This window comes from Falco rusticolus, chromosome 8, assembly GCF_015220075.1.
Source record: "Falco rusticolus isolate bFalRus1 chromosome 8, bFalRus1.pri, whole genome shotgun sequence".
In the NCBI taxonomy this organism is placed as follows: domain Eukaryota; kingdom Metazoa; phylum Chordata; class Aves; order Falconiformes; family Falconidae; genus Falco; species Falco rusticolus.
Window position 1 is genome coordinate 13,977,277 of NC_051194.1, and position 144,179 is coordinate 14,121,455.

The following is a 144,179-nucleotide window of genomic DNA, read 5'->3' on the forward strand; positions in this document are numbered from 1 at the left end:
TTGTTTTCTTTTATCCTGACAGTTCAAGTGAATCATATTCTAATAAATAGCACTGAAACAATGCTTAAGTGATACTTTTTCAGTTAAATAATAAAATACATCTGGAGTCTTACTTTGCCAATCTAGAATATCCATATTCTACACAAGGATATGCAATTTCTCTGATTCTTTCATCCAGTATTTACCAGGGTAAAGGAGCAGAGAGATTCAATATTAAGTAAGTATTTTTTAGTTATATAGCAACAAATAAATAGATTCAAATTACATTTGCCAAAATAGAGAGATCTGTATTTGGATACACTATGCGTTATAGTTTTGAGTTCATCTACTTAGTACTGATATGAATGTACAAATTTGTGCAGTTACAATAATCAGACTTGATAAAAAACCCCTAGATTTCATGTCCCTTGAGAAGTCAATAATCATCTCTGAACTACAATTTCGGTCTAGCATTAAAGAGTGTATTTTCTATTCAGTCCACCTCCATACCACTCCTTTACAACATGTATGTATTTTGAGCACATATATTAAAAGAGGAATGTAGAGGAATGAAGCTGGGCTAATTAACACTGATAATATACAGCTGTGGGTTGGCTTCAGGGGCAGCGGTTTGGCCGATGTAGATAAGGTGCAGCTGTGGCTGGTTCTGTTACGTGGTTGAGAGCCACAGCGGAGAGGCAGCCGAGGGAGAAGCAGAGAGAGGAAGAAGCAAGAGAAGAGCATGAGGAGTGTGTTGGTATGAGATGGTAAAAGACCTTGTCGCAGCTTGATAGGTTGGAGAGTGCTGCGACAGAGGACTAGACCTCTAGGTCTTCTAAATGAAATGTCTACCCACAGTCCCTTGACTTGGCCTTAAATAGTCAGACCTGAGAGTTCCTGCTTTAGTCCAGAATTTTCTTGATCGGTGAGATAATAAACTAATAAGCTAATAGGAAAACACACACCCCCTCTCATACACAACTACAATCACATTCATACATTAATAGACATATAAAAACATGAGCTACCTTTCTTATAGGCATTTTTCAAGATTCATTTTTACTTGTTTCCACTTTTTAATATACGTTTATACCCCTACTTATAAGCAGAAAGTGTATTAGAATCTAGCCCATGGGAAAAGTGAGAGATGGTATCAAATCCTAGAATTCCAGTGAAGAAATGTGTTATATCGGATGCTATTTTCCTCAGGAATTCAGTATTAATATACATCCCCAGGCCTAGAATACACTAGAAGAATGTTGGGGGACAAAAATGTTATCAATGTTATGACTACTGCCATAAAATATGTATCTGTATATCGCTTTTTAAAAGCCATTTTAAAAAATATGTGGATTCATGCAGTTAAAAAGGCTTTTCTATATAACTATGATAATTATAACTACAATAAAAATAATTTGAAACTTTTAATGTATTTTTCTAAGTATCAAAACATTGCTTGATATTTAATTTATAGTCTCCTAAATCATCAGTAGACACTTTAACCACCTAGATGTTTCCTTCTTTTGCCTTTAAGCAACCATCCTTACCATGACCCATACAAACCAGTTACTTCTTACCCAGACCTTACGCTATTTGAGAGATAGTGAAATTAGCGTTTTAATTTTGGGGGGTTGTCTAAAGCAATGCAAGAAATTACAAGCTGAAACAGAAAGAACTTCCAGATATAAAAATGTGATAAAAACCCAAACTAATCTTTTGTGGATTACTTGTCAACATGTTAACATTAATAATATATTTTTTTAATGTATTTATCTTTTCAATATTTATTTATTTATTTTTGCATTTACTTTTTCACAGATATATATTTTGCCTTCTTTATTAATGTATAATGTAATATTTTAAATGCAGGAAAGAATAATTTTCGAGTTTGGAAGAGCCATGGTTTATTATACAGATACAGACACCTACAGAAATAAATGACAACTGAGAACTTCCTTGTAAATGGACAAGCTGTCTGCCAAAGTATAGTAAGATAGTCTTAAGAACATTATTCTGGTCTGATACAGAATGCATGTTTTTGGAACAATCACTTCTGTGTTTAATTATTCTTCATAAGACACATTTCATTAAAAAACATTAAGTCATTTGTTGTAAAGATACCACATTCGTGCTCAGGGGCAAATTACTATGTGGGATTGGTTTATTACACAAAAGGTGTCAGGAAAACATTTCACACTAGGCAGTGTCCTCATGTGAATTTGGTCCTTTGTGATCATTTATTATGATGGAATTCTAAAACATCACTGTCTGATCTGAGCTCGTGGGCACAAAAACCAGAACCCTGAGTTTCAAAGACAACATGTGTTTAAATAGAAACCAACCTATTACATTGTTGTTTTCTGTAGCAGTTTTATCTGCTACAGGTAAACATATTTTTTTCCCAGCAAAGCTTATCCTTACAACCAGAGATTTTGTTATTGTAATAACATACATATATGTAAATAATAACGTAAAATTGAAATGCATTAAGTATAAATTCTGGGTTTGCTTTCACTTCCTCCAGGCCAAGGCTGCAAAGAACTGCAAGGACAATTTTTGCATTTTTAATTAGTTACAGCCAAAATTGCTATTGCTTGATTATTGGTGGATAAGTATTATGTATCATGGTCAGTATTTCTATATTTAAATGTTGTTAGCTCTGGTATCTACTATTGGCCTTTGTGTGGTCCACTGACTATCAAAGGCTGAATACCCTAATTTCCACTACCTAAGTTGGTGTCTAAATCTCAAAATAAAATTAAAGTAGATGCATGTGGGATGAAAATTTAATCATAAAATTAAAGTTTTACTATGCAGAACAATCTACACAATTATCAGTGTATGCTTGTCCATCGAAAACCATTGATGTCCAGTTAACAATGTAAATAGAAGGTACACCTAATAAAATACCTCCAGGAATGATATTATCAATGGGTTATGTCTCTGTACCTCTTAATGACCTCTGAGAAGTCAAGGATTAGTATTACACTATCTGACTCCTTGAGAAATATCCTCTATGTGGTGGGAAGCCTGGAAATAAACTCTCAAGATTTGACACCAGCATATTTTTCTTCTATTGCAAACCCCTTGCCTCTCTCAGCAAGCATAATAAGCTGAACCTTTACAGTGAAATTACATATGAATTTTATAGGACGTCCATGAACTATTTTCAGACAAGAAAGATGTGAAACATTTTGCTATGGGACAGATTTCAGATAATAAAGTGCAGTATAAAACCGATATTCACTGTGTTAGAGCAGACATAGTACTGTAACTAAGACAACAATTTGCACAGTTCAAATTATTAGCTATCAACAATTTTGATTCCCTCATTAAAACATACACAGCGTTGTTAACCCTCAAAGGAATGTTTTGATAAGTGATGAGAGAGATTACAGAGATAAAATCACAGAAGTGTCATGTTCACAGGTAACAAAGTGAACCACAAGCATATATTGATATTTGAATATGCATATATATACATATACACTAAGAGAGAGATGGGAAGAGCATCTGGAATATTTTATAACTTTTTATCTCTGAAGTTGGTGAAATGACTTAAATAAGAATAGGACCTTTGACTGGAAATATTAAGAACCAGGTTCATAACTTGTAACTTTGGAAGCACTGATAAAAATACAGTTTAGTTTAGTTATGAATTATCACAGTTAGTTAGAGTTATCACAGAACTATCCAGGGGCCAAGGCATATTTCTTTTAGCTAAAGTCAAAGGTATTGTGTTTGGAAACAAAAAAATTAGCCTGACGGTTGAAGGCTGGATCTGTAGTTTTTTAGAATCTGGGACAGCAACTATTGTAACTATTTATTTTTGATGGATAAATTTCATTCTGTATTTGGACATTGGGAATTACCAGATTGGCCTTGGTATTGGCAGGTTTGAGTAAGATCCAGGTGTCAAATTTAGTTCAGACTAGATTCAGTCTAGAGGGAAAATTTGCTGCTTTTATTCTATCAGGAGCATTTCCCTTTCTGTCCATTTAACTCTTAGAAGAATAATTTCTTTATTTTTCCCTTAGGTTTTACAAAGTTGGGATTTGAACTGAAACAGTGTCAGGTCACATCTCCCGGTTCCTGATGATTATGTTTGGACATCAGTTTCCCAGTTTATAAAAGCACTGGGGAGACTTGATTATCTCTATGTTTGCTTTGGTTTTAGACAGAAAAAATTGGGATGATAAAAGTTTTGTTATTGTAAGTCATGGTCCAAGTACATATTTTAGACTGAGGTGCTATAACTTTGGGAAATAATGAGATTCCCTGAAATTTTTACTTTACTAGTAGCTGCTAAATTGCACTATTGGACAATCAAACTTGGGATTCTGTTTCCAAAATTTGGCAAGGTTAAGCTTTTATAGTGATCTAGCATTTCCCCTCTGGCCAGGAAGCATTTCCTGTGTCTGTGTAGACTGGTTTTATTAGGGGGAGGGGAGATAAAAACCTTGCATATTCCCCCTAATCCTATCACATACTAAATCACCTCATCCACCAATGCTGCTTTCCCCATTTCCTGAGTTACTTAGCAACAACCATCCCTCCCTTTTCCACTCCCCCATCCATCCTTTCATTTTTTTCCCCTTTGCAATCATGATTTCCGGGCTGTTTAGAAAAATGAGGATGCTCAGCAGCATAGGGCAAGCTTTTCCTTCCAACCTTCCTTTTTATGCCTGCCAAATCCTTCTTGCCTCCAAAATGAAAATCCAGGCTGCCTGCATATGTGTAATCAAAGGTTAAAAAGCACCCCGGCTGACACCACGCATGTGTTAATCTGTGCTGCAGCAGAGTGCATCATTTCCACTTTGACCTCAGAGTTAATCTGCATTCAGGCAGAAGCTCCATTGCTTTATTCTTTCTTTTCCTTTTTTTTTTTTTTTTCCATCTCATTTGCTCTTTCTATTGCTTTAACAGATTTTGTTGCATGTGTGTGAGTGGTTCTGTAAATGTGTGCATGTTTATGTGTTTCTTCTTTCCTTGACTGTTTTTAGACTGTGAATGTCTGTGGTTTGGTTTTTCAGTTTTTTTTTTTCTTTTCTCCCAATTATATTATTCCCGTAGATTTGGAAGCTGCTGCCTGCTGCCTGAGCTGACGTTTTCTGATTATATCTGCAAAGGGCTTGTGCAGATCTAATTTCTGTCCCCCTGCATATTAATTCCCGCAGCTGGGCGCAATGTATCATCCCACTGACGGGACTTGGTAGGGAGGGGGGAGAACCACTACCAAAAAAAATTAAAGAAGGGGACGGATCCATCTTCAACCAAGAGGAAAGGGGAAAAAAACTGGGGGGGGGGGGGGGAGGGGGGGGAGAAAAAGAGATGATTCCTCCAAATCCAACAAGCCTGGGGAGCACTGCATTCTTGAATCCTGCATTTTCTCTCAAAATGATGGTGTGGGGACTTCTGTTCCTCTCTCTCATCCAGTGGTAAGATGTGCTTTCTGATTCTGTTGGGGGGGGGGGGGGGGGCGGCGGGAGGGAGGGCTGGGGGGTGAAGAATCCGTTGGCAAATTTGCAGAGCTGTGGTGAGAATGCCGGAGGTTTGGACAGTGTATTGCATTCATCTGTCTTCTAGCAGCTGAGATCTTACAATGTTTTATTTCTCTTACAATTGTGGCTCTGCAATGGACAGGGAGGGTAAGCAGCGGCTGTGTGCGATGGTGGTACGTGCCGGGGGTTCCGCAGAATTCCATGCCGTATTAACGAAACCTTTTACCTCCGAATTAGTGTTTGCTACAGTGCATGGAGTTCTAATGCAGCTGTGTTTTGGGGACAGAATGTCAGTGCGTTCCTGCTTGTTTTCACCCCAGCAGCCACATCATGGCTGTGCCCGAGCTGCGGGCGCTGGAGCGCCGGGGCTTGGCTCCAGCCGGGAGGCGCCGGTGCCGGGCGATGGAACCAAGGACGGGGCTGCAGCGCCCGGCACAGCCCTCCCGGGGCACCCAGCGAGGTGCCGCCCGCATCTCCCGGCTGCTGAAATGCCTTTAATGCTGAGGGAACAAGCAGTGGGATGCGATAGTGCTCGCCGATCGTACGAGAGGAATGTTTACAATAGCATTTCCCCCCGCCCTACCGACACACGTACTGGGTGAAGACAACCTGTGCATGCTGCGTATGTGTATTGTATACAGAAATGTAAAGAGGTAAAAATCTTAACAGCAGAGCAAGAAGGAGTTTATATGTGGATGAGTAGAAAGTGGAGGGGGGGAGTGAGTGCTGCTGCAGTGCCAAGCATTGTGCTGAACCAGACATTCTCACCAAAAAAAATGTGGAATGTGCATTTAAGGAGTGAGATGGGAAGGTAGCACAGCACTGCAAAGTACCTGGCCTTCCAAGTGGTACCACACTCGTCCTCACAGCTGCACAAGCCATGTTTTGTCATTGCTACAGCAGAGAAGTTAGTGCCCACTTCTTCCCTACTGCCAACGCCGTATTCATACAGGCTCCTCACTCATATTTACCTTCTTTCTTCTCCCCTCCTTTTACCCGGACACTACCAAACAAAAAGTGGCTTCTTTCTGTTTGCTTTTCTGATTGTTTAAGAAAAAAATCAGACTTTGTAGCTGCAGTGTTAGCATTTTAATTCTAAGCAAAATAAAAGGCCAAAATTGCTGGCCAGGAAAATCAAAAGTTGCTGGGTTTTGGAGTAACTTTCTTCACACAAAAAGAACGTTGTGAAGAATTCCTGTGAAAAGAAACTAAAATTTGGAAAATGGAGTAGAAAGTGAAATAAAACTTGGTGAGCCTACCACAAGGGATACTTTGTTACAATGAGTAAGGCAGGTGTAAGGTATCTTTGATTCTTGGAGAATCGTTAATGATTACTATGTGAATACAACGCTGGAAAATGAGCTTTTACACGATTTCCTGAACACTGGATTATTTTGACATAAAACTTCCACTAAAATAATTCCAGACATTTATTTTAACACACTTCCTTCTTTTCACTCATCTTTCAGAATAATATTGTTATTATTCTGAATTCCCAGGCATATATATGATGTCTGAGAAGAATTTTGCCAAAATTATTTCATAAGCTTTAAAAGAAACTCTTCCTAATGTGAATTAAAGATTTGTCTCAGCAAAAGGTTCTGTTTTCTGTTCATAGCCATCTGATAGCCAAGGTGGTTTCCTCTGACACCTTCCTGACCTCATAATCTTAAAGAATAAATAATAGGCAGAGAAAAAAAATTAAAAAGCTACAAGGGGAAAATTATGCTTAGTGCTTTATGAAAATATTTTAAACAAGTCAACACGTAAATATGATTTTAATTCTAATAATCAGGAGAAAACTTTTTTCCTTCTGTTGTGGAAGAAATCTTACTATTAGTTTTGGAAACTCATGGGCCAAGCCAAAGTTAACAAAGGTTTAACTTAGATACTGTTTATTTATAGCTAAGATGAAAGTTATTCTTTGTTAAAAACTCATTACACACTTCAGGAAGAGGGGAATATCATTGTGTTATGTGTTGCTTGTCTTGGATGCTGAAATTCTGAACAGCCAATGCAACTGAACACTGATGTATGTGCTCCATGTTATGCACGTCAATAAATGTGTTGACACCAATCAGAATGCACACAGAGTTTTAAGTATTTGAAGAATCTGATTGAAAAAATTGAACATAACAATTGATCACCAATATTGTGCAAAAGTTTTTCCCCTATTAATACAAAAAATAAGTATATAGAGAAATTAATTGTTGCACAATTGTTGATATTTAGAAGATTAGAGAAAGAAGAGGAAAGTCAAGGTATCATTCAGGCAGCAATGGAAGCAGCTAAAATTTTGGCACTAACTTCTGCAAACCATGATTTGAACAAATTCAGAATGAATGTCATACTACAGCACTGCAGTATTTTACCTTTACAACAATTTTCTGTATTAGTTTTATTACATGCACACAGTACATCCTTACAATTGTGCACACTAAAGTTTTAGGAGGAGCCTTCTTCCCATTCGCTTCTTGACATTCATAACTGTACTTCAAACTTCTTGAGTAAAGTTCCCCCATCACCTTATCACTTAGACCAGTGTCACAGCATTGTGCAGTCCATCACGTTGACAGAAGCTGTGTTTCAGCGAAAATGAGTCAAACCAAACTCCACAATTCTGGGAATTGTGCATCAAAATCTTGGCTTTTAGAAACACTTTAAAATGTAAATAAAATAATTTAATATTTGCACACTCAATATGGGGTTTAATTGGAATGAATTATGTGTCTACACTTATTGAACATATAATAGTAATCAACATGTTACATGTATAAAGATCACCCAGCAGCAAAGTTTTAAATAGATTTAAAGCTATATTCTACACACTATTTATATATAGGTTTAATTAGTTATTTTTTTCATGCTCCTTAGCTTTAATAAATTGTCAGCAAAAATCACATGAACACAGTGCAAAGTAATGTCCAGATGTGAAATGCTGAACACTAGCTACTTTTATTTTTCCCTGATTAGTGCCCAAGTAGTGTCATGGCAATGTTTTTATGCTACAGATAGATACGTAACCTGAAAACTGTCAAAGATGATCAGAAAAAAACATGAATAAAGCACTAAAATAGTTTATATATGGACCATATAAAATACATCTATTTTTACTAGTAAATGACTGAACATAGGAGTAAATACAATTGTTTTGTTCTTGCAAAGCACTAGCAGTGTCAGTTGGGTTGTCGCACTGTGTGGTAAGTGATATAATAACAGTGATTAGAAGGGGCATGAATATCTCTGAGCTGAACAGTCATGTAGAATTACTGTAAAGGTAGCTAACATCAGTTTGTTATTAATTCTGCAGCTATAGTTATTCATACACTATCTTCCAATACTTTCACACAGTGTATAGCTCTCATATTCAGTTAGGGGTCCCACTGAAGTCACTTGGAGCATTATTGGAATAACATGTTGCTCAGCAAGAGACAATCTCTCAACTAACAAGGAATGTCCCTTTTAAAGAAGTGTCATCACAGAAGATGTGAAACTAGGTGTTGTTAAATGATGACTAAATCCTTGTCTATGATAGTATGAAATTGAATATTTAATGGTGACTGGCCTACGTACTACAGTGTTTGTTTCAGCAGAGCTGAGGCTGTATGGACACAGGACCTAGCTGAACATTTCAGGGGTAGCAAGGAGGATTAGACTGCCTTTGAGTTTTACACAGCAATGCTGCATTCCTGACTGCTATCAGCTGTAATGCTGCGATACAAACTTGGAACAACTATTACTGTAATAAAAAGACTACCAAAACCACTTATCTGAAGGAGATTTGAACAATTACCTAAAATTCTCACTATCTCATTATTAACAACTTGGTGGGGCAAAAAAGATTACAGACACTGTTTCCCTACTTGCAAGTATATAATGATGTGAAGATGTGGATTAAGTCCTTTAACTAACTTCTGCTTTAGTGACTGTACCACCTAGCCGTAACCTCCATGCCAAAACTCAAGTATTCCAAAATACAGTAATGAATATGCAAAGTGATGTTAGAAAGTCTTTCAAAAAGTTTGGTTCTTTGAAAATCTGAGAAGTGAAACTTTTAATTAAAAGCTATAGAAACTAACTAAAAACAGCTTAGGAAATTAATCTACTGTTTTAATGTACTATTTCCCATATGATTAATATTATACATCTTCTTCATGGCCACCCAAACCATACTTTCGGGCTTCAGTTAAAACTGTTCTTGATTAGTGCTGGTCTGGAAAAAAAAAATCTTGTCAATTTGGATTGTGGTCTCTTTGTTTTCCTCTTTATGCTACATTTGCTCTGTTGACATATGTCAAGAAATTCTGTAACAGTTGCACAAAAATGTAAAAGGGAGAAGACTGATAGGAGTGAACAGATGAAGGGAAAAGAAGCAGGAAACTCATTCCAAGTCTCAGTCCCTGTACAATTAAGTTCTCATATACTTAAGTAATGACCACCACTTTCTCCAACAAAGAACTGAATTGTGAATTGAAAGCATGAATTATTAAATTATTAGATAAAGCATTAGACACAAGTGAGAAATAACAAACGGACATGCTTACAGGAAGGTTGATTATTTTTTTTCATATCTGCCTCTTATGCCTGCTTAGAGTACATCTGTACTGCTCAGTACAGTACCTTGTGGAGATCCATTCAAGTAAGCTCAAAAGCAGAGGCAGTTTTAAGGTCAATACCTCTGACTGGCACTGTCCTGCAATGTGGTGATGAGCTAGTTCATTTGAAGCTAGCTCAGTACCCTTTCTCTTACTCTCTCCCTTGTTATGTTCAGCCCCTCTAGCTACAGAAGTTCTATATATTCCTAGATAAAAAGATTCTATAAGGGTGATAATTTGATATTTTTTTTTAAACATTCGACAGAATAACTCGAGTGTACTGTGTTTCTTTGCTTCATTGGTACAGTCTGGACTGCTACTTTTCAAACTGTTTTATCTGCAGCCCCACTCACAGTCTCATACGGAAAAGGAGGTCGATTATGTGAGAACGGCAGTGAAGGATACAATACTAGCTGGGGGCCTGCTTGGTGTGAATTTGGGCTTAGAAAATATAGACATAAAGAAATGATTGACATAGGGATGTTAGAACTGAAGGGTGTTTTTTTTTCGTTTTCATGCTTCATAGCCTGTCTGCTGTTGTACTTTTTTTATGGACGTTTATTGCAATATAAATTCCCTTTAACACAGATGGTAAGGTTTGATTGTCCATTTTCCCGGTTATGTCTGCTAAGAAATCAACACCCTATCCTATACGTAATGCTAATACCTAAATCTCAGCAGTTTTAGGAATCTCCTCACATGACGGGCCTCGTTTTATCCTCTCAGTAATCCCTGAGCCCCTGAAGTCAGTCTGTTGCTAAGAGAAAAGCCAGGACCTATACACTATAAATTCTTACAGGTAGTTAAATGTTCGTAAGTAAGAACTGGGAAATAACCCAAAGATAAATTATAACTCAGTATGAATCTTCAAGAACTGTATCTTGCACTGCATAATGCTTTTACTTTTTGCAGAGAGCTCTCAACCTATATTCCAGCTGATTTACAATACCTCTAAACACTTTTTTCTTCATTTCTTCTTTTTCATTCTGTATAGAAGATCAGCTTAAACTTTACATTCCACTTCAGTCCACAGACTGTAACGTAAATTGATCTTAAGTGGCGCACAGGTCTTGTCCTGGCCCTCTGGACATAATATAATTCATCCATTCAAGGACAGAGGTGGTTTCCTGTGAATGGGAGTTCTGAACAAGAACTAGGGAGACTTTGTGGCAGTAAAAGAGAAAGAGACATGTTTGTTTATGTCTTCTTAGAAAAAAAATTGACAACTGAAGATAGAAATAGATGTACAGGTAACTTCACTGTAAGTAGAGCTATGCTTCTGTGCTCAAAGGTGGAGGCTGTTTACTTAGAACAAGATACATTCATTATATGATGAATAAAAAGATGACCGAAAGTATCAGAGAAGAACCATAAATCGCAGGGAAAAAAAGTCCATCACCATAGTCAGGTAACTATAATTACTATTAGGTAAAGAAGAACTTATTTCATAGAATGAGACTAGAAACAACTTGTTGAGCACTAATGAAATTTGGGACCATAATTGCCCCTAGTGAATATATCCAAAGCACCAAAAACAGGCTGAAGAGCTGTTTTAGTTGAAGGAGAGATGAGAAAGGAACAGCATAAAGTGTCCACTCTAAATGTACTGATTATTTTTAGACTTTAGACTCAATATGATGAGTGACTTCTGATGACCTAACATTCATTGCATGCCTCCTTTGATACTGGGTTATGGCCCAAATTGTCTTGATGCTAATGAAAAGCATATCATGACAGTCTGAATTCACCCAGAGTGTACACCAGTAGAGGTGTATTGCCTTTACTGGCATTTTATTTAGGTGAGCTCCTGGCTCAGAAGAGCTCCAGTGAAGTACAAGCTTTGCCACTGTTTGAATTGGGTCCAGTTTTGTATTTGTGATGTCCAAAAGTAACCTGCTTTTTTGATTCTTCCAATTAAAAAGAAATTCAGCTTTGCACTAAACCAGGTGGAGAAAAAAACTTTAAATTTTATCTTTGGAAACAAGAAAATAATATTACTTGCTTTTAAACTTGTCATATGAAGTGGTTAGATATTCATTTATATCAGAATGTGTAACCATCTACTTCAATGTGAGAAATTTACAAAAAACTATCTTTTTTTTCCCCCCATCCATATGAAAAAAGAGTGGGAAGAGGGAGATAGTGGGTACATGTTTTCACAAGTCCCAGCACCTGCCAACTGTCTGAGACAAATTGAGGTAGAAGAGGGGAGAAAGTGATAGGTTGAAGAAAGCATTGAGAGAACAGTGAGGATTACATCTAGTGTGATTCTGGGGTATTTGTATAGTTGTGACAGGAAACTAATATGTGAGTCTTGTCAGACTGAATATTGGATATTCAGTCTGACACACAGTGATATCCTTTTATTTATATAACTGGGTAATATTTTACCACAACTACTGTCCAAAAAGGGAGGATTTAATGCTTTGAAAACCACCAGTGACTGCATAAGCAGAAGAGAAATGCAGCAAACACCTTCTTGTGTAAATGACTACCTCAGCTGCATAATGGTTTTTTTTTTGTGATGCCCTAAGCAAATGGAAAAAGTTGACTGCAGAAGCATTATTGTTGTCTTCTATATATAGGATAGAGCACCCAATGAAATTATCATTGGCTGCCTCAAAACTCGTGAAAATAGTTCTCTTTCTAATCAGTGAAGTAACACAGAACTCAAAGATTCAAAAAAAAAAGAAAAAAAAAAAAAGAAAATACTTCAAAATCCATTAAACTCAGTGGTAACATTTCATTACAGGAAATCTCAACCTGAACTTCTCTGAAAGTGGAGACATTTTACCAGAGAAGCATTGCTGTGTTTTCCTCCTGATTTCTTGCTCTTAGCTTCCACTATTAGCATGTGCCAGATGCAAAATACATGGCACAATACCTAGCTGATGTGACCCAAAATAATCATTCCAATTACTGTAAAGTGATAACAGGTAATAGAACTTCAGTAATTTATACAAGAATCTCAATGCAACAAATGATTATCATCAAGGAAGAATATCACTAATATGTAAGTCAGATTTTCTTACGTACAGAATCAGTTCTATTTTTTCAGATTTAGTGGAAAGACATTTTCACATATATTCAGTAAAGTACAACACAATGTGTAGGCCTAGCTGTGAAATCTGGCCATTGTGTATGAAACTAAATATTACTCTTAAAAGACAGAACTTTCATCTGTTTACAGCCAGCCAGCAAAATATTAAAGAAATAGAATTTTTACAAATCCTAACCCAGATTATTACCAGAAATAAAACAACATCAATACATGGAAAAAAAAAAATTAAAAGAAATGAAGGATCGTAATGAGCATTTGGAAGGAATGGAAGGAGAAGAATTTATCTACTTTTTTATGCTTGCATTAGCTCTTTCCAAATGATGCAGGTAATCATGTATGAAATTGTATTTTATACTGAATGTCATCTTGGACTTTGGTGTGAACCCTTGAGATGAAAGGCTAGCTATTCTTCTAAGCTATTTATCATCTTAAGCTTTTTGAATGCTCCATATTCTACAGAAAAAACCCTATGGTTCTATACATTGGTGAGAAATGCATCTTAAAGAGGATCTCATGCATACCCAAAATAACCTTCTGATAGAGTTCCCTGAAAAACAGTGGGTGATACGAGAAAATGAATGTTTTCCTTCAATAGTGATTCAATGTTGTATTGTGTAACACAAATAATATTTTCTGGTCATATGAAGGTTTTGTTAATCTGTAGTAAGATATCTTCAGATCTAAACAGAAATCTGCCTGCTGCAACAGACTGAGGATTATCTACTGAATTCCACTTTCATTTAATCCCCCTAGATTATTTTTCAAGAGAGAGAAAAAAAGATGGAATGTGAAAGAATGAGAAAGAAAACAATTAAGAGAAATTAATGGTAATGAGAAAATGCTACAAAGCCTTACTAAACTAATCAATGTATTATTCAATATACTGTTAAGTGATAATGTACTTCTGGAACCTACTGATCTGTGCATATGTTTGATAAAGCTGGAGAAAGTGAGTCACCAAACCAGAATGAATTATACTCATAATGGTCATATAAAGTAATCAGTCATCTCTTAGCCATTTTTTGTACATCCTATGAAAGGGTGGTATAGGATGTATGCTGCTTTTCCTCTCCATAAACTGATGAAGACACAAAATTCTTCACACTGTAGATTAACACTAAAAAAACTTAAATCAGGTGTACAGCAGAGACTGATGCAGGCAAGGGAGAAGAGTTCATTAAGGAGTCTACAAACGTCTTTCCCTTTCTGCTATCCCAAACGTCTCTGGTGCTTATTTTGATAGGCCTAAGAGCCATTCTTCCAAAATTCAGGCGAATGCCTCTGTGTGCCAAAAAGTAATCACTTGACCCAAAAAAATCCATAATATAATTCTATATGCACATCATTAGCTCATGTTTATTTGTGGTAATGGCCAATATTTTCAAAACAACTGTGAAACCATTGCCCTAATAAGATACCACACCAAAGGCAAACAATCACAAAAACGCCAGTGAATGAAGAATGCCACCAAATAATTGATACATAATTAAAATCACAGTCAGCTTGACCTTCTATAAATGCATCACTGCTAGCTCTTAGAGTTACTTAGTACAGAGAGTAAGGACTTTAGCTATGAGCCCAGAAACGCTGCACAGTTAGTGTGAATAGAAGGCAGAACTGAAGGAGATATGGAAGTGAATTATGAAGGCTGGAATTATACAACTTTTTAACATAGTGACAACAAGCTTGTTACTACTTCAAATAGAAAATCAGCACAGGGATTCAGAAAGATGAGTTAGTTATTAATGATCAAATGAACAAAGATGATAAATGAAAGGCAACCTTTTGCATAAAATGAAGATAGCCTGTGTGCATGTTTTGGAAGTTAGAGGCCAGGGAAATGCCACACTCAAATAAGAACACAAGTGAGAAAGCGGGTAGTAGTTCTTAGTTATGCAGTAACGGGAGAGAAGCAGAGAAAGTAGCTGCCTTACTACAATAAGTAACTTTGGTTGCAGGAGTGGTCATGCTTTAAGATGGCTTGGAAGAGAAGATGAGGTGTGTGATCCATGTAATATTATCAACACTGACAAGAAATGTCTTAGTAGCTGTACTTGAAGACTGAAAAGATACCTTCTGGCTTCTATATACGTAACTGAAATGATGCATTCTGCTTCTACAGACTGTGAGGGCTGTGAACCCAAATACATTTCAGTATCACAATTTTGTTTTGTAAAGTAGTAAAGGAATCACTGTTTTCTTGCAAAGTAAGGATTTGGAAGAGGGGAACCTTACCAATGGTAAAACACTTGGGAGAACCTTAGAATACAACCACAAATATTGCTGCTCTTTTATTGGACCAAAATAATTAACTAGCATCAAAGACTGCATTGCATTGAATAAACTTATCAGATATTTGTAAGCTCTTTGGGGCAAAGACAATCATCGTTACATTAAGAATGTGGGGTTTTTTCATTTTATTTCCCTGGCTTCTAATGGAAATGCTAAAAAACCTCACTAAGCCACTTTAAAGACTTAAATCATGCATTTAAAATAACTTAAAACCTTAATAAAGCTCTAATGCAGCCCATGAGATTAGAGCCACCACAAATTTTTAGGGGCAAATTCTTAACTTCCAAGGCTCTGATCATATTTAAGAGGCAATGGTGACCAACATGAAAATATTCTTCTCTGCCACTAGTTATTGTGAAACAAATCTACAACTCCGCTTCCTTGATGTCAAAAGTTTGTAAAACTAAGATACCTTTATTTTGCCCAGGTGAGGACAGTGTTTCCTCTCACAACATGCCACCATTGACTTTAGAGAGAGCAATTTCTCAGAAATTAAATCAAGCAATTCCAAATTATTTTCTATTAATATCCAACCATTTTTAACGACTTTTATACCTCCTTACTACACTTTAACCATTTAATATCCAATCACTGTTACTCTGGATATACTTCTTAATAAGGATTATTTCTATAAAGAGTTCCAGAATTTACTATTCAGTCATCTAGGGAAAACAAACCCTATATAGATTTGATTTTAAAAGGGAATAGGAATAATTTTAGCCTTACAGATTTCAAAAAGTGGATTTTATTTTAAGCTTTGAAATAAAATTAATCTTTGGCCAGTAACCAAGAACTTTAGCTCACATGGTAACTTTGAAAAAGTTCTGAGTATGTGAAGGCTCTTGGAGAGTACTAGAAGATAAAATCGTTTGCAGCTTTAATTATACAATTTGTTAAGAAAAAAAAATAAAAAAAGAGGAAACATACTATATCTGTATTATTAATTCTTCTGTTATGGTCCCCAAAGCACTATCTCTTTTCATGTGTCTATCTATAGCAGAGAAGCAGCAAAGGTGATTAAATTCCATGCAATATATATTCATAATAAAAATTGAGAAACATTTATTATCTGCTATTGTTACCTGCATATGTAATGTCCTGAGCTCCTCAATAAAATAGCGATTAAAATGACTTAATGAAAAAAGCCAGAAGCTTAATAGTCAAATTGTGTCCAATCATAAACAGTACATATTTTAAATAGGACTTCTCATTTTAATTTACCTGCAAGAATTCCGAACAGTATGTGAAGAATTTATTTTTTTAACAGAGATGTGCAATGACACCTTGGGAAACTGGCTGAGGCAGCTGAACCGCAGTTCAACTCTGCAAGGCTTTAAACATTCAAGCATTGATCCAGGAAAGCATTTTCACTTGTGTTTAAATGTTTACCAACATGGCTTTCTGCACGAGGATCAGAATACTGAGCAGTTGGCAGTATGAAAAGCGTAATTCTGGAAAATCTGACAGATATAAGCTAAAATTGCCAACATTGCCAGCAAGCATATTCCAATTATGTCCTCTCTTCTAAATTATTTCACTGGTAATGTCACCTAGAAAACTGTACTGCCTGGAATAGCACCTGTTCTTTATTTAAAAAAGTATTTTAAGGTAGGTTTCCCAAATTCCCCAGGGATCCAGGAGGATAAATTGTACGTAGAACTTTTGCTTCAGTGGCTTACAGTGGAATTTCTTCTCATCAATACTCTGTCAGTTTTTCTGCATAAGTCTGTAACTGATAAAAAGCTGCTGGAGCTGTAGCAAGGGAAACTGAAGATTAATTTATCCATGTGGGAGATATGCTATGATTAGTAAAATATCCTTCCTTAGCTTCTGGTCATGTTCCATGAATTTCAGGGGTTTGCCCACTTTCCAGGTTTTGAGGTCTCCATCCTCACCTGATGATCCCATCTGGCATCTTCTCGAGTCACGAAAAGACTTTTCTTTTTCTTAATAAGTTCCTGATAGCGCAGTTGGGATAAGGTCCACAAAGGACCAGCAAAATGTCTGAGGCATCATGGTACCTTCTCTGTACCCATAGAAAATGGGGTCCGAAACCATCTGTATTTTGCCAGTTAGTTTATTCTTAGTTGCCATGATGCTTTGTGTGACCCCTAAATATCTTCATGGATCTTGCTTCAGTCCTCACAAAGAGTAAAATCTCCACAAATGACACCACATGTAGCTGGCGCTGGTAGCAGCTGCCTATCACTGCTTGGTCTTGTGTTGATTCACCTTTAAAGCTTCTTGCTGTCATAACATGGTGGATGCTCTGCAGAGCTGTGAGAAGGGGCCAAGGAAACCTGCTGGGGATCTGGACATTTTGGTCTGAATATGTTGAAGGTTTGGTTTACATCTGAAACTGTGTCTGCGACATATTTAGTGGATCTTTGGTTTAGCCACAGCATAGAGCTGCAGTGAAGGCGAGGAGAAAAAAACCATATCCTCTTATATAATCTTCTGTACCAAAGGAAGTATTCCACCTCTGTATGTCTTTCTGTGCTCTGTATCATTCTCTGTAGAATCTTATTTTTATTCCATTGCTAAACGTATTTTGAAACTTCAGTTACATGAGTCTACATCTCCCAGACCTTAATGTGGTTTCTCCCTTCCAGGAATTTCAGAAATAAATTGGTAATAGTTGTACCTTATAAACTTGGTTCCCAATGCAGTTTTCCAAAATAAAGTTTTTGTAATATGTTTATGGCTACATCTACTGCTATTTCTGACCCTTGTAGTCAGTTCCACACATTAATCAAACCCACTCTTAGCTTCTGCTTGTACTCAGTTATTGTTCTGAGTCTTGCCCTTATTTTTGAGTTATGAGGGATCCACCTTTCTCTGTCCCTGAATACTATCTACATATACAATAAGTTTCTAATAGCTTTCTCTTTAAAAGTTCCTTTTTTCTTACAAAAGCAAACTTCTCTGATCATAATCAGAACAATGATAATTTACAAAATAAAATTCTACTCTCTATATATATGTGTGTGAGAGAGAGGCAGAAAACGTATACCAAAATATTTCTGGAGGAAAAAGAAAAGTCTGAGAGATATGTGTTTGTATGTGTGTGAAATAGAAATTGCTCCTATTTTCCTGGTGTTTTGACTAGCTATTATAGTCACATTTAAATATAAGAGATGGGAAGATAGGCTTTGCAGTGATCATTATGCCTAGCCCACTCAAATGTCAAAAATTTCAGAGCTAGGTAGAATTTGCATGTTATGTGCCTTACATTTTTACTTATTAGAAACTGATAGAAAGGCCAAAAAGAGAGAGAAACGAGACACTGAGTTAACCCATAAACAATTTCTTCTCACTAAAATAAAGTTGCATATTTATCACATTATTTATTACTTAGAACCATTAAAATGATTTACCATTTTTCAGAAAAGAATTTTGAAGTTCTTGCATAAAAAGCTGAATATACTTAATAGTGAGATTTTCTTTCTGTGCAATGAATATCCAAACTATGTGTTTTACATCTTTTTCTGTACCCAGGCATTTCTTTTTGAAATTGTATTCCAAAACATTTATTATAGTGGGGCATGAACAGGAAAGGAAGATGTAGCAGCTTTGCATCAGTATTTATCTTGGAAGGAACACTTGTGAACTGTGGCCTGTAGCCCTGCAACACAACATCGGCATTGCTAATGGCAGGCCATAATATTTGCACTGAACTTGCTAGGCCTCAGGACAGAGGTGGTCAGGCCTGCTGGGTCTGAACTTCTCTCGACCTGCCCAGAGCTTTGTTTTACTTAATTTCTTCAGTTGCCACAGCAATTTCTGTAATTGGCCAGGTATCCATGGCTAATCTGTGTGACTTTTTGCGTGGTACAACCATAGTTTTATACACACAATAGCAACAAGCAGTGACTCCATGAAGAATGGCTTATTTACATAGCTATGTAGTGTGGAGAAATACAACCTTAGTATGACAGCAGAAGCCTTGAGAAGTGGACATTGGACACGGAGGGGCATAGGCACGGGGTGATATTGCCATTGAATTACTTTGCCCGGGTGCATGTTACAGCAGAGGTGCTGACGATCCTTATCTAGAAGCTAGGATGTTAATGTGCCCTGCAGAGTTAAGGAGTCCCTCACATGAAACCATCCTGGTAGTACCAACCACCGAGGAAAGTCCATCAGAATTTCACAAGAAAACCAACACAGGCCATTTCATCAAAATAAATAAATTCTGTAGGGGAAATTCAGGCACACTTGTTGACAGTTTTTCTACTCAGCTGACACAGAGACATTAGCTTGCCACTTACATTCTTAATGTATCACACATCTACCCTGTTATCAGAGCTAAATTCCACATCCACCCCTGCACAGTCTGTTTTATGAGCATGAGTGCAAACAGTGTCTTGCATGATTTAACTTGGTTTATGTGGGAACACATGGGTTACTATTGGTTACCATGCATTAAAAATGAAGTTAAAACAGAAGCATTGTTTTTAAAAAAAAACAGCAAAAAATAGTTTAATTTCTACCATTTGCTTACACTCATTTTGTGAATGAGTTAGCTTCATGATGAGTTAATTAAAGACATGCATATCAAGCAACTATTTGCTGTTCATTCAGCTTCAAGACACATTTCTATGTAATAAACATTTCAGTAATGGTATTTCCATGATCTAAAAGAATCAAGAATTAAGAATATACTTAGAAAAAACCGCTACTGGTTTAAAAATTATTTTTGACTGACTCCCTAGTTATTCAGGGTTTAACTGACCCATTTTGTTTACCAGAGATACAGGTTATAACATTGCTGGTAAGTGCGATGGAAGTGTGATTCCCAGCAATGCAACATCATTTCCTAAGGCATGGTTATTGATCGTTTCTTTCTCCATAATTAGATGGTTTACAAGACACAGATAATAAGGCACATTTATGTGCCTATTTATGTTGTAAAAATGGTTTACACTTACATGCAGAGATGATATAATTTGGCTTGGCATAGCAAGTAGGACACTAGGCCTTTAACTGTGGTAGGCATTCAATGTTCCTGATTCCCAGCCCAACACTGGGAACACCACCTGATAATGTTTTGCTGTGTACTAAGACATAGAAGATGAGAATGAAAACATTTCCTGACAGATTTCATTCTAATGAGGATTTATATTGAGCTCAACTCGAATTTTAAAGCTCACACCTGTAGACCAAAAAAATCTATTCTAAACCTCAAAAATATGTTCAGGAGGGTTACTCAATAAACAAAATGCTAACATTTCTAGCACCTCACTTGTTTGTTTATAAACATTGACAGATAGTGATGTGAAGTTGACTATATCATGAATGATCGGTTCCAGAAGTGACTTCCTTCTGGGTGAAATTGCCATGCTGGCAAAACATAGAAAAAGGTTGTGCAAGTATTCTGAAAAGCCATGAATATGAGTGCTTCATAGGGTATTACAGAACAAGAATCTTTATGCTTTCATTTTTCAAATCTAATGGAGCAATAGGATTGGTTTTTTAGAGCTAATGTTGTTTAAATAGAAGGCTGGAGGGCATCCATGTTTCCCTAATCTTACTCACTGAGAACAGAATTAAGCTTTTTGCTCCTCTTGTTAATTTATAGTGAGATTTTAGAGCAATCTTTTCTAAAAGCGATGTACGTTATTGGGGAAGAGAGATTACATATAGTGTTAACAGATGACAATTACATGCAATAAAATACAGCCAGAAAAAATGAAGAGAGTTCACACTAAAAAAGACCTAGTCGGATTGCATTTCAGTAATGGCCATTAACTTAACTCCATCTCTTGAGCTCTCCCAGCTATAGCAGAAAGTTGCAGGAGCTGAATAACAGCAACAGGCAAAAATGATTCCCCAAGTGCCTTAGATTTCACACGCAGAGATGCATAGAACAGTTTTAAAAGAAATGAAAGAAAGAGGAGAAAAGCAGATGGAAGGGGAGAGGAAGGTAAACCAAAAAATAAAACTGAAGTTCACCTAATTTCGTTATACCTTTTTACAACTAGATATAGCTAGATAATTTAAAATAAAGTAGAAAATTAACTCTAACTAACCCCATGATGCAGAAGAATATCTGAATCTATTTCTCTCTTTTATTTCTAATCCTTTCCTTCTCTTGCCACTAAAATGAATAGCCATAACATTAGTAAAAAGAGATACGTAATTATATAACTTCCAGTAAACAAAATGTAAGAAAACATATTTATACAAAGTTCCAGCTCAAAAAAAAAAAAAAAAAAAAAGAAAAAAAAAATTGAAATAATCATCTTAAGTTATGGAGGCTTATCTGAATCATCTGATCACATTTTAGACTCCTCCAGAGTTCTCAGAAGTATAAATGCTTCACTTCAAGCTCAGGCTGTTCAAAGTGAATGATGTGTGCTTGTTGCTATAATTACCTCTCTTGTTCCATACTGGCTATACAAGTTTGTTTCATCCCTCTACATTTTCCTGTCCTCCCTGGGGGTAGCATAGATTTCCTCTCTCTGCCCACAAGTTTTATACTGTGGTATAACACAGTTTTTGTCAACTGCATTGGTCTTTTCTCATAGATCTGAAGATGGAAATCCTTTATTTAACCAACGTGCCTGAACTTTCTGCTGGAGAAACAGATTCTAGACTAGGTGCAACATTTCAGCTTTTGGTTCTTTGCCAGGACTGCTAACGCTGGTCCCTGTTTGTGGTAAATTTGGTGACAATTGGCCATGAGCCCATTTTATTGTTCCTGGAAATATTTAAAAAGGGACAATAATCCTCATGCTCACTCATGACTTGAAACCAATCAATTGTGCAATGCAAAATCTGCACTGCGATTTTTCAGTACAGTGAACTAGAAAACACAGTAAATACTATAAACTGGTTTTATTGAAAACACTCTCAATAAATGCACTCCAAAGGGCTTTTTTAAAAAGAGTTTTCACAAACTTACAGAAAGGAAATAAAAAACAAGTTAAATTTTTAATTTTCAACCTTTCTGTGTAAACACTTGCTGTAGCCACATTCATCTGAATCTGCAAGTATGGAAAATAGATGCTCTAACTATAACTACAAAGGGCTAAAATTTATGAAGTAATAATGTGCAGCCACTGTGAGTGCACGTCTTGGGGAAGGTGTAGAATGGCTGTAGGATAAACCAGTTTGCTATGATTGAAAGTTTTATGGCGACAAATACAAAAAAATAATTGCCATGTAATATTTTAGAAGGCTGTGAAGAGGTTTAAGAATTGGAATGCTTTACTCAAAATGGCTGACAAGTACCAGCGAGGAGACTGAGAGCTGCTCAATGACTAGCAGAAGGCTTGTAAAATCCACAGCATGATACTTAGCTGCTGTGTTGCTGCGTATCATCCTGTTCAGTGGAAAACAGCGTAAATATTCACAGGAATCTAGCCAGTCTTTAAATCTCATTGTAGGCATTGTTTTCAGAAATGACTGTTTGATTACTGCCAATCTAGGACTTTCATGTGCTATAATGACTGAAAAGTAATCAGCTGGGAGTACTCGTTTGTGCTACTCTAGTAATTTCTGGGTTTAGAATACCCATTTTGAGACTTGTGTGCTCAGTCCCTATGCCATCTTAGTGTTTCGGCTGATTTTTTTGACAAATAAACTTAAGTGTTTAATTAGGGTTAAACTAATTAGTTGTTGGCTATTCAGTGCCGCTACAGGTCTTTTTCTTCAGGCACTTTGTGGCTACTCAGATTCTGCTTATAAACAGCAATGTAATAACAAGCAGATTCCAGGAGGGTTAATGGACTTTTGTGTGAAGTTTCTTAATAGAACACATGGAAATAGTTAAAAATAATTCTCTACGTAGAAAAGTTAAAGGACTGAGCCACAGCAAGTACAAAATGGTATATCTTATTTAAAATCATAGGAATTATAGAGATTTTGACCAGCTAAATATATGACCTCACATTTGAATGTTGAAAGACTGAGCAGTCCTGGTAGATTTTTGCATCAAAGAGTATAATTTCCCTTCTACTACTTGTAAAAAGTTGTGAAAATCATGTCCCTGTGGATTACAAAATTTTTGAAAGAGATATCCTATGTGAGTTATTGCTCACTAATGAAATAAGATGTGCACAATCTGTCCCTCAGCTTAGACTGAAAAATTTTTGCTGCTGTCCGTGATTTTAAATAATGTACAGTGTATCTTTAACAACATATGGTAGTGTCTTTGCAAGAAATGTGATGTATGATTCTTCTGGAAATTACATTAGAGTGTCTCTGATATAGATCTCACAGAACAGCAGAGATCATCAAAACTTATAATGCTGACTTTCTGTTAAAAATTAACAAACACAGTAGTTTGAAATGGATAATCCATGCTTTATTTAAACAAAATTTAAACAAAAGGACTTGAAAGGATACTAATGTAAGACAGCTAAATAACATTAATATAATTATTTGTTAAATGTTACTAAAGTTACGGTTATTTTTACATAGGTATCAATCTTACTTTCATGGAAGCCAAAACAAAAAAGAAATTATAAATCACACTGAATCTATTAAAAACAGGAATGGATTCCCAAACTGTAATGTGGACTTCCATGGTTTTGGACTGCTAAGAGAATAGTGCATTGCTACATTAATGAAACCTGTAACTAATGGGCTTTGCTGTGTCTTCTGGACAAGGTTCAGAAAAAAAATTATTTTCCTAACACATCAATGATTCCTCAGCAGAGATATCCTCTTGGCCTGATTGAACTAATCTTCTGCTGTTTCAATATGTTTCAACATATTTCTAGAATAGAAATAACGCCTTTACATTAGGGAGTCTGTAAAAGAGGCTATGCCAATGAAATAGGGTATCTTTCATTAGTACTTCATCCTTTGCTTGAACCCAGTTTAACCTGTAGGCTTAACTACTTTACTTAACTACTAAAAAGTAGGCACCTTTGCCCACAGAAGTTACCCTTGCTCCGTCAATGATTATATGTTGCCCAGATGGTATTGCAAAAAACTTAATGGATGATGCACCAGCAAAGATCTGGAGAATCTGGTCCTGAACATTTGGTTTGTGTAATCTCAGTTTGTGCTAAAGTGACACTTCACCAATGGGCGCTCAAAACAGATATATAAACGTTGTAAATTGAGTAACAACTTTTTAAAAGCAGAATTAGGATTTGTATGTGTATTTCATAGTGAGAAAGATAAGAAACATGAGTTAAAACTCTTTTTAGCCCTTGCTGTGGTAAAAACCACATTCGCAGAATGAGGTTTGTATGTAATTGTAGAGTGAGATGCCAATTCATGGATCTTTACAGATTTTTTCAAAAAAACCTTTCAAAATATGACTCAATCTTGTGCTGTCATTCCCCTCAAATACTTGTGTAGCCTAAATTATTGCACTTTCTGACCTAAATTAGTAAACGCTTATTAGTCTGTAGAGATTTCTGCCCTCTATCTGCTTTGTGAACATGTATTTCAAGTAATTTGACACCTACAAAGAGCCCCCCCAGATGTTAAGCACACTCATGTTTGTTACATATATATATATATATATATTAAAAAAAATATATATATGTAAGTAATTACAACCATAGTCACCTAATTCAGGCTTAGCTGGCAAATTGAGGAGGGATTGGACCACATGTCCTTCAAAAGTGCTTTCTGACTTTAATTACTATATGACTTGAAGTTTCACATTTGGGTTCTGACCTTCTTAAGCCACCTCTTTTTGAAATAGGGAACCAGGATTTATATAGAGCAATTTTGCAGACATCTTGGAATGGCATTGCCAGAAGTGGGAATATTTCACACAATGAGATTTTGTATCAGTATCTGAAACATTGACTTTCAAAAAATTATACTGTAATCTGCAAATAGGTAAATATATGTTTCTTTGCATACCTGCATTCCTAGATTTGAAAAATTCTAGCAGTCATAAAAATAAAACCAGACTTTAATGTGCATTTGGGTATAATCTGGACTTTATTGAATTTGTTCTGGACAGTAAAAGCACTTGGAAAATGTAGGCCATATAATCAGAAGGACTGGTCTGAAAGTCTTGAGGAGATGAAAAGGGCTTTGTCATTATAACTTTCATTAGCATTAATGGAAATTAAAGCAGCTAAAACCCTGCTTATCTAGATAAAGATGCACCTCTGATTGTTCAGACTTGTGTGCAGTTTTACACAGACAGACATTTAGACAATTGGATACCCATGCTAACTTATGATCCGCTTGGAATTTGGATAAAAGCTGGAATTCAGAGCCCTTTTTCCCTAGTTACGTTGGCTATGTTCCCCCTCTATCACACTAATCTCATAAAGCATTTGCTGTTTTTTAAGATTTGGAGCACCAAAATGACTTACAATGGCAGATAAGCAAACAAATAGCTATTTCTTTCCTACAAATAATTAGCAAGAAGAAATGGAAGTTTTACTGACTGTGGGTTGCTGTTCAATAAGGTTGTTTGAGATTTGAGACAAGTGCTATACAAATGTAATTTTTTATCTTCTAATCTTGCACTATCCAGCACATCGGACTCTACTAACTAGCTGCTTGACTTCTGAAGCTTTCTTATTAGATGAGTATTCAGGAACACATTGTCTTTGTGAAAGAATGCATTTGATTTACTTTTTTTTCCCCATTCAGAAAAAACTATTCTTTCCAGAGAATGGATGTTTAATTTGTTATAAAACAGAAGTATGGCTTTTTATACTGAAATCTAGCCTTTTTCATTCACTTTGCACAGACTGAAAACATAAAATCTAGTACCTTCTGTTTGCAAAGACTTTATTTAGAAGGATTTCCTTTCCTGCAGGAGGGAAAACCTTGCTTCAGTTACATTCCCTTGAATTACAATTAGATCTTTGAACTCCAGACAGCTGAATAAACAGATTTCCCCCACCAATTTAATTATCCTGGCCTGTCAGTACCAGCAGAATACTATATAGCACATGGCCAATTAAAACTCCGCTTCTGATTGCCTCTAAAACACTACAAGTTCAGGCCTGTGTAGCCAGAGGAAGGAGGTCAGATTGCCTATTCCCAATCTGGGAAGCTGAAGCTCCCAGAGGCATATCAATGGCACAGGATGGGTTACGTGGTACCTGGAGGCTGCAGTCAGTGGTACTCAGTATATGTAACGAAGGCACAGATTAATCTAGCTTCACTAGAAGCTTCCAGGCTCAGTTCAATGCTATGCAAGACTGGCTGTCTTGTGCGTGCTGTGTATTCCTAGTTGTTACAGCCCTATGCGCAGCCTCAGGCTGCTTCAAATTTCACTGTACCTTCAGCATCTCCTCAGAAGCAGAGCCTTATACAGAGGCACAGATGTGCCATGGCTCTTTCCTTGTAGGCTGTGCCATGGGCAAGAAAGGAGCTAAAGCCTCATTCATATTTCAGTTATATTTGTACAGTTGGCTTACAGCTCCCAAATGCCCAGCATGGGAAAGCCTTCAGGCCGTCCACTCTAGGTAGGTCTAAGCAGGATGCAGCAGGACAGCACTGTAGGGAGGAGTGGGCCAGACCTCATAGAGCGAAGATCTCTGTTAACAGAATGGCACTCTGAGACTAGTCATCCCCTCAGTATTGCACCCATGGCCATGGTCAGCTGCATCTGCTTTCAGTCTTGCCTGCCAATCATGAGTTCCAGCCCCCACGGGAATCTAATTCTCTCTGTTCTTTCCCATTTCTGTACAGATTCTAGCTGAAACAGGAAAAAAGTTACTTTTTCTGCTTTGTACCCATGTGTATACAAACTCCACCCACTGGCTGAAGACATTTGTAGTATTATTAGGTTTTTCACATCCATCAGAATTCAAACTTTGTCACAGAAGCAGGTCAAGAAAGAAGGGCACTGGCATATTATGGAGAAAACTTATAGTTACTTAGCACTACTTAGATGATTACCACTGACATTCTGAAATTAATCTGATTTCATTCTGATGACATTCTGAAGTGAATCTGATGATGTCATATTCTAAAATAGTTTCTATGTTCTTCTCTAGAACTGGAGGCACAGATTCTGAGAAAACAGAACATTATTAAGGCTAGTCTATACATTTCTTATTCCTATCTTGCCCTTTATACTGTGCCAAACAGGTTGAATTATACTAGATCTGTCATACTACCCAGCAGCAGAAAGAAAACTGGTAGACAGACTTTATATCCTCTCTGGGTTTTGGTTAGCAAAAGTGGAAATGAAAACCATTGGCAAAAAAATGTGCTGAACTTTCTAAATGTACAATAAGCTCAAGTTCATCAGAGTGGAGAAAAGCTGTGTGACTGCTTGTTTGAATGACTCTAATTATTGGTCTTGTCAGTAATGTCTTGCATCAAAACTGTTCTTTCAAAGAGAAGTAACGCAACAACACTGTGTACATACTAAGTGATATTTTGGTGGAGAGTTACATAAGCTAAGTGACAATTAGATTTGTTTCGTAGCAGGTCCCACCTGAGTCAGTGAGAAGAAAAAGTAGGTATGCCAAAGGTGATAAGCGTTGATGTTCTTTTGAATAGACAGAATATGATCTCAACTGTGCTAAAAGGAAATGTTGCTGAAGTGAACTGTAACCTCAACTGTTATGTGACATCTTTGTTGTGAGTGTCCTTTCATAAAGCAAGCAATTTTTCAATGTTTTGTACAGTACTGTTAAAACCTGATTTATGTGTGTATTATCTCCAAAAAGATTGCCTACAAACTCATGTTTTTCAAAGCTTTCCATTTCTTCATTTTTATATCTTTAACAGTTCCACCCAAAAGGGAGATGATGATTATGAAGATTACACATCAAATAAGACTTGGGTTTTGACTCCCAAAGTCCATGAGAGTGATGTCACTCTTATTTTAAATGGCCTGCTGGAAGGATATGACAACAAGTTGAGACCTGACATAGGAGGTATGTTGAGTTTCTTTGCAGACCACTTTTTATTGAGCAGTGTAGAGAAAGAATTTTCATTCCATATTATGCTACACAGGAAGGAGAATCCATTCACAATAGTTATTAAAACAAAATCAATGTAGTAAAACATCAGTTTCAGGAAAAGTCGTTGTGATTTTAGAAGCTGACATAAATTAAGATTGCTAAATCTATCCTCAGACATCTTATAAGACTGTTGTGATTTGCTGAATCAGACTGCTTGTAATGCACCTGCATAGAAAGTGTGGAATTTAACTTCTGGGAAATAGAAAAGCAAGTTTTTATCTTATTTTTATATCTCAGAATCACAAATAACATATTGGAAAGGAAGATCAAAATGAGAATAACGCAGCCTAGTCCTGGCATGATGCGATGAACACAGACAGAGCCTCTAAAAGCAGCAGGTCTGCATTGACTGATGCAGCAGGGGCCCTCACTTGCACAGCAGGGCAAGAAGTGACTGGGGAATGCGATACAGAGGAAGCGGTCCACGAAAGATAACTGCAGCCGAGTAAGGCCAACTTCCCTAGATTTCCCCCACAGCCAAAATAAGTAGATAGAACAAAGCCTGCACTTCTCATGGCAGTCTCATTTGACTTTTGCAGGGATCTTCCCCTCCACCGATTACTGAGGCAGCTCAAAGAGAGAAATCTCCCTGCGTTGCTGCAAGTCAGTTTGAGAAGGCACTATGTGTGCACAGAACAGGCAGGCAATACCTCTGTAGAAGAGGATACAGTAGTAATAAGATTACAGAAATACACAAAGAGAATTCATGGATGTGGCAGGCAGAGGAAAGCAGAGAGCAGCAAGGTTAATGAAGGAAGCTGTTTCAAACAAGTTTGTAGAGGTTTATAAACTAAGGATTTTTTCACAGTGAGGGATGAGTATTTAACCTTCGATGTATGTATATAGTGTAAATTAGCAGAGGAATTTGTCTTACTCTCCCAGTCCAAGACTTTAGAGAACAGAGAGGAATTAAGCCTTCATAAAGGCACCCGGGAAAAAAACAATCATGTTTTAGTCAAGGTGTATAAGAATAATAAAGCTACAATTGAGTAATTTCGAAGTAAATTAATCTAACAACTGTTTTTCATTCATGTTTTAGAGCCCTGAGTATTATTTTTCACTTTGGGCTCATGAAATTGTTACTTACCTACAGCCATCTCTGCAGGCAACAGCAGTCATGTTGCATTCGGCATTATAATGTAAAATGAGTGATGCAAGAAAGACATCATAAGAATATGTAAGGATATGTTTGCTTTCATTGATAGTGTTTTGTTAGGTGTGTTGTTGTGACCTGACACAAAATATACATACTCTCAGTCAGATATGACTCAGTCTAAGGTAAGGACACTGGGTTTAGTATTTGTTCTCATAGTATAAGTGAAATCACTCTGATAGAATAAAAGATATAAAATTTGTCTCAGACTGTTTCTAATTAATTTCAAACTGGAGGCATCATTCAAATTTATATTTGTTGTATATACACATTTAAATGTGAGGCAAACATAGCTACACAAAAGAGATACTATAATAATCTTTTGCTTGTGTTTGACTTTTATGTAGTTGATTTTGACCTTCACTCATGTTTCTGATTCTTGTTTCTCTTACAGTTAAACCGACGGTAATTCACACTGACATGTATGTAAATAGCATTGGGCCTGTGAATGCTATCAATATGGTAGGTAAATGGTTGCCAATTTTCCTATAATGTTCACTTTGTTATAAAGCCTCCTTCATGACATTACAAAGTTTCCATTAGTTTTAATGTTGTCAAAACATCAATGTTTTAATGTGATATACCTATATTATTTTTAAAATCTATTATTATTATTATTATTATTTTATTATTATTATTACGGATGTGAGGATTATATGAACTATGAATCTCTACAAGACAGGGAAACTGAGCTATATGCTGAAAAGAATGTAATAATAATACTTTTAATATATCCTCACACTTCTATGCGCTCTACTTCCAAGCACTTTCTGACAGTTTAACTCCTGTAAAACTGAGTTTCCAGGTTGATACAAAATAAGGAAAGCCATCTACCAGTGACATTGCCACTCTTGCCACCAAGATATAAAAAGAAAAAAGCCTAAATCCTCTCTCCTCTCTCTTTCCAGAGTTCTTACAGGAAAAATTAATTATAACTTTATACAGGCGAGGGAAAGTGATCTAGCCTTAGCACAATGTCTACTTCATTCCTGTGGTTTTCATGTGTAGAAAATGTCATATTGCTCTTTTCCATTCAACATTTCCCTTTGCACCTTCTGGCTGCCCAGTGGTGCCAGGGAAAGTGTGACTTCACCACTACTGATATTAACTGGGGGGCACAGGCAATTAAGGCACTCAAGAAGTCAGCTCAAATTTTTCCTGTCCTAGATCCAAGAGAATAAGCCAGTGTTCTCTGACCTGATCAGGTGTGGGTTGAGGTGCAGGGACATGGAATTAGAAAGGTGTATATAACACTCAACTGCATCTTAGTTGTACTTGTTAATGGGCAGTGGGAAAATAACAGAATAAATTGTTTTTAAACAATAATATTTGGTAAACCATGCCCTTAAAAATTGTTTTTATGAGTTCTAGTATCACCTTTTGTAGTTCTTTTTTTTTTCTTTTTTTTTGGTATGAAATTAAGTAAAGCATATCAGGACTTGCGTGAAATGCTCAGTGCTATGTTTTCATCAGTATTTCTGGTTAACACAACAGGAATATACAATTGATATATTTTTCGCTCAAACGTGGTATGACAGACGTCTGAAGTTCAACAGCACTATAAAAGTGCTCAGATTAAACAGCAACATGGTTGGGAAGATCTGGATACCAGACACATTTTTCCGTAATTCCAAGAAAGCTGATGCTCATTGGATAACAACTCCTAACAGGATGCTCAGGATCTGGAATGACGGCAGAGTGTTGTACACATTGAGGTATTTATACCTGACTTTAATTTCAGTTTCTCTAGGGAAAGCCAAAGAGAAAGGCCCTGTGAATTTAGGTAATTTGATATTAACCTGAAGGAAAAAACATTGTTTTTTCCTATTTACTTATGCATACAACCCTGAAAAAGGGAAATATTTAGAATGTCTGCATGCAATTTATTTTATATAGAAACAGTAAAGAGTTTTTCATTCTTGCTATAGATTGTACTATCTCACTCCACAACAGTCATGTTCCTATGCTAAAATGAATATAAGCATTGTTATAGTAATTAATCTTCATTTTCAGGTACGTTGTATTGTTTGCCACTGGTTTGGTCTATATTACCTTTTACCTTTTTATTGGGTTAAACTGACTAATTCAAAATATCCTTGAATTAAGTAGACGGTATAAAAAGAGGTATAAAAATATTATATACCCCCAAGGCTGCTTTTTCTGAATTGATTACAATTTAGCTAGGTGAAGCTCCACCCTGCAAAAGCATTTCCTTCTTCAAATATCTTATGAAAATAAGATTTATCGTCACAGCGTTGGTCATTTAAAGTTTACTCCAAAACCTACAGATAAGCCCTGTTCCACTAAAACCTTCATGAATCTGAACTTGATATGCTCATCTCCAGATTTCTTAGCCACATGTATAGCTTTTCTTTTGAGTGCCTTTAAAGAGTACCTTTAAAAACTATCTTTTCAATAATTAAGTTATGCATATACCTATATTTAAGTGTAACATATGCAGTATCTAACAACTCAAATATCATATTCCCTATGACCATGATACTTCCTAAATGTGAAAATCCTAAGTGCATTTTTGTTTTACCTTTTCTTACATGTAATATAGTATTTGCTTCTATGTAAAATGTAAAGACAATATTTGTTCAAGAGACTTTATCATTTAAAATGAGAGTACAGAATCCAAGATATTTGATATAAGACCATCTGAGTTTTTGACTGCATTTTTCCAGTGTTTTTTTCACTTTTTTTTTTTACTGGGTGCCAAAAATAAAGTTTTGAAAAAAAGTATACTCATTATAATTTTAATGAATAGATCTGAAGATTTGGTTAAGACAGTCTTTTAATGTTGCAACTGTCTGAAAGACAAAAATAAGTTTTATTTCACAGTTATTTTACATTCATTACATATTGCATCACCAGAAGAGATAACAGAATGATCAGAATTAAAATACAGTGCAAATCAAAGTCAGTCTGATACAGAAGATCCTCGGTCCACTTTTGAAATGCTAAATTTGGACTTAGCTACAGTACTGTGTCTTTGGATTTCATTACCTTTCACTTCCAACCCCTCAGTTTCTTTCATTAGAAAGAGATATATCTGCTAGAATTTAGAAACAGTTATCTGTTATTAACTTATACCTAGTAGTTCTAGTGAGCCACAGCAAGCACCAGTAAGGATTCCACCTACATTAATCCAGAAGTGGAATTTGATAGTATCATCACGGATCTGGGATTCTGTCTTGAAGAGAAGATGGCTTTGGAAAAGCCGCTTTATTTTCTCAATCACCTCCCCCCAGGCTCAAGAACAGTCCATCCTGACCAGCAGGAATTTATGTAAAGTTATCAGGAAGACTGGATGGATCAGCACAAAGCTCCTCACAAAACTCAAATGTGAAAAGAAAATGTACTAGAGGTGGAAGCAGGGGCAAGTGACCCAGGAGGAATACAGAGATACTGTCCCAGCACTCAGGGACAGGGTTAGAAAAGCCAAAGTTTGTCTGGAGTCAGATTTGACGTAGGACGTGAAAGCAAGAGGGGTTTCTACACTTATACCTTCAGCAAAAGGAAGACCAGTGAAAATGTGGGTGCAATGCTTCACATGAATGGGGACCTTGTCACAAAGGACAGCGAAAATGCCAAGGTACACAATGCCTTCTCTGCCTCAGTCTTTACTGGTAAACCCCTGCCTTCAGCAATCCCATGCCCCTGAGATCAGTATGAAAGTGGAGCAAGGAAGGAGGATCAGGTATGGGCTAAAACAGTTGACATTAAGGTGGATTAAATGTACCTGAACTGGCAGGCTCAAAGTTTTGGGAGCAGTGGCATGAAGGCCAACTGAGAAGCAGTCACTAGTGATGTACTCCCCAGTTTTGTACCGGGCCAAATAATTTACATCTTCACATCTTCGTTTAAGACCTGGACAATAGGACAGAGTGCACCCTCAGCACGTCTGCACATAATACATAACTGGGAAGAGTGAGTGGTATATCATAGGCTTGTGCTGTCTCTCAGAGGGACTGCAACATGCTGGAGAAATGGGCCAACAGGAATCTCATGGAGTTCAACAAAGGAAAATGTTGTTCTGAGCCAGGGGAGGAATAACCCCATGCAGCAGTACAGGGTACAGGTTGATCAGGTGAAAAGCACCTTGCAGAAAAAGATCTGGGATCCTGGTGAAGCAAAGGCAAGCAGTGTCCTGGACTGCATTAGGAAGACCGTTGCCAGCATGTCAATGGAGATGATCCTTCTGCTCTGCCCAGCGCTAGTGAGACACATCTGGAGTGCTGGGTCCAGTGTGAGGCTACACGGTACAAAAGGGATATTCACTTACTGGAGCGAGTGCAGTGAAGGCCCAATAAAATGCTGAAGGGCTGGGAGCATCTGATGTGCTGGGAGAGGCTGGGACTATCCAGCTTAGAGAAGAGAAGGCTCAGGAGATCTTATCAAAGTGGATAATGTGGGTGGGGGTAAAGAAGGCAGGGGTTGGAAGGTAAAGAAGGCAGAGACATAATCTCACTGGTATCCAGTGACAGGACAGGAGGCAATGGGCACAAACTGAAGTACAGGAAATTCTGTTTAAATATAAGAAGAAACTTTTTTTACTGTGAGAATGGTCAAGGAGTAGAAGAGATTGCCCAGAAAACTCCACACTTGGAGATGTTCAGAGCCTGGATCATGCTTTGTGTTGAGGAATGAAATCTACTCAATTTCACAAGAGAAAACAAATAAAAACCAGCAGTAAATCTGAGCCTATCCAAAATTCAAAAAGTGTTAAATACGTTCACCAGAGAAAAAGCAATATTGAAGGCAGAACTTAATAATTTTTTGGATCCATACTATAATTTTCTTGAAATGAAACTGAAGATGATGGGAATGAGAAGAGAAATAAAGGGCAATGATATTAGTGCACAGAATCAGCTCTCCTTCTGTGTCACAAACAGAACTTCCCTTAATTTCAAAGGATATCAGATTTGTTCCTAAATCCCTAATGCAGAAAAGTTTCCTTTTGACTTCATTAACTTGATAGCTAGTGACCACAGCATCCCCCTGCATCCCACAGTATGAGACTCAGGGAGTCATTTGCATGCAGTACCTACATGCAACAGCCACCAGATAAACCCAGCTCACACAGTTGCTCATTTGGACACTCAGGAATCAGCAAAGACCAGAATTCTACAGCTTTCCAAGAGACTCATGGAACTAAAAAACACCACTCTGCTCTTCCCCTTCCCCCTTCTTTTTCCTTTTTTCCTCCCTCACCCCACCTCCTCCTCCCCCCTTTCCAAAGTCCAAGTATCATGCAGTTCATGGCAGGGCTGGGGAAGTGTAGGATAGCAGCAGTTAAGGGACTGAATGGAAAATGGTAGAGTCTTTAGCAGGCAAATCAAGGGATACATCTCATATAAATTTTTATTTCTAAAAGTACATGTCTCTACCTGATCTACAGCACCTACACCACCTGAGTTATCATGGAGATTCTCCTGATATTCAGTGGAAATACCTTTCAGTACATTCCTCAGATTTCATTTAACTGTCTTAATTTGGAGTGAAATTAAGTATATCCTCAGAACACCTTTCCACTGGTATGAAGGCAATCTAGATGGCTGTCTTGGATGCAGATGTCTAAATCTGGACTCCCATCCATCATTTTTGAAATAGAATTTTTGTCACGTAAAATGCATTTCTCTAGTGCATTATGGCATGTTGTGACACAGAGATTTGTCATTGCTCATGAGATGACCTGTATATCTACTTATGGATTTGCCAGTCATGAGTAATGCTGCCATTTCAGATGCATGGGAACAGAACTTTAATATCTTATTCTATCACACAATCCAGAAAATAGATGATCAGGGCCTATGTAACCAAAAAAGAAACACTGCTTATCAGTAACCATGAAGTCTTCCTATGCTTGAAATACCCAAATTAAGACATACATATCATTTTGCTTTATATAGATATTATATTTGCATGTTTCATAGTCAGGTTCCATATTAGTAAGAATCTCATTTTGCTTGCCTTGATGTAGTTTTCAGGACAAACTTCTCAAGTACATTCTGCATATCCTGATCTCTTTCTCCTCAGGCTGACAATTGATGCTGAGTGTCAGCTACAGTTACACAACTTCCCAATGGATGCCCATTCCTGCCCCCTGGAATTTTCAAGCTGTAAGTAATATGCCTAGAAATACCCCTTTTCTGATCCATACTGAACCAATTATACATTTATATTTACATACCTACAATCAGTGAGGGTTACCTTCCTAACTAGATATACTCCAATGGTTTTCAGTTTTATTTTGACCTCATCTTCAAGTACATGAATCATGTATGTTCACAAATACAACTAAGGAATGCTACAATTTCTGGGATCTACGTGATTAATTTATGCTTATATCTTAGCATAACAGTAGAAATTTTTGCTTTCAGCGTCAAAGCCTCATGGCCTGATACTTTCTCTCTGCACAGAGGTGTTTTACTATTGCAGTAGTTGGAGCCAAGAGTTTGGCATTTTGCAGTCAGGTCAAGGTGTGAATTCCCAGTCCAGTTGCAGAATTTTTGGCCATAATTGAAGAATATGCAAAATTGTATCCTATTGAGTCTGCAAAACTAAAATACTAATTCTTGAAAAATTACCTCAAGTGTTATTTTAATTTATAATAAGTAAAATAAAATGTAACATTAAATAAAAGACACTACCAAGTATCTTGAGAAAAATATATCTATAATTCAGTTGCAATATGCTTCATCAGTTTTTTTGAGAAATAGGAAATAGGTTTTTTACTCCCCAAAGTACACTAAAATCCCAGCAATGACTGCGAAACAAAGCATTCTGTATTTTCCATTGCAATAAGATGGCTACCCAAGAGAAGAGATCATTTACCAGTGGAAGCGCAGCTCAGTGGAGGTGGGGGACACCAGGTCCTGGAGGCTTTACCAGTTCTCCTTTACAGGATTAAGGAATACAACTGAGGTGGTGAAGACTACTTCAGGTAAGACAACCGATCTGTTTACCTTCAGATTAAGTTAGGATTTTATTTACAGAAAGAAAAAAAAGATGCCTCTGTTTAAAACTTAGCATTGGCACTTCACTGAACCATTACAGGTTTTTAAATACTTATGGAACCATTCAGGCTTTAGTATTTCTGAAGAAAAACTCACAGGAGAAAAAATAAATTGTCCACTCTTGTTCTTCAAGAAATACCTAAAACTGTCAAGAGAAAGCCACTACTACAAGGGTGGTGGTGGTCGTGGTGGTGGTGAGGGGAGTTTCTATCCTGCTTCAGTATAGAAAACAGCACAGCTGAGCCACTAAATGGCAATCTGATACTGATTTGAATATTTTACAATCCTCTTCCACCCTTCAGAAGCAGAAAGTAGGCCTGCACAGAAATGACATTCAAAATCCCAACTGCTTTACTACAGTAGCTCCAAGTTTATTTTGTTCCTGAAAACAGGGCACATTCTACTCTCATTAAAGAGAACAGCCTTACAAATCAGTGTCTCACGTGATTTTCCTGCATATTTCTATCTCCTTGGAAACAAGTAATGGAACTTAACATGATAAATGAGGAAGTACTCAACGTTTAATAAAAATAGCAATTTTAACCCTACTAACTAAGCAGGAAAATACATTCTTCTAGACATATATATTATTACTCGGTGGAAAGAAAATCAGTGAATATGAGAAAGGACACAAAGAGGAATTGTATATTAATATTCTGGTATGTGCCTGATATCCCTTTGCTTTTGATTTCTCAGTTTCAAAAAGACCAGTGAAATGAAAGCAGGTGTTGGTTTTTTTTTTCAGGTTGCTTTTGATTGTTACCTTATTTTATTGTTCTGAAAAATATATTGATTTAAATTCAGACATCTGTGTTAATTCTGACTTCAAAAATATCCCCATCCATTTTATTTCTAAAAGGTCAGGTTGCTATTGTATTCAGAGGGAGAGTGAGATATTCTAGAGTTGAGAGGAGCCTGCTGTGCATTGCACTGGAGTGCAAACAAGGAGGATGAGCATTAGTTCAAGTTCCAGCTCCTGAATCACTGGACATTAAGCACCAATGACATGTTCAGTCTTATGACCAGGGCAAAAATGGGATGAAGCCTCCCAGCTGTAGCCACATTTGTCTTATGGCATCTTCTGCCATTTTAGCTGAGGAAGATATTTAGTCAGCTATTCAAGAAAGCACCTGACCTTTCTCATTTTCCCAGGAAAACAGAAATAAAGGTGTAAAAGAGAGCAGTTTGTGTGGGAGCCATAGCTGCTAATAACCACCATTACATATGACGTGGCAAATTGCTCTTAACGCAAAAAATATAAACAGCAATACATCTCATCTAAGACTGCTCCTGCAACAGGCAAAGCACAAAAGGCAGCAGTGTACCCAAGTGTGGTCTAAGGTCTCATCCTGCCCAGGTTGAAAACTAATTTTATTTCAGCCTTAATTTGAGGATTTCTTATTTGCTCTTCTCTTTCCTTTTCTGCTTCAACCATTCTCTAATAAACATTTTTGTCAGAGATAGAAAGTAATAAAATCTTAACGTGCTTACAAGCTTCAGATCCACTGATTCACCTTGCACTGGTGAATCAAAATCACTCTAATGTTCTGCTAGCGTGAAGAAAGTACGTACTGGGAAACAAATAGTAAAACACAGAAAGCAATAAGATACTAGTATTTTTAGTATTTTATTTGTATTTATAAAAATATATTTATATAATTTAGTATTTTATTAATGAAGTACTAATCACAATGTTGCATCAGTAGTTTTTAATATGACAACACACCAGCCCTTTTAATATACTTTTAAAAAAATCAGCAGCTAGCACGCACTTTAAAGCAGCAAAGAGTCACTCTAGTAAACACTCAATTCATAAGAAGAAATATTTGTGAAAGCTACTCCACCTGCTGAGCTGCTTTCAAAGACCTGCTGAGTATAAAAAAATTGGAAAAATGTCCTGCATATATATTTCTTCTTCTGTTTGATTTGTTTTTATGACCACAGATATGCAAGAAAGTTATATTTGATTTTGATCTAGGTGCAGTATCTAAATAATTAGAAGGTGAGAAAAAAACCCCAAAACAACAAAATAGAGATTGTCATAAATCTGGTCTATCTCCTACAAATATTTTCTTAAAGCTGGTGGAGCTGAAGAGTGTTCATTGCTTACTTAAGTGCCTTATTAGCATGTTGGGAGCTACATGAAGTCCAGCATTCCTCAGCCAGACCCCTACTCTACCTGTAATTACTCTCTTTCATGCACACATTTTCAATAGTTTGCCCAAAAGAAAAGTATTCCAAGCTTATAGATTTATTAGCAACCTATATGCAGCCTGAGTACACAAGTTCAATGTTTGAATGCCCGTACAGCAAAAATAAATCTCGAGACTTTAAGCATCTAAGTGCAGTGCTGCGTACAATACAATCTAGGTACAGACTAATGACAAACTGATCGCTGTCAGTGCTTCACCGGGGTATGAGCTGACGTACAATGGAGGCAGTGGAAAGATAAACGAGATGTTGGAAATACTATACCTCCAAGAACTCTTCCTCAAAACTAAATTTAGTTGACAACACAAACGAAGGAAACCTGAACACAAGAAGGGGGAATTAGAGAATATGAGACTGAACAGTTACAGAACAGGAGACTGGGAGTAGTGTTAATGTATTTGAAACTGGAGTAAAATTTCCATATCTGCATTTACTCCATTTCAAAACAAATACTTGTTCCCAGCTTCATGCTTCCTAGTAACTAACGCACTTTAGTTCCTGAGGGCTATGCTTGCTTGGTGACTGGAGCAGAGAAGAGAATCAGAAAGGATGGCTGAGACTTGGTCATTACAAACTCAGTTACCTCTCTTTCTGTCACGCCATAGCTGAACATTTGAGATCTGGGCTGATTTATGGGCAGAGGAGAACAAGGATTGTTTGAGTCAAGTGTAAGCTTCATAAGATCTGACGGACTTGCTGAATTGACTACATTTATCTGCTGCTCTTCCTTTGCATGCCCTGCAGAAATGTGAGATTAACTGAAAGGGCCAGATGTCGGAATTCTGTCTCTGATCAGTTAGCAAATCCCAATAACATCAGAAAAAAGCAACTGGAATACTACAAACCTTCCTGTCTTTTCTCTTATCTGAAGTGAGTCATCTTGAACTGTCAGTTTGTTTCTCTCCAAACTGAACATGAACATCTGACTTTAATTTTCTTCGGAAGTCACGGACCAAGCAACATAAGAACGGACTTAGCTAATGGAATCCACTGTCCATTAATAGTGGGGACTGTTAAGAACAGTTAGCACTCAACCTTCTGCCCTATGAACATTTAATTAAAATTACTAAATAGTCTGTGCATTTAATAATATATTACCTGTGTATATTTTTTGCTTTTTCACTACAACCTGTGCTGTGTAAATAACAGTGGTTTGGTTCAGATTTATTTGCAGTAAAGTGCATATTAAGACACAATATCATCTGAGTTATATAAGCTACTACAGTTGACCTCACACACTTATAGAATGAGATGGATCTAAGATTTATTGTATTATTGAAGGATGTCCATAATCACTGCTCAAACAATTCTCATTTATTAAGAAACGACCATTTCTCTTGTGTGACCTATTTACACACAGTGTAAAGTCCCATCCACTGAATGGTAGTGAGATTCTCCAGTAATAAAGACATGAACTAATGGAAAAGTCAGGAGAATAAAAATTCACCAACTTCTGAAAATTAGATGGATACTGCTGTGAGTAGTCCTTACAAAGAAAGCATCAAATTTACAAAATTCTCCTTCAGACCTAATGCTGAGGTTGCATAGTAAAATCTGTTGCTTTACTGACAGATTCAGAGTTCATGTTTTACTAACAATGTCTTCAGTTGTTTAAGGGGGTGTGATTTATTAGAGACATGGTCTATACATGGGACAAATGTACACCTAGTGGCAAACGGGGCAAATAGTGGACACCACGTAGAAAGAGTTGTATCATACAATAAGCAGCAATAATAAAAGGAAGAACACCAGAAGACTGCTCCAGCACAGGATGTACTTTTCCATCCTCCATATTCTCATTTAGTATCTCACAATACATTTAATTCAAATGAATGTCAGTTTTTCTTTTTTTGCTTTAAGAACTGTTCTATATCTAATTTCTGACCTTTTATATTCACTGTGGATAAAAATAAGAAACAAATTAGGTGAGAAAAGAGTCCAGCAAATCCACCACTTGTGACTCTTATCAGCAAATGCTACTGTTCTTCACTTTTTGATGTCAAAATGAAAACATTATAGAGTTTAGCTAGAATCACATTATAGAACAAAAAGTGCCTATTGCTTAGGAGACACTTCAGGGAAGTTTTTCTAGAGAACTCTCAACACAGATTTGACTAGCAAGAAAGATAAGCTTTAATTTTGCTGATTGTTGCTGCAACACAAGAAGTGACACAAGTATAAGATTTGAAAAATATAATGCACAAGTGGATGACACCAACCGGGGACATGTTGCACTTTGGGAACAGGAAAATAGGAAAAACTGATTTTAAATACTTGCTGCATTCTGCTTGATTAAAAAAGGTTCATTTTAAGTGCAACATTTTAAGAAAGACAGGGTAAAGCAAAAAACAAGTAAAGGGTTTGGAAAACTTGATCTATGGAAGTATTTGGAAGTATGGAACTAGCCTGGAAGAAAATATAATTAGTGATCAAAGGATTAAACCAAACATACTCTTTTTCAACCATAACAATAATTGTCACTGACACATACTATTTAGGAAGATTGTAGAAACCCTAAAATCAGAGGTTTTATGAAATCATACCTCAAACCAGGAGGAAAGGACTAGCTTATATCTTGACATTCTTTCTATCAATATTCTATGAATTCTATCAATTCTATGAATTTCATAAAATTACTAGACAAACTCAATTTCTACTTACTATTCCAGTGTTTTTGAACATACAAAAAACTGTACTATGCAAAATTGTTTGTGAATGTGTAATTATTCAGGACAGATGGAGCTTCTAGTATTCCCAGTTCTTTGTGACTGGGTAGTTCCTTTTTTAGACCAGACATTGTCTATTGCTTATTCACAGAGCCTGTCCTGAATTTTTAATTAGATACAAAGGCATTATAAGACTAATCAATAAATAGCAATTCAACAAGCTGCACAGGATTCATGAAACTAGTGAGCCAATAACTATAAATTCTTTTTTATTTTCTTCCTGTTCTGTGTTTTACAGAGCTAATCAGAGCTGTGCAGTAGAGACAGAATATTGCTCATAATTGATAAACTTGGTAATTAAATATTTATCTTGCTATGCATCTATTAAGCCACATAAATAGATCTAGGTCTGGTTTCTGTTTTGTCAGGAAAATGTGGTCAAGGCTATTATTTTTCTGAAGAGGACATATCTGCAGACTTTTGTACTTTATTTTAATGCTGTATCATAATGAATTGAACTGTTGGCAGGCATGCACTCCCCAGAGGTTTCATAATGCATAAAAAACCCAAGAGTCTTCGTCTTATGCTTCTTTATTAAGTCAAAATATATGACATGACAGGTGCATATCATATTTGAAGATCTGTGTGGGCAAACCGACATTAAAAAATGGCTACGGTGGGTTTCCACTGTGCCTAAAACTCCCTGACAGCCCCATGCACAACTCTAGATTCTGGTATGGGTCGATTATAGCGTATGGTATTGTTAGGGAGATCCCTCTGAGAATTGAAAACATTTCCTATCTTATAATTTTTACCTAGTGATTATGTACAAGATACTAGTACCTGCATTTTGCTTTTGTCAGTATTTAAACATACTTTGTATCCTCTTTGCAGAGGAGCACATATGACATAAGCTTTAAGTCATAAAAACCTAGCTTACTATTAAATTGTTCTGTGTATCTTTATTGTTCTATTTATGGTTTAGGAGGGTATTTATGCCAATATCTTTGTTTTTTGAAAATCTGTATTAAATTATTACCTTAAACATACTTGCTAAAAGAATACTGTCTCTGTAGGACAGTGAAACATTTTGAGCAGTAGGAAAACACAATGGACTGAAAGCATATTTTTATGTTTGCTCCTTCAAAGGAAATCCTCAGCTCTAAGCTAATATCCTTATGATAACCCTAAAATATATTAGCTATACCTTAAGACTTTACTGCTAATATAAATATTCTTATCACTTGTCCAGAAGAGAACATCAGGGAGTATTTTTGCTTACATATATATATATATACATACTATTATTTTTTATTTAAAGTCTCCCTTATTTTAACTCACATGAATCACTGTTTAACATTACTGTGCCAAACATATCATTATTTGAAAAAAAAAAATACAGGAAGAGTTGAGTCATTTAACTTTCCTATACCACAATTATAAAGGGTTACAGACAATACTGTGAGCTGGAGGAAGATTTGTGTTCTGGTGGTAGCTTACAGCATTTTGATATTGCTGTCAGGGAATAAAACCAGTTTAAGGTAACTATTCCTACACATTTTTTTGAAGAATAACGGAAAACAAGCATTTATCAAATATGAATAACAAACTTTTCTCAAATCCAGATACTCGCGTTGTCATTCATCAAACCATAGCAATTAATGAATGTTTGTAAAAGTTACAAATGTTGAAAAGTTTGTTAATTCAAAATAATCAGTGTATATTTCAAGATCACGTCTTCAAAGAGTAAAGATATGGTGCAATTCCCTCCCATACCTGTTGTATACTGCACATTTTCTCATCCAGGTTGGTTAATTGTATGGCAAATGTGTATTTATAGATGAATTCACATGGCTGCATAAATGGACTAATTCACTAAGCAGTCTTTTTGGATCCTCCTTGTCATGCAGAACACCTAAGGTCTATGTACATGCACTTTTTCAGAACTGCAAAATCAAAACACCTTAGAAATATTTATCCTTATATAATCCCTGTGAGGCAGACAAGATGACAGGAACAATCTGAAGGTTTCCTGAGAAACTACAATGCGTTGCAAACACGAGGGACAGAGGCCTCCCCTGGAATGGCTGGGAAGGACCCGAGGCAATTGCATTTGGGTCTCTTCTGTACTGGCTCATTCAGCTGTTAGCAAGATCCCAAAAGACCTGAACAAATCTGCACAGTTACCTTCCCACTTTCTCCATTCATCCAAACACCTCTCTGTTCATCATCTGGTCTGTAGTTGTCTTTGAACTCACTATGGACTTATTCCTATGACAGCACAGAACAGGAAAATCCATGCCACCTTAACAGTATAGGCGAGGAACAGGGAATTTAACACAAATGACATACCCAACAAGAAAGCCTGTGGATCCAAGTAATGCATATAATTAACAGCTAGTTTTGGCCTGGTTTTCTGCTGCATGCTCAGTTACAACCACAAGAAAAAGGATCTTTGCAGTTTATGGGGTAAAGTGCAGTGCAACCATAGGAAATATGTTTCCCTAACGTTTTTAGCTGCTGTAAGACTCCTCAGAAAGCGCCTGAAGACAAGCAGCGAGAAACCCCAAACCAAGGCGGTGAATGAGGATTGAAGGGCCATCTGCTGCTTTGGGGTTAATGCAAAAAAGCATCCAGAGCACAAGGACCCCTTAACTTAACCCTTTCTTACTTTCAACTTAACCCCTTAACACTCTTTCACAGTGACTGGCTAGATCTTAGTGGTTTAACGGGCAGGAAAAAAACCCCACTATTCCTGTGGATTCAGTATGTTCAAAATTCTTATACATTGAAAGAATCTGACTTTTCTGTTCAGGCTTGTATCTGTATAGCTTCAAGTTTAGGCACTGAAGTTCACCTGCTTCTAACTAATCATTTAAAGAATTGAAAGGCAATTTGATGATTACTTTTTATCTTTTGAGAGGGGTTAAAGGCTTTCTTAAAATTCCAGTGATTCAGTAATTCAGCCCTTTTTTACTGACAGTTTTTACGAGACTCATTGTCAACTGTGTTACCCCAGCAAAGCGAAATCATGACTGTCCCTGAAGAAAAGGGATGATGTGCCCTGAAACTTCTTTCAACCCACCCCAGTATAACTTCCCAATCGAACAAAAACTCTTGAAGGTTAAGTTTATTTTTCTGAGTTTGTCTTTCTGAAGGTTTGTCGCATCTGAAAGCATGGCTTGCTACAGTTTAAACTGAGCTTTAGAAAGGTCATGTAAGGATAAAAAGGATTAATATACAACTAACCAAAGAATAGGGGATAATGTGCAATCTTACAAACATTTCCATTGAACCTAATGCAGGGTAATTGCAAAAGCACAGATGTTAAAGGCAAGATTGGTTTTGTAATAAATATAGTTTTGTGGATATAACAGAACAGTGGCTTTAAGAAATAATATTTGTTCATTTAATAGGAAGAAAATAATTAGATCCCTTAGAAAATTTAAATTATTTAAAAATAAAGGGAAAATAATTTTGAATATTATTAGTTTTATGATAAAATCAGCAAATTCGGAGATTTATGTCTTAAAGACTTTCCTATAAATAGCTAAGCATGCAAATTTTTGTGATGCTTCTAATGTCCCTATGAATATATTTTTGTGAGTACTGATGACTCTTTGAGACACAAAATGTATTAACATCCCAACTCCCTTTTTAAATTCCTGTTGTGTAATGAAATCATCATAACCCACCCACTGACTGGCTTTCACAGAAGCTTGCAATATCACAAGAGAAAATCACTGCAATTCACTCTGAAACTGGAGCTAGATCTGATTATAATGAATTGTGGTGAGAAATCTTTGGTTCAAAGGCATTAGACACAATGACTCTAGTAGTTAAAAACCGGTGTATATTCATAATTATTTTAGCATTAAAATAACTCTGAATATTAACCTTTTTCTAAGAAGAATTTTCTTCATAATAAATATGTTTAAATTACTAATGCAAATATATAATTTTTTTATTGTGCTGTTTAAATAATTAAACTTCAAGCAATCCTGTGATAAATTGGAGGGTTCCAGAGCACTTCAGCCTTTCAGCTATAGAGTCACAAGGTAATAATCTCTGTAACCTCTTAATTGATCAGCATAACACTGGTGGTCAATTTCCTCACTGACATTTCACTTCTAGACCCTTTTTATGTTCAAAAAATATGTTTGTAGTACAGTAATTTTAAGATAATTTCTTTCACATTTTCCCCCCTTGGTATTACTTTACTCATCACGTTCCTAGTCTTTCAGTAAGAGAAAATAAATTCATTAAGGATGTTTGAAGGTGATGGTAGCTTAATGTTCACGATGTGTATAACGTAGGGATGGTTCATTAGAAATAAGCTTGGATTTGCCTGAGGCACATATATGTCCTAATTAATAAACATATGCCTCTAAGGCTGTTATTACACACTTAAATCCCTTTAGTTTACAAGTGCAATTTCTAGCCTCTCAGTCTCATGTCATTACATAGCATTTTAGTAACCTACTTATCTAAGATACTGTTTTGTTGAGGGAGGTTGTCATTGTATTTGAATAGATGTAATTGAAATGCTGAGTGGAAGTAAGATATACAAATCTGTATAATAAAAGTATCTGAGTCAGGCAGCATTGATGGGAGCTAACAAGGCTCAAATCCAGCCAAATATCCCATGTGAAAAAAAAAACAAAAAACAAACCAACCAACAAACTAATTTAACACCACAAAATTTAAAGACACCTTCCCAGTGAGCTTTGATTTTTAGTTTTTTGTATTAAATAAACCAGTAGAAACAAAAAGAAAAGTCTAGGGTGTTAAATGAAAATGTGTACAGAATGTACAAACTTCTAAAACTCTCTGCAGTACCTTGTGATTATAAAATCTTCTGCTTACATTTTTAGATATGTTATCTACAGTTCCACAAAACCATCCTATAATGTTGACAACACACCCCCACAGAAGAATATAGTAGCATAATGTTAAGCATGGTAGTAATGTTCAAATATTTGTCATCATTTTATGTTTCACAAACGTTAACTTCCTCATTTTTATTGTTAAAACAAATTCTTAATTGTAAATAGCATGTGTTTTAACTTTGCCTTTTTAAACAAGGCATAATTGCCCTCATTTTGATGTACGTTATGGAAGCTATAAATATGCCACTTATCTCAAAAAGTGATACAGTCTATTAAGTGAGTTCTTTACTCTCTCAAGAAGACTGCATAATTAAGGCTAAAGAGCTGCGGGATAAAATTTATGTTATAATATTTCTTGTATCATGTCCTACATAAGAGAATTTTGAAATATTTTTCAAGATTTAATGCATAAAGTACCATAACACCCTTTGTGTGTCTTAATGCTAGTGACTAAAAATGATAATGAAACTAGTCACCAAATTGCTATTTGTTCTTTCTTATACATAGTTCTAAGAATGGAGAAAATTATCAAAAAACTTGACTATTGCAAATATGTTCTTGTTAATTGTAGCTCAATTTCTTCTCTTTTTATCTTGAGACTATGAGTTTGAAGAGGGAGTACAGTCATGCTGTATGGATAACAGTCATACAAGGTTGCTTCTGTTTTGAGTGTATAGGTTAAAAAAAATAAAACCAAACAACTCTCTTCCCTTTCCCCCCTCCAAAAAACCCTAAAATGAGTTCACACCCTGTCCATTCAAATTACAGACAGCACAATTCAAAAATATATAGTCAATAAAGGATTGGTGGTGATTTCTTAGAATGTTTGCTGCTGTTATCCAGTAACATTTATTTTAAAACAATATAAACCAAGTTTGAATATTTCCAACCACCCTTGTAGTTCACCAAAATTTCCTTTCTTATATCACTGGTAAACTACCAGTCTGGAACAGAGCTATTAGATTGCTCCAGTTGCAAAACCATAAAGTGAAACAGCAATGTCATGGAGCTGCATATCTTAACTTTGGTTGTACAAGTGCAATAACAATAACCAGGGCAATTCATGACAGCATACTGTAATTGCAGCTATGTTTGCTCGAGTGCTAAGGATTTGAGCTCTGAAATAAGAGTTCTCTAATAACTCTCAGCTTTTATTGTCATCCTGGGAAAAGCAAAATCATTATTGAATATGAAGAAAAGAAATTACTTTTCTTTTTCTATTATTAGTTTTTAAAAATAATAATTGCCAAAAGCTGTGTGACTAGATTTAACAATACTACAGAAAAAAAGAAATAGGCTTTCAAGTATAGGAAATCTATGATAACCTTCAGTTCAGAGAGAGACACCATATCTCTGTTGACAAGAAAAGAAAAGAATTTCACTGTGAGAATTTATTACTAGCAAACAGTGCAAATATCAAAACCCCATTATGGCTCTATAGATCAGGGAAGAAAAGTGAAAGAGGAGATCAGCCCTCTGAACACTGGAATATGGAAGTACGACATTTCTCTGAACTCATGAACTGGTTCATTTTACATGTCAAGAGCAAATCCCACCAGTAGCCCAGAGAGAAAAGGTACCACAGTATCCTCCCACAGACGATATGGCAATTTATGTTAGAACATAGCCACATCGGTGATGGTAGTAGTGTTTCAGAGCTTTGCAATGACTAAGACTGTTGATGTTGAACTCCCTACCAGCCAGCTGATCTAGGATAACCCAGCTGGCATGTGATTAGGAGTGGTAGTGCCTATTTTGTGCCGGAAGATGAATCGTTTCATACTTGCAATAGTTACCATCACTCAGGTTACGTTCTGAAACAAGTCAATATAAAAGCAACCACAAGCAGATGTTCCCCTGCTGAGTTTGCCAGCTTTGGTGCTCACCTCTTCTTCGTTAGGTAGCTTTGCAATTAACCATACCTCCTAAACAGTGCTGTGCTGATGAGGCTGATGAGTTACGAGGAAAAAAATATCTATTTCTTTTTCTCTGGTCCACTTCATTCCTAGAGTTCACATCCTTAAAAGTTTTAAATGGACATTTTGTCCTGATGTGGTATTTTCTCTAGGGATAATTTAAGTACAAAAAATTAATAGTTCTGTGAGCAAAAGGGTTGATTTCTTATAGATTTGCATCTCATGGCAGAATTCTTTACTGTCTAATGAAAATGTAAACGCCAGTTTAAGCTTTTTCAGCAGCTGAAGCATTCCTCATAGGTGTTCCCTAAGCCATTTCTTTGGAGTCTAATAACAACCAAATTCACACCCTAACTTTCTGTGGGAGGAAGAGTGTATGGAGTGGCTGATGTTGTGGAAAGCGGTAGGGTAGCATTTTATGACAGTCCCTCACATCACTCTACCTGTCTTTTTGACACTTTGCAACTTCTGTAAACAGTTATAGTTGATCAATATTTTCAGAATTATAAACAAGGAGGGCCTGAGATAGTACAACCTTGATTTATCTTAGAGGAACGGGATAAAAAACAATATGCTTCTCTAAGTTTTAACAAAAGCTTAAACAGTACCACTTCTGAGGCTTTTAAAAAAGGGCTATTCATTATTTGTTTCATTTTGCATTGCACTTTACAAGCCATTGTAATTCTAACCTCCAGATGGGACTCAAGCTCTATGAGTTGATATCATAATGCGAATATTGAGAAATAAACTGAAATCAGGAAATAAATAATCTGAGAAGTGTTCATCCTAATATTTGTAGGTTGAAGAATAGCAATTATTTTATGCACAGTTCAGATAAACAGTTTGGATTTGGTGTGTGGAATTAAGAAGACAGTAATTTTCTAATATATACTGAACTTTTGTATGAAGATTCTATAGCAGGCTTCAGAAAAAAAATGTACATAGAAAGGTTCTTAAAGTAATTATTTTATTCTAGCACCTCTAAACAATGAGGGAATCCAGCCAAAGCTAAAGTTCTTCATATACAGACCCTACACTTCAGACTAGGTTAGTTAAATTAGGGAGACTTACTCCACCTGCACTAGCTAAAATCAAAGATATGTATGATGATTGTTAATATGCCTATCTGAATGAAGTACCACAGGTACTACTCATGCACAAAACTTGAAATACAATATAAAAATAACGGAAAAAGTAGCCTTTCAGAGAAGGGCAATGAGAAATACTACTTTTGATATGACAAAGTTCTAATTCTGTAATTCACTTACTTGGGGAATGCAGACTTGGGGGATACAATCTTTTTTATTTCTTCTAGATATGATTTCTATGATAGTGGAATTTTAATCCAAGATCACAGTTGCTAGCTCATGGTAATACAAACTAAAAACCAAATAAATTGTTTCAGGTTGAAAGATTCTTGGAGAACTTTGTTTACGCCTGCATTCGCATTTGCAAACGTTCACTTTGCTTAAAAAGGTGTTCACATAGAGCTGTTAGGATCAAGAAACAGGGTGGAAACTACATCAGTAAAACATGTATTTTTCAAAAACTACCACCAGTCATTTTCTTTTGAACTTATTCTACTTCTAGAAATGATAAAATGTTTAAAATTCATCTGGCTAGGGACTGCCGGGATGCAGTTTGGGAACGTTGCTGTCACTTCCATGGTGAAACCTGAACGTCATGACAAAAAACCAAACCTCCGACTTCTTTTTTTCTCACTCTACCAAGTCATTTTAAATGCTTTCTTGGCTCTAGCTACTCTTTCTCTCCCACCTGCCGTATGTGCATATGAATGGTAAAGAGCTTGCGAGGGAAGGGGGCCAGCAGAGCTGAACCAGAAGGGAGGCCTGCTGCTGGGCCCAGTGCCGTGGAGGAGTAGTGCTGCATTTGCCTCCTGGGAGTGTTGTTTTCTTGAAGAAAACTGGATGGCATTTCCATATCCACATCCCTTCCAGGAAACTCATGAGCTCCTTTTAAAGCAAATATTGTTTTGTTGGGTGTAAGAAGTTATTGCCGGTAATTTTATTGCTTCAACTCCTGGGCTTTGAATATCCTTCTGCCTTACAGTATCTGAGGCAACGTCATGACTGTCTCGTAAAGAATCTCTACAACAAGCTATACCTGCAAGATATGAATGACAACTGCATCATTTCTGCATCCAACCTATCATCTTAACCCTTAAGTCTTATAAAAGATAGCAACCTCCACAGGAAGATTTGGATGACTCTCTTGAGCATATTAACCTTTTCTGGTGCCTAGCACCAGCTGCAGCCTTATCTCTCTGTGGAGTTGCAAACACAGCAGCTGAACTTCTAAAAAACCGTGTAGGAGACCTTACAGAGATCTACCTTCCAGTGACTTTATATTACATCACTGATGTGTAGGATACACTCCAACCTACATGGTAAAGCTCAGCCCACGATTCCCTCATCACAGTCCTGTGGGACTCCAAATGCATCCTTCTCTGTACGCCACACAGTGTTTCAGTCCCAGAATTGCCAGTTCATTTTTAAAAGCTTTCCAGGATGTAACATTTCAAATGTTAAAAGAGAAAAGTCTTTAAAAGACATAACCCTTGGGATTCACAGTGTTATAACCTTACTTTAAAAAAAATATTAAGAGGTTGCACTTCCTGGCCTGAAAACATACAACGTGATGGTATTCACACTGCGACGTGGAATGGAGACTCCCAGGGGAACCTGTTTTGTAGTAGCTGCGAACGTTATACTGAGTATGCCTATTTGAGAAATAAATAGTTCTTCAAAGGTCTCCTTCTGAAAAGGGCAAGTCATTTAAATACCTTGTAGGATTTGGACTACAGTGATTACATACACCTAGAAGCTCTACCTTTATTCCTGTGAAGCTGGTAACTGAAATTTCAAGATGGTATCTGTAGACTTTAAAGAATTTTTTTACATCCTAAGCTTGATCTGTTTGACTTCAAACGGCAGTACTGGTTATAAATTATTCATGATCCATAGCTGTCTCTTCTGAGACATGATCTTCAAACTAAGCATCCTCTCCGTTGCTATTCTTCCATTCAAGCCTGTTGCATGCAGGTCTATGGCCTGTCTTACTCTTGCTCTTGGTACTAAGTATAATTTTAGAATATCATCTCACTCTTTGCCATTTTTCATCATTTCTGTCTTTCTCACTATCTCTGACACCCTCTACTTTTTTAACTCTACATTTATTTACTATTTTAACCATAACCTACTTCCTTCTGCTTCAGTGCTTTTATTTCTTCTTCTTGCCTGATTTAAAAAATAATTCCCCCCCCCCCCCCCCCCCTTTCTAATAGCTAGAGATTCTGGGTTTAACAGCTTCTTTTTCTTTCCTTCAATGATTTTCATTTCTACCTGATGTCAATAATATCCTCCTAGAAAGCTCAAAAGGTTAAAAATACACCCAAACGCATTTGCCATCTCCTTTCTTAGCATATAAATAACTGTTCTATTAGAGCTAGTTTTTTCCATTTCATTTCCTCACTGATCACTCCTCAGACTACTTTGCAACACCTACTTTTGCCAGCAGATGTTTCTGCTGTTACATGTTAGCTGTGATTGCGAACAAGATTAATTTACATATTACTGAAGGTCTGCACCTGGCTCCTGCAAGACAAAATGCTTAAGAAACCAGAAACAATTTGGAATCTGCACACTGAGCAGGCATTGTCCTCAGGCAAACCAATACCAGGAGAATGAGGACACTGTTTACCTCTCAAACATTAGTCCATGATAGCCTTTTCTACAGGAATGTCCCAAACTGGAAAACAAACAAATACCCCTGTAATACTTTTATTTGAAATTGTTCTAAGCAGTTGTAAACCCCCACAAGTATGAGTCACAATACTATATTTTTAATAGTCATAGATGAAAACTCTGAAGCACTCTTTTCCAGGTAATTTAGCAATCTCTTACAGCAATATAACGGATAACTTAAGAATACGGAACACGTCTCTGAAATCCTTCCACATTTCTCATTGGAAAAATAGAATTTTTAGAGGTAAATGACTTGCCTAGATGTTACAGGTTTATAGTATAATTCTAATAATTTTTAGATATTTACAAAGTGTTGACCAAAAAAAGTTAATCTCAAACAAATGAATGTACATGCATATCCAGATTCTTCTCCTGAAAATCATTCTAAGCTTTTGTGTGTAGGATTTATGGTATTTTAAAATCTTTCTAAGTCATGGATATATGACTGTATAACATACAGTCATGTACGTAGTATATTACTTGTTTATGTAATATACATGACTGTGTCATGCACATTACATAAATAAGTGATCTTTGGTTAAGCTCAGTTCATGGCAAACTATAACTCTAGATCTTTAAATCCTATTAGTCACCAACTATCTTGAGGCAGATGCATACATACCTTCCTGAAACATGTACATTAATGGGAGTAACCAGCTCCATTATAGCTATTTACATGCACAGCAGGAGAAAAGTACAGATCATGTGGGAAAGAATGTACTTGTGTGAGACAGCACATATTGCTCAGAAAGTAGGCAGGCAACAGATATATATTCACTGAGATAGAAAGAAGGCTGTTCTTTGCATGTCTTGAACAGACCATGCAAGATAAAGAAAATTGTTTTGTTCTTTTGAGCAATAGACCTCTGTAATAGCCAAACACACTATATTTTCTAGGATTATATTTCAGATTAGGAAACTGATTTCTTTTGATTTACACATTCTCTTAGGTCAAAAGGTGATCTTCCAACCAGTCCAGACTGGGTTTACTCTGCTATGGAGGAATTTTACAAGCCAAAATTCTAGATAGGACTTGTGAAACAAGCTTAAATACATATTTGCAGATATGCATAAGTTGGTAAAATAGAATATACATTATACAGAATGACCAAGCTCTGAGCATGGACTAACCATGGCTTTATTTGTGAGTTAAATGCAACTGAAAGCCTATTTGTAATATTTAATGCAGCTATCTCAGCTTCAATTCTCGATAGCCACATATTAACAATGAGAGGAAAACAAGTACACTTTTGTCCACCTCTGAAAAGACCCTAAGACAATCTACATAGACTTATCCATATTGTCACTGTAAAACATCTACGGGAGGGACTCTAAACCAAAGTAGCTTTATAGGTTACAGGCATATGTGAGAAGCTTCCTTGTGCTTGATATTGTAAGAAATCAGTACTTCTGTTAGGGAACTGTTTCTAAGGGTCATTCTACCAGTGTTCGTGTCTCAAGAAAAGTAATAATTCACTCATAAACAGTAACATGGCATTAGATATAAGTTGAAAAGAAAAATGAGCTAGCCCATAAACTAGTAGTACTGATGTCAGGAACCCTGGCAGCAGCTACATTTGGCTGCAGGTTCAGAAAGGTGTCATACATTAGCAGAAAGAGCATAGGGCTCACTTCGCTCATATGCAAAATGGATCATACAGTGCTAAGCACATATAGTGAGATTATCATAGTAATCACTATTATAATCACCAAAATAATAATAATGATAATAATAAAAATCAATGAATATTTCTTGTTACTTGAAAATTCTTGTGCTCAAAGTCATCTTCTTTTATTACTGAGCTGTCCTAGCTCTCTGAAGCCCATGACATTTGGTAGCTGATCACACTGAGCTCTGAAAAAAGTTGGGTTTGATCTGTACTGCTTTTCCTCCTTGATGTTTTGCCTTCCAGGATCTCACACCTGGGTGAGTTTTAGTCTTTTCTTGGTTACTTAAACTGGTTTCCTGGGGGGTTAAAACTAAATAGTCGCTGATGAAATCTTCTAAAATATTTAAAGGAAGCCAAAAATAAATGGATTTGAAATCCTAAAGAAAAAAAAAATAGTGCTGGAAGTTGAGCAATAAAGCATGTTGTATTCCTCCAAGCATCCCCAGGGCTCTGTTTATGGTACTGTCTTTCCAATAATCTCCCTGTGCATTCAGTGGGAGCAAGATGCTGGTGTTTGAGTGGTACTCTCTTCTACAAATATTTCTTCTGCTGGGAGGTTCAGGCAGAATGAATCTGTGAAATCTGTAGCTCCCCTGCAGAACATTGCCTCCATGCAGTCATAGCTTCTCTCTTCTGGAGAGGAAGTAGAAGAAAACATCAAGTTTTACTGCAGCCCCGGGTTATGTAATACTGTCTCCTGACTCTGAAAATAACTGGAAACATCAAGATCAAAGATTAGATAGATGCACTGTACCCTCAAATTCCTGTTCTTTCAGAATGAAAGGCTTTCAGAGGAATTCCAGGATGACCTTTGCCATGCAAGACAATTTATAATGATGCAAAAGCAAATCCGAGAAGTCGTGTTTTATGAACTGCGTTAGTTCTGTGCAGTCACACTGTGCAGCAACCAGGACATGTACAAAGCTCATTAAACAGTACTAATTTCAAGGGAGTATTCTAACATGTGTGTAAGACTGTTGTTTAGACCAAAGACATTTAATTCTTTTCTTCTGTTGTGGTGTTCAGCAAATAGGCCAGTATCTAGTTTTCAACCACTTCTGAAATTTTACGGAACCTACAATAGAGTACATAGATGGCATGTGAGCCTCTTGTTCAGCCAGTATGGGGGCAGTTCTGCCTACAGACTCATCCACTGACCACAACCAGAGCCCTAACGTCTAATATCAGATTAGCTGAGATTACACCACGAAGGGAATTAGTCCACCTAAGATCTGACTCCCTTTGGAGTTGTCTTGCCTCTTTTGAATGACTACTGGCTTTTAACTGTGTTATTCAGGTACTTAATGTTAGCAGGTTTTAACCTAGGCCTCAAAGTGCCACCTTTAACTTCATACCCACCTTTACATCTCACATTTGCTTTAAACATGCGCGTAGCCCTTAGCTATAGGTGCATAATTTTTTTGAAGCAGACAGCTTTTCCTCAGGTATTCAGATAACAACCAGTCATCCAAAAGAGCCAAGGACACAGGGTACCTGACTCTGTCAGGCACAGCAAGATGTCTAACAGAACAGCACCCCAACTGGTTGTATTGCCTGGAAATTGTGGCTCTTTAGTTTTGCACATTACTTGAGATTTCTGTCATCTTCACATTTTCTCATCTTTGTTCCAATTTTCTGTCACAGTAAAGCAAACAAGATATTTCGAAATCTAACCACTCCTAATCACTCAAAGATGAGACACTGAGCTTTCATCCTGGCTTGATGCTTCCTAAGCAGGAGGGGAGTGGGAAAAGGAGCAGAAGGTTCTATAATTTGCAGATTATTTACACACTGGAGCTTAATGGTTCACTAACAGCAGTTGCAACCTATTAACATCGTGCTGCTGCCACATCTGAACACTAACCCTGCACACTAAAAGTCCTCCTGTGTTTGCTAATGCCAATATAGTAGCTTAGCTGCTTTCAAAAACAAAGAAAAAACATCAGTTGTTTGTAATTATGTCCCAAACTAGGAAAAAATCATATGCAAATCAGTAACATTCATTTCCCTTCAAAACCTAGTATTCACAGATGGAACCTTAGAAACAAACACACCTAAGTTACCTTCAAGCCCTCAGTGCATTTCCACATCCTGATATTTTTAAGCAACACAAACCTCTTAGGATGAATCTTGTCTCTCTGAATTCAAAGGGAAGTTGGGAAAAACAGTAATAGATTTTAATTACTGTCTAGTGTCATTACATTCTTTCCTCCTATAATTAGAAACTAATGAGAAGTGGAACACATTCTGTCAAATGAACTGAGAAAACAGCACTTCAAATGGAATGAGCGGCCAAGGACCAACAAAATCCAGAACTGTCGGGCAGAAAGTCATGTCATACATAAAGAAATTTCATTTGCTTGGATAGCTATAATGATTCATCTCATTTTGCAGGAGTTTCATCAGCTGGGGTTGTCATTTCACACAAACATAAACTAATTCCAATTCCCTTCTCCCTGCTCCCACAGGAAATCAAGGTGTTTGATGTCAGACACATTCACACACAGACATACACTTTACTCTTAAAAAAAAAAAAAAGAAAAAAAAAAAGGAGAAAATATCCTCCCATCCCCTGCCCTCTGTCCTGCTGTGCAATGTAGTTAGGATTCATGCTTTGGAATGTAAATTGAAAACCAGGCTTGCAGCTATCTGAATCCCACAGATAATCTTATATAAATGGACTATAGTGCAAGCTTTGTCAAAGTCTTAATATTGGTTTACCTCATTACATAATCAAGTTATAATCATGGCTTAGAAACGGATATTTATAATTGGGGTGAAATCACTTAGTACAGTTGCTGTGCTGTATCAGCAATGACCATGAATAGCCCCATTCTTTATGTAATGCCCGGACAGAGTGCCAACAGTCAAGTAGAGAGTGGCACCATTTCCAAGTGCTTCAAGTCTGTTGCAAGCAAATATCTACAATGCTATGGCAGATTTTCTTTCTTTCTTTGCCCTAAAGGCTAAACATTTGCTGTATTTGATGTCACATCATGACTTCCCTGTGACACAATAGTGGTATTTTGCTGCTAAACCTCAGAGGGAAAGAGATTGTTGAGCATTTTTGAAAAAGAAGAGACGTACTTATTTTTTGAAACTGTCTGCCCCTTATGCAGTCTAAAAGTGAGTCAAAGAAAACATAAAACTGTGAAGGACAGAAGCAATGAAAAGGGCATTTGGCAAAGAATGAGATAATAAGAAGGCCTCATGGTCAGATATCTAGATGACAGTGTAATTTCTGATTTTGTTTTTTCCCCAGACTTTTGATTTCTGGCTGTGGATACCAATCAATCTCATAAATTTACCATCTTATGATCAGCACTGGCATCAAATTTTTCTTCTGTCTTTATGAAAATTCACTCATGTGCGCAGTGATCAAATACTCCAGCCAAAATTATTTTCCTGTGATATATGTAAAAGCATATTGCACCGGAGGAGCTAATATCATCACTTCATGTGATAAATGACCAATTTTAGAAGTACTGTTTCATGAGGACTGAACTAGACAGACTTAAGAACTTTCTGATCTGCTGGAAGAAGAAAAATATACATTAAAAATATGTCACTTTAGGTTTTAGACAAGCTAATAATTTGAAGAGATTAAGTTTGAATCCTCATAGAAAACTGTGTGTTTAGAACAACTATTATGTTTTCCTCCTACCACCATAACAGTGCAAGACATCTCACTGAACCACATTTTCAGGCTGACTCAGTACACTCACCAAGACAGTAAATACCAGCAGATTTCCAAATATAGACCCTGTCAAGGCGAGAAAAGAGATGGGGACAAAAGCCAAATGAAAATGTATCAGGACAAATACACCAGTCTTAAGCTATTTACATGATTTTTTCATCCTAGATTAGAGCTGCACCATACAATGTAGTCCAGAGTCTGACTTGGGAGATAGAGGTCTGACTCCAGTCCCTCATTCTCCCCTTTTCCTGCCTTTCGTGGGGGCAGTAATCTGCATGCAGCCATTGCTGAGCAGAGCATGTACCAGAGCTCTGGTATCATCACCTGTTTTGATGTGACAGAGAAAAGACTTTGTCCATATTTTACCGTTCTTTATTTTATTTTATTTTATTTCTCCACTCATAGTAGTTTTTGGGTAACACTGCTGCCCTCCAGTGTGCCAGAAGTGGAAGAAGGGCATACAACGGGAAGGAAATTGGTTGTTTACAGGCAATGCCCCACAAGTTTACCAACTAGTTATCATTTATTATTACAGAATATCTGAATAAAAATGGCACCAAGCCTAACTCCTTTTTAAAGAAGGAGGATACATTTAGGAGTGGTTTGATCCTATTTGCTATTATTTTTACAGTTAGTGTTGGTTCAGTAGGTTGGCACTTTAAGAGCTAGAGAGAATTAGAAGTTCACCTGGACTGAGTGGGATTACGGTATTTAGCTCCAACCCAGAAATATAAGGCACTAAACTAATACGCAGCAAGATGCAATAATGCCAGCTCTAGAAAAACAATATAATTTTCACATATTCTGGAAATCTCAACACTGCAGACTTAGCCAACAAAACCTTTGGGTCTGGGATCATCACTTTTTACGTGTGGGTACATCATGAAACAAACTGGTCTGTGATTAAAGCCTTTCCGCTCTGTTAAACTATTTTAGACATTTTTAAATTTTTTTTTTCAAATTCATCATGAGTGTCTTTTTTTGAAAAAATATGATTAATTCAGAGTGAAAGTTTACTTAGAGTACTGATAACAGCGAATTTACAAGAAAGGCCCTCCTTAAGGGAGGTATTTACAGAAATTATATGTTACTATTTTAATAGTGTTTCCATGTACCGTGACAAAACCAAAGAAAACACTTATTTTCCCACAAAACTACTTTTACATATTCATTCTTTTTAAAAAAAACCCAAACAACAGTGCTAGCTGTGATCTCTGCCTAACAGAAAATGAGACTGTTGGACATGTTAACAGTAAAAGAGAGAGAGAACAAGTATGTATCTATTAGTTATTAATGAGGAAAAGAAGATAAATTCTGCTGCCACAGTTGCTGTTCATTAACAATTTATGCAGTTTTTACTCATTACTTACAGCACAAAGGTGATGTTACTTTGGTAATATTTCTGTCATACAAATCGGTTTGGTTCTTACAAGTGCCTCTCTATTAATGGAGCCATAGAAGTCAGTTATGCCATTTGAGTGTTTGCATAAACACTCCACGGGAAGAATGATTAGAAATTTTTAAGATTCACTTTTCCACTGGCAAACTTGCAATCATTTCTGATTTCTATTCTGAGGTGACAGTGCCCTCCTGTGGCACATTTTTTATTTATTGCTTTTTTCCCCATATATACTCCATCCAGAAGGATGAACTGGATAGAGTTTCCCATGCATGAACAAGACATTTATTTATGTACTGCTTTATATGAGTTAATTTTGAAAAAACGTTTAATTTCCATCTATATCATCATATGGTTCTCTAAGTAAATCTTTTACAAATACTTGGTTTTTGGTTTTTTTTTCTGTATGATTTCTGTGTAAAATTAGGAGAGAAAAACCCATTGGAAATCTGGACAGCTGGTGCATGTCTGGGTTGTATGAACCATGTGGCTGCTGTTGGCCACACTGACACTATTGTGCTAACAGGCAGTGACCTGCGTTAATCCTAGTTGTTGGTCATTTGATCAGTCCTTAAAGAACAAATGATGGCCTGAAATTCTGGGAGAGTTTGGCTTGTATGTTACTCTACTCCTGTCTTTTTTTTTTTTCCTTGACAGTTGTACAGATCCATCTAGTAGAGGAAAACTTTAAATTTTAAAAAGATATTAAATATTAATAAAGATATTTGCTAGCATTTTTCTGCCAACCATTAATTTGTCATCAATATTATTCTATGTAATTTATTTTCTCTACAGATTTTTACATTTTAGGCATAAAAGGGCTACATTATAAATATTATCAGAATTACTAAAACACACATTGATTTTCATACTACAAAACACTGGCAAAAATATTTAAGTTTACCAAAGAATCAAGGAAAATCCTGTTCAGAACCTGGGACAGAACACATCCAGTTCTTAGAGGAGAACAGTTCCGCAATGAAGCTCCCTGACACGGAGCCAGCATGAGGCGAGGAGCTCATGTGTTGTTCAGCACATACAGAAATTCTGGAGATTCTAGGTAGTGGACTGTATAATGGATCAAAGAAAGTTGGAGAAGAACAGAGCCATCTCTACTATCTGTCTATGCATCAGTGATGCATAGCTTTGTAAGAAAAAGAGATAGCACAGGGCTTGTCAGAATAAAGTCATCTTATAAAGTCTCAAAACCCCTCTTATCTCTATGGACACATGCCTATGTGCACATCGGTTGTTTTCCAAAACTTTTAACTTAGCCAAAAAGATTTTCACAGAAATGCTAACATGTAAAAAGGCCATACAAATAACTTGACCAGGTGGCCAACATATAATTTTTGAAGCTTTTCTGCAGTTCTTTTAATAATTTAAATGTAGCAGTGGTTTAAACAACAGAAAACAGAACCTTATAACAGCAAGTGTGAGACAATCTCAGCTATAAGTGTTGCTACCTGAACTATAATTAAGACACCAATTTCCTGTGATGTTAGAAAGCTGTTCTTTTCTCTAGCATTTGTACTAGCTTCCAAATCACTTCTGAGTACAAATTAGAGGCTTGTTTCCCCGGTAACTTACACTTTGCACAGTCACTTAGACATGCATAAAGAGAGTACTAATGGGTATAATTTCCCATTCACTTCGCACAGGTATAAATGATTCCACAACCAGGAAGCAATGAAGGATCACACCCACTGTGCTGATTAAATCAGTTAAATACAGTGTACATTCCCCCTGGCTATGCTTCCTGGCACGACTGATTCCTTCTATTGAACCTTTGGGACTTAGGCCAGGACGTACGCACAGATGGTTCCTCAGATCAAGAATTCACTTTCCTGACTGTCTAACAGAGTCAGAATCCTGGTGTTCAAATTACTGTATCACACAAATGTATGGTAGGACGAGCTTCCCAATTTCCAAAGTTCGCATAGACTGCTTTGAGTATAGGTTAATTGGAATGACACAGGACTGTTAAAAATAAAACCTTTTGTAAGGGCTTAATAAGGTGACGATCACTGAATACCGATGGTATGCATCTCCTTTTCAAAATATCTTCTACTCCAGAAGACACTTCAGGCCCACGTACTTTCTCTGTGTGCAGCAGGGACTTCCCGTTCAGAGTAGCATGAAGATGCTGTAGCTCAAGTCAGAACCCTGCTCTGTGTCTTGTGATCTTCCAAACATAATTGGCAGGAATATGCATTTAGTAGAAAACATGACATGAGTATTTATACGTGAGGATAAACATGAGCTGGATAGCATTTTCCTAAGGGACTGCATTGGGGGTTAAATATATGTCATGGAAGAAACTGGTTAACTGTTTATATTATCTTCAGAGGAAGAAGACTATGTCTATCTATCTATATCTACAAACGTAGATGAATATAACGGAATAAGAAAAATAAATATATTCATACAGAGAAAGAGAGAAGAGGGCTAATACATTAAGGATGACTTATTATGCTCTTCAATGTAATAAGATTATTTTTTCCAGGGAAATTCTGTATTTCTTTAAAAATTGAAAATTATCTAGGTATTATTTTCTAGACATATGTAATAGTTATATATATCTTAGAATGGGCGGCAGGACTGTAAGGTCTCTGGTGAAAGGCTAAGTAATCCCAAATCTTCTAATTAGGGTGCCAAATGTTAAGTACTTAAGTATGTTGTCTTACAAAGATACTGCCAGGTTATATTATCATTCATTTCTAGAAAAATCCAAAAGTATATTAGCCCTCCAAACATCAGTCTGGCAGTCTGAGAAGCTTTCTTGCTGCAGTAGACAATATTGGATAAACAAGAGCCAGCGCTCAGGGAAAGAGGATGAAGTAATAATGAAAAGATTATCAATTTGCCAAGTGAGGACTAATGAATGACACTGTGCTAAGGATCAAGTCTGGCTATTTTTTACTAAAAGAATGTCTTAGTTTGACAGCTTCATGCAGACATCACCACAGGAGTGAAAAATCACCTCAGGCACAGAGATAATATGAAAAAAACAGAGAGTATTTAAGCTGGTCCCAGCTGAAGAGCAGAGAAGTCCATGAATAGAGTCAGAAAAAAACCCAAATGTGGATAAAAACAGGGCTGAGGCAAAATTCATCATGAAAGGTGTGATTTAAGCAAAGTACTGTCAAGTCCATGTTCCACAGAGGACTTAATGCATTTTACATTTTGTACGTACGTGTTATGACAACTGATACTAGGTCCTAAATTGCACATCTTTGGTCTTGCATCAGTTTTTATGCTCAGATACTTTTCTTATTCAAAACCTCAGAAGGCCTGCTGTTACATCATTCCAACATCACTTACACAAACGGTAACAACAGCTTCTCTGGAACATTCCACCACTTAGTCCTGTTTTCCTTAATGCTTTATGTATAATTGTTCATATTACATCAAGGCTAGAAGACATAGTCATAGAATCATTTAGGTTGCAAAAGACCTTTAAGATCATCCATTGAGTCTAACCGTTAACCCAGCACTGTCAAGTCCACCACTAAACCATGTCCCTAAGCACCACATCTACGCGTCTTTTAAATATCTCCAGGGACGGTGACTCAACCACTTCCCTGCACAGCCTGTTTCAATGCTTGACAACCCTTTCAGTGGAGACATTTTTCCTAATACCCAATCTAAACCTCCCCTGGCTCAACCGGAGGCCATTTCCTCTCATCCTATCACTTGTTACCCAGGAAGAGACTGACACCCACCTCAATGCATTACAGAATTATTTGCTTGCCTTGTCTTGGCATTTCCTAAATTATATATGTTATTCTCACTCTTACCTTGCAAAAAAATCATCAGTACATCCCACTTCCTAAAATGCCAACCAAGCAAGGTAAGAAATAAAACACCTCTCTGGGGTATTAACATTATTCCTTCCTTCATTAAGATTCTCTGAAGTAATGGAATTTACTCCATGATGCAACAGTGTCTACAGCACCAGCAGGCTTTCAGATTAGAATGCAACATCTAATTTAAAACAATTTATGCATCCTTGAATGATTCTTCAGATTGGTCAACTCCATACTGCCTGGCAAGTCATAGTTGACACTGAATTTTTTACTTCCTCTGATTTAACTTCTCCCTTAATAGAAACCTTAAAGCCTATATAAAGTATATACGGTACCTTATTTCCTTAAGCTTTCAGTAAAATAAGGTCTGCTAGGACAATTCTGGGGACTTTTTCTATAAATATCAGGAGCTGATACAGTGTTTTCTATGAATATCATTCTGGAGCATTTTCAATTTTTTTATACTTACATCCATTAGGAAAGGAAATCTTTGCATAAAGGAAGGTGAAATAATATTTGTGAGAGCTGAACAAAATCTAGAACAATTACATCACTTTTTAGAACATATTAGTAGAGATACGCTATTCTAAACATAATTGGTTAAGCAGTCCAGTATAAAAAAACCAAACAAACCAAAAAAACAAAAACAAAAACGGGGAGGGGTGGAGCGGGGCAGGGGGATTGGGTGGAGAAACTAAAGCAGAAGGCATTGTGTTCAATTAGATATAAAACTCTTCCACTTCCACCTGGAGTGTCTCCAGTTTTTGTAGCAAATACTTTGTGACAGGACACTGCTGTTGCTCCATGGAAATAGATTGTCCTCTGAAGCGCATCTTTGAGATGATAGAGAATTCAAAATAATGTTTCATTGCTGCTGAATGGGCCAAGGCCTTTATAAGTTAGTCAATGTTTTAAAAGCTCTTATACGTTACATTTTTAACAAAAAATATTTGAATTTTAAAATAGTGCATAAAATATTGTAAAAATATTATTGTAATAGCTTACTGTTTAAAAAACACTCTGTTAGAGGAAAAATCCACACAAGCCTCAATGGAGACCAGGTGATCACCACCAAGCTTTCTAGAAAAAACATTATTAAAAAACATATGTGGAAATGGTCTATAAACTGGAAGGACTGAGGCTACTATCTCTCTAGACACATGTATGCTTATTCATATGTTACCCAAACCACCATTTGGCTTGGTTTACATACACTGGTTTTGAACATGGACAATACATGAAGTCTTTGCAGTATGCCTTGGTCTAGGTCATCTAGATTTATGTGTTTGTTTTCTCAGCACAGGTGCTGAGTTTTGGGTTTGTAATGCCTGTAAGAAAGTGCTGGCTTCTGTACTAGGTTCTGATATTTTCTGTTCTTTTGAATAGAAGATCCTACAAGGCAAGACTGCTAGAACTATGAAGAGTTGGACAAAAAGACCTATCCAAGTACAGGACAAAAAATATGGAGAAAATAGATACCTAGGATCTGATATATCTGTTCAGCTACTCCAGAAGTGTCTATAGCAGTTGCAGGTTCAGAAAAAAGAAGCAATAAAAGAAAGAAAACATCCAGTTTTAATTTCAATTCTGAGCTAAACTTTTCTACATTTTACATTCTCAATTATGTTCAGGTTTATATTTCATCTCTTTGTTCTGGTAATTTTTTGCCCCATTAAAGTAATATAGTAACACTGAGCATGAAAACAGCCTTCTTCAAAATTTTTCCACAGAAGTAGTACAGCTACTGCTCCAAAGGAACCTCTACCATAAGGTAACAGGAAAAAAGCTCCAATGCTATTAATAGCGTATATGAAGGTGAATGAATAAAAAAGTGAATTCCCAAAATTGACAAAATATTCACTTGTCAGGAAGTTAATACATGATCCAGAGAAGAATGAGTCATACTGTAATTTTATGGCTTAGGTTTTAGTGTTTCTGATCAGTGGTGATTTTTTGGTTTGGGGTTTATTTGATATATAAAGGACATTCACACGTAATGCAAACTTATATGTGAATTAAGAAGATAATCAGGCTGTAGTTGTTAGAATTGGCTGCTCGTATTCAGCCATATCACCTTGTAAACCACCAATATATAATTTGGTTTATAAGTTTCTGGTTTAATTATAACAATTAAATTAAAACCAGTTAATCTTTGTGATATGGATGTTCACATTGAAAAAAAGTAATATAACAAAGGAGCACCAGCTGAAAAATTATCTCTGAAGTTTCTTTTGACTAGGTTCAGAGGATTATTCTGGGGAAAATTAAAATTATGCCTGAAAACAGAGAACTCAATGTTAACTAAAGGTACTGATCTAAGCAGAATACACATTAGCCACAGAGTCTCTTTAGTAACACTGGAAAGCTATCTCACACTAAATTTGCAAATCCTATTCTGTTTCAGTTTGAGACTCCTCTGGACTGCATTTCACTGAATTGCAATGAAGTCTTTTGAAGCCTGAGGTTCTGTAGTTCTTTGGCAATCAAGATTTCCCAGGAGTGCTGTAATCTGAAGTAAAGATGAGAACTAGGGTTTGGGGTTTTTTTTTAGTTTAGAAAAATTACATCAAAAACTGAAGCTTTGCTGTATTCCTGAATCCAGATGGAATTTACTTAATAGTTTGAAAGCGGAAAAACCTGGAAAAAGAATCATGAAACTATAGAATGGGAATTATGTGTTATGCATACCAGAGTAACATATTTTGGGGTGCTTAGGAGATACGTCCTCTAAAAGGATTTGAAGCCACAATACAACAGAAGATCTGCAGGCAAATAAAAAATTAATTATTGACACAACCTAGCCCTGAAGAATAGTTAAGAACGTGAATAATTTAGAAAGTACATCTGAAAGCATGCATTATTTGAGAGCAGAGCTGAGAGCACGCTAACAGGGACAGCATGGTGACTGGAGGTTTGCTGGACCACCACCACGACTCGAGTGCTTAGCTGCTGTAAGAGGACTATACCAGGTGTTTGCAAATAATAAGGAATGACTTGGGGAGAAAGAAGCCTGCTGTGCTATGCAAGGGAAGTTACCCTTGAAGTCTTAAAGTACAAGTTACCTAAGTGAACCTGCAAGACTGTTTACTTTGATAGTGTGTAAAATCCACCAGTTCTTCAGCTATACCAGTGTTAGGAGGAGTATTTGCCATCAGCGTATCTGGTGAATCAGTTTAATATATATATCTCAGACAGAGAATAGGAAAACCCTAGCTATTACAAAGAAATTCTATGTTGGGTTTTTAACGTATTGTTCTATCTCAATATGCTTTTGTTTTACAGGGGACTATGTAGTCATGTCTGTTTACTTTAACCTGAGCAGGAGAATGGGTTATTTCACTATTCAGACCTACATTCCCTGCACACTTATTGTTGTGTTGTCCTGGGTCTCTTTTTGGATTAACAAGGATGCAGTTCCAGCCAGAACATCACTAGGTAAGTTTTTTCCTCCTGCTTTTATTCAAGCATTATGATGTGTAATTGACACCTCTGCAGATCACTAGTTTGTAAATGTAAAAGGAGAGAGAATTTCACAAGCTCTCCTTGTTTAAAAGGATGTAGTCATTTCCAAAGAATGTAACAGCCTCAACTACACTCGCATCTTTTCTTTTTACTGTCAGATCCTAGCTCTTAGTATGGTAGATTGCCTACAATAAAAACTTTTGCATATTTTTAATAAACGTCAAGATGATTTGGAGCATTGCTGGATTAGAGGCAGGGACATTAGTTTTATTTGCTTTACTTCCATATCACGGTGACTAGCAATACTAAATAAATAAATACCAAGATGGAATCAATCTTTCTAGTTGGCTGTGTGCCACAGGGGTAAAAAGGGGAGAATGTAAGTACCCTGACTTCTACTTTAGGGACCAACAATCAAATATAGCTTTCAGGCTACAAAATCAACCGAATTTGTTTGTATCAAAATCCTATACATGAAAATGTGACATGCAATTAATCAAAGTTAGCAATTTTTATACATTTAGCAACTGTTCCACAAATAAACTGAGACACCAAATTAACCTTGTTTGTGCAAAGCAGCTGGAACTGTAAGAATTAGCAAAGTAGAAACATTCGATGAGAGAAAGTGATACACATATTCTGCTTCAGCATTAAATCCACACAAGTGAGAATTATTTTAGGTTTTCCTTCTGCATATTCATTTCTTCACAGAACTACAGCACAGAGCACTGAAGTGCAAAATTAGGGACAGCATTTTCATTCCAGAACTCCCTTGAAAGAAACACCGGAATAGAGGACCAGTGGCTCCCATGACAGAAAGTTTTAAGCATTTCATTGCTTTTTTCATGCCCTCTTTAAAAAAATGTTATAAAATCTGCTTTAAAAAAGTACAAAATTAATAAAGGCATTCAGCTGTTATTTTAAATTTTACTTAGGAGACAGAAAACAGACTGGCCCCTCTGTCGAGAATTACTCTATTTGTACTACTGAGGAGGTAAAATCGGTGGTATGAAATTTGCCATATAAACTGTGATAGATTTTAACTGTTCTGATGCATTTTTAATGTTCTTCACATCATAGTGCAGGGACTAATGTTCTGAAAGGAGAAGGGGCGGTGTGGCATGTCACAATACTACTCAGTTATAGGCTACAGGCACTTATGAAAGGCAGAAGAGAGAACTGCTCTGGCACACAGACACATCTGACCTCACAGTGCTACACATGTAAGGAGCCCTGAGGTATTCTCCCTTCCAGTTTATATGCAAGAAATCACTTAACAAGCAGCAGACAATTTGTATGGGGCTAGCATCTCTTGCATACAACCAGAATGCATTTCTGCAAGAGAAAAGAAACAATTTTATTTATGTAGCACACATACAAATCTACATGTTTTGTCCTTAAGTTCCTGCTGGATTACATGCTTTATTCAAAATTTTCATTAATTTCTACCTTATAAAATGGCTGCAAAAGTTTTTTTTATGACTTTATGATACTGGTACCATTACTCTGCAACCAAAACCAAGCAAAACTTATCCCAACAGCACAAAAAGTTTGATATTGGTCTTGAGGTTACTTTAAAGAATGGAGTAAAGTGATTTTTATACTCCACCATGATTTTCTTACTCTGACACAAGTTCTTTCTAGCTCTGGTTAAAGGTTTGAGCACATAAACTCTGAAAAATAATTTCTCAATTAAAAATAAAGAAAGCCCCCCTAGAAGTAAACTACAAAACTAAAAACCTGAATTTCTTAGAATTATAATCCATTTAACCAAAGTATTTTGCAGAGCAGCACTTGCAGTCACCATGCAAAAATATTTCATACCACACGTTAATCTTCAAAGCTGTCACTGAATCCACATTTCAGTTCTGGGATGTGCTGTTTAATATCTTTTCTATATACTTGAACTCCACGAACACTTCAAAACGAGTTCGTTACTTAAGTAATAACATTTCTGTTGTTTTCTATCCACCAGGTATTACAACTGTCCTGACAATGACCACCCTAAGTACAATTGCTCGTAAATCTCTTCCCAAAGTCTCGTATGTGACAGCAATGGATCTTTTTGTGTCAGTCTGCTTTATTTTTGTTTTCTCTGCCCTGGTGGAATATGGAACTTTGCACTACTTTGTCAGCAACAGAAAGCCAAGCAAGGATAAAGACAAAAAGAAGAAAAATCCAGTATGTATCTTTTTACCAGCAAGGTTTAAAATTCAATTAGGTTTTCTGAGAGAGCATTTAAATCCCTCTTTATGCTTGTACTTTATTTTCAGACTTTGCTGTTACATATATACTCTTCTTTTTTATTAATAAGAATGCAATCATTCACCTTGAGAATTAAAGCTCCTATATGATAGTTGTCTGGTTGCCAGAGAAACCAATTTCTTAGAATAAGGATCCTTTTAACCTCGTTCTACAAATCACAACTATTACCAAAAGCATTGTTTATATCATAGATAGAGCTCTTGCTGTGACCTTTACTGAAGAACTATCAGTTTCTGTCTTATCTTTAGCCATATTCTCTGCCAGTAACTTCTGCCCATATTATTGACATGACTGTATTTCTTATTATCAGGACTACAGTTAAACTTTTATATTCAAACTACGGACTGTACTTCTTCTAATTTCCCCTCAAGCATCTTTTCCTTTTCATCACTTCCTTATCTTCTTTTTCTTACATTTCTTACCTTCTTTATCTATTTCTCTCCCTTAGAAAGAGATTTGGCTAGCAGTTTACGATGTTACTTATGGGTGCATACTACAGATTAAAAAAGCATATATAATAGCAACAATAAAATATCCTGGAAATACCCTCAGTAGGGGTTGGGGAGTTTTCCCAGATAGAGAAAAAGTTTGTTTCTTATTTTGTCCAGGACAGATTTCTCCTTGCCTTTTGCAACTTAGCTGAAAAGTCTGCTGTCTAGAAAACCTGAGATAAAATGAATTGGTATAAAATCCTAGAGGGAAAAGTAACCTAATCGTCTACAAAAAAACCCCAAATATGCCTGTGAAAAATGTGAAGAACAAGTTTTTTACATTAATAGAGAGTATTTTCAAATTAATTTCAGGCATCTAGGAAACAATGAATTCACTTGGATTTGCTCTGCTAAAATCTTCAAGGACTTTTGAAGATATCCTTTTTTGGTTATAATACACAGTACTAAAAGAATATAAAAATAGTAATTGAATAATCTTTTATTACACATTAATGCTATAATTTCAACTTTAAAAGCTGTTGAGAAGTTGAATCTAAAAAAAAAAAAAATATGTACTTTTTAGTGGATAAACAACCAGAAAATAAACAGCCAGAAAAACATCTGTAAGACTTAAGAGTATAGAGGAAGAATTCTCACTTAACTTTAGGTATGCTAAAGTTGGATTTGATCACAGGCCTCTCTCCAGATGAAAATAAAGAGACATTTTAAGAGGATGATTTGTCCTGGCCTGTCTTAGGCCCAAATAAAAGGCTCTCTGTGTGAGTGTGTGTCTTTCACAGTCAATAAAAGTAGCAAAGATTAACTACCTCAGATTTAGTTGTCTCACTTAACGATGTCCATATAAGAGCAGATTACTTGTTCTTTACATTGCTTGTATGTGAGCGTTTGTAGACAAACAGAACTATAAATGATTGCCTGGATGCTAATCACAGGTCCAAAAAAATCTAAAAGCAGAGTTTTCAGGACATAGTTTGTAAGTAAAAACAGTTTTTTCTAAAAATGTTTTTTATAATGAATGGTGTCTTTCAAAACAGTTTAACATAAAAGATTGGAATCCCTCGGGAATTTGAAAAGATCTGAATGGAGTTTGATATCTTATGCCTTTGGCCCAGATACAAGACAAAGTTACAAGGCAGTGACAAGTCAAAAATGTGTGTGGGGGGGTTATATTACAGATACTTGTTTAAATTGCTATTATCCCAACCTTTCTATAAATTTAGTTCTTTTTGACTTACTATGTTTTAAAAACATATTTTTAATTTACATTATTTTTGTCTCTTTCTTCCTTTCTTTTCTTTCTTTAATTTAAAACAACCCTCTGATTCTCTTTTCTGTCTACAAAATGAAAGCTTCTTCGGATGTTTTCCTTCAAGGTATAATGTTTTTTGGAATGGAAATTCACTGCATGCAACTGCTGAATTTAACTATTAGAGCTTATATGAAAGTGGTGTTTTGTTGGCTTTTTTAAAAATGAAACATCTAAGCATTCTACTCAAGGTAACTTCTGAATTAAGTAGAATGGTTACATATTTCTAAACAATTTGTAGAGTTGATTCAGCAGCCCAAATACTGATTCACTATGGCTCTGAACTTAATTAATTTCAAGAGCGACTAACAATATTGGATCACGTGAATTAAGAGAGTTTAATGTTAAAACATTTCTGCTCCTCTCTTTCCCACTTTGCCATGGGATCCGATAGCATTAGCTGCACGAGAAACCTGCAATACACCCTTTTAGAACTCAACTCTGACCCCACCGTTTTTAACCTTTGTGATTTCACTCCAAATTATAAAACCAAATCTGTTCTGATGTTGACCTGAAAAAAATTCAGTGTCATCATCAGTTACTCAAATGCTGTTCCTTATGCAAAAAAGTCAGAGTTTTGAAAGGGTTTAACATGCATATACACATATATATATTTAATGCTATCAGTGGATCAACACACTTTTAGTAAATTATCAAATATATTTAGCTATGTTCCATGTCTAAACCTTATCTTCATTCAGAAATGCAGAGATTTTATAAAAAACCAAAACCAACCAACCAAAAAAAACCCAAACAAAAACCAACCACCCAGGGAAAAATAGAAACCACATAAAATAAAAGCCAAGAAATTCATATACTTGTGGAATGGAATTGTTGTTATTTTACCCTAATAACTATCAGCAGGAAATTTCAACGCCTGTTACCCTAGTGTTCACCAAGTGCTCAAACGTGTTTTAAATGCTGAATTGCTCAATTCATTCCGAATATATATATGTATAAATATGTACTATATTTACTATATAAAATTTGGAACGTGTTGAACCTTCTAGTTGGTGAACATTAGTAGATGGTGAACTGCATATATTAAAACAATTGGAAAGTCTTATAGAGATTCTCCTAACCTTATTCAAAAGACTCTTTTTTTGCCTTTTTTCCTGTATATATGCTCCTGTCTCAACACGAACCAGCCCTACATTAAAATCCTGCATTTCCAATAGATTATTTCAGTTCCTTCCTTGTAATGTACAAAATATCTTCAGATATCAAGCAGCTATTTAAAATATAAACCACAAAAAAATTCAAAACACCATCAATTACATTCCTGAATGTTTCCTTTAACCTCTAATGTTTACCTAGTTTGGCTTAAAAGCTAATTGTCCACAGCTGTTAACTTTCTATTGATTTGTGCTGCTTTCCTGTAAAGTTGAAGTGTGTGACGCAACTGATTTTAATAAGCTCAAGGTAACGTTACAATTAGAACGCCTCAGCAGTTTCCCATGTACCCCATGCAGAACCATCATTCACATGTTGACCATTAGTCTCTATCTTTCTGTTGGTCTGGTGATAATAACAGTGTCTCTCCCTCCTGCCATCTTTTTCTTTTTTTGCCACTCCACCTTAGGCACCTACAATTGACATCCGCCCTCGATCAGCTACTATTCAAATGAACAATGCTACACACCTCCAAGAAAGGGATGAAGAATATGGTTATGAGTGTCTTGATGGCAAGGACTGTGCCAGTTTTTTTTGCTGCTTTGAGGATTGTCGAACGGGAGCGTGGAGGCATGGAAGAATACATATCCGCATCGCCAAAATGGACTCCTATGCCCGCATCTTCTTCCCAACTGCCTTCTGTTTGTTTAACCTGGTGTATTGGGTATCATATCTTTACCTTTAAAAGCAGAAGGAAATCAGTGATATGAGCCTTACTCACTGAGTTTCTTAGAGAGATGGTTCCCTAAGTCCACTTGAAGTATTTACGACACGCTTTATAGTGGTCTGAATTCTTTAGTGCCATAACCTGGTAAATATCAATCATATCATTTGTCCAAAAATTGCCATCAGGTTATTGTGAATTAAATGTTCATTCAACATGCTGAAATAATTTGAAATAAAAATCATATAAAAAGGTAATATACAGCTATACCTGCTGGAATAGAAACAGAGCAGACAGGGCAAGGGGAGCATGACAACATCACTAAATAGTTGGTACTGCTATTTCAAACAGGAGTGAGAGAGGAGAATTCCCAGGTAAAGTGCTGTACAGTTTGTTAACATTGGCTATAATTACGCTATAGCTTTATTTTCTGTGGGCTTTTCTTTTTGGAAGAGTCATTTCTCACTTTGAATAGGTATTATTAAGCTAGGAAAGTTAACCCCTACTGCCACCAAGATAAAAATAGACCTTTTCCTTTGCCATCCCTTTAAGAGCACATGTACAATGCTGTAAATATTTCAATACCTTGTAGTACATAAAAGTCTAGTGCATGCATCTTTTGGGGGCCAAAATAAATGAAACAAAGGTACCATAAAATTTTGTCTTTTATTTTGTGTCTCTGGATGTGCTACTGTAATTGAAATGTGGACAATTTTATTTTTTTTCCTTGAAAAATTACCCCTTTCCCTCATGCATGGAAGATCCAAGCAGACAGCACTTTCATGTAAGACATTAGAGAAGCCTTAAGGATTCAAATAAATAACATGTAGAAAAATATGTATGGCCAATATAATAGCTCATAAAGTATACTGTATGTGTCTGCTGCAGTTGTAGCCTTCATTTTCCCTTGATAATGTTGCTATATTTCAATTGAATTTCCAGTAATTATACATGGCAAGATTAGCTTCCGAATTTAATCCATGTGCTTCTATTGTTCTTTTCCCATGTTAAGCTCTACTTTTTTCCTTACACAAGTGTTTGTGGTTTTGGTTTGTTGTTGGGTTTTTTTAATTCTTTAATCCAGTCCAGGAAATAGCTTATTCTAGACATTATTTTTACATAAGAGCTTCAAGTTAATTTTGAAACATTAGATTTTGTATTAAATATACACATACACTTCTCTGCCCATTCATGTCCTTGATCAGCAATAGTGTTGTCAGTGCTGCTTTTCACTCGGTGAGTACCTTTACAAAAATAAACCTTTACCATGGCTAGCACACAGGTTATACATAGCCTTGAAAATAAAAGGGAGAAAAGGGTGTCTTGGCTACTGAATCACATGTATGCAGTTTATATGTACTTAAATCCTTCAACCCACCTGGGTGAATCTTGAAACCATTTATCCACTGGTTTTCAGAACCTGTATGATGCTCAATTATGCAACCTTAAGCACATGTAAATATGACTGACTTTTTTTTTAATTGTCAAAGATGTAAAATGTCACCTCCAGGAAAGTGGGCTTGCAGATTGAAAAGGGAGATATATAACTTATCATTAATGAATTATTAATAGTTAAAATGGAGGAAAAGGAAAGTTTTCCAACGTTTGTATAGTTTTGGAAATAAAAATGTATAAAAAAGGAATAACTTGATCATCAACTGCTCCTTGTCCAATGTATTTGAAAACATTTTAATAAAGGAATTGCACACACCTGTGGACTTTTTCAATAAAACTGCTGCACTTAATTCCATTTTTCTTGTGATTAGTTTGTTAAAAGCATACTTGAAGGACTAGATTGCTTGACTAGTTTGATTCATCAGCTCCATTAATATAAGTAATTATAATTCTCATAACCCTCTGCACTGTCTCATTTTACAGTCAAATGGCTCATCCACATAACTTTCAAGGATGGAGACTAATTCTTTAAAACAATTCTGAATATTATCTTATTCTTAAAAATAAAAATAATTTTAAAAATAAATCGCTGAATTAGAAGTATTAATGAAGAGAGAGAACCTTTATCTACCTAAAGAGTCTCTGCTCCCTGAATAAGTGTCAACCATCTTTCATACAGAAATGTGTTTCAGCTGGTGCCAGACAGATTGTTAATTTGTAAATTTATTTATTTATTTTCAGTGGTCAGTGATTTAACAGCTTTCTATTAGTTCCTTGCAGTTTATAGGAGTTGCTGATGTTGTACTTTTAAGGTTTCAAATTTTACCTGGATCTTTTCCCTGCTACCAGATAAGTTTTATACTGTTCATTATGAATCTCAGCCCAAACTAGCTCTTTAATTCCCCCAGAATTTCAGATAGCATAGATTTTTTTTGGTCAACATCTGCAAAATTAAGGATTTGGTGACACCAAGTATTTTACCCTAGTTCAGCCATCAGATTACATGTGCCTATAGGAAGCCTACGATACCGAAGAATCAGATGCAATAATGAGGAATAGTCAGATCCCTCACTTGTGCAAGGTGGCCTTCTCCTTCCAGCAAAGGAGGAGTTTACTTAAAGACAGATATACCCCCATCTCAATAATGCAAACCACACAAAATCGTAGGGCACGCCACACCAGCAGTTAAGGAGTTGAGTGAACTTTCCTCATTACGTATCACTACACAAAGTAAACAAAATAAGCCCTTAATCAGTCATTACCCAACACCTCCACTCCTGCCACAGTTATTTAGGTGACTCGTCGTTTCCTCCTGGGGAAAATGGATGAGATTCAAAAGGACAGTTCATGGAGAAACATGTCATTCCCAGTGAGAAAATGACACCAAAGCACAATCTAGTACTAACTAAACAAAAAGTGTAGTGGTCCTCTGAATAGAGGTTCTATTAGCTGTTCAGCACAGAATCAAAAGGTGACCTTTGTACTGTAAAGACAGGCTGCCACCACAGCAAACAAAATAGTAAGCTTAATACCATTTGGGTATGATGAAGGTTATTATTCAGAAGAAAACTCAGAAATCTATCTATACAGACATAGTCCCATAAACATATTATATAAAATATTACATTAATATATACATTCTACATATTAAATCTCCCAGTTGCATTCTAGGGAAGAAGCTCATTCCTGATACAACAAACTTACTAAAACATCTTCAAGCTCATAACACTGCAGATAGCTATTACTGCTCTGGGATATGTTCAGATGGTCATTCAGAGTTTTCTCAAGTATACACTAGTGGCACAATTATTTACTTGCTATTTATATTCCAAGATGCCCTGACTGAGACAAGGCACTGTTGTCCCAGCGATTATGTCATATGTACATATCAAAAGAGAACACCCTCTCAAAGCATTTATAAATCTTCAGATATTTATAACATTTACAATCTCCGGTTTGTAAATAAATAGCTGGTATTCCAAGACACATTGTGGCTCAGTAATAGTTCTCCTGTTTTTAATGTTGGGCAACTGCGAAAGGCTGTATTTTAACTAGCCAGTATTGAATAATTTTAGCCTCTGTACAATACAAAGTGCTAAACTCCTACAGTTGCAGTTTCCAGCAAATATTCACACGCACACAAAAAAAAAAAAAAAAAAAAAAGTGGGGCCAGGAGGGAGCAAGTGGTCTTTTTTTTTAATCCAATCATGTCTACCTAGTTTTCATACAATTATATACATCTATCTAACATGAATGGACTAGTCAAATATACTAAAATGTACCAGTTGCAATGCCACAGCTACAGCAGCGAATTTTGGCATATATTACAGGTCCAAATATTTGGACCTCCTTCCTCCTGTCCTGCCAAAGCCCTTCAGTGTGAAAATACAGGTAGAAGGAGGAAAAAGAATACTTGCAAAATAATGTGAGACCTGGAATAAGAAAGCTTTGTTAACTGCAGAAATTTTAGTAGGTGGCATTACTTTACATGGAAACAAAAAAAGAATTGGGAAAAAACAGTTTGAGATTATCTGCCTGACCACAAAATCTGGGCTTTGTAGGACCATGGTACAGATGAGCTGTAAATTGGGATTTAAAAGAGGTTAAGAAAGGATTTTTTCAGGTTTGCTGAAGTGTTTCTCATGCTACAGAGGAAAGACAGGATTAAGCAAGAAAGTCCTTGTGGGAGAAGCTGATAGATGAGGAATGTAACTAAGGCATGACTACGACATCGGTTGAAGTCAATATTGACCTGATCTGCTCTATCCACCCTGCAGCTGAGAACTGAACTAGGGAAGCAAACAAAAGAATTTGCTGAATTATGTAAGAATTATGTACATTAATGGACTAAAGAGGCAGCCTAAAGCAATAAGCTAAGAAGAGAAATTCAGAGGTAACATGATCCATAGAAAATATAAGTCTCAAGGCCAGAATAATGAAGGTTGCAGTTCTCTGAACTGCATAAAGCATGTTTAGGGTTCATCATCATTTACATGGATGAAGAACCAGATTTTGGTGATGCTGTGGCAGAAAGTTAATGTTATTTGGAAATTAATAGCTAGGTCCCAGATAAGGACTTAGTGAAAAACAAAGCCAGTTCACACAGGCTTCTGCAGATGGAAAAATAAAGCCTATTACTTTAAACTAAGGGATCCAAGGCAGAATCCAATAGTAAGTATGAACACAGGAAGAAAAGTAAAAATATAAAAGAGCCATCTAAATTAAACTTAATTACAGCCCAGGGGAAAGAGTGACGTTTTAAAAAGCAAGTGTTGTCTTTCAAACAAAATTTCAGTTGCTTTGCAAAGAGAATTTAATTAAATCTTATGAAAAGCTTCACAGGTAAATCAGTCTATTATACCTCTGGGAAACCTATTGTTCCATTTATAAAAACTGAAAGCCAATGCACTTTCCCTCCTTATTTAGAGGGATCCTACAGATGAAAAGATCTAGAGTTCCTACTTACGCATTACTGTGTTTTTCTTTTTAATGTCAAGATTTACTATGAAAAACATATCCCTTGAATATGTATAAGAAAGTTCATGACCTTTAAAAGATCTTGGGTAACAGACATGAACTAAAAGCTTTGCTTACAAATCAGCAAACCCACTTGAATAATTCATTCCAGAATGTTGAATTACTTCAGAAAAACATATAAAAAAAGATTGTCTTTCTTGTAAGGAAAAAAAAAAGCACAGTATGATAAGATGATAAGTTTTTCTCATTTGGACTCACATAAAATTCATATTGATTATCAAAATGTGAAAAGGGAAAATACAAAATTAGAAAATATTAATATAGCATTAATTCAACCAGTATGAAAAGTATTAGAAACACTGATACTTCCACCAGACACATGCTCTTTGATACTGGCATATTGAAATCTATATCTGATGAGGTTAGTCAGCCATCACTCTTCAGAATTTTCAGATATGTGCTATAAGCCATGCTACAGTTTCAGTCATTTTGCTGTGACAAGCCTAACCTTTACCCACGGAAAGGAAAAACAAAACAAAACAAAAAAACCTCCAAACCAAGACTTCTCATTTCATTCCTAAGATGAGGCACAAGCACACAGAGACATCTATCCAGCTAATAATATATTTATAAGATGTCTATAAAAATCATAGATGAGGCTATAAACTGCTTTAAAGTCAGACAGACCTAGAGAGGATTTAGCATAGCTGGATAATTTGCTTTATTAAAGAAGTAAAAAACCCACGTAAATTTACCATGCCTTTACAAAAAAAAAAAAAAACAAAAAACAACCAAAAAAACCCCAAAGTCATGTGCATGTTTGTATTGACAAAATAATGCATATTGATAGTCTCAGAATTCATTTCAGTGTTTCCCTTAAGACTAGATGTGAAAGACTAGATGAACAATTTCAGCAATTCTATAATCTCACAAACCTATTCAGATTTCACTGAGTTTCCTGCTTCTCATTCTTGTTCTGCTTAGATCAGTGCTCTTTAATCTGCTGCCACAGTGAGATTTCTTGTAGAAAAAGGCATATTCCTTTTTCTTTTTTCCAAGTCCTTTGTCCTTACTGAACATTCACCTGAATTTGATAGTTTTCCTGCTGATCTAGCAGCTCTGGATCTTTCTTGCATGTATAATACATCATCACAGTTTCACCCAAATTTGAAATTCCATTTCAACTCTGAAAAAATATTGTAATTTGAAAACTATCACTTTTAAAGAAAATGCAGGTGAATTTGTAAGGTTAACGGACTCAATATTAAGCTAAAAAGAGAGAAGACAGATCTAGTGCTAACTTCAATCTTGCTTTTATTTTACTTGTTTTTAGGACAGCTGATGCCAGCTTTCATCAAGGTCCAGTCTCTCTACACTGAATTGTAGCCCAGAGGGTACCCGCATTCACACAATTTGCAAACCCTGACAATATCTAGGTGTGGCATAAATCTCACCAAAGCTGTACCCTCCCCACATAGCAACACTCCGGCTAGTAATAAGCACCTGGGGATGCTGTCTACAGATACTGAAGCTCCTTGAATATTTCTGAAAGCAAAGACAATGGTCACTCTGAAATAGCTGTCATTAATTCTTCAAATACCAAGTGTAACAATTCATGAGCATTTCTTGTCTGCCCTCTGTGGTTCCAGTAGCTTTGCTGTCTTCTTAAAAGTCTTCAGCAGCTCTTTTGGAAAAATATACACCAGCTGAGCACACCCTGGATGGCCCTTGGGAAAGTCTCAATGTCCAAGAATAACAGGTACATGCTACATAAGGATGAGTACTAAATGTTATTATGTTTGAACCAAAACAAAACATTTGTTCTTCAGCTCAAAAACTTGGATTATAGAAGAAATATCAAGTCTAAAGAATAAAAACACTCAACAAAATGAAATTACAAGAGCATCTTAAAAAAGTCATTTAGTTACACAAGTGTTTTTCTTCCTTTGTTTATACAATCATTTTGAAAAAATACCAGAGCAAAAAGAAAAAAAAATCTGTATTAAAAAACCCACAACAAATATCAAGTACCTCTCTAATTCTGATTTATTAGAATAATTTGTTTAGTTTAAATTTACTGTAGAAACCTCCTAAGTTAGACTTTGTTAGAAAGGTGGGTGAGCAATAGGGAGTGTGACTGTCTATTTGTTTTGCTCCCCTCTAGATCTCCTGGAGCATTTGGACAGACAGGTCCAAATCACCAAAACAGGTGTTTTCCCCAGAAGAATGCTATGTGGGGAATCACATTGGCTCAAATCACAAATCTATCCAAAATCTGTAGTAGAAAGCAAAACTGTGTCCAAAAAAACCCCACCCTGCAAACCACTAATACACATGGAGAGAATTGTTTCAAACTACAGTATGTTCCATTTGACCTGCCACAGCTGATCAGAACTTTCTCTGTTTTAAGAGTCATATTACTTTAGTACATTAGTCTGTGTTTTAATAAAATAACATTTTTAGGCATTGGAAGACTTTTCCGTCCTTTGCATTCATTTTAAAGAAAAAGTAGGGCAGTTCCTCCTCCCAGCTGTCATTGCCCTCATATCCTATCACTTGTGTGCAAAAAAACAAACCAAGTCCCAATTATATCACAGTACGACTGAACAAAACTCCCCCAAAATTTGTGAGATATTTTTTTAAACACAATCATAGCTTTCTTCCAAAATTCTCTAAAGAACCATCTCACCGGCCCATGAAGGAATTTAGATCATGAAAAAATGATTCTCATTAAGTGTGCTGCAGCAGCTGGGTGTTCCATGAGCATATCCTGTCCATTGCCTTACTAAATTATTACTCAAGTGCTACTGGTGCCTTCTGACTCATGTTTGTTGGTCCAGTGTTCCTAAACCAACGCAGTGACACAAGTTCTAGGCAGCACATAAAAGCACAACATGTAAAGAGTAATATAATTAGAATGGTACAGCATCAACGATAAACAGAATTATTAATGATTCCATGTTATTATCTAGAAATAGTTATTTGTAAACTGAGTTGGTTCGTACACATAATTTTAAGAATGGTAAGTTTTTGTTAATTACTCTACACTACTCTTGTTTAGCTTCTGGCTGCTCTTTTTAGTAATGGTATCAGTTGGGTCCAAAATTGCCAAATGGTAAATGGTAACATGCATCAGCTCTGCAACTGTGTATTTTAGAGCTATTGTGAAGTGAACAAAAACATAGAATACTGGCCCCACAAAATTTAAGTGGCTACATCTGGTCAAGATGTTTGAAATTTGAGAATAATGTGATACATTTTTTTTGCATGATTTTGTTCTTTACAGGGAAATTAAGGATAAAACACTGATCTTTCTGAGAAGTCTTAAATTTCATCCCAAACCTGAAATAAGATATGTTATGGTAAAATTTCCTAGGAGATGAGATGGATACAAACTCACTGTGTGAGCATATAATTTAATCTCTAGAGTTTATTTTTCCTACCCATACAAAAAGGAACAACCAGTAACGCTGAGCAGTTATTGCAGACACATGGGCTTTGATTATGTGAACAAGTTGAAGTCCACATACCATGCACATTTGAGATAACTGTAAAAATTCTTCTGAGGATTTTGCCAAATAAATACAAAATATTCTGTTATTGCTCCTTCTGCCTTCCCTCCCACTATTCCTGGCACCTCGGCACAAGGAAGAGCTAGCCCTCAGTACACTTGAATTCTTACGTGGTGCAAAAGAAGTGTACAATGTGGGAAGATACCTCTTTTCAAAGATGCCCATATTTTACTCTGATCTTTAGGGAGGGAAAGATACATAGAGGTGAAAAGCCATATTTAGGGAACTTGGAAAATAGAATAACTTTACATTAATTCTGTAATCATGTTTTCGAAGTAAAGAAAGAGAAAAGTATTGCTAGCCTAGTTCCTGGGTTTTATTTGTCTTACTAAAAATCTTAGAAAATTAAGGTGCTAGTATTTTAGAAAACGTATCTTGGCAGACTAAGACCATCATGACCAATCCTGTGAGAAGTACACTATCTCATTTTAAGTACTAGTACAATTAAATAATTATAACCTGTCTGAATTTGTCGCAGTTCCAATAAGCAGATTGACATTCTGTCCTGATGTTGCCTAGAAAATATATTCAATGAACATTTTGAAACAGAAAGCAAAAGTTCCTGTTTCTTTAATTTTAGAAAAAAAAATCTTATTAACTTTAAATCTCTGTTTAATTCATAGGTAGTAGGCAAAATACTAATCAAAATCACTCATGATATATTAGAAGAGAATGCATTTTATTATAAACAGCAACAGCCAGTTTCTAAAGATGCTCAGCAATAATTATTCAGTTATGAGGACTAATACGTTTTTCAGAGAGTTAAATTACAAAAGCAGTCCTTTACTTCTCATGAAAAAGATTAAAACAATTATATAGGAAATGAAAATAAAAAGAAAGCAGCCGAAAGAACTGTATTTCTGAAAATATGGTAAAAAAATGGAACATTACGTAAATTTAAAAAATAATTAGCTGCATTTTGAAGAGTTAATACATGAAAAACTTTACATTCCTCTTTTCCCCTAGTTTGAAATATATTATTATTCTAAAATCAGAACCATTGAAGAGTTATGTCACAGATATCAATGAATACATCTCCACCTGAAGGTAAGTTGGCATCTGTACTTAGCCCTGTAGATCTGTATCTTCATTTAGTTATATCTTGTTCAGAAGGAGAAGCTGATTCTTTCTCCAAAGCTTTCCTTAAACTTTATTTTTTTAAAAAAAGATCTCATTTTACCTGTTCCTTAGTATGTTTAGACAACCAAAACTTAAGGAAAGAAGTTAGTACACTAAAAAAATCCTGTCATTTTGAGAGTTATCACTTTGCCATCTATGCAAACTTCAGAATTCATATTTTGACATTTTAGCCAGAGCTTTAATAGAGAAAACATTGACATTTCATTGTCCTATGTCGGAAACCTGGGGGTGTGGGGTGTGTGTGGAATAGCCTTTAAACTGGTAAAGGGCCTATTTACTTTCTGCTACATGCTTATTTTTATAATTAGCCTAAGATCCCACATGTCCATCTGTATGAGCTTCGAGGTACCAGAGAAATCCCTGCTGACATCTACTACACAGCACATGAGTGCAGTGAATATTTTAACCTACTAGCAAAAGTGGCCCCCAAAACTACAGAACCATCTGTTTGAAGTGACTTATTGAATTTTGTTGGGGATTTTTCTGACTACACCGAAGCTCACAGATATATAGATTAGCATAAAAAGAGAAACATAGGAGACAGTTACAAGGTTCTTTATAAGTTAATGAGTACCTCTTCTCAGATTGTTGGACAGGTATATACAGAATCAAAAAAATTATCAGTTCAGCGACACATTCTCTCTTTGTCACATATTCTTATATAAAGCATTATTAAGGTGTATAAAAAGGCAACAATATTCAATAGCGTGTGTCTCACTCACACTTTTAAAGTGTTTGCTTTACCACTTAATGTTACAAATACCATTTTGGTATACCATCTTCTTGAGTAATCTTCGATTTTGTCATACTACATATTTTGCAATAAATTGAAAACAATGAAGTGTTCCATTTTATGAGATTCATAAACGCTATTCAAGTATTCTTTGGGAAATATGCTAGCTAGGTATGTTCTGAGTATAGGTGAAGCACTGCTTTACATTTTCAAAATTGCCTAACCCCATTAGGGAGGGAAGCACTATGAATGTCACCTCTAGACAGCTGCAGCCCTTACTTGTCTCAAATTATTTTTGGTTTGGGCTGTTTTCACAGGTTGGGGAATGATATAAAGATACACTGTATCAATCCTTCTTTTGAATCTAAAAAGCCCCTTTACCTCATGTTAACAAAACCCACGCCAATCTATAACCTATGGTCAGGCTCTTTCAGCTTACTTACTACTCTTATAAAATTAGTTATCTTAATTTTTGGCTGCTAGCAGGCAAGTATGATCTCGCATGTCAGTACAACACACCCACAGGCAGTGAAAATCCCAAGGTTTAGTCTCTGTGATCCCATAACCATTCCCTAATCATTGACTAATATTGTTACTTAAAGTCAAGATTTTTCTATTTCAACAACAGCGAAAACCAGACTCCTCTAAGCAATCACAGTCAGCTAATAACACAAATTGTACCTGGAATTAACTTCTACAAGCAATCTTCTAAGGAATTCCTTTTGCTACCATAGAAACTAAGAATGTGTACTCTACAGCTGATCTGGAAATTTTTTCACATCTCCTGAGTTTGCTCCTTTTAAGACTTAAATTTATATTTGGAGGCAATGATGAACAGAAAATTTATTTCTGAAAGCTTTTTTTTTGAAGGAGAATAAAACCACGAAATGAATGTAAACCCACTGGACAATAGGAAGATGACCTATATACCTATACCTTCTAAGAAAGAATGACAAGAATCAGGGAGAGAGCGCAATTGCAGCCATTCTGGACACCTGCACAGAACTTTCTTTTTATATTCCTATACAGACTCCACAATCTGTAAGCAAAAAGTGGATAAATGGGTTCACACTGCCAAGCAATTCTTCCTACCAAGCACTTTTCTGACGGTATTATTCTTGAGGGAAGTGCTAAATGCAATGGCCATTTGTTCAAGCCTCTTCATGCTTCTCCTTTTCCATTCTTCTGGTTGATTCTTTTCCTCTTGGGCCTATTTTACAGACAATGGATGAAAAAGCTTGAGTCACAGCTCTCTCTTCCTATAGATATTAAAATTGTGATTGATCAGATGGTTTTCAAGGAGCCGTTTAAGGTTGCTTAATGTGTAATTAAAAAACAACTTGCGACTTTCATAAGTTGCAAAAAGAACACCTGTTTTGTTTGCTGAACCCTCACGAACTCATTTTTACTGGTGCAGAAATCTTCACTTGACTGATACTGTAAGTCTACAAGACTGAACACAATGGAAGTGCTAGTATAGCTTCCCAATGCACAAAAATTAGGCTAAAATCAACCCAAGCATGTTAGCTTTAGCTGGCTTTATGATGCATCGAACAGCACAAAAGTCAGATGAGATATAAAGCCATAACAACTAAATGTGAACAACATTAAATTGTCTTTATGTCAAATTACACTAGTAAATAGTAATAGCTTCCAATAAAAGTGTTTTAAAACGTTGATATGCATTTCAAATTCTACTGAAGTTGCCCTTAAAATATCCATTGCTGTCTGCATAGCATCAAAAAGATTAATATTTATTTGTGCTTATATTTCAGAGTTAGCAACACACTGGAAAATAAACATATCCCCATCCTTCTCACATCGCTGAAGACAAATTTGCTTGATGTTTGTACTATGCTGATTTCATATTGTTAATAGACACATTGTTTGGTACATTTAATATCTCTGAGAACTACCATAGGTTTTCCTTCTTCAACATCTGTCCAGGTAAGCATATGGAGATACACACTGAATACGCTCTTGGTCTGACTTTCCAAAGGGATTAGGCATGTACAAAATTGCATCCCTGGACTGGGGTTATTGTATGGCATTTATCAGGTCTAAGTTTCAGATTATAGCAAAGTTAACAATTCCAGTGCAACAAACAACATTTTTGAGATTACAACATCTAAATAGACAGAGGAATGCTATCATTACAGAGAAGAGGAAAAGAAAGAAAAGATACAGGCAATGTGAAGCTTAAACCGACAACTGTACAAAGTTTACATCAAAAGATGTAAACTGAACTAGAATCCTTTGAGACCCAATCTATGCCTTAATCACAAATCTGTCCTTTTTATGCATAAAATGAAAAAACTGTCCACCTGCCTGTCAGCCAGTGACAGCATTATAAGAGGATTAGAGATGAAAGGTTTTACAGAGATTTTTAAACTGTGTATCTTACAGATTCTTTGCTTTCTTTCTCATGAAGATTTTATATTTGTTCTCACTTTGTATTTCAGTTTTCCTAATCTAAAATGAAAGTCATTGAAACTGAAATGTATGTGTTGCTCTTTATTCACTGAAAACACAGCAAAAAAATGCTGTCAGTGGAGATCAAACTGTGGAAAACAACAAACTGCTTAAAGAGAGCAAAGATGTGGTGTGAAGAGGATTCTTGCATAAGAAATAATTAAAAAGAGCAAAAAGAGTATGCAACCAACCAAGCAAGCAAGCAAACCAGCCTATGGTGCAGACTTGCAAGTTTTCAGTTTAATTAAAAATATGTGAAAAATCTTGTTATCCCTCACAGAGGAGTAGTTAATATTTTCTGCAAATGTTCCTGAATAAATGAGTGGTTTGTAACAAATTCCACACCTCTTGTAATTTACCCTGGGACTACTCATGAAGGGAAGAATGACACAGTGCGAGTCCTAAAATTATTCACAATGATATCAATTAGGCAGTGCAAGTTCATTTCCTTTTCTTGGTACCTTAATGTCATATAGAGCTTTAATAGAGTCTGTGGGAGGGGGGAAAAGGTGTAAGCAAATCTATCATGGATAAAATGTGTTAGGACTCCATGTCCGGAATGTCCAAATCTGGAGAGGAAGCACCTTAAAGGCAACGCGATACAGAGCCTCGTACCTCAACTAATACACTTAAAAACTATAAGGAGCTCTCGCGTACGTTAGACCATAACAGTGGTCTGTCACAAAGCATGGAAACCCAAGAGTTCCCACTTCTACCACGTTATGCTCTTATCAGACCTGCCGATAGTGTACTTCAGCCCCGCATGTACCCTAGGTCAGAATGGAATCCTAATAAGTCTCACTAACAGTATAAAATATATCAGGTTTGATAATATGTTCACCAGCCCAAATCCCTAAGTTCTTTTCTACTCAATATCACCTCAAAGCTTGGAAGATGCAGTGGAACATCACTAGTTGTGTACTGTGGCCACACACTATGAAAGGTAAGCTGTCCCAAATCAACATTTTCTGTTTGTCTACAGTTATTTTAATCGTTTGGTTTCCAAGTTGTAGGTCTTTGTTGCTTCTCCACTTTACAGTATGGGTGCTAAAAAACCCTAGGGGTGTTGGAAGATGGCAAGACCATTTTTTTTTATTTTTTTTGATCCCATGGCTCTGTTTTCTTGACATACATAGCTGTTGCCTGAGATTGGATGGAATGTTTCCTCTTATTTCCTCCACTGGGATTTGGAAAAGATGTTGCACTATGGTATTCATCTGTTTGGGCTGACAGCCTCCTAACACTGGGAGGAGACCTCACATTACCCACCACTGTCTCAAATACTGTTTCCTCTTACAGGAATACAAAGCATCATTTGGACAGTTATAGTTTTAAAGACCCCAAGATCATACTGTGGTTTTGTTGTACATCTCTCTATATATATACTTTCGCAGCTCCCTGAAGCTTTGACATCAATTTTTAACATTACAGACATATTTGTTTTCAGTTTTCTCTTGAACAATATGTCAGCAGGTCATAACCATTGCTCCATTGTATTGTAATTTAACAATGCTAAATATAGAGCTATTTAACTCTACATGCCTTTCTATTCCAAGGTCTCTGGCTGAAGCAGTACCCTTAATCGTCATCCTACACACAGAGCACTCCTTAGCAGTCTAAGATGTCTTAAGTTTATCATGGGTTAATCTGAATCGAACTAAAAGACCACATATGTCTGAAGGTTTTTAGTATAGACAGCACTCTGATCTATTATTAGGAATACAGAAATTTGCAGACTTTGTCCTAAGTCCCCAGTTTGAAGGATTAGTGGATTGCTATTTAACTGATTCTCCTTTTTGAGTCTCCAGGTCTGGTAGCAATTAGGAGTCTAAACTTTTGAGTTTAAATTTAAATACACAAGTCCTGAAGAAAAATAATTACTATAAATGTAATTAACATATTTTTCAGATTATAACAGGTTATATTTATATTACATAGGATTAATGAAGCAACTAAATAGCATCCGTTGCCACTGTAAATGTAAATTAATGAAATAATTTCCCATATTATTGTTAATTATTGTGTTAATTTTCAACATCCACTACCAACAAGAAATTGTTGGGTGTTCTAGCAGCAACGCAGAATATTCATATATAATATTCTGGCACCAGGAAACATTCTGCTTGCTATTTAACCTCTCTAACTTTATTGATTAACCTAAAATTATATGTGTATTGGACATTAATATTTTGCTTTGAACTCTTAAACAAGTTTAGTAAAGTCATGACAGCTTGTTTTTTTCCAGCTTCTCTGATGTTGATGCAGGCAACTTTATCCAAAAGTCACAACCGAAAAAAACCCTGAAAATCTCTTTCCTTAAATACACATCATTAAACAAATGCTGTGGTGACATTATGAATGGAACAGCATACACAAACATTGTGATAACAATTAGTTTAATTGATTTAACTTTTTTCTCTCAAAACTATATTTTATCAATTTATTACAAGTAGTGAATTCCAACCTACACAGAACTCTCAGAATGCATACTGGATTATTCAAGTATTCAGTCCTTGCGCTGTGATCATCAAACTGTAATCATTAGACTGAATCCGTTCCCGATTGTGTGATCTGACCTTTGTAAAATATTTCTGCTTTTTAAAATCATGTTTTGATTACACAATTCTTAGTACTATATCAAAATTTGTGTTTAATCAGCATTCACACAAACCAAATCACATTTGCAGAAGAGATTATGAAGAGGCAGTATATGAGAGGCAAATACGATGCATATAGTATCCTAATTAACATTAAAATATTTAGAAATGATTTTTCTCCATTATATATTAGCTGTACTCACAAAGCTCAAAGTTTCCTTTTTCTCAAAAGGGAAATGTACACCATACAGCCCTATTATTTCCCTACTCTGAGGCTAGTGCCCCTTTCAGAATACTATCTGTTATGCCAGAGGAAGGCAGTGACTTGATATTTTACATCCCTTTCTACCCTACAAAGAAGTTCCTAATACTTTTATTAGAAACTTCTGAAATACTAAAAGTTATCTAGGCCGGAGAACGGCATGTCCCAATACAGAAATAAAACATCTATTAAATTCAGGATTAATACTTCATTATTCATCCCCAAAATGTAATTCAGCTATTGACTTTCCTAGTCCTACTGTAACAGCTGTTTGGAAACAAGAATAAGAGGCATGGCTGTAGGAGTTCTAAGTAGTCTTGAAACAAACAAAAAAATCAACCAATTTTTAACATTGAGGTTGTAAAGAATAACAAAAAAACATTTCCTAAAAGCCAACAGGGAACTTTTTGCAACTTTTGTAACAAAGCACTTTGTCCAAATTCCAAAGGTAAATTTTTTTCTTATGATTATTCAGGTTGAAAGTATGCAAATTGTATTCACAACCAAATCAACAGGAAGACAAATATTGTCTCTGTGATCTGTAAATTATTTACAGTAGGTTCTTTTACATAATGTGTAATCTTAGACCTCCAGTATGTGTGAGTATTAAATATTTTGTACACATATTTTTATCTATTTCAAAACACTAATTAAACAAATCTAAAAGTTAATTTCAATTGTTTTCAGAAAAAAAATTATAATGTTTCATTTTGAAAATGTCAATGTTTTTCTATTTTCTATATATTTTAAGTTTCTTTAAACCAGAATAATAGGACACCTTTTTTTTTTCCCCCTCTTGAAGAAATAGTTATCCCAAATTTATTGATGAATTAATTTAGGAAAAGCATCTGATCTCATTCATCAGCTCACTGTAGTCCATTCTGCTCTTAAAATCTGTTAGTCTTGAATTAATTGGAATCACCACTCCAGCCCAAATATCAGGGACTGTTTTGGAGTGGAAAAGTGCATGGATTTACTGAGAATTCATAAGTCACAGCTTCATGGTAGCAGCATTGACATACACCAAGATCAAAAGGTTACTCAAGGCTATCGCTTACCAGTGAGGAAAAGCTTACCCTGTCTCTTTCTGTCTCTACCTGTCTCTGAAAATTTCTTTTCCCCCCTGCAGAGACTTTTCAGCTGTTTATGAAGTCACTGTTGAATCATCACACAGCAAATAGGCTCTGACTTGGGTTATTTTAATGCACTGCGCTGCAAACAATGGCAATTCTTACACAAACAGGTACAGGGGAGATGGGAATCTCAGCAGGTGCATGGAAATACAAGATAGAAAGGTCTTACAGCCGTCATAAGATGAGCCATCACCTCTCATAAGATTAAGCTCACTTTAGAAACAAACAGGATATAAAGAGTTATGACTTTTACCGAAACTTACAATTTAGAGACTTGTTTTAATTTCTGTTGTCATAATTCCCAACATTTCTAGAAAGAAAATGGGCAGGTTTCTCAGCTGTGTCCCCATACTCCCAAGCCAGTGAAAGCGCATTGGGAGTCTACCACAGGTCTTTCACAGGCTTACTGCTGAAAACTTAAGCAACAATTATGCTCTTGTCAGAAGCCTTAGCCTCAGTAAACCAGCAACATGTTTAAATAAAAACCAAATTGTAGGGAATAGCCATTTCAGCCTCCTCTCTCCAAAATATAATTATGTAAGTAAATACAACTGAACACAAATCTACTATGCTTTTCTTCTCCATTTTCAAGACAAAAATTATACTCAAAAAGGTTGTAACCATGTTCTCTCCTTAATTCCTACTACAGACAATGTGTTTTGCTGATGCAAGACATGCCTCTCATAGCATCTCTGGTTGCCCAAAGTTGCCTCATGCAGTGTGAATATTTCAAACTTGAAGGCTACTTTTCACTAGAAAATAGAATGAAATAGGTCTAGAAGAATTGGAAAGCCTGACTCTTAGACTTCTGAAAGATAATGGAGATACAACGTAAGTGCTGCTGCAGGCAAGTTGGCTTTATTCGAATTTACAGTGAGACTAAATCAGCACTATCATTAGAAAAAGGAGGACTCAAAAGCCTAAGACATTTAATTAACCTTTCATTCCAAAGGACTGATCCTCCATGTCAGGGTTCATTTAAGTTGGTCCTATAGAAATTGCCACTGCTATCATCTGCTTTGTGGATGAACAGCAAACTTCAGAGTCCTCACCTTTTGGGAGCAAAAAGTTCAGACACATACAGAAAAGTCGTTTTCAGAAAGCTTTACACTCTGGCTGTAGTCCAGGAAAATCACCCTTTGTAATTAACTGTGTACAAATCCATTAGAGGGGGACTGAAAAATCACAAATTACTGGGCTGTCAGTGACCTAAAAAGGGCAGGAGAGTATTGACAGGTCTGCTGGTGCCCTGCCTGGAACTCGCGCTACAAAGCAGATCATAGTCAGAAAGACAAGTCACTGCAGTGTTTTTTGGAGACAAAATTGAAATTGTTTTTGCAGACAAAAGCCTAAGAAGACTATGTTCAACCTAGCTAATTTTGTCTTCATTTTTCATAGCTTCTGAGCCCCACAGCTTCTACTGCCTTGAGGTTTGAATTTGAATGTTAGGTATTAAAAACGATTACTGATGCAAGACAGAAGCAAGGGATCTGCTGGAGAAATTATCAGTAATAAGTGCTGCAAAAAAAAAATCTTAAACTTTCTGGGAAGTTGCCTAAAATACTTTCACAATGGAATGGATATGAATGAAAAACTATTGGATGAAAAGAATAGAGTGCGATTTTGGAGAAAAGAAAAAGACACAATGACCATATTTAAAGAAAAAAGTTTTAAAATCCAGGAAGATTGAGATTGAATCATGTTTCCTTAAATGATTAAGTACGATGCCCTTACACATAAACACGAACACACTAAAGATTATACACTGTTTTCAAGACAAGGGCTTGTAGATCTAAATGGAAACTCTGCAAAATATACTGGATTAATAAGGACACAGTTTTCCTGTTTGCGTCTCTGCAGTCAGAACTACTTCAAATAACATAGCAAGTCAGTTTTCTAACTTGTTTTTCAAGTTCTCTTTTCATCCATTTTGCCAGAACTACCACAAGAAAATGAAATGGAGATTTAAAGCCAAGTCCAGTGGAGTATGTATATTTTTAATGTTTAATTTTGAGGAGGGAGGCATATTTAGATGTCTCCCTTATTGCACTGCTACTGGTTGAGTATTTTCAATCCAAGTATCACTTCTTACTTCTACTTTCAGACAAATATACTGTGGCACGACCCCAAAATGATACTAAATTCAACTCCTTGACCAAAAATCTAATTATTTTACTAGAGTTACCTTGTAAAGTGGTTTACTGCTCCTAGACCTCTTCCTACCAGTTTCCATGCCCATTCATAAATGTTTCTGTTTCTGAAGTCTCCGAAGAAAACAACGAATAAGAAAAAGATACCAGTTTCCCAATTCCTAGCCTTCATCCTTTATTACTATTCCTAACACATGAAAATATTTTATTCTCTTGAAGGTGACAAACTATACAAGACAGTCTAATTCTCAAAAGGTATTTTCAAAAAGATTAATTAAAACCAGAAATAAATAGAGAGAAAGGGGCAGCTGTATATGAGGAATCATTGACAGAAAATACCAATTCTGAAACCCTTCTAAGAGAAAGCATTCAGTAAAACAGTAACTGAATTTTAGAAAGAGATCTCCATTCTCAAACATTTTTTTTTTTTGGACGTTATCCATTAGACTTTAATTCCTTTCCATGTTTGCCAGGTTCTTGGTCCTCTGTGTGCCCAGACCTATTTTTCAACCCCCTTGTCAGGGATTTAATTCCTTTGATGTACTTGGCTTGTTTTCAGTCCACCCAACTCCACAGAAAGGCATTTTCCCAATCTGTTACACTTCATTATCATAAAAGATAGCTTTCTGCTAGCCCACTCACACATCTTCTTGCATAGCATCAAGATGACCATAGCTGGCACAGTATATAAATAGACAGATGTAGCTGCCAGCTTCAGAGAAGTTATGTTTGCACTAAAGTTTGCTTACTGGCAAACAGACATGTCAGAAAGAAAACCTAAACATTTTTTATTCCCTTTACCTCATAAATATCACTATTCATTTGGGAGAAAGAGTGTCTTTGGTAATACTAATTGTTTCCTTTCAAAACATCTACATCTCCATACGATACATAATCTGTTCAGTGACACACATTCGAAAACTCTCTATGCGGTTGAACAAACATGTACGCTCATAACTCCTTCTGTAAAGTTTTCCTTTGATATTAGATTAATTCTTCTGACAGATTTCAAACCTCTGTTAAACATCTAGAAACATGCTTCCTTTAAGACACGGAGAAAGCATTTTATTGTTTTGATAAAGAATAAAGTGAAACAAAGTAGGAAAACACCCCACTGTATTTGGGCTGACAAGAACAATGACAGCAAAGTCAACTTTAGAGTCATAACATAGTAAAAAAAAAGTAAGGGAAGAAGGGATTCCTTTAAATTATATAGTCTGTTCTCCTGCCCCAAAGCAGGCTCAGCTATGCCTAACTACATACTTCAAATAAAATTTTTATCTAATTTGTTCTTGAAGATTGGCAGTGATGGAGAATCCAAAGACACTGCATTTCTATGCTTCATTTTTTTGGTCTTAAAAAAAAATTCTCTTGTCAAACCTGAAACTCCACTCCATATTTTAAGCTCATAACTCCTCATGACCTTGCAGAATTTGTCACCTTAATCTTTAGGTTGAAAAAAAATGTCTTAGTCTTCCATTTAATCACTCCCAATTGTACTGTGAGGTTTTTAAGTTCTGGCTTTCTTGAGGTCTAAGATCTCTCCTAGATCTCTGCACTTCCTCTTTGTCTTCCCTGATAGAGAGTAGCTAAATATGGATATGGTCCTCCAACTGAGAGACTGACAGCTAGCTATAATACAGGCTGCCTGGACACAGAAAAGACCAACTCTTTCCCTAACCCTAATCACAGGTCAAATTCAAAGTCAGGTCTCAGAGCTTCAAGCATGAGGATTGAGAAAAAGAATAGTAGTAGTAGAAAGGAAAGGGGAAAAAAAAAATAATAAAAAAAATAATTTCCTAAGCAGCAGGAGCAAACGAGTGGTTTCTGCTTTCTTGTCAAGGAAAAAGGCATGACCACTGGCAGCAGTTTGGCTGGCTCTCTCCTCTGTCCTGGCAGAGCATTTCCTATAACTGTATCTCGTGCCTAATGATGGCAAAAAAAAGTTGCTAGCAGCCACCTCAGTCTAATGTGGGATTTGAGGTCCTATTGCAAATTTTATTTTGATGTTTCATGGAACATAGAATGGTTTGGGTTGGAAGGGACCTTAAGGATCTTCTAGTTCCAACTCCCTTGTCATAAGCACGTTTCCTGTTTCCCTAACGAACAAGTATAAGTAGACATTTAGCTTGTAAATTCTTAATCATTTTTTTAAAAGTTGTTATGAACTGTAAAGATAGTCAACTACTTTTTTCTCTTTTTGTTCTCAAGATGCCTCTGGTTTCCTTTATCAATTGAAATGTTTGATCCTATCCCTTAGCATTCTGAGTCCATGAATCTCATTTGGCATAGTTATCACAAGTGCTTCATGTTCAAAATATGTATGAGGTGTTAATAAACTAAGTAATGCAATGTCATTTTTTAAAATTCTGATTAGGTACTTTATAAAAATAACCAATACTGCTTAAAGTGAGCGCGTTCTCTTTGCTACAAATTACATTTCAATTGCAAATGCATTTCTGTGGACTTTTGGTTTAACATTTAGATCTAATGAGTATACATTAAGTTTCTTATCTTGAGCATTAGAGAAAAGTTAACAGAAAAAAGAAACAGTAGGCAAGCATTCGAAATATGAGAAAGCATTTCTGGTTTTATTTCTCTTTCAAGTTAAGCTCCCAGTTCTTATTCTGAAACACAAAATAGTTTGTTTCTTAATGTTTGGTTAGATTACTGGGATGGCTAGGCTGGATCAACTCCAAGGTATGACAATGTCCCAAATCTTCTTGCAGGAACTGCAGTTATGTGCTGGGGCAAAGTTCTGAGCATCCTCTGTTAACATAAAGTAACACTGAAAAGGGAGTATTGTGGCAAATTCCCAGTTCCTAATACCTGCTCAGTCATTGCCTTCAGTACTGACTCACCTTTGCCACTAATGATTTTTGTTCCTGATGCAGGTAAAAGTAATTCTAAAGAGCAACTATTTTGCCTCTGGAAAATGCCATGTGTCAGGCAATTTCCAGGGGAGAACTCTGTTAAATAACAGAAGTTGAGCTGGGACTTTAGTTTTCAATAACAAAGCATAAATATTTCTAGCAAGTAGCAACTAATATTAGTCTAAACGCCATCTGGTGCACCTTCACTTTATTTTTTGGTTACGAGAAAGCATATCAACATATTTAGGAAGTCAAATCAAACTGAGTCCCCAGTTGCGCTGTCACAATATAAACTCCTATCCCATTACATGAGAGACTGATTGCCTAAAGAGACTTTCCTGCTAGAAATCTCCTGTTTAAATGCGAACAGTACCAACAGTACTAACGCGGTGCTGAGTTTAGCAGTGCAGAGCAGCATTAGATATGTTGTATTATTAAAAGCCATTCCACGGTTACAATAAATATCTTCTCAATCTGCTGTTTCACATCCTTCACCTTTTATTCTGTCTCAGTGCAATGGTATTGCACTGCTTCCTTCCCACTCCGTGCTCCATTGCTTTCAGCCCAACAACAAAGATGAGTTTTTCAGTCTGTCCTAATCCCTGAATTGTTTGTTGTTAATGGACTCTAATGGGAAAAGATACCTCTGCACTCTCCTTTCAAGACTGGTATAATGAATGGACTTCAGAAGCTTCCTACCCTGGGTATTTGAAGAATTTGAGAAAATTTCTTTTACTTTGGGAGGACCTATAGGAAAATACTAATCAGCACCTCTGGCTTTTCTATAAACCAAGCTTATTTAAATGCAATAAAATAAAATAAAGGATTTATAGTACATATCATGAGCACTGGAATAAACTCAAGTATATTCTATCATTAGTACTACATTTAGAAAAGGTACTAAGAAAAAAGCATAAAGAAAGGAAAATAAAAAGAAGATATTCCTGTTACTGGAAAGGTACTAACTGTTGCACTAGTGTAGCTTTTCCAGTTAAGAATGTTGTGGGCATTTTAATTGAGATAGTAACATCAGTATAATCCCTAATCCCAGATAGTATTGCACTATTATAACGTGTCATATGATTTATCCCCTTTCCTCCTTTTGTTATTCATAGCTGCTGTTTTTTATGCTTTTACTGCTGTGATGCAACAGCCTCCCACTAAAATGATTGACTTTTATGTGTTGTCTTGCCTATAGGTGCTCATGAATCTGATTTCTATCTTAGCTTGCAGAAGCAGCATGGCGTTACCTCTAAATCATAAAATTACTTATTTGTCCTACCTATATAATGTATGTTACTAAGAGACTCCAATCCCTCTATCACAGTACTCTCTTCAGGATACAGTTTGGGGGTTTTGTGGTGGTTTTTTTCTCAGTCAGAAACCTCCTTCTGCTAGAGCCCCGGCTGTATAGCAGCCCCATAGCATTCTTACTGCACATCAGTGCGGTCTATTTATCCTCTTCAGTTGCTCTGCTTTTTCCTTACACTCTGTAATTTATGAATTAGCTCAAGCTTTGAAAATGAGGAAAAAATTAGTTTCTTCGTACATCAGAATAATCTTCAGTGTTGTGCTATGAAAATACTGGACTTCGTCTGTCACTGTTACTGATACCTGTTATGAAAAGAATACAGCCAACCTGTTCATTCACCACCGAATATTTACTCTGACACTAAGTCAGTAAGTTTCTAAATCTCTTTGTACGCAGAAGTGTCCCGGTAGAGCAGCATTAACATAAACCCTACAAAATCATAAAAATAACAGTCAAGAAATGTTTTATAACAACATTAACATTTTTTGGCATGTCTAGGTATTACTATCATCGTAAAATGTGTGTTCTCTGGAACTGTTTTACAGTTAAATAGATTTGTGCTGGTATTAAAGGACTTTTAGGAAAACTGCCCTAAATAATATCTGCAGGATTCAAAATGCAATAAACTTTTACTTACAAGATATGGAATATAAAAACATCAGATATAACAATATTTTTCTGTAACTTGTTCTGATATTTCTCTTGGATCAAACTATAGTATGTAAGTGTTTTCCCATACTGCCCCCTATTTAATGAAAATCAGGACAGAAAATTTATCATGGCTAAGTGCTTCTTATGCGTAAGTAGATTTTGTCCAAATCTACTTAATATTGCTCATTCACTTCACATCAAGACTCCTTGGATACTCTTTGTGTGTGTGTTTACTTCTGAGCTGCCTTGCAGCGGTCTAGCCCATGTGACCCAATAAACCACTACCCCATTGCTCATAATCTTTTATTTTTCCTGTGTCATTTGGGAAAATAATATTAGGAAAGTAGTAATTGCATTTTAGTTTTATCATTGTAGTCCATAAAACTTTATAATTCCTCAGTACTATCACTTCTAGCTCACCATGTCTACCTGTGTTTCTTCCTCTCTGCTTTGCTGAACATTGGGAAGAGTATTTGCTGAATACTGGGAAAAAGAGCAGGTTTTTTCAAAGTACATATAAATACATAATTATTGCTTTTAAACAGCTTGTAGAGATTGAACTCTACTTGTAGGAATAATATTCTACTTTTCTCTTTTTTACTCAACTTTATTACCAAACTGCAGCTTTTACTCATATGACAAATGATAGTATACTTCATAGCTGTAGTTCAGTCTGTTCCATAACCAGACCAGCAACTCAGACCGTAATAAGCAAGCAGAAGTGAATTCTTCATATTACTAACTAGGAACAGACAAACGACTCCTCTGTCACAGAAAGAAATACTGTGTTTGGAAAACAGATCAGTAAAATTCAAATGCCAGAATTCTCTTGCATTTTATTAATTACAACCCTTAAACGTAACATTTTGTTGAATCCCCATGGTGCCATTCTTTCCTAAAATAAGGAAGAAAATAGGCAATAAAAAAAAAAAAAAAAAAAGCTGTGCAAGTAAAGAGAGATCTGCCCTATATTGGGCAGGACTCAATGTTTATTTTTAATGAAAACTGATTGCTAAAACTGACATGTAGCTCAATTTTCATTTTTCTCTGTAAATTTCCTTACACTATGCACTTCAGCAAATGAAAAAACTCTACAGAGCTTTTTCTTATGAATAAAAATGTGAGACAGACATACATAATATGATACAATTTTTACAAATGGTGACATTTGCTCTGAAGATGTATTCAGATATTTTCTAATTACCTCATTTCAAATATTATCAAAACATCCTGAGTTTACATGGATAGTTTATAAAGCTACCAAAAAAAGCTATTGACTAATACTAAAACATCCTCAACCTTAGAGGTAACAGACAACCTCTCTGAAAGATGCTTTTGACAAACATATCATTCTATTGCTAAGTCCTTGAAGGTGTCTTTGACCATTTAAGGGGTAGGCTATATAAAAACCAGAAAATGAGGCAGAAAAGAGAAAAGTTTCAAAAGCCATCAGCAACTCTACTGATTCCAGGTGATCACCCAATTCTCACCTTAGTAGCCTATTTAGTAATGTAAAGGTGTTTCTGGACTGCTGTAAAATGATATCCTCTCTGAAGCGTTCTTTGTGAGGATGTAAGATTTGTTTATTTTTATGCTGCTTATTCAACATGATTTATTTAATAAAACCTTTGATCCAAATGACTAGCCAAATATTTCGAGTCTTGCAGTTATTTTCTAAATGAAAAGAATCTATTTCCAGTGTTTAAAAATGCAGTATCAAGTCCAACATAATTTCTTCTTTTTCTTTAGATAGTGCATAACAGAAAACAGTGCTGTTGCCATCCCAGTGCTATACCCGAGGGACTGTTAAAGACTGTGTAAGTGCTAGAGCTGCCAGAATAACATATGACGTGTTATTTTAATATCTCCCTTACTTGTCCTGTTTGAAAAAGAAATATTTGAGAATTTACAGGAGGACCACAACTTTTTCTATAGGACCTTATCTTAACCTTCATAATTATCCCAATCATTAACTATTTCTGTCTTTAAACTCATCCTCTTATATGTTCCAAATGGGAAAAAAAAAAAAAGGTCATTGTGATGTCTGTTTGCCAGACTGCTAGGTTACAGCTGAGAAGCTTGGATTCTATTTTCAGGTGCAGTGGGATTCCCTGGAAGTCTAAGCAGATCTTGGTCCCAAAAGCTGCAGCATTGCTCGTGTGTTGTCAGGCTCTGAAAGTCGTCATAACTCTCCCAGTATTGCCAGCAAGTCAATGTAATAGCACTTATTTCCACCCAGGGTTCTCAGAAAGATATGCACAAGGTAGCTACCTGCATAAACATTGTGGTTTAACCCTGGTCAGCAACGACACCCCCACCAGCCACTGGTCACTCCCCCTGCAGTGAGGCGAGGGGAGACAACTGGAAGGGTAAAAGTGAGAAAATCTGTGGGTTGTGATAAAGTCAGTTAAACAGGTAAAGCAAAAGCTGCACACACAAGCAAAGCAAAACAAGAATTTAATTCACTACAGCCCATCAGCAGGCAGGTGTTCAGCATTTACAGGACAACCGAGCTCCATCACACTTTAATGGTTACTTGGGAAGACAAACACCCTAACTCTGAACATCCCTCCCTTCTTTCTCCATCCCCCAGCTTTTATTGCTGAGTGTGACGTCATACTGTCTGGAATATCCCTTCTGTCAGTTGGGGTCAGCTGTCCCAGCTGTATGCCCTCCCAATTTATCTCGCATCCCCAACCTACTCACTAATGGAGTGGGGTGAGCAGCAGCAAAGGCCTTGATGCTGTTTAAGCGCTGCTCAGCAATAATGAAAGCATCCCTGTGCTAGCAACACTGTTTTCAGAACAAATCCAAAACACAGCCCCATACTAGCTACTGCGAAGAAAACTGACTCTATCCCAGCCAAAAGCAGCACAATAATCCACACTATTTCTGATCCATAAGGGGCAGTGGTGCCAGAACACAGTTTCAGCTGATAAGAAAGCAATTCACTAGGAGAAGCAACGCTGAGTATCCTACACTTCCTTAGCTGTTTTCTGAGAGTTTATAACAAAGCCATTGTGATTGTGAACAGATAATATCCCGACATGCTAGATGAATTTTATGGCATTAAAAAATATCTCATGATTTAACAATATGCAAATGAGATAAAGCTCTCAGATAGCAGTTATGACCTGAATTAGAATAGTTGGGTGCTCATTGCTTATGGAAACAGTCACTTGCAAGTCCTTTTAGAAGGAGTATGGTATGCAAATCCACATTTGGACGCATAAGTCACAGATAATTAATCTGATGCCAGTTTTCTCTAACTGAACGGTTTTGGGGCAACTGAACTAGAGGCTTCGGCTGCCTAGGAGAAACCTGGTTACCAACAAGGCTACCAGTTGCAAACACATTATAAAATACTTTCAAACATCAAGTCAATGCATCTTTACTCTCCTATTCTTCATCTGTCTGTAAAAAGAGTACCTTCTTAATCTGTAATTGGACCAAGGAGGAAGGAAATTCTGGAATCAATGCTCTTTCATACTGATCTTGTAATAGTTTTATACCTCTGTTAATTACATTAGAATAATCTCAGAGATAATGTGCATTACAATCAGTGATAACATCTGTACACTAACCATTTATAATCTATATGGAAGCCAGAACAATGTAGATAAGCACAATAAATTTCAAATTAGAGAGAAACTATTACAAAGTTTGCTGACCTTCACAGTCATAAATCCTGTTTGGTCAGGACCATGCCTATTTTGTAATATATCTGTCAAAAACTCTGCTGTGCAGTTTGAGGCCATTTATATCCCAGCCCATTACTTCTCTAAATAATTTTTTGAATTTTACTCTGGAAAAATATAAGGTAGTCTTCTTTTCAAAACAAAATACCATTGAAAATACAGTTCCTCTTTGTAAAAGAGTAAGGATCTGTCTATATAAGTATATATAAACCACTTTTAATTAGCACCCTAACAGAACTACTATCACTACCAGATAACGTACCTTTTCCTCCTCAGCTGCCCTATAGAATGCAGTTTTGAGCTTGCAAGCTTTATTTTTTTTTTTAATCTTCTGTGTACAAATAAAAGCTTCAGTCACTTTTCTAGCACCTTACACTAACACAACTTGAAAGATAATGTTTATGTTATAATTTCTAGTTTAGCTTATACATCCACCATTCTTAGTTCTGTAATGGAATGGAGTTGGTCTAAATCTATGCCTTGAGTAGCACCCATAGCCATCACAAGCTGGAAAGTAATCTTACTGTGAGTTTTACTTGTAAGACTCACCTGTTTTATAAGTAGTTAAATTCAAATGTTTCACAACCAAATAAAAAAAAAAATAAAAACCATTCCCATTAAGAAAAGAACTAAAAGGGGATCATCTAATTTGAAGTGGATAAATCTGCCTGGAGATACTGCATACACAAGAAGATAACTTACAAACTTATTTAAACTTTTTGTCTTTAAAAGTCTTTCAGTAAATCTGGGTGCCAGTGCTACAGTAAGCACATTTTGATTTGACTGCAAAGCCAAATTCTCATTTTCTTAGTAATGGGACTCAACTTGGTCACTATAAAAATCTCTTTGGTGCTTACAGTTGTTTGCCTGCCTAAAGGAGTATTTCTCAGAGTGAACTTGTGTTCAAGATGATTACCAAAGAGGAAATGTTTTATAAAAATGTTTAAGTCCTCCTGCCCACCACATTTCATACTGACTTAAAATACATATATATATATATCTGTGTAAAACTGATGGATGCCTCAAAATATTTTGATGTATACTTTTTTTTTTTGTTCTCATCTATCTGCACATTAACAATTATCTATAGAGCATGTACAGACAAGGCTGCATACTTCCAGCTGTGAGACTTCTTCAAGTTAATATTATTTCATAATGTGCACAGCAGAATAATATGGAGATAACTGTTGCTCACAGATTATGCTATTCATAACAGGACAGGACAGTTCTTGCTGGTGCGTTTTCTCATCTATACATAGTTCACATTTTCAAATATACTTGCCGCTGTCAATGTTGTATCTCAGTCTTTGAGTACTTAGATGAGTCATTAGTCATTCCAGCCTACACTCCTACTTATTTGCAAGGCAGAGTTCACTTTATTCTCTGTCAAGAACTTCCAGATAAAAATATGTATCTAGCATCAAAAGATAGAAAATACGTACATTAAAAAATACAGTAAACTCTTAATTGGGAATCCAACTTCAAAAAGATACGATGTTGGAATCCGTATACTATTTATTAGCTTATGAAGTCAACTTCATTCAGTTCTGGGCTGCTTTTTATGTCAAGCAACTTACTTTACCATATGTAACAAGCTACCATAAAGGACACAGACCAGAAAAACAAAACAAAAAATTTACAGGATTTGCTATAGTCTCTTTCAAATCTAACAGCTATGAGATCTTTGCAACCATGCAAATGCAAATCGGTGAGTGAATCATAGTACATAGTACTGCTTAAAAAAACCCTAAAAGCAAAAACCAAATCATTATGGAGAGAACACTGCAAACTGTGGGCCTGGGAAAATAGCTAGTTTTATAAAATGCCTTGCACAGAGGTGAAATAAATATGTCAGTTAATCAGTTATGCTCCACTATTAATCATTGTAAGTATGCTCTTAGTATACTTCTGGGTTTGTATCAAAAACACAATTCATTAATCACTGGATCCAGTAATGTCAATACCACCTCAGTCAGTCCTCACATACAAATGGACACTTTGATTCCAGCGGATTACTTCTCCAGGCATTAAGAATGAACAGTGAGTATTTCATGCCCACCTGAATTGTGTCTTTGTGTGAGTTTTCTGATATATCTACCAAGGAAAAGCAAAACCAAAAAAAACCCACAGGCAACAATTGCTACAGCTTGAGACAGGAAAAAAAAAAAAAAAAAGCGCAATTAAACACATCCTAAGGGTTACCTGAAATGAAAACTAATTCTGCAGATAAACTGGAAACTGGGAACAGCAGTCTGTCTTGTAAAAAGGAAATTTGGGCACCTAGTTTCTTTTAATGGTTTTATTCTCCTTTGCTTGCTTATTCAAATATTCAGTATTGGCAGGCAGTGCACACCCGGCGCAGGTACACCTGATGCAGTACATGCTGGGAGCCCATGAGTGCCCGTTTTGCAGTCATTGCATCATAGAACAGCTGAGAATTATTCACAAACAGACAGTAAAACCAAATCAATATTGTAACATTTGGACATCTTCAAAAGAGAAAATACAGTTGATTTTCAGAAAACAAATAATAATAAACCCTAAACCCACTCTCCTGCAGAAAGCTACTAATGTTTAAAACGCATTGCTGACTCTTTGAAGAGCCCCCAGCCATAACAAGCTACAGCTGTAGAGTTAAGCCACTAGCACTCCATCTGCATCTCAAAATTTCAATTTGTTTGGGAGCAAACACGGACAAGGGAGTTGAAAGGTCTAGTTTTAGATTTGTTCAGTTGAGGGGAATTGTGACAGACTAACACACAAGAGTGTTCCTTGAAAAACAAACTGTAGGCACCTACACAGAAGAGAAAGTATTTAGAAGGTCTTAAGTCAATTTTCTTATGGTTGTCTGTGACACTGTACAAAAAGGTCATAAACTATGAACGTAGTGATGTTGTTAATATCCTGAATTAAATAGCCAGTCAAGCTTAGAGTTAAAGGAGAGCGACAAACACGTAATGCAGGTTTGCCTCTTAGGAAAGAGGTTATGGCTTAGAAATAGTACCTATACCTCCTCTGTTGCCCATTCTTATGGCTCTCCAGAATTATCCAAGCCATCAAACTATGTATTTTTCAAAGACACAGTGAAGAAATGAAGTCAATACTGATTCATGGCTGCTTCAGTTCATCTCAAGAGTACAAACTGAGCTGCCTGTGAATTAACTGCAATCCAAGCTACAGTATTTCTAAAGTAAAAAATGCAGAGCTTAGAAATGGCTAAAAGAATATGCTGGAATACTATAGCAAGGAAAATATTCTGGAAAATTAGGAAAGGCCTTTTTTCTTGATTTCAAAGACAGGAATATGCTATTAATTACTTGGCAATATCTTATTGTGCACTGTGAACTAATAGGGCCAGCAAGTATTTAAATTTACCTATTTAAAGGAATTTTCATGGCACTAAATTTTCATCTTATGAAGACAGTAACATGCTTTCAAAAATTTATTCATTGAAATATTATTATTTAAGACAGTGAATCTCAAAGTAGAATGAATCTCAGATTAGCAGGTGCTGATATGCGGTCTCAGATTGGCACTTAAACACTCATCAAAATGTGACTGCTTTCACGAGCTGAATTTTTGCAATGAATAACAGATATTTATAGACACCGAGCTATATTTGCCAGCTTAGGAGGCAGGAACCAGCAGGGGGTAAATACAGCAACAGTCATAGCAGTGGTAACAAAATATATATTGGAAGAAGTGCCAGTCATTCTGTTAGAGCTGTGTTCAATGTGAACGCGTGGCTCCCTTCTCAAAAGCAACACAGGTATTCAAACATTAACCAAATAAATTTCCTGACAGTAATTCCATTGAGTTAAGAATCCGGCCTTGTGCTTTTGAATTTGAACAGTTTAATAAAACTACCAAGATCTGTATTCCTCACTCTATGTACGACTTGGCCTTTTTCTACGTTGTTCTAGTGGCTGTGTCTGAAGTATCAAGTTTTTCCTTTAGGTTGCAAAAAAATTTCTACCTATAGTTGACTCTGCAAGGTGAACCACTGTTCACTCATAACCTTTTATTCATTTCTGCACTGTAACTCTTGTCCTCAACAACCTGCTATAAACTTGGGGCATATTCAGTATATCAGTTGCTGGGCTCAAAACCTACCGACAAGCACACCACCATAGATTGCATTAGGGTTTGTTGTAACTAGTAGGTGAAGAAAGGTGATTTTTTTCTGGTGGCCTAAAATGAAATCTGAATAACTGGCAATCATCTTTCTTGAAAAAGTCGATCAGTGTCTAACACATTTTGCATACTTACAAAGGCTTTTGAACCATTACCTTTTCTGTAGACACTGTACCTGGTTTTCGGCAGGTACAAGATGATAGCTAAAATTTCTGCCTTCTCATACTTGTAAAGCTTCAGAAAGAAGCCAGCTCTCCCTACCTTCCTGATGCTATATGCTAAATGTTACAGTAAGAATACATATTTAAACTTAGGCAGACACCTTTACATCTCTCCTTTATAAGCATATTCATTGCATTGGGGTGGGTTTTTTTTTTTAATAATACTATTTTTTTAAAATCATCTTTTTGGGTGGAAAAGAATTTTAAGCTAAAATATAGAAAAAAACACTCATGACAAAACCCAGAAAGTTAATGAGAAATACATCAATTAAACCAACAGTTGTAACAGGCAGGATTTTTTTGTGTAAGAAAGTTTAAATGAGCGTGTATACATAGCTCTGTATGACAGCTGCATTTTTGTGTATACCATTAACAGTTATTTTTCTTGCAGAGTTCAAAAGAATAATTATGTCACTTAAAGGTAATGGTAAATCCTTCAAATATGACAGATTTTTCCCAAACCAAATCATATATTGAATTTTTTATATATTGAATCATTAAAGAATTCCTGCATTATTCTCTCCTATCTTGCCTCCTGCAGGCCTGAAATGTTCTTTCGGGCATACTTATGTTTCAAAAACTCTGCTTTCAGTGCTTCCCAGGGCTCCACACAGCTGAGGCTTTTTGATCACAGTCTGCACAGAGACAGCTGAAGAACCCAGACAGGACCTAGATTCAGAATCATTACAAGTAGACAGCAACATACCTACAGAAAACACATGTAAGTGATACTGTGGACTTTACAATTCAAATCCTGCTGGCAGAACTGGATTAAAAGTTTTCAGCAGTGCCTTGCTCCTTGCTTTTCCTGCTGCTGCTAAGAGAATCAGTAAGCAGTGCCCACTGCTCCTGATGCCACATGGGCAGCTGCTGGGAGAAGCCACCCTCCAGCAGCGAGCAGCAGCTCTGGGTCTGGCTATGATCTGCACCTCCAGCAGCACCGGGAGTTGGACAGGAGCTGGACACTGGATGTTTGGGCAGGCTGTACTGCTAGAAAGGTCAGGTTCATTCTACATAGGCAAAGTCAGGTGGAAAGCCATCATCCCCTCTGGCACACTGCCACTCAGTAGCCACTGCCTTTGTCTAACCCTTTCTTTTTTAAAATCTTATGCTAGAAGCTGAGCTAGAGGTATATACTTTGAGAGGTCAGAGAATTCAGTTTGCAAAGGGCTGTGCACTCTACCTGCATGATTAAAGCTGAAAGGGCCATGTGATTATGTTTTGTGTACTCACTAAAATCTCTAGAAGCCATCATTCCCAGTAAGTGAAGCAACAAAGTGACTCTCTAGCCTCATGACAGTATGACTTCATTTAACATTATCTTGTTTTGTATTGTTTGTTAGTGACACTACCATTCTTTTCCTTTTCATTGGATGACTACGAGACTTACCTTTTCCCTAAATTCATAGCAGCTTTTGAAAAATTTTCTGTGAGAGGAGTTAAACGGTCCATTTTTTTCCCAATTATTTTCAGTAAATTCCTGCTGTTGCAACATTAAATAAAATTTGGTATTAATGAATTCTGTCTGTAGGTGGCCGATTGCATTTGGTATCACATTTAAAAAGTCAAAAGCAAACATGCCTCTCCTTTAACCTCTCACCATCTTTTTCTTCTCTAATCAACATATAAGTGATTGTTTCATTATAAAGCAAGCATCTAAAGCACTAATTGTTTCTCAGGCTGCTGAAGTTACTATAGCTTTTTTTTTATTGCAAATAGTCAAACACATAGATTTTTTTTTCCCCACTTCCACTCCCCAGAAGAGTAGAAATATGATAGTCTGATAACTCTTCTGGAAGAGTGAATACAAGGTTTTGGAAGGCTCTTCAACTACATGCAGTAACACCAAAACAGAACAGCTGAAGACCTCACAGTATAGCTGTCTCTTGGCAGTAATCATTTATTCCAGCTGAATGCTAACAGCAATCATTTACTCTAACTGAATGCTAACAATCCTTTCTTGAGACACAATGCCATTATCCTTCTACCTATTGCCTGCAGCAAAGTCAATACAGTGCTTCTAAAAATAATAATGATAATAATAAACCTTTCTTTTTTAAAAATTACATGCTGCAAGCTAGTTTAAAGTTGTACATTTTCAGAGGTCAGGGAATGTGGTATGTGAAGGGCTATGTACTCACACTCACATGCTTCTGTTCTGCAAGCTACTGAGCCTGTCAATAACCCTGAATTCATCTCAGTGGCCTGTGTCACTGACAAAACCCAGAGCTTTACTACATTACTACTTTCTGTAAGTCTGCTGCTGCACTAAGACATAACCATGCCATTGCCTTTTACTACATACTCTGGTTATTGTGGGAAGATCTACTCTTGATGACAAGACTGCTATAAGCTGCACCAGTCTCACTGTCCAGTTGATGGGGAATGAAGAGCTCAAAGCTTAAATACATGTCAACTATACCAACACACCAGAGTTTGTTTTGGTTTCATTTACCTTTTTTTTTTTAAATACATCTTACAGATAGAAATTTTCAGATATGAATTTCCAATTGTTAAGCAGGAAGTTCACCAGAATAAACACATGAACTTCTCATGACTGTATCCCTCTCACAGAGCATATTCTCAGTTTAAATGATGTAGTTCATTACTCATTTTTAATCTGAGATATTTCTGTCAATTCAGGAAATAAAGATATTAATGAAATATCTGTTAGTCACCACCATTACCCAAGAAGATTCACATTACAGCTGTACTGTAGGAAGAGTCAAACAGACCAATGAAGAAGCAAAGAAATCCTCTTGCATGACTAAAGTAGGATTTTACGTAACTGGTGAAGAAGCAGTTTGCCCAGCTTCCAGTCTGAGTCACAGGTGCTCTTGTGCAGGTATAATATATACAACAAGACCACCTATACATCCTGGTGCATTACGAATGACCCTTAACTGGCTGACTTATTTACCAGGTGGAACAGGTTTTTTTTCTGTCAGAAACAAGCATTGTGCTGTGCCCTGCCCCAGCCTAAAGCTTAAGCAAAGTTTAGCTTCTATTTGCTGTACCAATTAATCTATTCCTGCTGTTGTCAGCTATAAATTTAAATCACGTTCTGTATTACATGAGAGAGAAATAAATTTGTTCTTATGCCTTTCAAAAATACAGTATGTTCTACACTGGGGTGGTGAATAGCTCATTGCCTAGTTAACCATCCATGAACATTGATATTTGTCAGCATTCCAGGCAGTCAGGCATGCCCAATTCAGGGCTGTTCAGAAAAGATTTGGAATAATATTAAGCAAATAAATGCAGCACTTCATAAAACATTAATGATTGTCATAAGCAACAGGAAACTATCACATAGAACAAAACAATGGGTTTAAAATGCTCCTAGAGAGAGTTACTATATCAGTTTTGTTTGCGAACTAAGTATGCTTTGGAGATTTATCTTACAATGGTCAACAAAGTAAAAGGTTTGACTGGTGGCCAAGTTGAGGCAGCCTTTTTTCAAGCTCTGTCTGACCGTGAGCCCTGTAGGGAATAGCCTGCTTCATGGATGAGCACCTACTTGCAGGGGTTTTCCCTATAAACATTACCAATCAATAACAGAAATAAGAGGTTCATAGTCACAGATCAAGGTAAACAGATTTGATGGTATATTTTAATTTGAGAAGAAATAATGGCATTTTCCGCTCCTTTTTTGCTCGTTAAAGTTAGTTAACAAAGGAACTTTTATTAAACTATAGCTTCATTTGCAATATCAGTTTAAAATCAGTTTCTTGGGAAGGGAGAAAAAGAGACCAGTTGAAAAAAAAAAAAGCTCTATCAGGTTACTGCAAAAAACAACATAACTTTATTATTAGTAAGCATACTTTTAATTTTATTTGTTGATGACAAATCTTACGATAATGATAAGGAATATGCAGAAGATGTGTAATTCCTTCCCAATGGACTTTATAATCTAAATTAAACAGATAATGGAGCTAAGATTTCTAATGGAGTAACTAAAAATCCCCAAATGAGTATGATCGATACAATCAACTAAACACTAATGCTGCTCAGCATCTAATATGAACTGGTGGAGCATCCAGAAGGAAGGTTCTATCAGACCTTTCAGACTTTCAGAAGAGGCGATAAAGAAGTAAAAATTCCCAGTAACTTACTTTATGAAGAACTAGTTCTGCCATAAAATACAGATAAGATACAGAGAACTTGTGAGGCAATAGATCTGCCAAGTAGAAAAAAAAAAAATGTTAGGGGGAAATAACACAAGAAATGTAGCTGGGAGTGCATTTTAATGTGCTTTTCAGCATAAAGTGATGGGTAAGGCTGTGGCAACAGATTAGCAGAAGAAAGTGGAATGACAAGGGATTTAGACACATGTTAAAGGTGCTAACCTGGATTTGTGTTCTAGACCTACTCCAAAATTTCTTAGCCTTGAGCCACTCCCCACCTCCTCCTGCTTTGTTCTAGAAACAAAGGCAGGTTTTCTTCCCTACCCACAGGTTCCCATTGAGAACTAATGCTTTATTTTGTACTTTTCCCATAGAAAATTAATGCTTCTTTTAGATTCTTGAACTCTCTGGTAACATGCATTTAATAAGTAAAAAAATCTTGGGAATGGTTTCACAAGTGCAGCCAGTTTTCATTTCCATCACAATATTATTATTTAAGAGGAAAAAAACCCACAAACCTACACAGATGCCACTTTTATTTCGTGGCAAGTTTCTCACTGTTCCTCATTCTCTGACAATTAATAGACATACTCTGTGATAAATCACTACAAGAAAATTAACTGCCTTTCATTGGTTACAACATTTGCATCTGAAAGGGAGTTAGGTGTTTCTGTGTAAAGAAGGTAAGAATTTGACATGGAAAGCTTGCTCCCCACTGAATGTTTTCCAGTTGGAGGAAGGAGTTCTACACAACTTACATTTGAAGCAATGAGAAAAGCATGTTTGTTTTTAAATTCAGGTATCATCTTTAACTCTTGTGCAAAGCTGCATAACAGACAACTGGAAACCAAACAGTTTAGACTGTAGACAAAGTACAGTAAGAGGGCCACTAGAAGCAGGACGTTATTCTCAAGAGCAGGTGGTGGTGTTCCTCTACGTCTAAGAGCATTACCATCAGGAAGCAGTCCATGCCATAGAGTTGCATAATACCTTTATGAATTCAGGCACCTTCCTCTATGCTCCTTATTATAAATTGTTAAAAACCATGAGTCATTTCCTCATCAATATTCATTTGTCAAGCACAGTGTCCTATTTACTTCATTATATCTGGTAACTAAGGATCTAAACGGTCAATAGGTGAGAACGACGTATGGTGAGTCGATAAACTAGGTCTGTCCTGTTCATATGGATATCACCAGGCTGACAGGCTACATTTCATATATGCTTCTTTTTTTAGGTCCTTATGTTTATTTACCATGAGGCTAATTCAGTATGCATGCAAATTAATAAGCATGATTTTTTCAAGGTCAGTAGGTTTCAGAATATGGCCTAAATGCTCAACTTCTTGTCATTGTTTTTCCTATTAAAATCAGAGCTTAAATAGAAGCTTACCATTTCAGACACTTGAGTCATGACCAATTTCATTCCCCTCAAGGGTGGATCATCCACTTTTCCCATTGGCTAACACTGACTCATTCTGTGCTTCTGTTTCTACTTTTTTTCCTCCTTAAAAACATTAACTGAATGTGAATATTGTTTAGGTGGAGGTTTTTAACTCCAAGAATATCTCCTCATGAAGCTACACATCTCATTTCTATGTGGATTTTTTTTTTTTGCTTTAATTTTTTGTACTTGCTTTTATGGTTTAAATTTAAGCCACTAAGTACTCAAATCTTTTTCCTCCCTACAGCTTATTTCTACGATAACATCTAACTTACCTATGGTTCTGGTCACTAACACAATAAATGTTTTGCCTAACAAAGACAAAATTTGGTCCGGTGTTTCTTGGCTATCTTAGATTTGTTGCAAACACTTGCAGTACCCTCTCCTCTGCTGCATAAGCACACTCTTCAGGATCTAAATAATTTACATCAGTATTGGTAATTTTTTTTATTACTCATTGTTAGTTCCCCCTTAAAGAAATATTTGTGTTTCTTGTTTTAAAGTGGTTGCAAGACGAGCGTTGGTTTCTCAGTGTGAGTACTAAAAAGTTCAGTACAAAGCATTTCTAGCTTGGGTTTATTTGATTTGTTAAATAACAAATAAATACATTTTTTGTTAAATAAAAAACTATTAGATTAGTTGATATCTAGTCGATAAATCCTTTCAAATCAGGTATGATATCTTGCAGCATGAATTACTTTTACAGCTAGTGCAAGGTTACTCATTCTCATTTTGTTTAGCTTCTGGGATCTCAGGCAAACATCTCGTTAATGTCATTTAATTATCTTATTCTGTGAAAACCGATACTAATACTAAAACTCACGTATTTTGGTGGTATAGTCTATTGTAACTTTTTTAGACAGATAACTGATTAGAATTTATCTGAGGGGGTTGGAAATCAATTTTGCAAGAAATAAGAGGGGGTGTTTGTCTGTTGGGTTTTTTTGTTTGTTTTTTGTTGTTGTTGTTTGTTTGTGTGGGTTTTTTTTAACAATTTGATGAAGGAAAACCAAAGGAAAATCAACAAAAAGGATGAGAAAACATTATCCAGTGCAGTACACAATCTATATGAGCAGTTAAGGGGCAAGTAGTTAACCAGAAGAAATAGGGATAGAGAAAAGTTTATTCAACACTGCAAAAGAGACAAAGCTCAGCAGTAATTATGTAAAATATAATGCAAAACTAGTCATGCAGTAGCCATTGTACCATAATGAACGCCAACCAAGGGCTTCTGTAGCTTTTTTAAATTGGAAGTTGAATTTTAAAATCATTATGTACCTCATATTATGTACAAAGTAGATTCCTGTTATTTTTTCTCACATAAAATTAATGGACACATGGAAAGTAATTAAGAAACTGTCTACTGAAGACCATAAATCTATAAAATTAGGACATGCATACCACATGCCAGACACTCAGCTGCCAGAAAGTAGTGCAGATGCATGGAAGAGAGCTCAACTACATTTTCATCAGTGAAAAATCAGCACTAAAATATTAATTGAAAAGGTTGCACAGGAAACAGAGGGAAAATTCCCAGCTAACAACTATTCTTTCTGCAAAAGAAATCTATTTGCCCTCATTTCCCCAACTTAATACAGTTGGCTGGATAAGTCTCATAAGATGAGCAGTATCCTCCCTAAATGCATGATAGTATGCAGGAAAGAGGGCCCACTTTTTTTGTGCAGAGCAATATTAAACAACAAGGAATCTTCTAACCATACTCTCCACCAAAAACCCCAGCCAAACCATGGAAAAATATCTTTTCAACTGCTTGCAAGCAAAAAAACCAACACACTAGCTTTCATTAAAAATAATGTTCTCTAGAAACTCTTTGGAAAAAATTAAAACTTTACTCTCCATTTTGTACAGAAGCAACTTCTCTCCATCATTCCCTTTTCTTACTGCTTCTACTCACAGGTCCCCTGGAATTAATAAATGTTACCTACCCAAGGTGCATCTTAATTTGACTCCAACTATTCTGAGTGAGAGATATGGCATTCCATATCTTAATAAATTGTTTGTCAGATCAAAGCTACATCCACAAAAACTTACAAATCTATCTTTGGAAAGTCTCAGTAGGTTCTGCAACATGCCTCTGGCAATAATTATTTTTTTTTCCACCACATTTTTTAGTCCATTAAATGTATTTTGGGTCAAAACTTTTTAAAAAGGTTTGCTGAATACAATCATTTCTAGGTATCTCCCCAAACCTCTTCCTCCTGGCTTATTTCAGATAAATTAGCTTTGCATTCGCCTGTGACCTGTCTGAGTTCTCCTGCAAGTTTTCTACCTAAAAAGTAGAGTTGTCAAAAAATAGTGGCACGCCACTGGTGGTGTTTAGCCTACCACTCTACAACTCACTGCCTCTGCAGTATTTGCTCCTGTTCAAAACTGAAAATTTTCCATCTTGCTCATATATTTTTTGATGACTTCTACTTGGGGCACGCACATTACTCCAGTGAAGACATACAGACACCAGAGTGGCAATTGCATAAATATTATTCAGGCAGTAGAAATCCAAAATGTGGAATCCATAGCAATGTAAAAAGTTACTGCTGGAGCACAGTGAAAAGGGCAAATACCTTGAGGACAGGGACACAAAGTGGAAGAGAACATACAGTTACTTGTAGATGCAATGAAATACACAGGTCAAAAAAATAAACAAAAGTCAAAGACAAAGTTACAGTGGCCTGAACTTATTATTACATGTTCTTGAAATAGGTAAAGCTAGAAGGCATATGCACATCATGCAGTGAGAATCACATGCTTAAGGCTAGAATGCGTCACTGCTATCAAACAGTATTAACTGCTTAGACTTTTAAGTATGTAGTGCTGTTAGCGCTGGCATGAAAAGTTCTGTTTTTTCAATAACTGCTATTTTGTGACTAACTGTGTTTTCAAAATTAAATTGTTCTAATGCAGCAGTGGGAGTGCACTCTTGATTACATGCCCACACATTATGGAGATCGCACCCATGGCAGGTTTGATTACCGTTTGTACCAAGGTTTATCAGTCAGCATTTCCTATGCTTCATTGTTTTACCTAGCAAAGATTTTAAAAAAATAAATCATCCTTTAATACCTCTTCTTTCATACTCAGTATGTCTGATAATACAAATAATCATAGGTATACACGATATAATTTATATAGGCATTACCTCCTGCAGAAGCAAGGGTGAAAAGGATCCTAGACCATGAGCAGCTGACAAAGCTCCTAGACTCTCAGTGCTGCCCTCACTAAGTGATTTACTACTCTGAACCTCTGCTAAAGTTATCACCCTTTTAATGAACAACTTTCTTGCCTGTAAAATAGCAACAAACCTCACTTTTAATCAGGATAATAGTTAAAGTTTAATTTTGGATCTTATAAGCACACACCTTATAGGTTATTTTTCTAGTCATATAGTTGATTTTTCCCAGAATTATTTTTATGTTAATTGTGATACATATCACCTTGAATTTCCTATTAAAAAAGTGCAGATTTTTTTTTTAAAAGGTAATGATTACAAATTTATAGATCTACAAGTAATTAATTACAATTACAATTTAGGATCAAACACTTCCCAAGCATAAATCATAAAAGTCGCTGAACAAACTCATTTTCATCATGTCATATTCCCACTAGTAGTATGTAAGTGTGGTAACAGCTGCCATTACCCCAATCCTGCCTACACTGTTATAAAAAGGAAGTACCAGAAATTAAGTTTTCTAACTTAGTTACCAACTTTCCAAATATTCATATTTATCTCTGAAATCTTTCATTCTTCTTAAAGTTGTTATAATTGATTCTGCTCCTGCTATGCTTATCACAACACAGCAAGTTCCAGAGGAAGAATTTTTAATACCTATCAAGAGATCATATTTTCATCGCTTATTTTACAGTTCAAGCATACTTTCATTTATGGCTGACCAGTTGAACTGAAAAAAGACCAAGGAAAAGGATTGCTAACTCCTCTCTTCCTGTCCAGTGTCAGAGTAATTAAAGAAGTCTAATTCACCACAGTATAATCAATTAAATATCTTCCAACGACCAAAATTTTTCCAATTTTTTTTTTTTTTTTTACTTCAAGCGATTACAGTTAGTCTTTCTTAAAAAAAAAAAGTGGATTATTTTTCTCAGCAACTTAAAACAAACTCTGTCTAAAACATGCCAAATCCTCAAACTCTGGAGCTCAATTTTTGGAGGATACAACAATAAAAGTTATGCATTTGTAAAGATGACAAAAAATGATGGGACCCAAATTAGAAGCATACAAAAATAAGGACCTGCAAAAATAGAGAACATTGTTTAAATGTCTGGCTCAATCCTTTCAGGCTGATCAATAGCAGATTCATTAAAAACTAAAGATTTGTCTCTTGGACAATGGAGGTAGACTTCATTCTAAAAAAATTACTGTGGTACCATTTCAAACATAAAAGGTATTTAAGGGGAACTGCTCTCTATTGCCTTTCATATTTAAAATTATTCCACTTTTACATACAAGTGATGTATAGCTTTTGTCAATGTAGGGGAACAGAGGTCACAAATCTAGGTACTAGTAAGCTTTTCCTTCTTCCTCTTCAATTGCCATTTCCTGCTTAGAGCTACATTACTTTAGCAAACAATGTTTGTAAAAACATTGTCAAACCATTTACAATAACAAACAGACCTTCATTTTTTTCTTGTTAATATGTCTTTATTTTCCCTCTAGAAACAATGGCACTGTGCATACAATCTGATACATTTTACATAAATCAGACTACCGAAAAATTCTACTTATAATTAAATGGAATGCAATAGCTTCCCCATTAAGCTTAACCTTCCTAGTGTCCGATAGAAGTAATTTTCATTACTTAATAACCAAATGAAAACAATTTTGGTGTATGCTATCATGAAAATTTTATATACTTACACGTTGAAATTTTAGAAAGAGAAGCTTGAATAAGCAAATAAAATTTACCTGCACCAAAGCATGTTTTTTCCCTGAATACAAATTTGGTCTTCATTTAAAATCTGTCACTTCTTATTGGGATAAATGGCACTTTTCTTTTGCTTTTAATTTTTCTAATATCCAATTTCTTCCTGAATGTTCTTTTAATCCAATATATTATTTAGTTACATCTTATTAGCAGATAATTTTGCACTGCAGTTTGATGCACCTTAAAACTCTAACTTGTATTTTTTGGATTGATTGTTTCTCAGATGGTGACATTTTCAATAAGTTTGCAAATAGTGCGAAGTATTATATAGGCCTGTGAGCTGCAGAGTCCAAAATAAATTCAGCACTTTCTCTAATTTATCTTTCAGCCCTTATTTTTTACCTCTCACAGATAACTTTTCTGTAAGTCTTATGGTGTTTTTCATGCTTTTTTTCCTACTTCCATGACCTCTACTGGTATTTGCCTTGTATTGCACCACATATTTAGCTTACTCAATCAACTGGCATGGTACAGATCATGGCAAACACACATTAGTTTTCTGTTATTGAGATTCCTTGTGTTAAAGGCTCCCCACACCACACATCCCCTACACTCGAATTTTCATTCATAAGGTGGTGAAACCAACGGCACCTCTCTGTTCTTTGTGCTAATTCTGTATTATCTATCCCTCATCTAATTGTTTAGTCATTTTAACCGTATAAGCACTACATATTAATAAAAATGAATCCTCCCACGCATATCATCCTCACTTTTTTTACACTGGTGTAATGCAAAACTCTGATTTTGTTTTTCTTCAGGTTTCTCGGGAACTATCGATTATGCTCTGATCTCTCATTTCTTACTGCTCAGACTTGCTAAGCAAACACTAATGCTTCATATCCAGTGAAAGCCCACAGCCTTGCTATACTAGGCAGTAGGGAACCCTTGATGGTGTTTCATCAGTGGGTGAAGCAAACCACTGATGAAACAGGAAAAAAAAAAGGGGGGGGGGGGGGGGGGGGCTCCTGAATGCAACAAAGAAATAATAGAGGCACTGTATGACCTTGAGAAAAAGCCAAATTAGAGATGTAGGTTCTTAGACCTGGCCAGAAAGTAATGTGAAGTAAAATAAAAAAAAAATAAAAAAATAATAAAAAACCCACAAACCACTGTTGTTGACTGAATGATTCCTGCTTGTAAAAAAGGCAACAACTGAATGATGTTCCTTTAAATTGTCTATAGGACAGATCAGCCATCTATTTACTCAGTCTTAAACATTGACACTTAGGTAAGATTTTTCAACCTAACTGACAAGCAAAGAAATGGAGGGTGTACAGGGAGATAGATGGCAGATACGGAAGAAAAAAGGAATGGTTAGGTTAGGGACAAAGGAGAAGTGATTCATTGCAGAAAAGTAAGATAACAGAATAACACCAGGTATGTATATACAGGCATAATATTCCCCAAATCAATTTTGATGGCTGAACTCTGTCTTGTTAAAGGCACAGGAAATTCTCTCAACACATTTCTGGAAGTGCAGTGCTAATTACCTAATTCCTATATATTGTTCTGTTTACGTATTTTAATGTACAAAATCTACTGGTATAAAAACACCTACAAAAGGCCACTGAATAAGATTTCAGGAACGGTAGACTCTGTTCTATTACCCATATACTTTAGATGAACTTCTTGGTGCTGTTCTTTACCCTTTATCATACCTACCCTTGTAATTTCCAGTTGCCTGTTTTCCACCTAAATTGCAAGGTTCAGAGGAACTGCACCTTCCATGTGGCTGCACCTCACCATGAAACACACTAAAATTTTCCATGAGCAAAATTTGAGGGAGCTAAAATACTTTTTTTAAATGAAAATGAAGTTTTGTTGTAAGGCTATCAGTTAGTTCCATCCACAAGTTGCAATTATCTATCCACATGCAATGCTATTTTTGCCCAGAGATTTTCTGTAGGATCTCTTAAAACTCGCTTCATGCAAACCGTTTCTAAAATGGATGATAGTGATATTGCCTTTTATTATTTAAACTTGATCTTGGCCTCAGATCTGCCTTGCCACTGACTCCTCAGTGTCTTGTCCAGCGGAATTTGGAGTATCTGAGGTGATATGAAATAATAAGAATAATCAGCAGTTTCAGAATCAAGCACATCAAGTTTAAAGGAAGATACTAACAATCATTTCCTACAGCAAGAAAAACATAATCTCATTTGCAGGAACAGTTTAGCCATACTCTAAACGCAGTATGGAAAGAATAAGCACTATTTTAGTGCTTTAATGCCTAGGTTACAAAGCCAATTTTGCTTTCTTAACATAAATGATAGACACGCCTGTATGTGTTGCTGTATGACACAACAGGCTTTGGCATGTGAGCTTTCAGTCAGTGGAAATTAAAAGAAGAGATCTCAGTTATCATGCAACAAGGTAACACTAAAAGTTACACAAACAGAATTAACCCAATAATAACCACAGTACAAATACAGGCATTTTTAAGCATTCAGAAAACTACTTGAAAACAAACCAAAGTTGCTGGGTTTGGATCCTGGCTTAGATTAGCCTTTTTTCTTGCTTGAATTGCAACTGTGGAAATTTCTACTCTGTTCTGCCATATACACACACACACACATCTGCTGTGTGTCTGCTAACATATGGTGTTTCACTAATTAATTGCTAACTATCAGCCAGGCTCCTACTGTTCATATCAAATGTGAGTACCCTCCAGAATGTTTCACAATAATGATCATTTCACAGATTCACTGCAGTAGCCACTGTACGGTCAGAAAGCAGTTTTTCATGAGAGAAATGCGATAAGTATGTTATCATTTAAAATCTGGGTCTGTTGTTTTAATATTGCAGGTTCACTGTTACATAACACAAAACCATCAGGAAAAGTGCATACTAATAAATACCAGCAAATGCAAAAGCTGTAGTAGTTCAACAACCTGGTTCCTTTGATGAAAGCCAAAGTATGGACAACACAACAATCAAGTCCAGCAAACTTTCAAGACAGCTTTTTAAAAGGGACATAGTTTAGTACTTGGATTCTTTCTTTTTCCTAGTAAATAATGTACTGAAAAGCCCATGTCTTATTTATTATTAGACGTAAAAGTTATTTTCACACAAGATTTTAGTTACTGTACAATGTCAGCTGGCTCTTCCAGTTCTCAATGTGAAGTAGATTTGGTGCCGACAGTGTAACTCCCCAACCTCAGCTGTCAGTCACCTTCATCTCTCACGGGTTCATCTAACTGCACAGCAGTTCCAGAGTCACACAGCTAGGAACTCACATGACAGAGCACAAATCATATCCCAGCCAATGCATTTAGGTGTTCATGGCACTTGAAGGCAATTTAGCTTCTTCCGAATTGTGACCTTACAGGTAGTACTGTGTCCGTACTAGTTGCCTAAGAAAGGGTCCATGCACATGTCCATATATCTGCACACCCAGGCACATGCCCAGGGATCCACATGTGGCCAGCTATCTCCTTATATTCTGGTTTGTTTCAACATGAGATATCACGTAAACCTATAGCTTCATCAAGATTTCATTCAGCTTGGCATATAAGATTTTGCAGCTCTGTCTAACATACAGAAGGATCAGGATTAATCTTCCTATACGCAAACATTTCAGACAATTGACAAAGTAGCCACTGACAAATAGAAAAAGAAAAGCAACATATCACCTTGATAAGAGTTATCGGAAGTAAGTCAAGAAGTACAAGGTACTAAAGTCTGTGAAGCTATTATTCTATCTAATACCAGAGATTAGTATGAAATAAAAGAAATAATTCAGAAGTACTTCAAAAGAAAACGCATAAAAGCAAACAACAACAAAAAAAAACCACCAACACCCAAACTTGATAAGAAAGAATCTTCCTGCCCACATACTGTATCAATTCTTTGTACTGTTCAGTCGTAGGAAGCGTGATATCCCAGACGTAAAGGACAATGAACAGTAGGAAGTCATGACCACAGTACTGACACATTACAGAACGGTAAAACTATGTGCTGTTGTAATCCAACCCAAAAAGAATGTCTGCAGATGCTGACACTGGCATTTGATGAAGTAATTAGTCACTGACTTTGGAGCCCAGAACTGCATGAAACTTGCCAGTCACAGGGTCACTTTCCAAAAGTGAGAATGAATTCCAAAATTAAGCCTCCAAAATTGAAGGATTTTTGTCCCTAGGGAAATACCATAGTCTTCATGAAAAAAAATTATTCAATTCTACTGTCTGGTCCTCAGCGTCTCACTGACATAGTTATAGGATAAAGTTAAATCATGAAAAAGACTTGGCAGTATTCTTTAATATAAAATATTTTTCATTGTGCAAAACAGTCTTTGTGTCTATATCTCATTATGACAAATTCTAGCTAAATATGAACTTTACCTACTTGCCATTGAAGGTTTTATTAATAGAAGCATTAACATGACTTTAATTGTAGCATCAAGGTTATAATTATGAATATTTTATGACTAAACAGTTTTCAGAGGGATAATACGATAACCGAAACTATTATTTAATGAAAAGTGGTGAATTACTGACAAGTAGGAGAACTGCCTTTGGAATTGGAATACAGCTTCTGAATGTAATTAGTAAATTAAAATAGTCTCAAAGAAGCTTTGAGATTTGTATTGTTTTGCTTTAAATGATGTAAATCCTTTGGCAGCTAAGTAACAAAATATGCAGATAAGTGTGACACAAAGAACTGTCACCCTAAGAAAGGGCTTAAGACTTGAACAGAGGTGCCCTTTAGACTGTAGGAAGGTGAGTGTGCTCTTTTCCAAAGATCACATTTACTTTGTGTCCAGCTGCATCAAAGACAGACATTAGGGAGGTTGAAGAAACAAAAGAAAAAAAAAAAAAAAAAAAAAGAGAAACACCAGGCTATGGACTAAGGCAAATTCCCTGTGGTAAAACAAGTGATTATGTAAGGAATGAACAACAATGCTGACAACCAGATGAGCAAGTTCAGGCAAAATAGCCAGTAACAATGAACTGCAATTCTTCCCGTACCTGCTGAGTAAGGCTGGGGGTTTCAAAGGAGCATTGGGGTCATACAGTTCAATGCAAACTCCCATTGCAAAACCCTTTTAAGCTGATCCATGAACCTAATTGGTCTTCAAATTTTGACATTGATATCCAGAATAGTCTGGTTGTTTGATCATAATCTGAGTCTGAGGATTAACACACCCATCTTGCCAGAATCTGCAAATCGTTCAACATATATTAGTTACATACCATTAATCCTACAGGACTAAAAATAAATTCAGCCACAACAGTTTTAGAAAGAAAATTCCCGAAAACTGTGTATGAAGCCTGTTTCCTAGGACTCCAAGGTGGCCATCTCTAAAAAAAACTGATTTTGAAAACCTAATGCTTGTTCCTGTTTTCTAGCTCCACCTATTGACATGCCATGACAAAGTTCTATCTAAAATCCTTCCCAGCCTTTGACAAAGAGCACTACCCTACCTTTAATGGCACAGTATGAGTAGCTGATACAAAACACATGAGAGACAATACAAGCTGAAAATAGATAAGCACTCTGTTTCTATAACTGGCTTGTTAACCCTCGATAATACGAAAGACCAGGATAAATGAGATTCTTCTGTTATAACCTCTATTACTTTCAGTCTACATTATATTAATTTAGAAAGATAAAGGCCTCTTTTCATTTGTTTAGGCTGCTTTAACTCCTCAACAGATAATACTATTAAGCTATTACTATGTTCAAGGGTTTGGGTTTTTTTTACAGCAGGCCATTTCCACCAAGGAATCAGTCATTATTTATGTGTATTCCATAAAATAAGCTCTTACCAAATAGGTGCCTGTGCACGGTAAGTTGTGTTCAAGACCTTACAGCTCCCTAGCAATCCTATTGGAGTCTACTAAAAGAACAACATGGAGCCCATTAAAATAGCAATCTGTACTTTTAGTGCAATTGACTCTGTAGGTAAGCCAACTCACACATGACAACCAAAAGCATATAATTAGTAATGATTAAAAAGCAGCAAAAAGATCCAGTAATAGCTGTAATATTTATATGTATATGCCACTTCTAACCCCTCACACATCCTGTTCACCCAAATGAACATAATTAGAATGCAGACAAGCATGCACACAAAATAAAAATGCTCACTAAAATAGAAGAATATAGGTCTCCTACAACACTGGGCATCACAACATCATGGAAAGACACAAAAGCATATATAGTTAAAGCACAGCTCTGATATCATGGTTTTCTTTCAACAGAGCAAGGTTTTTGTGTTAACAGGGTCTAAGTCTACAGAAATTAGAATAACATTATAAAGCATTCCAGCTTAGTCCAAAAAAATTGAAATAGCAAGGATTTTGCTCAGACTGCAAGAATGTCTGGTGGTTGTTGATTATTATTCTCACCATTGCCATTTTGCGTGCATCAGCTACATTCTGAGTTTTCTTCTACTAGATTTTAGCTTAAATCTCAGAAGCAGGAGTACACCGGCAGATCCAACACAGGTCTTCAAGAGGATTTTTGCAGGTCTTCAGGATCAAACATGAAGGATTTTTAGCCTTCTACCCATACAAGGTGTTACCTTCCTTAACATCACAGATTTTAGCAACTCTCAGCATATTTACATATGCAAATCAGTAAGCATAAGGGCAGCATTTTGATATAGCTTAATCAGAATGTACTTTGGTGTTTTCCTTAGTTAGGAAAACTGGTAATATCTCACACTTAAAGCGGAATTTATTCCTCCTTATCCTAGCAATAAACTATCCCAAGTCTCCCGTTTTCAGAGGTTTTCAGCTTGGGATGAAGCTCTTTCCCTGCTTGACTTTATACTTGAGTCTGCCGTTCCTAAAAGCCCAACTTCTACCTGTCTCTTAGGCAGGACTGGGACTATAATGGTAGTTATGCTGGGTAATTTATTTAAAATACACAGTTCTGAAGTTTAAGACATAAGTGTCTTACTGTCCTTGTGACCAAAAGTCTAAGACAATTCATAAATAACAAAAAGCCACTCTATCTTCTAAATATAATATTTTTTTTCTGTACTAAGTTATCTCCCATCCGTTCTCTATTAACATACATGCTTTCAGAGTACTGGCATAACATGAGCAAAAAATGACAAGTGCAAATGTTTTGATTGCAGGTCAGTAAATGCTGCAATGCACTTCCCGTGGCAGTCAGAGTTTTTAATTTGTTGTAATACATTTCCAGAGCTCAACTGAAAATCTGAGAGAGACTCCAGATCTGAAAGCTCCATGCCCAGAAGTTCATCAATATCTTCTGCAAGTAGTGAAGGAAGCCTCTGTTGGATTTGCTGCAGTTGAACAAAACTTGCAGAAAACAAAAGCTGGAGTGAAATGTGATGATTAACTTCTTTGTACCTCATTTTTTCCTGGCAGTTATATCATCTTACTCTTGCACCTCAAATTTCAGCAGAAATGCACATCATGTCAATGACAGATAACTTCCTTTAGTTTTTATGTGACATTTTACAGCTACTGAAGGGACACAATATTAGAAATTATACAAAGTGACAGGAAGAGAGCTCAAAAGACTGAAGTTGTAAGGGAAATAAGATAAAAAAGTGTGAACACAGCATATGACGACTCAGAAAACACAGGAAACTGAAAGAAAAAAAAAATCAAGAGGAGTATGAAAGATGGAAAGAAAAACCATAAACCTCAGTTCATACGAAGCTTCCTGATGTATCTGTTGCTGAAGACAAAAAGCCCTGGGAAGCACAGTGCTAAAGCAATACTGCCTGGTTATTCTACTAGGCGAACGGATTCATACCTGAACACAAGCAAAAGGAAGTTATCAAAAGGAAGTTATTGTGGGTGTTTTTCAAACCACCTCCCCATTTTTTTTAAATTTTTTTTTTCCCCAAGGTTCCTGGCTTTCTACTGGTCTCAGGGATTGGGGTCATAATCAGATCCAGTTTAAACAAAATTCCTTATTAGAGCCCAATAAAATTTGTTTCCAATTATAATTGCCAGGTCAGATTCAGTAAGTGGATTTTCTCCACTTTTAAACAGTTGTAGCTATATCCCAATATATTTAATCCAGAAGCCACCATGCCCACATCAAAAAATTACCATTTATTTTATTAGTCCAATGTGCAGACTGCATTTTGTACAGTTTCAGTGAGCCTGCTGGGAAATGCAATAGCATAGCTCACATATAGTGCATATTTGTGAACACTGCAGAGCAGAGCAGAGGCTCTAAGTACCCAAGAGCAGCTGAGACTGTTGGCAGAAGAGATGATCACATACATATGGGGAAAGCTAAAAGCAAAAAGGCGTTGCCAAAAGCACAAGGCACTCTTGAAAGGTACATAATCTGAAAGGAACTCTGCTTCAAAACTACATTAGGCAAATCCAGACAAGTCATTAAGAGAGGGAGGGAAGAACAGAGTTCATCAGAAATATTGTCCATGATACTACTATTTTACACAGATCAATTTTCAACTGGAAGATTGAAGTGAAACATTTTAAATGAGACTAAAATGTCTGTATTTTTGCAAGAAGGTGGTTTCATTTTCTTAGTTTTAAAAGGAATAATTATAACATTTGCCCAAAATATTTCTACATTTTCTCACCTTTTCTTCATGTGTTTGAATTTTACTTTCACTACTGGAAAAATAAGGAAGGAGGGACTTTATTTGTTTGAAAAATAAACAACCAACCAATGTCATTCGTTAGTCATATCAAATCACGTAGAAATAGCTTGACTTCTATTCATAGCTTGATTTGGGGTATTATAACTTCATTAGTCACTTCTAAGGATAGGAACTAATATCTCTTTATGAGACAACATTAGTTTCAATCAAAACTGTAGAATGTTACTGAGTATAGAAAAAAGCCCAATGCTCACTCACTTTTTAATGTCACCTCAGCTCCAAGACAGAATGTGACTATTGTCTCCAAAGATGAAATATCTAATGACTTGATGAAAATTGACAAATATGACTAGATAAGACAACAGTTCAAGATGTGAGGGACTTGGTATCATTAGTCATTTTATCAAACAGCAGCTAGATACTTTTTCCATAATACCTAACAACATTCAATATTAGCTAAAAGATTATTCTCAATATTTGTATATTGAACTCTAGCCACTACTTTTACCAGTCATGTGGGGAACAATGAATGAGAGAAGGCTGAATAAGGCTGAACCCTGAGAAGTGCCGATGCCTTCTGTGAGTCACCAAGTGGCAGAACTGGGTCAAAAGTTTCATTTTTGTTTTTCTCAAGGAATGAAAAACCATTCTGAACTGCAAGACGGTACAGCAGTTCAAAGTAACCATATATTGAAAAGTTAAATGAGGATAAAGGAAGACTTGAGTTAGCAAATGTTCTTACATCAAATTCTTGTGGGAGAAAAGTGACAGAGCAGTTTCATGTGAAGAGCAATTTTTAAGCAGGCTACTACCTCCAGCTGTGATGACAGACTTCTACAAATTGCAGGATTCTTTTGGAGTTATAACTAGTCTCCAATTAGATTTCAGTTGTTCTGTAAAGGAAGCCAAATCCACAAATTCCTCAATAAAAAGACTACACAGCTCTATATCCGCAGGTCCATATGCTTTATCCTCAAGGTTTCATAGCCATCTTTCACTGGTTGCATTTTGAATTATCTTCATGATGACTGCAAATATATGCATACTCTTCATCCAATTGTCATAAATTGTTTATATTACAATTTTATTAAACATTTTCACCTAACTTAGTAGGATTTCTAATTGAAGGATAGGTTAGAAACAGAAATTATTGATAAGTAGTGTCTACTCTCTATGATCCTGCCTTTAACAGGATATTGTTTGTTTCATTTTTAAGGCCTTTTCCCTGCGTAGTTTTATGTGGTGAAATCCTTGATTTCTCTGCGTTCTGGAGAATCTGAGCCAAACCCATACCTTTATGGGAAGCTTGAATTACTGTGGGGTTTTTTTCTGTGTAATGTCCCTTCATGCCTCTAATTCCTCTTCTTTTCAAAAAGGCAAAGCTCATACTTTCCATCAGTGAACTCCCACTTAGTAATTAATGATTCCTCTCATTCCGTACCCTTACCCTCTCTGAAAAAAGACAACAAAGCCTGCAAAGGAACAGGAAACAATATATGAAGTAGATTCAAGAACACGTTCATTCTTCATTCCCACTGTGCCCAGCTTTCCCATTCATCTCACCTTCACACTCTTATTTTATAAGCTACTACAGAACACATTTGTTTTTAAAAGAACTTTTTGCTAGAAGCAACACCTGCTGATTCAAAGCTACCCTGCAGAAATCAGTGCATTTTTGTTCATATGCATGGGTTCCCATTGATAAAAGTAGTAAAATTCAGCTCTGTCTTGCTCTTCTCATTCTCACTGTCCTGTTTTAGTAAATAGACGGCGTGGTTTGACCCTGGCCAGCAACCAAGCACCATGCAGCCGCTCACTCACTCCTTACCACACAGAGGGATGGGGAGGAGAATTGGAATGTAAAATTCAAGGGTTGAGATAAGAACAATGTAATAGGTAACGCAAAAGCTGTGCACACATGCAAAACAGAACAAAGGATTCATTCACTACTTCCCACGGGCAGGCGGCTGTTCAGCCATCCCCAGGAAAGCAGGGCTCCATCATGTCTAACAGTTACTTGGGAAGACAAATGTCATAATGCCAAATGTCCCCCCCTTCCTTCTTCTTCCCCCAGTTTATACACTCACCATGATGTCATATGGTATAGAATACCTCTTTGGCTAGTTCAGGTCACCTGTCCTGGCTGTGTCCCCTCCCAACTTGTTGTGCCCCTCCAGCGCTCTTGCTGGCAGGGCCTAAGAAATCAAAAAGCCCTTGACTTAGTATGGACATCACCCAGCACCAACTGAATCCATCAGTGTGTTTATCAATGTTGTTCTCACACCAAACTCAAAGCACAGCATTGCACCAGCTACTAAGAAGAAAATTAACTCTATCCCAGCTGAAACTAGGACAATGGAAAAAGAGTTACAGATAGATTACCTATTGAAAAAACAATTGGATGAAGCATCTCGGAAGTGGGGGTTGCACTATGTTTGGCACTATATGAAAAAAGGGTTTCCCATCAGGAGAAGAGATGCAACATTAGTTTGTAATGAAGCACGTGAATGCTGCCACAAGGTTGTCTTACACTAACCTAAACTGAATTTATTCAGTTCATCATCTAATCATAACACCCGAGCACTGTAAAATGGACTTCACATACCTAAATATTTCTGGATTTGGTTTTTTTTTGTTGTTGTTGTTTTATTGGGGGTGTGTGTGTTTTTTAAATAAAGAATTTCACAATTCTAGTGGCAGAGTGCTATGAAACCTAGATCATAACATACACAGAGCTGTAACTTCTCTCTACAAAAACAACCTCTGCAAAACAGTTTGGGACAGAAAAAAGGATATTAGCATTGCATACAAAATTACTACAGAGTTTTTTTAGAACTAGGTCACTTCTAAGTGAACCATGTGTAATATTCCAAGCCAGCACATTTTTTGGAATTTAAACTGCTGTCATCTTATCTCAATAAGTATAAATTAAGGAAGACAAGCTGGCAGAGGGTGAGAACTTAATCATATTTTTTAGCTATTTTCAATTGCCAATAAAAACTCATATCTGAAATCAAACTTTTAGAAGTTAAGCTTACAGCTGGTATGTCACTGAAGTGACCTGAATATGCCATCATGATCTTTCCTCATCCCAGTAGGCCAGTAAATGTTATGCCGAAACAAGGAAGGAGACTGTCTTTTTTCACACCGTTTGTTCCCCATAATTAACTTCAGTGGACCCAGTGACACTAAAGGCCTGAATTAAGCTTTCAAAAGTGCCACCACAGCAGCAGCAGGGGTCAAGAGTTCTTGGCTAGAAGCTCTGCCTGAAGACTAGAGCAGAGTCAAAGGAAAACGTGGCTGTGAATGAGCTTTCTAAAGTTGTTTTAAGAGACTTGTACCAATCTATAGAAAGACCTTGAATATGCAGAAAGTGCGGTTTGGAATTATGAGTTTACCCATGGCCACAGTTATGCTTCTGGCTTCAGCAGTTTGGCCATTCTATGCAATTCATACTGTGCTATTAATGGTGTCAAGTTTGAAGGGAGAGACCTAAACATAGTGTGTATAATGTTCTATTAGATTTTTATATTAAGTTACTTTAAGGGAGTAAAAAAAAAAAAGGCAAGTTTGCAGAAAAGAATGCAAACATTGGAAAGCTGGCACTCATTAACTAATGTTTCTAATATGATTTTTCAACTGAAAGTAAGGATTATACAGGTAGCTCCTGTGTTTGTATACTTACAAATAAAGCTTTAGAAAGATTTGTCAGAGGCACATACCATTGCCTAAGTAGCTTTTTTTCCCCAGATGAGGAAGAGGTTTAATCACTATGTGTTCCTCTGTTGTGTAAACAAGGAAGAGAGAGAACATCACCTGGTTATCTAGTCCCTTCTTTCTCACATTCAACAATCTAGGGAAAGTATCCCACCAGCACCCTTATACTTTCTTATATCAGAAGCTGTGATTCTACCTTGCCTGTAATTGCAGATGTTTCTTTTTCCTTCTGCCCCTTACCTGTGTCACCATTTTAAATTCAGTGTGTAAGTAGCTATGTTATTGCCAGTCCCAGTTAGGTAAATCGTGTACTCTCCACTGGATATGAGATCCTATAATAAAATATCTTGTCTTCAAGCATCATTTTCCCTAAACAACTATCAAAACTTGAGTCCTAAGCGTGTATTTAAACACAGATTCATTGTCTGGCAAAAAGCAAGAGGAAAGTTCTCCTTGTTTTCCCTTCTCCACCATGTTTCATATTCTGTGCTACAAAACCTGGAATAAACAGTGTTATTTTGGCATAGACGAGAATGCTAGGAATTGTAAATGTTTGGGGAAAATGTTACATAAATTAGTATTGAATTTGGTTTGAATTCACCTTAAGTTCTATATCGTCTGTTTCAAGTCACATACACTCAATAAATAGCATCTCAAACCACCCACAAACTCAAGGTCAAACTCTGGCCGACCAGAGCAAAGCAATAAAAATAATCACGTCTCTTCCAGGTGACAGCCTGCCAAATCTTATTTATTCATATGGTCTTGGCACCTACTAGATTTATTAACATCAAGCTTGTCTGAGCACAAGGAAATCAGAGTAGAACCACGAAGAAGAGTACCAGAGTTGCTTTTCCAAGGTTATTATAACCAGTACTCAGCTAACAGTCTTCACAAAATGAGTTTCTGTCTGACCAGTTGGTACATAGAAACCCAAACGCCCATTGTTAACCAACTGCTAAACAATAGTTAAACAAAAAGAAACAACAAACAAACACAAAACCCCCAAACCAAAACAAACAAACAGAGTTTAAGAAAGCTGAGAATATTTGTTTGCACAAAATAGCTAATCTGGTCATTTTCTCAAATGTTTGGGGTTTTTCCCAGTAAAATAGCTAAAGATTACTGTTCAGCTAGGAGGGAGGAACTGTAAGTGAATGAATTTAAATATGAATACATTTACAAGGAATAAATTCCATTACAGTGTTTACAGTGAAGTTATACCTAGAAAAGTTATTTAAATACAAAATCGTTTCTTCATTGAAAGAAAACTTTAATGACAACAGAGCTCAACAATGATAGAAATAATAATTCAGTACAAAGATTTGCTTGGATTCAGTTTTGTCCTTGCAGAATATAAAAGACCACAAGGACTGTGAATGAAAAGGGAAAGTCTTAATAATTATACCTCTGTATGACAGCAAACACCACTTCTTCTAAAAAAAAAAGGAAATAAAAAAAAATTTAAGACACTTGCTAATGACTGATAGATGCAGCATCTTGGACTCAGTGTCATTCAAGTGCCGTGCCTAACCGTGGACTGAGTCCCAAATTAAGTCTCAGAAACGGCAAAAGGCTGCGTTATGGAAGTACATTATCACTTTTAAGGCAGATTAATTACTTCCCATGTCTGTTTGTAGCATATAGGGCAAATTATGTGCTATTTGGCAAAAAGAGATTTAAGCCTTTTGGGGACTTCACAGAGGAAGTTTTGAGCAGATTTAGATCTTAAGAGCAGGGTGCAGGGTTCTTAGCAGTACAATGCAAACTGAAGCCTACCCGGGAGAGCATGCTTCTCTGGAGAGCAGGATTTGATCTTTCTGCCAATATCACACTGACAGCTGATTGCTGCTTCAGGAATGGTTACTTTCCTCTCTGGCAATAACTCTACTGGTGACCGGTTAACTACCTTATTGTCATGAGAAATGTTGATATTGTTTAAAAAAAATCCCCGGTTACTTTTCCAACTACAGTTCATGATGGTGTATAGTACTTGAAGGTTTCTGTTTTCCTTAAAACAGCAAATAAATTTCTTCCCTTGCAGTTCCATAGTGGCATGGGCCATGACGAGGTTTGGAAAAAGTACAGCCTTTTGTTAGCATAACAGGTCCAAAGACATCACTTGAGTCAAATGTAAAGTAGCATTTAATATGTAGATTATATTTACTTAGCATTATTTAAATATGTAGAGTACACATTTTGTGCCACAATTAACTCAGGAGGGACATTTCCCAGTTACTTTGGCAGGGAACTGTTGACAAGTGTGGGATTTTTTTTCTGTGGGGAGAGAGGGGAATTATATTCTATAATCTATGGCTAGTCTACTTTCTAGGACTGCAAATCTTACTGAATATATTCTTCACTGTTACCAAAACATAGGTTTATAGATCAATACATTCACCAAGAAATGGTGCTTGCCATTTAAGTGTAGGCTTTCAGGTTTTCTGGCATGTGCTGCACAATTTGAAATAAATCTTCTATAGAATCTTTTAAACCAAGCCTTTGTTGAATGCATGTCTGTGCTATCAGGATGCAGTGATCCAGACAGGGTCATCTAGTTTTATGTCCTTAACTGCATTCCCGCAAAAGTGATTCTAAAGAAAAAGTTAGAAAAGTAATTTTAAAGTTTTAATAACTTGAATTCCAGATTTATGGACTCAACAAATCCACCATTTCAATAAGAAGAAGTGTTAAAAAGAGCTTGTTGACTCTTTCATGTAGCTCAAAGTTTACTTTGAATGAATTGCCAGGAAATCTTTTTTCCTCTTTCCTACCTGTTCATCCACTTGTGAATCTCTAGATATGCTATGAAAACATAAACACTATTTACTTATAGAGGTCAGCAAATAATAATCTTTAGTGATAGATAGAAAGTGTTACATTATCTGTCTAAAGGATAATGAAAGTCAACAAAGACCCAACAAGGAGCAGACCAATAGTTATACATGAACATAACCAAGCAGCCCAACCAGCGAAAACAGAAAACACCGAAACAGCTAGTTCTATACCATCAGAAAAGAATTATACTATCCTTGGGGCAGACACCCACCAAGATGACTTTTAAAGGCATTCTCTCTTGGAAGGCCATGCAACCAAAGACGGTTTTCACCTCAAGGGTACAGGAAGTAAAAGGGAGGGGTAAAGGTGTAAAAGTGAGGAATAAGCATGGGAAAATAAAAGGAAAGGGGAACAAAAGCAGCTGAACGTATTTAAGCAAGCTGCTGGTTAGTACACTAGTCTGAGCAAGCCCTATTTGATTACTGCAGCTTATCACATATTTTTATTAAATCCTCTAACTAGTTTATGTGTGCACATGCTCTCTATTCTGAGCCTGTGGGTGCAAATACTATTGAAACACAAGGCTGACAAGCCATCAAGTAGCACAAGAGGTCTGAGTGCCAGTCAGTGATGTGGAACTGTGGCTCTGAAGGGCAAGTGACCAGGGACCAGCAACTGGGTAGAGACTGGCTACTGGGGAGACCACACTGTAGGCAGGTGTGTGACCTGAAGTGAACTTCAAGCTGAAGTGGCCAGCTAGTAGGATCAGAGATACCCAGGAGAAGGGCGTTCCCCTAATTATCAACCTGTAGAGCCAGGATTAAGCTACTTTTGCAGTGTGTGTTTATGTAGATACTGCTTCTGTGTGGCCAGCTGTGTTCTGATGGTGTGCCCACATGTGCATACTCATTGCAAGCACATGCTGAGCCTTGCATCTGGCTGGACCTGGGCACACCAAAACCATAGCAGCCTCCCACCTACTGGCCTGGGACCAGTCACAGAATCTGACATACTCGGCTCTAGCAGAGTGGGAAGGAAGAATCCCTCGGTGCTAAGTGCACTGGATTTGCTTGCCTCTGACAGCAAGGATGAATGTTAACTAGTTTTGACAGAGAAACTGAATTGTTACATAAGATTTTACTGATATTCATCACCCATAACAATAGCCCTGTAATGTAAGAAACGTATTACTCTGCTAATGCAGCCATATTTACTAAGATTGTTTTGCAGTCATCATCACTTGTATAGTTTTTTACCAATGCATTCCTTCAAAAATCACATTGTCTCCACAATATATAGAAAGCTTTTCATAATCAAAACCAAACACTTTCTTTAAAATGCAGCAACAAAAGCTGTTTCTACTCTATGCAAAAATAATTCTGGATTTTTCATTCCATGCAATCTAAATATCTAGAACCATTGTGTTTAAGCCTTTTAGTAACGTGCCAATTACTTTGTTCAGTGTGTTCAACACAGACATCTATTGTTTGCATCTTTACATAACAGACTAAAGGATAGAGTATTATTATACTCACAAACAAACATGCAAAACCTGGTGGAAGTTACCAGTCTCAGACTGTGAAGCAAAGTACTTTTTTTAATGAGAGAACAGTTCATCAGCAAATGTTGAACTATGTAAATATTCGCAGAGCTCATCAACCTAAAGAGGTCAGAAGCGTTAAAACACGCATACAAAAACTCTGCTCAGTTTGTGGACTGAATGTTAGTTAATCCTTTCAGGTATGCTGGGTCATTTTAAATCACTAGACTCCATACAACATCTGTAAGTGACAATGTGTTGGATTCTGGACAGGGGCAAAAAAAGATTTTAGGGATGAGGAAAAAGACCAATGATGATAAAAAGGTTTCCCCAAACCTCTTCTCTTCATCTTTAGTACTGTAAAATAGAAAAGTTTTATCCCACAGTGAGTGCTTATGCTTTCCACTGGAGAAAAACTACAGGCACATCAACCTCACGCCATCAGAGCACAGAGTAAAATCTTTCTCAGTTTATGGTACTGACAGGACATCAGTTGTAAAAACTGTTCCATATGCTAACTTCCACTGTCTTTACTGATGTCATTTGTTGGAACTACTGGATCCATCTCACTCAACTACATCCTCTTTAGTCCCTGTATTCTACATCCTCTACTGATCTCTCTCACATCATCGCTTTTTCACACACTCAAGGGAATCACACATATACTTTCACCCCACTTATTTTAGTGTACAATTTACCTTTGGAAAGCCCTTGAAAATTATTAAAGTGTCTATATTTAGAGGAACATTTCTGATATCAGAATATAGTAGGAGTTCGTATTAGCCTATTCGTCAAAAGAATGCAAGACATTGAAACTTCTTCAAGACAGGCAATACAAAAAATCCTTAAAGATGACTACATAGTTTTGTCCCTCATTTCCACTGCTGTCCCACAACTGGTCATAATTACCAAGAATTAAGCTCATTAAAAACTGCCAGGGTTAGATTATTTTCACTTGGAAGCAGCATAGCTACTGCCATTCCAGCACACTTGTATTAAGACTAAATCAAAATATATTGGGAATGGTAAGTTTGTTTGAAATAAAACCTTAATGTTTATGAACAAAAGGGAAAAGGAAAACCAGAAAAAGTAAAGAGAAAAAAGGAAGGCTGTCATGAAACAAAATAGAATTGATTTCTTTCATACCCTAAAACATTTTAAAATCCCGTTTTACAACAGAGATTAAAATTATCAAATAGGTTCGTGTTGCCCAATAATAGGGTTAGATGATTGATATTAACTAACCCTAAATAGGCTTCTTCAGAAAAATTTATGATACATATTAATACAGACAGCAGTAAAACCACTAGGATGACCTTATAAGGTGTACATCATACAGAAATATCACCTAGGTAAGCAGACTAAAAGTACTATCTATTTTCAAAGCCTATACAAGGCTTTTTTTTTTTTTTTTTTTTAAGCCAAGACATGCACAGATTTCATTTCAGAAATGTAAGAATAAATATGTCTATATATTTTGGTATTCACTCAAATGTAAGCAAGTATAGTACATACATTAGCAAATATTAGTTCCTACACATTATTCAGGCTCCTCAGTATATACTGAGTGCTATTTCTTTTTTCAGCAAGCACTTGCATACTTAAGAGTCCTTACAAAGGAGCTTCCATTTCATTAAATTAGCTTTATTTTCCAAACCATATTGCCTTAAAGCCCTTCGCTACCCAAAGCATTATACATGTAATTTCCTCTCCAGCATCCTCTACTAACTAAGCTATCTCCAATTTGGGCATACTGGACTAGCCCCCACACTCTCCTACTTATAATTTATGACAAATGGAATAAGCCTCTGAGCTCAGGCTGTAGCCAAAATCATTTCATGCTTAGTGTCTAGTGACTGTTAAAGATAATCACGCTTCTCTATAGCAATCTGACATCGGTAGTAGTGGTTTCAGAGTTTAGTTTTGCAATGAGCTATTGCCTTTCTCAGAATTGATGTTCTGTACTGGTACCTATGACAGCATGTTATATTGCTCAACAGCGTGTACATTTTCAAATGTTTATCTTCGCTTGACCAAATATCTAATTTTTGAGCTTCAGCAGTGAGATAGTCTGTTTGGCTTTTTTTTTTCCTGTGGCTATATTCTCTTGAATAAAGTTTTTCATCTCAAACAAATCTTCCAGACCCTTAATTAACATTTATTCAAATAAACTACAGTAACGTCATGTTAAATCTATCACCTTTATCCCAGTCCTGAAAAGGAAATTACTTCTTGCAAGGACACCAATTCTTTAATCTGAAAGCTTTGTTAGACTGTCCTAGGCAGGTTCTGTTTTACTGATTCACATAAAAAAAAAATGAATTTATGCAGACAAGAATCTTCAAAAATTACACTTGAAAACTCTCTGAAAATGATAAAACATTTAAGATGCCAGATCCTGATTCTATCAATTTACACAAGAAACATCTCAACCCACAATCATCTACTGTTGCCATGTTTGAATTGGTGTAACAAACAGTATTTAACTAAATTTAGCAGTAGATTTGCTTTTCTTAAATACTTCTCATGGCCATCAGAGATAACAATCAAAACCCTCTGATTTAGGTAACAGAAATACTAAATTACTTGACAATACATAAAATGTAGCACTGCAATGAACAAGCACTCATTGGTAAAGGTCAATAGAGGCATACATCAAAAAGTCATGGTATTAGCCTAGTAGCTTCTAAAGATCATCACATCTGAATGTTAAATGGGCTATGGTGATCTACAGCTGTACTATAAGAAGGATTACCTCTCCAGACAAAATCTGAAGGAACATTCGTTTGGGTATACCATTAGTTCTTTGACCATGTAGCTGAGAAAATGTCAGAAAGTTTCTCGGTTACTGTTTGGGTGAATACCACTGTGAAACAGCAGGCATAAGGAAGACCAAGTCAGCTTAATTGTCCTCACTAAATGAAGAGGAACTGAATAAGCCTCTCTGCAGTCCAAACCATTACGTTTGTTCATCAATCTTTTAAGATTTGAAGTTAGCTATGAAGGTACAGTATAACAGGAAGTTATATAGTACAGGCAATTAACCTTCAGCAAAGATCTTTGCATGGCCCACTTTACAATTCCATCTTCATTCTGCCAAAAGGTTAAATATGTAATTAGAAATTAATCCAGCTCTTTGTTAGTTCAGATCTAGGAAGAAAAGTCAGATTGACGCAACTGAGCAGAATATTCTGTGTTCAATCTATGCTGAATAGGCTGTACTTTCCTGGTAAAATTGACCGATCATTGCTATTGGATGAGAAGACAAGTAAAAATAATGCCTCTTAGCACTGATGCTGGTTGAATCCCTCAGAACTCAAACCCAAAATATTACTTGCTCAGTATTCCTGTGAAACCATTTGGACATCCTGTCACAACTGTTCATTTTAATTCAAAACATTTTGGGTTCCCTTCCTCTCATAAAACAACACACTGCAGACTGCCATCCTGATGCTTTGATGCACAAATGCAATTTAGTACATGATTGCCTAGAGCCAAACAAATAACATCCACACAGACTTTTCCTGTGTACACAAGCATGGAGCTAGAGGTTGAAAGAGAGGAATCTTTTTCTATTACATTACGGTTATTTCTTTCCCTGTTCTGAATTTTAACAAGCCTGAAGATCTTTCTTTCCTCTTTCCTCACATCAATTATAACACTTTAAATAAAAGACTAGCAAACAAAATCAAAATCAAGTGTCAGAGGTCTGAAAACACTGAAGTACTGCATTAGCATTTTGTATTACAACTATAGCACAATGGATCTTCTTTGTATAGAAATGGTACTTGGAAGGCTGCAAGGAAACTTAACCTTAGACAGTTTACAGAAAGATCACTTCTAACTTAAGAGGAGGTGCTTTACGCATACTTAAATGAAATATTTTCCTTAACAAGTTAACAAAATCTAAGACCGATCAGGACAGGTCCTTTCTAATAAAAACTTATTTGTGATTTTTCTAATAGCTCTGCCAATCTGAGTTCAGTGTTTGGCAAATGGTTTTGGACATTTGTAGCATTGCAGGGTGGAGGAAGAGGGAGATAGAAAATGTCACATCCTTTTTCAAAAGGATTTTACATTTAGATTTTCCATTTAGAAAATACAGATGTGTGTGTCCTTTCATAACATATGTCTTACTTAAGATGTGACTTAATTTAATATACTAGGGAGAAAAAAAAAAAAAAAAAAAAATGAAACCTCAATTCTCCCTGAAAAGAAGACACATTGATTCAAGGTAGTCATTGATTCAAGGTAGTCTGGCCAAGGTAGAAAGATAAGATCATTTTAGGAAAAGAAAAAGCAGACACAGGAAGATATTTTAATTGGGTTTCAGGTTGTTGCTGTGCTGCAGAAGTCTTTATCCTTTGGTAACCAAAAGACAGCGTGTTGTCTTGGCCAACTTGCTGAGAACTGACACCACATTCTTAGTTCTAATAAGGCCAAAAACAGGGCAGTGGAGAAGCAGGGCAATGGTGAAATATAGGCCGATATTTATTTCCAATAAAGCAATACAGTACAGACCAAATTATTCAAATTAATTCAATTTATCAATATTAAACCAATTTTCATTTAAAGGCAGGTTAAGAGATTGCAGTTATGCAATTTTAATAGCTGAAGTTTCAACCTGCATAGGGAGGACTTGATTTCAGTTTCAGTGGAGATTCAGAGAGACACCATCTGAAGTGTAATTAAAATCCCTTCATAATCAATTCTGTACCCTCTGTGGGGAGTCATGTCAGCTTCCCACATGCCATGTGCTATTCAACTGGTTTTGGGGAGTACTTTTAAAACAAAAATACGCATAACATTTTCAAGTTAAGGTATAAAAATATCAACAGTATTTGAAAAAGTGTAGAAAAGTGTCCTGCAACAGTATACCAAGTATGAAAGGATTATATTTATCAAGGATAGGATATTTTAGAGAAGGCTTGGCCTGCAGGAAAGGGGGGTGGGGCTGCAGGAAGTTTGGCTAGAGAAAAGCAGAAGGAATTTGCTAGAGAAGTTCAGAAGTCAATCAAGATATTTTAGTTGCAAGCTAAGGACAGTGCAGGTAGTCAGAGCTTTGTTGACTCAAAGTCCTGGAGCTACACAGGAAGTTCAAGCAAGTGCTGTAAGGGCTGCCCAAGAGCTACTACCTATGTCTGTAGAGTAGCCTCTATCCACCTTGTCAAGCCTAAGATGTGTCCTCTAGTATGCTAGTAGCATGCCCATCTGAAGTCTTCAATATGTTTATATTTAACTTGATGTACACTATAATCATGATCTAACATGACACAGTTATAAAATTACGTATAACATTGTTACCCATTTGTAGGGTATAATTTTCCTCTAAGTTTGTTCTTGAGACATAAAATGAAAACAATTCCCCCTAAAAGAGTTGTTTTAATTTGTTGTTTTAATTTATTTTTTATAGTACATAGGAAGCATTAACCTCAAAATAGTATTTTTTTCCTCTTTAAAGAAGTTAAAGCCGACATGTGAAGAACAGAGAGGTGCAGAATCAAGAGTTTGGAAGAAAAAGTATCACAAAGATGTTGATTATCTTCTCTGAAAAGGTGATTTGATATTACCAGGTAGACTGGAAGAACACATACATGAAAACAACAACCCATTAGGCATTAGCATTTTCATTTTGTTTAAATTTTCAATGACTATCTTTTCTCAGCACATGCCAGGTTTTGCCTTTATGTTATTTATGTGAAAGGGTTAGTTCTGATGAATTTCGCAATTAAAATATATAGAAAAGAAGTCTTACAAGTGTCATAATATTCTTTTTGAAATTTAAATGTTTCTGAGGCAAGACATATCTATGTGAAAGACCTAAATAAATACATTATATGCCTGTAATAATAATCCTGCTTTTAATAACTAGTGCACCACCATAAAAATACTCCAAGAAAATGTATGAAAATTTAGCTTGTGTTTCAGCAACACAAACACAGGCTAAATTTTTAGGGAAGCAACTAACTTGAGAAAGTTTGTATGAGAATTCAGCATGGTTTAGAATTAAGCAGTCACTTCAGTGTTCTAAACAGAAATCTTGATCTACACATATACATAAAAACACACACACCATTTATCCATTAACTACCTTGTTTCTTATACTGAAGGTATTATGCACTTGAATTTTATACTTCTTTCAAGTGCTAAAATAAAGTGGCTTCCACTTTGTTAACTGTAATGTTATTCTAATGAAAGGAACGCCTGTGGTCCTGTCATTTGTGACCTTTAGCAGCTATCAGATGATAATGACTTCTGCCTGCTTGCCTTACCTAAATTCACTTTTAGCCGTGTAATAGGAAGTCAGAACTACAATAATGCTTCATTATGCCACATAGTATGTGCAAATTTTTTTATGTTGTACGAAACAGAAACTGAATTCAAAATGGAATTTGCCAAGAGAAATAACAAGAACTTAAAAGTCAACCAACATCAGAAAAGGGCACTTGGTTTTTGGTGGTGGGATGGAATATGACCTTTGAATCTATTCACATTTGAAAGCTCTCTTCCTTTTTATTTTAATGACATAAATGTAAAAATATTCTAGGAAAAATGGCAGTGGTACTTTCTCAAAGTTTCAGTACTGTTAGCATAATTCCAGTGTACAGTATGTTTTATGTTCCCATTCTGTAAAAAAGCTGTATACAAGTCTAAGGTTGCAAAATCCCTGTGAGAAATGGAGGGCCAAACTCCACAGTTCCATCCACCGCAACCACCTAATTTTGACTATTCATTGCACATTAGAAGATTTGCCTGATGAATTAATGTTTCCACATATCAAAGAGATATCCAGAACTTACAGGGATAGAGATTCTTTTCTGAAATCTTCCAGAATTGGTACGAATATTTTGAAAACCATCTGAGATTTTTTTTTTGTTAGATCCTTTCTAGGATTCTAGTAAGTTTAGAAACTTTCTCTAAGAGGTGCATAAAGACTTCAGTTCTTTCCTGTTTTGGTGATAAAAGCATCACCATAAGAGTACACATGATAAGTAATTACCTACCTATTATAGTGTTACTTTGTTTCCTACTTTATTGTAGTGTCAAGTGCTGCATAAGGCAAAAAGGAAAGCAAGAAGCAGGACACTCTCAAAGAGTATCCAGCTGAGCTGCAATTTTACCTTGTAAACAGCTTTAAGAAACAATTTATGTACCACTAAGGATGTAGGTTCCTTTTTCCTGTCCCTTCTTTCAGTAAAAAAAAAAAGAAAAAAATGGAATTTAAAGTAATTGAAAAATCTCCACATGCACATTGTAGACCTCAGATCCTTCCTCCAGAGAAAATAAATGTTAATCAATTCTAATAAATTATTTCATTTATATTCTGCTTAAAACATACTCCCCATAGAGTGTAATGAATAGATTAAAAATATTTAAGTGTGACATGTTATTTTTCCTAGTTTCTTTGAGAACCAAGTCAAACCACTTTTGGGGGGAAAAATATTTTTTTGAAGCTTTGTTAATTATTTTGGTCTATTTTTATAGATTCTACAGTTACCTACTTGAGTAGCAAATATCATTTGATACAGAGCAGAACAAACAGAACCTCTGCGCAGTACATGATCCCAGGAAAATTCAGTTAAAAACTGATCTATTAAATGTGTCCAAAAATTTCCATTATGTTAATTAAAATCAGCTTTGTCTGAATTTTTTCTATCTGCTGGGCACCTATTTTGAAGTTTGCTATACCGCAACATTCAGTTTCTTCTTTAGAGCTGGCACTATTAGAGTTGCCAGCAAGCTAACAATGACAGATGACATCCTTTAAAGATAAATTACTTTATGTTATAACAATAGATGTTATACCGTCTAAATGGAAATTAACTTTCTGATGAATAAAAAAATTTAACCTTAATAACATCCTAGATATCACCATGATTTGCAGAAAAGAAATGAGACTGGTCAGAGGTAATGGGCACGCATAAGCAGCATATGAGTAAGGCCATAATAGAGATAATGAAAGAGGTTAATATTTAGCAATGGCTTTATGACCCAGGTAATGATTCCTGGTGTAATAAACGCAGTAAAATAAAGCAGTATATCAGTACAGTCTTTTTTGAGACCATACAGCTGGACTCTCTTCTGCTTTCAAAACATCTCTTTATATAATATGCACGAAGAAAGGGAAAATTTACGTCGGTTGGCTGATGTTATGTTCTTTCTAACTCTGAAATACTTAAGAATTCAAATAATAAATCTGCAATAGTGATTCTTATCAAAATGATAGATTTTAAACTATCTTGGGAACTCTCTGGAAGAAAGCATAAAGGAAAGGTAATATTGTTCTGTTATCAAAAATGGAACAAAAGTAATACAATGGTAGTAATTTTTGTAATTGTTTCTGTTCAAACTGCAATCAGTTTGTTCTATTTAGCCACACTGGATCATCTGTCTTTTTTTCACTGCATGTTACTATGCTTCATTTGCCAGACAAACATATAGTTTTCCAAGCTCCAAAACCAGTCGTGCAAAACAGAAAACAGAATATATTAGTGTTCTATGTGGACAAGTTTCCAGTCCAAAAGATATGCTAGGTTAGTCCTTTTCCTTTTTGGATGTTAATAAAATCTTCTGTCATATGAAACTGAATTTTCTAAAAATACCAGGCTTCCCAGTGAAAGGAAGGTAATGAAGACATGTCTGAGATTTCAGCTATTTTCCTTCCTTAATCAATGCAGCCAAACTGGCCAGTTGTTTCAAAATCTTTACTATCTTCTGTGTTATTTCAACTGTTGTTATTAGTGGTAAGCAACATACCTTCATTTTACTCTCTTTGCAACTTCAGTCAAACATGCCCACATGTTTACAAACACTATTCTTCACAATACCTATGAAAAAATGGCACTTCATCACATAACTCATTCCATATATAATGAAAGAGCACCAGCTCTTTCTCGAGTGAGAATAATATGAAAATTATGCAAGTTACTCCTTACCACTGCCATAGCCTTAGTCCCAGCAAGCAATATAACAAATACTCTGGCATCCTCAAATTAGCTAGTCTGTTGATATGACTAGAAACCATTAATATCTTCAAATGATCTGCACACATCGTAGTCAATTATATCTTGTCATAACAAAACAGTTTTAAAGTCAACCTTTTTCTAAATTGCATATGTATATGAACTGTCACATGCTCAGATGTGATACAAATGGCATCCAAGTCAACCTTTCCAAGTAAAGGCATTTTCATTGTGTAAGTAGTTTTGTTTATCGCTTAATCAGCTATTAAATCAAGTCCTCTTGCCTTGGTGAGGATTTCCAATGAAACCTCTATGTGACAGCTAGGAAGCTGTACCAGACAGAACTCAAACTTAACAGGCAGGAGATAAATTCAGGATACCACTAAATTAGTTGCAATCAGCAGGGTCATAAGAGCAAGTATGTACTAAACAGAAACACAGCTAAGAAAAAGGAATGTAGAAAGTAAAAGGGACTGTTTCATTTCAAGTTGGTATTTATTTTGGAGATAACAAGCCTAAGAATGGGGCTTTAGGAATAAATGGATCCCGGCCCAGAAGAGCTGTGTGAAATATCTTTATAGATAGCTTAATTTGACAATCAGGTAATGGAGGGGAACTGAGGAAACATCTTAAAGTAAAAGCTACAAGCTGCCATAAAACTGTAAGTATTTGTTTATCCCTCTATATCACAGCCTTTAAACATAACTGCTTTAGTAAGTTTTTCACTTGAGTAAAATAAATTCGGATTTGCTTTTACTTTAAAGGCTGCCTTGACTTAAATGTTATTCACAACAGTTAAACTGTAGTCATTCTGTCCTCTAGAGAGCAGTCCTAAACAGAGGTTTCAGCTCATGATTATGGGGTACCAAACATCAACTAAAAACCTGACGATCTTGTGAGACTGGACAGTCCCACATGAAATTACCTTGACTATTTTAGGAATTGTTAACACAGAGGATGGGTTTGGAATACATATCACTCTATGGACAGATTATTTTTGGTCTGCAGCAAGACATTAGCAAGTTGCTCCTAAACCTCTGGAACTCAAAAGTTTTCCAAATTCCTCTGAATTATTCCATTGTGAGCTCATTCCATTGTCTCATTCTATACTATTACTGGCATTACAATAAAATACCAATTGTGCTTGACGTGGCACAGATACACAGCTTTCTAGACTGTTTTACTAGCAGGCTGTAGCAGAGGAAAGACAGGTGAAAGGCCTCACTCACATTGCAGATAGCGGCAAAACTACGAAGCATTCCCACATGCATCCCGTTGCCCAGATAAGTTCTGTATTTGTTAGATCATGCTTTCTCTCAGAACATCTGGATCATAATTTTCCTCCATTAATATGTCTAAGGCTCATCAATACATCATTAATCCCTTACTCTCAATCACGTCTTTAGATTAGTTTGCTCCCAAGGATTTAAGTTCATTTCAAAATTCTATCCAGTCAGTTAGGTTATTTTCTAAGCAAGGCGTGTTCTTTATTCCATATTAAAATCCCCAGTCAACGAGGAGTGTTTCTTCATGCAGATGTTCTAAATCCTTTAATTTAATTGGTTGCTTTGAACCACTCTTTGCTTAACTTTCACACCCCACTAGTCACATTTTCATTTCTCATTGTAGTAAATTTAAATACAGAAGAGCAAAACACAAATGAGAATTATTTGTATTCAATTGGCTTCAGTAAGATTCCTGTGCATTTTCTATATGAGTTGTTCCCTAATCTCTATCAAACTGTACACAGAATAAATAGCAGATAGTAATGTGCCTTTTGCATATAATAAAATACATGGAGACTGAAATGTCTTTGGGAAATTAAGAACCAAAGTTACAAAAAGTCACTCTAGAACAAAAGCATTCAATGGGAATAAAAGGTATTTATAGAGTTACAAAGGATATCACAATCATTTAGTCTAGCTTCATTATAAAATTGGCCATAAGAGTTTCCTGAAGTAATTTTTATGTAAACTAGAGGGACTTCTACAAGAAAACCAAATCCTCATTTGAAAATACCCAACAATTAAGAGTTCACTACAACCATTCACAAATTTTTCCTTTGGCAAGCTTCATTTACTGATAAAAATATACCTTTTCCTAGCCTGTTTTATAGGATCAGGTTGGAAAAGACCTCTGAAGGTCTCTAGTCCAACCACCTGCTTAAAGCAGAGGCCAGCTCTGAGATCACTCCAGGTTGCTTAAGGCTTTATCCAGTTCGGTCTTGCAAGGATAGAGTGTGAAAATCTTCACACCATGCAAGGATGGAGAGTGCAAAACCTCTCGAGTCAACCTGCTCCATCACTTCACTGCTTTCATGAGGAAAGTTTCTCTTTATATCCACTTGGATCTTTATGTCACACACATCACTAGATGGGGAAAATCCATTAGTGAAGTGCAGATTTGTCAAAAGACAACAGCTTCACGCAACCCACCCTGAAATTATTGCTTTAAAACTGTTTTTTTGGAATTTCACCAGACTAAATATTTTTCGCTGTGGATAAGAAGTCCTGAGGGTTTTGGCTTCAGAAAAGTTTTGGTGGACAGAAAATCAAACTACTAGTGTGGAAGAACTACTTGTCTAGAGCCTAGATATCTTGAAATCTTAGCACCTTCCTATGAAGAAGTACAAGTGCATGGTGTGATCCATACAATACTTTCACTATATTTTATTCCATTTCACTATGTGTATTAATTTCACAAGTCCTATATGTCTCTTCTACACTTTAAGCCAGCCTCCCAGATCAAAGCAGGCATATTTTTTTTCACTCTGCATTCTCTATCCACCCCAGATAAACAAAATCCTTGTTCCAGTCTTCTCCTTTCCTCATGTTGATTTTCCTTTTTTAGGAGTAAACTGATTTCTGTTTGGGAACCTGACTGTGAACCCTCTCCTACCTGTTTCTGAGGAGTATCATAAGTTCCTTCTTTGATGATCATTTACCACCCAATAAAAAGCTACTTCTGGTTATTTCCTAGACGTAGGTTACAAAATCACAAGGCAAGAAACTCTGGTCACTATCAAGGGCTTATATAACATTCTGTAATAACTTGTAGTTTCCCCTGTACAACATTAACGCAGTCAACAGCAACGCATTTTGCCTGTAGCCAAGAGCTGGCCCAGCTGAAGAATAAAAAGAAATTCTGTTTACTGTAGAATATTTTCTATGTATATATGTAGAATATATGTATCACTTTTCTCACATGGAAGCCCACTAGCCAGACAGGCCTAACATTGAATCATGTGGAGTGAAAACCCTCATCATTTAATTCAAGTGGGTTCTGACCATCATTTCCACCAGTTTATTTATTACATGGATTTTCTAGCAGATATTCTATGCATCAAGATACTTTCTAAAGTGTTTCAGATGCTGAATAATTGTATTTATTCTATCCTCAGTTCAGGTTACCATTAAGTACAGAATTTTTTTTCAGATCAATTTGCTGTAGTCTTGATATAGAAATTGCTGAAAGCACTTAAGATACATAAGGACACACCTTCCACAGGGAGACCTAAAGACCTTAAAGTCTAAACATATTTTCCTCTTTACTTTTTATTTTCTCAGATACATAGCATAAAAATTAGTGGATCAACATTCCGTTGAGATAGTCATGTATTTACAAACAAGAGAGGTACCTTCTGTATTCTGTTCCTCTAACTACTACCCAGTCAACAAGATCTAAAATGAAAACTGGCTCTTTGATCCTTTTCTACCTTAACTGAAGCAAGGTTTTCTTTGATACATAAGACTAGGTCATTGTTTGCTATCTCAGCAATTTTCTTACACTAATAACTGGGTGCACTGTTTTATGTTCCCAGATTAAATCCTGATGTTAATACCAAATATAAATACCAAAACTGTAAAAGCGTTTCCTTGACAAAAATAATAATTTTGCCTTTCTTCCGCAAATGGTCAAAACCACCCAATTATCCAATTTGTTTTAATGCCATAATTTTCCCTTTGCAAGTATGAATATACAGGCCCTTAAACAGTACACTGGTCAGTAATTATATGTAAGAAATATTTAAATCTTCCTATATTTTCATATAAGTAATCATGAAGGTGATGTAAAGATAAAACATTGCACTGGTAAGTTATGTAAGATGAAATAGTATATGAGTCAAAGGATAAGGACAAGAAAATCGTAAGTTTGTCTGTCAAACAAAATAGGAATTAGTTACCTATGAAGAGGAATTTAAAATAGGTTCAGGAGATAGGGCCCAAGACTGACGAACCTAGTTAGCAAACCATGAAATTTGTCAAGACTGTTAAAACTCTCTGAAATTTATGTCAACCATCCTTGTTATATGTAATTTTAATAGAAAAGCACACCTCATTGAAAGCTACCCATCTCCAGGAGAAAACCACCACCCAGAGAACATGAGTAGTAAAAATACATTGGTTA

At 36.1% G+C, this 144,179-nt stretch overlaps 1 protein-coding gene across 2 annotated transcripts; it reads left to right on the forward strand.

Annotated features, from left to right (window-relative positions):
* Nucleotides 1-4,594: 4,594 nt before the first annotated feature.
* GABRG2 (gamma-aminobutyric acid type A receptor subunit gamma2) lies at nt 4,595-73,605 on the forward strand. 2 transcript variants are annotated; one of them, XM_037398153.1, is made up of 10 exons: nt 4,597-5,417; nt 28,110-28,258; nt 29,893-29,960; nt 30,993-31,213; nt 35,541-35,623; nt 36,310-36,447; nt 65,824-65,976; nt 67,979-68,184; nt 70,070-70,093; nt 71,609-73,605. In XM_037398153.1, exons 1-10 carry the CDS (start codon nt 5,311-5,313, stop codon nt 71,882-71,884), a joined length of 1,425 nt encoding a protein of 474 aa, XP_037254050.1. In that variant the 5' UTR covers nt 4,597-5,310; the 3' UTR covers nt 71,885-73,605. The 2 variants fall into 2 exon arrangements, with proteins under 2 accessions (XP_037254051.1, XP_037254050.1); XM_037398154.1 differs by lacking the exon at nt 70,070-70,093 and having other exon boundaries at nt 4,595-5,417.
* Nucleotides 73,606-144,179: the final 70,574 nt, after the last annotated feature.

Coding starts and splice junctions, on each gene's coding strand:
- GABRG2 (XM_037398153.1), top strand. CDS start 5,311: ATGATTCCTCCAAATCCAACAAGCCTGGGGAGCACTGCATTCTTGAAT. Junction 31,214..35,540: donor AGAGTGTTGTACACATTGAG/GTATTTATACCT, acceptor CTTTCTCCTCAG/GCTGACAATTGATGCTGAGT. Junction 68,185..70,069: donor ACAAAAAGAAGAAAAATCCA/GTATGTATCTTT, acceptor ACAAAATGAAAG/CTTCTTCGGATGTTTTCCTT.